This window comes from Arvicanthis niloticus, chromosome 2, assembly GCF_011762505.2.
Source record: "Arvicanthis niloticus isolate mArvNil1 chromosome 2, mArvNil1.pat.X, whole genome shotgun sequence".
Classification (NCBI taxonomy): Eukaryota; Metazoa; Chordata; class Mammalia; order Rodentia; family Muridae; genus Arvicanthis; species Arvicanthis niloticus.
In genome coordinates, this window is record NC_047659.1 from 100111353 (window position 1) to 100255231 (window position 143879).

Consider the following 143879-nt stretch of genomic DNA (forward strand, 5'->3'; position numbering starts at 1 on the left):
GCTTTGTCTGGGCAGCTTCTTCAGACAGAGCAGAGACAGAAGCTGGGCCTGTCTTTGGACTGAAGCCTGTGATAAGCCTCTGAGCTCAGAGACACAGAAATGGTCTCTGTGTTTCTGTCTAAAGCACTCTGTCTGTCTGGGCTGTTTTGTGCTTCTGGTGTTTTTCTTTCTTTGTTTGTTTGGTTGGTTGGTTTTTGTTTTAATTTTATTTTGAGATAGGGTCTCCCTGGCTGTCCTGGAGCTCACTAACTAGACCCCTCAGAGTCATAGAGGTTTGCTTACCTTCTGAATGCTGGGATTAAAGGTGTGGGTCACTGTGTTCAGCTCTTGGTTGGTTTGTCTTGTTAACAAAATATCATAAGCTGAGGAGCTTATAAGCAGTAAAAACTTCCTCCTCGCTTTTGAGAGACTGAGCAGTGCGAGATCAAACCATTTTCTGGTTTATAGGTGCTATGCTGGAATGGTAGCTCTCCAGGAGCTGTTACCAGGGCAAATCCCAATTCCAGAGGCTCCTACATCATGACCTCATCTCCTAAACACCTCACCTCTATTGCAACCAAGTGGAAGTTAAGCATTTTACCATATAAATTTGAGGTGACATAAGTTAAGAGTCTGTTATGCCATCTAAACACCCTCTCTGCCTCTCTGCCTCTCTGCCTCTCTGCCTCTCTGCCTCTCTGCCTCTCTGCCTCTCTGCCTCTCTGCCTCTCTGCCTCTCTGCCTCTCTGCCTCTCTGCCTCTCTGCCTCTCTGCCTCTCTGCCTCTCTGCCTCTCTGCCTCTCTGCCTCTCTGCCTCTCTGCCTCTCTGCCTCTCTGCCTCTCTGCCTCTCTGCCTCTCTGCCTCTCTGCCTCTGATAGTTTTCAACTTCCCAGCAGAAGTCTCTTTTGCACTTGAAGCCATAAGGGAGCATCCCCAAAAAGAAGAGTAAAGGGGCCTGGCAGGACCCGGAGGGGCTTCCTGACTGCCCATTCTGCATCAGCCTGGATCTGACCCTGTCCTGGCAGTATGCCTAGCTAAAGAGAAGCACCTGTCCTTTCTGGAACAGTGGAAGCTGAAAGAGCTCTGTTAAAACTAGGTCTGGAATAGAAAAAGATGGAGTTCTGGGAAGAGGGGAGGAAGCTGGCTTACCCAGTATCACTGGAGAAGTGGGAATGGAGGGGCTGATGAAGTCAGGGGGAGGATCAGAGGCAAGGCAGAAATGGCTGCAAGCCGAAACCACTGTTACTCTATTTGTGAGAGTCTCTTCTGCTCTTCTGCTCTGTCGGGAGATTATCAGGCGGAGGATAAGCATTTTAGCATATGAACTGGGCGAAGGAGACTGCCCAGGCCATGGAAGGGAAACTGGGGTGAGATTGATAGGAGTGGGATGCCCACAATCCTTGCTGCTCCCCTGACTCTCCTGACTGCTCCCCTGACTAGGCAGTCCCTATGCTCCCTTCAGGGCTTCAAACCCTCTCCTGTGTTTCCATGGAAACAAGCATCCAACCCCAACAAGTGCTTGAGGCAGTCTCCTTACTCTGGTTATTGCTTAGAGGGGCAAGACAGAAAACTCTTAACTATCAGTTTCTCCTAAAAGCAGCAACTCGGTGGGAAAATAAGCAATGGGTAACCAGGTGAAATGAACTCACCTCAGAAGAGATCTGCTTATCCTCCAGAGAAGTTATGTGTCCCAAAAGGGCACAAAGGATGACTAACTTAAGAAATCCTGTCCTGCTGGGCATGGTGGTACACACTTTCAGTCCCAGCACTCCGGAGGCAGAGGCAGGCAGTTCTCTGTGAGTTCAAGGCCAGCCTGGTCTTCACAGTGATTTCCAGGACAGTCAAGGTTCTACAGTGAGATCCTGTCTCAAATAACCAAGCCATCCAACAAACACCTAAAAAAAACCTCAACAAACAAACTAAAAAATTAAGACAAATCATGCAGAAGAAATCCTGTCTATCTGGCTTTGGAAACTGACTCGGTGTCTGGTTATCCTCAAGCAAAGCTTTTGATGAACTTGGGGTGTATAATGCTTCTAGATTGGTCCTGCAGCAGCTCAGAAAGCTGACTGGGTTTTTATATACAACAGCTTTTCCAATAATGTAGTAACCTGGGTTCTGGAATGCCCGTGGGGTTTCTAGAAGACTGATCTACTGTTCTTCTTTCCTTCCTTGCATACTGTAAGCAGACACAAAACAAAACAAAACAAGAACAACTTATTCTTGTACCTTTTCTATAGTGACATCACAAAAATAAGAAAATGTTCACCCGAGTGGTGGCTTGTGCTTGTGACCCTAGGACTCAGAGACATCAGTAGAAAGATGGTCACACATTAAAGGCTAATGTGAAACCCCGTCTCAAAACAAAAACTCAATAAAATTTAAGATGTAGATGAATTCTCCAGTTTGATAATTCAGGTTTATTTAGCATGTTCCTATGACAAATTAGTTTGAAGTGTTTTTTAAAACCTTTACATGATTTTATATCTTGCCCACACAAATTTTTCCTTTGGTTTCTTGAAGCAAAGTAGGAGTTTATTGAGAAAATGTTTTAATATAGATTTAAGCATGGGCAAAGAGAGAGAGAGAGAGAGAGAGAGAGAGAGAGAGAGAGAGAGAGAGAGAAACTGACTTAGCGAAAGAATAGTACACACCCAAGAAGTGTCAACATAAAATTTAAAACCTCTCTTTTATCCTAGGGTTTGATTGTGGCACTGGGGTATCATTTTGGTTTCAGTGATAATTACGTCTTCTTATGGGATACTTGGCCACAGTCTTTTATTTACTTTTATGGACAGGTAATATAGCACATGGCTTACAACTGCAAAACACGACCCAGGGGATTGCAGAAGACAGCCTTTATCCCTTATTTACCTGTTCTCTTTCCCATCATCTTCTCTTTTCTGAAGTTCAGTCTTTCGTTTCTCACATACCCTCCCAGTGTTTCTTTATACAGACAAGGAGCCAATCCAAACACGGACTCTCATTCCATTCTTTCCAGAGACCAAGACACCCTATTTGTTCTTCAGGCTCCCTACATCCCCAGTTATGGACATATCTTGGAAACATTTTCTTATTCATAGGTGAAAGGCTATTCTATTCTTTTATTACAAATAAAGTATGACTGACTTTTACAAAAGTTATATGGATTGCCTGTGTACATCTTAGTGTGTTGAAGATAAACATATGAGACGACACAAACTTAGATCTTACCCGTAAGTGTTCCCCATCTTCCTTCTTTCCTGATGACAAGAGCTTTTTAGCCCAGGCTAGCCCAGATGGAGCTTACTATATGTACTAGGCTGATCTTTAATTTCTGCCAATCGTTTTGCCTCCCAAATACTGAGATTACAAGTGAGTCCACCATGCCAGGTCTCGCCTCTCGGATTTTGGAGCATAGGGTTCAATGATGTGACCTGTAGGTGCCATACTGCTCAGCAGATCTCTGGGACTCCTCATCTCATAACAGAAAGCCTCACAGCCTCGTCCTTCAGCTCCTGCCCCTGCCCAGGAGCCACTTCAATCATTGCCCTTGTTCTTTTTGAGGAGTTGTCTACAGACATGTGTATAAGGCGGTCATTGTGGAGGTGTCTTACTCTACCTGGCTAGCCCTTCATGGGGGCATAGACGGACTATTTCTGCTGTTGTAGACAGTGCAGCCCTGAGTATATGTGTCCACCTGGCTGTTCTGGATATGTGTAAGCCAGTCTCATGTGTGAAGAGGATTTCTCTCAGTTTTGATAGATGCTGCCAAGTTGCCTTCCCGAAGGGGCTGTGCCAATTTACACCTCTACAAGAGATGATGAGGAAGGCCCACCTCCTCGTGTATCACCAGAGCGTGCTCTCTACTCGTTGAACTCTTCCCAATCTCATAGGTGAAAATTGGTGTCTGTAGCTTTAATTTATAATTCTCTGATGAGTTTGATGGTGTTGTTGTTGTTTTTTTTAATACAGCCAAGAGCCACTTGCTCATTTGTCTTTGTTTATTGATCTTCTTTTAGAAACTGCATATTTAGAAAACTTCACCTGTGACATAAGATGCAAAGTCCCCGTCCCTGCAGGTTGTAACATGCCTTCTGTTTTTATTTCTAGGGTGTTTATTTATTTATTTATTTATTTACTCACCCACACATAGATGAGATCTGATACCATAATTTAGCCTGCTGTGGAACTTACTATGTGCTTAAGATGACGTTGAACTCATGACAATCCTCCTGCCTCAAACCCTGCTAGGGTAACAAGTATGCACCAACATACTTTATAATTTAAAAAATTATAAGCCACTATACTGGGTTCTCTCTTCTCTCTTCTCTCTTCTCTCTTCTCTCTTCTCTCTTCTCTCTTCTCTCTTCTCTCTTCTCTCTTCTCTCTCTCTCTCTCTCTCTCTCTCTCTCTCTCTCTCTCTCTCTCTCTTTAAGATAGGGTCTCGATATTTAGACCAGGCTGGCCTCAGACTCACAGATCTTTCTGCCTCAGCCTTCTGAACGCCTGGAAATTTTTGTTAGTCTGTCTAAACCTGTCTCTTGCACCGAGAGTTTAGTCAGAAAATCTAGCAAGATGCTCCAGTCAGTGCCTCAATGACAGTGTCTTATGCCAGTGCTCATTTTTTAAGGCTTTGTAGTCTTGCCAGAGTGGGCAGAAGGGTTCCAAGCATGTGAGCATCTTCTAACAATCCCCAAAGCACGTTATCAGTGTGCTGTGCAGTCCCTCCAGCGTCTGTGCAAGCCCATTCTTTTTGAGCCCCCGTGCTCATGCCTTACTGACCACTGTGGGCTCCAAGGCTTACTGTCTCAGTTAGTTTTCTACCACTGTAACAAAATTCCTGAGATAACATTTACAGAGAGGAAAGGTCTATTTTGGCTCACGATTTGGAGGGTTCAGCCCACGGCTGGTTGGATCCAATGCTTTTGGGTTTGTTGCAAAGTGAGACATAATGGCAGGAAGTTCACGGTGAAGCAAAATTATGCATTTCTTAGTCAAGCCAAAGAGAAGAAGAGAAAAGGGCTGGGACACCAGTGTCCTCTTAAAAGACATAGTCCTGTTTAGTAAAATATCTCCCACTAGTTCCTTGGTTTCCTGATTGACATAGAGGCTGGTGGTGACTAACACGTGGGATTTTTGGAGATCCTGAATCCACATCAAGCTGTAGTTTATTTAGACATAAGTTTGTCTGAATTCCAAATCTGCCACCTTCTAACCCTCTCCAGCACTTCCCAGGGATCCCACTGTGTCCTCAGGCTGCTCTCTGGCTTTCATTCCTTTCCATTGGTGCCATCTCTGTTCTTTGCACCCAGATGGCAAATACCAGGCCTTTCAATTTTTGCAAAGGGAACTGCCCACACAGTATGAAGGGCAAAGAGGCCCCCAAAGACTGGGAACAGGAATGTGTGGGTGACAGAGGAGGGGAGTCTCTGCATGGAACGGTACCATAGGCATCTGTAGATTGCCCTAACTTGGGGGATCACTGTCCTTGGACTTCAGTCAGTCTGAGTGCCTCAGTCACATTGCTCTCTCTTGTTTACTGTCTTTGCTTCTCCTTGTCAGGGTGGGACTCCTGACTCATGAGTGAGTTTAGTCTGATCTTTCCATCTCGCCCCACTCAGGGCTTATCTGAAGGTGGTGAGAGGATCGTTGACCATTCACTACAGGGGCCGCCTCTGTCGGAGTGAGTATGAGCCCTTTGGGTTTTGCTTTGTAATTGTTGATGTTTGTTCTTGTGGTTCCTTTTTCTTTTTCTTTTTTTTTTTCCAGCACTTTCCCAAGCTCTAGGTCTATGGGTCAGGGCAAGTGCCAATAAGGGATCCTGGAAAGAAGAACAGACTGGGAAGGCCATGTGAGAGCCTGAGTCAGAGAGAAGAGACAAGTAAAGATTTTCAACTAAAAGAAAATCTAGAGGAGGGGAGAATGTGACACACACAAGCTAGAAGCTAGGAGGCAGATGACAAGTGAACCCCTCCCCCATCTTCAGTCATTTAGTTCTGTTCCCCCAAAATGACTATGGTCACCAGAGTTTTTGTTTTAATCTCTTGGGAAATATTCTACCTCAAAAAAGAAAGAAAGAAAGAAAGAAAGAAAGAAAGAAAGAAAGAAAGAAAAGAAAAGAAAAGAAAAGAAAAGAAAAGAAAAAGCAAAAAGAAATGGTCACAAGCTTGTGGTAGAGTCCAGACTCTCTGCAAGGCCTCCAGTTTATTTTCCAGAACTGAAAAATTAAAAGCAAAGCAAAGTGAAGCACGAAGGTGGCTTTACTCTTTTGAGTAATTTGGCAATGCCTTACTTTTAATGGAGCTCCTTATAAATGTGTGTTCATAAACACAGACAGACAGACAGACAGACAGACAGACAGACACACACACACACACACACACACATGAATTTTCTGTCTTTCTTTGCCCTCACTGTCTCTTGCCTCAGCCTCTCAAATCTTGGGATCACAGGTGTGCATATATCTCTGGCTTGAGTATTTTCTTTCGTTTGCACAGGGGGACACCTAAGTAGCGCCCTCACTGGAGAAGGTATCCAGGCTGAGGCATTTTCTATAAGGAAAAGAAACTCTGGTGGCCAACATCCTTGGTGTCAGACTTAGTACCACGGGTGTGATGGAGGTCTGACTGCCCATCTCTGTGGGGATTGCATTCTTCCTAGCTGTCATGGACTCCTCTGTGAGTATAGTCTTCCCACCTAAATGCGAGCTGCAGCACCTTTCTGAGAGAAAACTGAATTCTCTCCTCTCAAAGGCATCAGGCTTGGCTGACCACATGACCTCTTTGGGCCAATGGGAAGAGAGCTGAGTGATACATACCACATCTCAATCAAACCTTAAGCACCAATGTGGTTTCTTTCTTTGTGTCATTAACCCACAACCTTGAGGCAGGAGCTAGGGGTTGGGCTGTTTCTTCAACATGACCCTCAGGATAAGACGAAAACAAAAGTCACAATTGATTTCACCTCTTAAGTAATTGGCCATGATATCTTACTAGCACTAATCATCCCAAATTCTGGTGTTGTCTCTACAGCCTCACCTTGTGAGAGCTGACTAAGGTTGGGAAGAGGTGCTGGGCTAGGCACAAAGTCCTGCATGGATCCAGGATGAAGTCACCTGCTCCACAGTAGCCTCTGTGTTTGATCCGGTTTGAGCTGGATCTACCACTTGCTGGTTTAAAAAAAAAAAAACCTCTGGCTGTTATTACAAGAATCAGGATGTGTCACAAGCACTGTGACTCCCCTGACTTTACTAGTGATGTCAGGTGTCATTTTGCAATTTGTAACAGAGTCCTAAGCAATGTCTTACTTCTAAAATCTAGCATAAGGACAAGAAAAGTCACTACTGGGTTATTTGAAAAAAGAAAGAAAGAAAGAAAGAAAAAAACCTACCTGTCCCATCACAGGGAAATGCTGTATACATTACTCTGTTTGATAGACACTTGAAGTCATTAAAAGTCAAGTTACAGGGGCTGGGGAGATGGCTTGGTGTACAAAACACTTGCCATATGAGTGCGGGCCCCCAGTTAGCACCCCAGAACCCCTATAGGAAGCCAGATATGATAGCACACATTAATAATCCCAGTACTCCTATGTCCCCATATGGACATGGGAGATGGAGATGTGTGCTACAGTAAGCACATGTCTTGACTCACATGAACACATGAAATTGAACATATGTACACAGATCATGTGCCCCCCCACACACATACATGAACTAGCTAGATGTGTAAGGACACGGGGAAGATGTTTCCATAATCATGAGCGAGATAACCACAATAAAGAACTATAAACATGTGCCAGGCTGACCTTACATAGCAGGTTAGGGGTCAAGTGAGCAAGTATTTCCCCTTGGTCATCAGATACATATATATGTATTAAAAAAAAAATCAGGGGATTTTTGCCAGGCATGGTGATGCACACCTGTAATCCTAGCACTTAGGAGGCAGAGGTAGGCAGATCTCCATGGGTTTGAGCCAGCCTGGTCTACATAATGAGTTTTAGGTCAACTAGGGCTATATAGTTAGACTCTCAAAACCAAACCAAACTTGAAAACAATCAATCAATAATAATGGGGAGGGGAACCAATCAACTAACCAATCAGCCAACCAACCAACCAAACAAGAAAAGGAAAAACAAGCCCAAACTTCAGCTTTCTTGGGTTAATGTTTTCTTTTCTGCATTTACAAAGTTTTGCAACCGTCCTGATATGATATGTACTTCAGCCATCACAAACAAGCAAGTGCCATTTAAAAGTCCTGAGCGGTCACTTCTAGGCCTGTGCCTCTGGGCTGGGCCACCCAGGGACCTTAACTGGGCCTCCTGGTCTAAGAATAAGCTTGTGTGTTTAATTAGGTCACTCTACTGCCGACCTAGAATCTCTCTGCTCAGGGCTTAGTATGGGCTGCCAGAACCCGGAGGAGACCTCGCAGGTCCTTTGAGGCTGTGACAGGCAGGCGCCACTGTGCTGCTGCCTGCCTTCAGCTTCCTGTGAATTTGAGAAACTTGTCAACTGTCCCCCGGGCGGGGCTGCCACCCTCTTGCCTCTCTAGCACATCCTCTTTAAAAATTAATTTAGCCTGCTTTACTGAAGAGACAGTGAAAGGCTCATGAAGTAAACATCAAAACCACGTGGGACTGAGAATAATTCACTAATTCATAGTCCCGAGGTGGCAGGCAACTACTTCATTGTTCCTGTTCCCTTCCTCATGTGTCCTGTGTCACATACATTCAGGCCTTGGAGTGGCAGCTGAGTAGTTGGAGGAGGGGGAGGTGACTTCTCAGAAGTTGCTCTGCCTGGGCACCAAAATTCTCCTGGAGGAAACATTTGGTGGGGCCAGAGAGCGCCATGGCCAGGGAGCCCCCACACAGGGCCTTCTGTGTTGAAAGCCATGACGCTTCTTATTCCGTTTCTCTAAAATCGTTATCCCACGTGTCATTGCAAATAGTGTGGGACACAGTGTGCACAAGGAGACTCTGTGTGTCCACAAGGAGACTGTGTGTGTGTGTGTGTGTGTGTGTGGTGCGCGCAGGCTGAGTAATGTGCGTGTGAGTGCAGGTGTCAAGGAAGCCAGAAGAGGGCGTTGGGTCCCCTGAAGTTGGAGTTAGAGGCAGGTGAGCCACCCACTAAGGGCACTGAATACTGAACTCCGTCTTGTCCTCTGGAAGAGCAGTGCGTACTTTTAACCACTGAGCCTTCTCTCAGGCACCTCTTGTAACACTTCTGTTTGGAATTGTCCTTCCTTTAGCCTCTTGGCTGTTCTCTAAGAGCCTGGTTCTCTTTCTTGGCCGAGGTTCCAGCAAGGGAAGCTTTGCACGAGCTGCTCCCCCTCACCGCTTACCCTGTCTCAGCCCAGAGTCCCACTGCTACCAATTACATCTGAGACTTGGCTGCTGTGCAGGGTTGGTCCCTGCTCTGGGGCTCTGCCCGGCACTTCTCCAGTTCTTCTCCTGGCTTCCTGCCTGATCTCCCGAAGCTTCCTCTGTGGGGTTCTGCCTTGTCTCCATGCCTCCTGTTATTCCCAGACTCCTCAGTCCTCAGCTCTGGGACTTCCTCTCTTCATTTCCCTCCATCCATCCTCCTGTTGCGGGGTCTCTAGCTGCTATGGATGCTGATACAACATCCTTTATCTCAATCCATAGAATCAAAACCGGAGAGGTTTCCATGCTTATTCAAGGCAAGCTCTGACTGGCAGTGGAATGAGTATTTATCCATTGATTATAGTGGCTGTTGCCACTGGGTCCGGCCAAGGGTGTGATCGCACACATATACAGTAAATCATTCACTCTCACACTTAGAAGACGTGGGATTCTGAGGCATATCTGGCAGCAGTGTTTCAGATTAGGGATGACAGACCAGCAACTCCCACATCTGTCCTAACCTGCGTCTTCCCAGTTCATGAGTAGTGTACTACCGCTAATTTCTAAGAGCTGCTGAAGGAGACTGCAGGAGTCCAGGCAGGAGCGGGCCTGATGAGCCCCTTGGGTGGGCAGCCAGCTAGGCACTCATTTGGCTAATCAGGATGTGGGGAGTCCAGAGAAGGAAGTGTCTGGGATGCCAGAGAAGGTGAGGCTAAAATCCCAAGACAGCAGGCAACAGAACACCCCCATCCCACCCCCACCCCGCGACCCTAAAATAGTTAGCTCTAGCTCCTCATGAGAAAGTAGCACCTGTCTAGTAGAGAGTCAGAATCTGTTATTTTTAAACAGTTGGGCATACTATCTAGATTAGTCCATTTGCAGGCTGCACTAGGGGTTGGGGTGGGCACAGTGAGGGGAGCTATTGGAAGATGTTTTGTGTGTTCCAATGCTGATTTCTGTACCTGGAGATCTGGATGCGTCTGGAATTTAGTATTGTCATTATTATGAAGCATTTCCTGACTCAGTATTTTGTAAAACATTGCTCTTTGTCACCTCAGATTGCTTAATAAAGAGCTGATTGCCTATAGCTGGGGAGGAGAGTTAAGGTGAGACTTCCCGTCCCAGTGTGTGTGGGGTGGGGGGGGGGGGGGAGTCCTGGGTGGAGAATGGCCAGGGGAGGTTGCCAGGAGAGAGTCCATATAAGGACATGGGAGGTGCCAGGGCAAAACTAAGATGGCAGGCACTGGACACATGGCAGGCAACATAGTCAGGTTAGAATAGATGAGTATCTGCCCAGCTATAATGCTTGAAGATTATTAATAAATATAACGGGTCTCTATGTTGTTATTCAGGGTACAATAGAGAATGTAGAAAAGCCCTGAACTTTTACAGGGGCTGCTTCTCCAGAAGTCAGAGACTCAGTGAACTATCACTTCTGTCCCAGGAGAACGCAAGGGGGGGGGGGTCACACCCATGCACTCCCTCGTGGTGCAATGCTGGCCCTGGAAGCCCTTCTTGTTTGCTGCTGTCTTCTTAGACTGTGGACAGAACAATGGCAGGTAATACCTGTGATTCAGTTTTGACTCAGCTCCTAGTCCAGGCTGGACATGAGGCAAATGCTCTATGATTCTGTCTCACTACAGTGACCTCTGTGTGGGAAGCAAAGGACGTGTGTAGCATCTCAGACTCCCTTGAAGTTTCTGTGTCCTCTGAGTCTCTCTGCCCTAGCCTGCATTTGTCTGACTTGGGTCCCAATCTGTGTATCTCTATATCCACCCCTCCCAGGGTTGTGTTGTGTTGTGTTTGTGAGGTTCTGGAAATCACACCCAGGATCACACATAGCAGTCAAGGTCTGTACCATAGGACCCCATCTTCAGCCTGCTTCCCAGGTCTTGAAGGTTGCAGTGAGGGAAGTTGGGGATCCTTGTTGAGGAGGTCGGTCCCCTTGCTCGGGCACTCAAATTATCCTCTGTCTAGATCTCAGTAGAACTAACACCCACTTCCCTCTCCCTCCGGTTAAAGCCTTCACATGGGCCTCACACATCTCTCAAGGCAGAGGCATAACTGCCCCTGTGCCTTCTGCCAGTCATGACTCTCAGGCTCTTGCACAGAGCTGCACAGCTGCTGAGCTATGGCTCCTCTGGTTTCCCAGATGGGGTAGCAGAGCATCTCCTCCGGAGTCCTCAGGAGTCAGTTTCAATGAAAGAAGGAGCCCCGAAGAGTCTTGATTTTCTTTCCTTCTTTGAAACAGACTAGTAGTCTACGTTAACCTCAAACTTACTATGTACCTGGAGAATGGCCCCAAACTACTTCCACCTGGAAGTAGTGGAAGTAGTTCCACCTCTCAAATGCTGGAAGTATGTGCCAACACCCCCAGCTGAGAACCTTGCTTTGATGGTACAGCCCAGTGGAGAGCCCTCGGCTTCTAGTTACCCAGGACTGAAGCTGTGTTCTCTTTTGACAGTCAGAATGGGCTGTGTGGTTGGTATGCTTTTCCTTGCTCCCTTCTCAACATTTCCCATAACTGCGGTTTTCCCACTGGCTCCAGCCTGAGCTCAGGGCACAGGGACTGGCACACCCTCGTCCTATCCTGGGCCCAATATGCCCCGCCTCCCATATTCTCACATGCGCAGAGATCCACACTCACATACGCCCCCCCCCCCCCCCCCCCCGCCATACGCAAGTGCCTACATCCACGTCTGCACCTACACTCGCCTCACATACACCCAAGCAGCTTCCACTGTTGCCGTGAGAGGAGTTCTTGGGAATTTCCTCATCTCTCATCCGAAAATTCTCCATGATCTCCACCCAAGGAGGGGAAGCAGCCTTTGTCCTGGGAAGGGCAGAGCTATTTCTGGGGCTTAGTGTTCCACACCTTACCCAGCAAATGGAGTTTACCCTCTGGCCACAGTCTAGTCAAGCTCTCTCCTCAGGGCATACCCGTTGGCACACCATAGCTGAGTGAAGAAGGCGGCCGAGCCCAGAACCCTGGTGGGCTCTGACGGCCTGGCCATTGCCTCACCCCATCCTCTGCTGTGTCCTGAGGTCCACTTCCTTCCTGCCTGCTAGCACTGGCCTGATTATTATGTGAAAATACAAACCCTATTTTCTTAAGGACCTCATCTTGGACTCTCTGTTATAAAGATTTCCTGATATACAGCCTGTGTCCCTGTCTAGCAGCTGACTCTAGAGTTACCACCGGAGGGTTTTCCCAAGTTCAAAGGGGCAAGAAGCCCCCTCCAGCCCTGGGGCATGGGTCCCATGCTGTAACTCTGCCATAGCTAGACAGGGATGATCTAGGGTGAGGTGGAGGGTAAGAAACTTTGCCTGCTCTGTTGACCTCTCTGAGTGCAGGCATTCAAGAGTACAGAGCCATTGCAGGCTCTACTTGGACATGTGTATTTGTGTACCTGTTGTATTCCTGTGTGTGTGTGTGTATACTGATATGTGAAAGCCAGATGTCAGCACCAAATATATCTTCTTTTCTTTCTTTCTTTTTCTTCTTTTTTTTTTGAGACAGAGTCTCTCCATGTAACTTTGGCTGTCCTGAAACTCACTAAGTAGACCAGGTCTCAAACTCACAGAGATCCACTGGCTTCAGTCTCATGAGGGATGGGATTAAAGGCATGCACCATCACACCCAGCTTTGCTTTTCAAGCATAGTCTCTCGCTGAACATGGAGCTTACTGCTTGGCTACACTGGCTGGCCAGCAAGCCTCAGGGATTCTTCTGTCTCAGTGCTGCCCTCCTGACCTGCAGGGCTAGAGCTTCAGATGTGCACCACTAAGCCTGGCTTTTTACATGGGTACTGTCAGGTCCTTACTGACAGAGTCATCACTCTAACCTTGATATTTCTTTTAAAAATTAAAAAAAATTATGAAAAAAACTTTTATTTTATTTTACATAAATGAGTGTTTTGCCTATATGTATGTATGTGTAACGTGTGTCCAAATTGCCTGCAGAGGCCAGGAGAGGGCTTTGAATCCCCTGGGGCTAGAGTCACAGCTGTTGTAGATGCTGGGAATCAAGAAGAACAGCCAGAACTCTTAACTGCCGAGCCACCGTTCTAGCCCCAGTCTTGCAATTTCGTAGACAGACAAATGTAAAAAGGCACTTACGGTCTGTCTACTTCTAGGAAGGAGACTCAAGGGCACTCTGAGCAGGTTGGTCCTGTTTCCACTTCCTGCATGAGCTGGTCAGAGCCACTAAGCAGGAAGCTCAGAAGTCTGGGCAGAGGGGAAGAACTCCAGAGCAGGGGTGAGGGGGTGAGGGGGTGAGGGTGTGGGGGGTTGTCTATAAATTTCAAGTTTGGAAATAATTTGAAGTTTATGAAAAGTCCCAAAATAAGAGCTATACTGATACTAACTTTATACATACTTTTTAAAAAACAACAAATATTGATCTATTAAACGTTAAAAAGTTTAATTTTATTACATTTATTTGTTTGTTTTGTGGTAGTATGTGTGTGTGTGTGTGGGGGGTTGTATGTGCATACATGCACACATACTCCATAGTGCATATGTGTAGATCAGAAGAAAACTTGCAGGAATTGGTTCTTTCTTTGTACCATGTGGGTCCCTGTTTGAACTCAGATTGCCAGCCAGGATTGGTGGCCGTCCCCACCTTTACCAACTGAGCCATTTTTGTTGCTTCTATAGCTGACATTTTGTTCCATGTGATTTCCCACTGTCCCCCAACTCTGTTTGCCTATATGTGTGTATGTAATATGTCTAGATGCTTGCTTGCTTTTTCTGAAACATTTGAAGGTTAATGACCACACTGTGACATTTATCCTAAATCCAGCAGTCAGTATTTCCCAAGACACAGGATATTTTCTTATATTGCCGCAGTAAAGCCATCTGTATCTTAGATTTACATCAAGACAGCACTTTCCTCTAATCTAGCGCCCTTACTCCAGCTGTATTTGTAGATCTAACAATAACCTCAGCACGATAATATGTCCCCGCAGTAGAACTCGGGTGCAATTGTTCATCATAATTCTTTAGTTTCCTTTAAGCCAAGAACCTTTGCCCAGCCTTCCTTGATCTTTTAGGACATGAAAAAGTCAGAGGCTGTTGGGCAGAGGAAGTTTTGCCTGGTGGTTTAGACTGAAGATGCTGGTGCCCAGCTGCCTGGGCCTAGCCCTGTTCTTTGACTCTGTAAGACTGGCAAGGTTGTTCTAGCGCTGTGTAATGGCTGAACACCTTTAAATTCTGCACACGATAGGCCCACCTGGAGGGCAGTTAGGAGGCCTGATACAGGGCAAAATCTCTTCTTGAAGTGGCTTGGAGTGCAGTCCCTGCCCCTGTAGTCAAGGCTCAAGGTCAAGGCCAAGTAGGGCTCTATGCTGACAGTTCGTGGTCCACCCTACTGGCTCTTCAGTTATTTGAGAGGTTCTGTAGTCTAGACAAACAGCTGTATTTGGAGGTAGGGGCAGCTGAGGACACAGTAGGGACAAGCCAGTGCAATAGGTTTTAATCCAAGGAAGTTCCAGCTACCCCGCTGGGGCAGTGCAGATCAATAGTACCCACAAAATAGTACCAACTCCAATGAGCAGCGTGGCTAATTGTATACTTGCAGAAGTGACCTAAGAAACACTGAAGTCACACAGTGCAGGAGCAGCAGTGGATGGCGTGCTTGCTGTCACACACAAGGGGAGTTCCAGACAGGCCTAAATTCCACCACAGAAAAAAGGTCTGTTTTTTAATTTTTGAGATTATAACAGAATGTCATTTCTCAATTCCCTTATGTCCTTCCTTGATCCCTTTCAAATTTATGGCTTCTTCTTTTACTGGCTTTTGTAATATACATATATGTTTATGTATACACACATATATCTCTAAACACAGCCTGATCAGACTGCATAATGGTGCTGGTATGTAGGTTTTTCAGCTCTGCTCATTTGGTATTGGCTAACCATTTGGTGTGCTCTCCCTGGAGAAAATGACTTCTCACTGTGAATGCTCCTTAGTCCTTTGTGTAGGTTTGGGGCTTTGTGGTCCTCCCCACCAAATCACTTCGGCATGTCTGTTGCTGTCCTTGTTCAGCTCCTGTGTCAGTCATGCTGGGGAGACTCTAGGTGTAGCATCACTGACAATGCCAGGAGACAGTCTCACAGCAACCTCCCAGGCTCACACAACCTCCCTGATTCTCTGGCTCTTACAATCTTTCCTCCCCATCTTCCAATATCTTAACTGAGCCTTAGGTGCAGGAGTTGGGTTGCAGATGTATCCACTGGGACTCGGCATTTCAATTGGTGGTGGGTTTCCCCCACCCCCACCCCCAATGGTCTCTGTTGCAAAGAAAAGTTTCCTTGACAAAGGGTGAGGGCTACACTTACTTGCGGGTGTAAGGATAAATATTAAGAATGTAGTTAGGGATTGTGATGGTTTAATAAAGTATAGTTGCACGTTCTTCTCCAAGATCCACTAGCCCTGACTTCACTAGCCCTGGGTAGTTGGCTAGGTTTCCTGTTGCAGGTCCGGTTTCCCTTTTGTTGAGCAAGTCTTCAGTTCAGCTGGAAAGCTGCCGGTTACCACCAAGGTAGGCAGGCTGCTATTTGCACTCTCTGTGCTGTTCTGCCATGCTGGTTGTGGTTGTGGTTCACAGGCATTATAGCTGGGAAGGACTGTTACTTGCTTCCCTCCTTTGGAACCTTGCATGATGTCTTCTGGAACCATGAAAGTTAGTCCTCAGGCAGGAGACATTCAGGTCTAGTTCAGGGGGCCTCTGAGCTCTGTGTCCGAAGTGCATGGTGTCTTCAACAATAGGCACTTACTTTCCACTTCTGGTAGAGAACCAACACTAATAGCCTGCATGTTTTAGGAGTCTTGGTGACTTCTGACCACCTACTCAGAAGAGAGCTTTTTATGCCTGGTGTTGGGGTTTTTGTTAGTGTTTGATTTTGGACCTCAGGACAAAGGACTGAGGTGTGTATTTTACATTTCAAAGCAGACCTGGCCTCCAGGTTCTCCCAGCATCCTTCAGTATCCTATCTTACCCTGCGCTTTCCCCAGAGGCTCTTCCCTGTATAATCTAGACAATTTGGCCTCTCTCTCTTTTCTTTCTCTCTTCTCTCTTCCCCTTCCTACCTCTTTTCTCCCCATGGCAACTTCCCTGGCCTCCTTTCTTGGGACCAGTGAACTTGCCCACCTGAGAGCAGCTTCCCAATAAACCTGCCTTTAATATAATCTAATGTGGCTTGAATTGGCTCATTTCACTGGCAGAGAGAAATAATCTATCAGTTAGGTATTCTTCAGCTCTTGGGGGGCATTGTCAGCCCTGTGATGCTTTGGCAATGTCCCAGTGACTTCCTGCGAACAGGTGCCTCCCCTTTCTCTTTTCTGACCCAAAGAAGAAGTGCCTAATGTGGGAACAAGCCCTAAAAGGATCTGTGATGTCAGCAGAGTGGGGGATCACTGGTGGAAGGGACTTGAGAATTCTCCATTTTGAAGTGTGATTTTTTTTCTCTGATGTCAATAATTCTGGCTGCCATATATGGCCTGCCAACTCTCTCCATCCATGCAGGCATGAATCCATCTTTTGCATCCATCCAACCAGGCCTAGCATCTGTGGACTCGGTCTCATCTCCTAACATTTGCTCATCTGACATTGTCAACAAAGAAGCCATTCATAGACGTGTCTTTTATTTTTGTTTTGAGTTGTTTGTTTGCTTATTTTTGAATGCATATGTACCTGCTTGTTTTCTTGGAAGGTATTACGTCTTCTCCTCTGTCATACTCCACCTATTACTTTGTGAGAAGGTCTGTTCCTGTACCTGGGCCTTGTGTTTCATCTAGCTTGGAAACCAGAAAGCCACTGTGATCTTTCTGTCTCTGCCTCCTCAGATCGGTTACAGGCAGACAAGGGATGCCTGGTATGTTACATAGGATACAAATTCCAGTCCTTACGGTTGTTCAGCAAGCACTCTTAACCACTGAGCCATCTCTCTGGCCTTCTTGTCTCCAGCTACCTAGTCTCTTGTAGCTCAGGCTGCTGGCCTCAAAGTCTCTGGGTAGCAGAGGATGACCTTGAACTTCTAACTTTCTTGAGCTTCACCTCCTGAGTGCTGGGATAGCAGCAGATGTGCATCATCATGCCCAACTCTGCAGGGCTGGGGCTGAACCCATGCATCCTAGGGGTCCTAAGAACCCCAGGGAATCAGCATTTGCCCAGACCTGTTTATAAATGTCTCTCCATTTTAAAATGCCTACTTTCATTTACTTTGGTTATTTTGGAAAGAAAATTTTTCTAACAACAACAACAACAAATAAGCCTAAAAAACTCTTTTAAATTTTTAAATTTTATTTAAAATTTTATTTTCACATATGAGTGTTTTGCCTGCAAATATACCTGTGAACCACCTGTGTACCTGGTGTCTGTGGAGGTCAGAAAAGGGCTTTGGATGCCCAGGAACTGGAGTTGTGGATGTTCTGAGCTGCCATGTGAGTTGCTGGGAATTGAACCTGGGTCCTCTGGAAGGGTCCTCAGTACCATTAACCACTCAGGCATCTTTCTAGCCCAGACTTGTCTCCCTTTTAACGAGTCCACACCTGATCATCTAAGTCTCTGGAAGGTCCATGTCAGAGCTCCAGAGGAAAGTGGCTGTTTTGTTGTAAGAGTGGGGGAGGGTCGGTTAGAGGGGATCAGATTGCTTACTCTGCACTAGGTGGTCCAGTTGTTCTCTCTGCCTTCTTCTTTGCCTTCCTTTGGTACCCAGAGACTAGGATTCTGCTCTCATCACCCCTCCAGCAATTTCTCCTTTACTGTTCTTGAGTTAGGAAATTTACTAACCGATACCAGACTTATGTACAAAGAAGAGCCCAGGTTCTTTAGGTATTTACGAAAGACTCTTTTATAGTTTTATTATTGTTCAAGCACAGAGTCCCCACCTTGAACTCCTATGTTTGCTTGACTTGCAAACTGCCTCAGCTTAGGAGGTCCTTGGCTGCCTAAGTCCTGGAAATGGCCTGGAGTAGATTAGGTGTTCTTCTTTGATTCTTACTGCCCCTGTCCTGAACAAGTAGGAGATGGTGAAGCCATCTTTGTTGTCTCCCCCCTCAGAAGAGGGTGGCAGGGATAGGAATGCAGGGTGGGGTTAGATGGGTCACAAATTGCTAAGGGACAAGGGAACAGCTTGGCCACACAGATAGTGTGCAGGTGACTGGGGAAGGGATCACTGGCTTCTCTTCACTCAGGTGATGGCTAATGTGGATGAACCACCGGGAGCCCAGGGAGCCCAGCCAGGACCAGGACAGGGAGTTGGTTTCTTCTCAAGGCCTGATGCATGACTAGCACCAGAAATGACATGGACATTTGGAGTTGGGGTAGGTCAGCCTTTAAATGTCCCACATACCACAGCAACATACAATGACTTCTCTCAATATACAGCCAGGCACGGACACCATAGGGATACTTTTCTATAGATGGCAGTGATTTGTCAGGTGGAAACACTGACAGCAGGCATTGGTAGGAAATCCCTTTCATGATTTCCCCAGAGAATCTCTGACTTTCACCCTAGTGACATGTGCTACTCAATTGTGACAAGCACATGTCTGAGCTTGGACACCTTGACCCCATTCAGAAACCAACAACCCCCTACACTGACAATCACACCTCTCATTTGGAAGATGAATGCGCCTGACAAGTTTCTAAGCAAGGAGATTGTGCACCACTCACGTGTGCATTCACTAGTACACAGGTCTCCACAATTCACGCTCACGTGTAAACACAGACGTGTGAACCAATACTGCATACTTGTAGGCTCAGACCCATGTGCCCCTTCTGCACCCTGACATATATAGTTAGACACACATACCCAATCTGTCCACTCTCATGATGCATACACAGACATTAGTGCCCACTAATGTGTTCTCAGACACACATGTATGCTCCTACACGTGCACCCATTCTGAACCTTTGCATGCACGTATTGTCACATGTACCAATTCTCACTCTTGCATGTGTAGGCACACACTCCCATTCTCCACACCTGCATACATACTCAGACATACCCACCTACGCTGCATACTGAGACATGTGAAATCACTCATCCTAGCACACGTGTGGAGAAACCCTGAGTCCAGGGCTGAGGCCTTACTCTCTGTCATTTTTGCAGTTACAAGGGCATTCTGCCTCCCTACTGGGTCCCTGCCAGCAGGGTCTTGGATGATGGATTTGGGGGGTGAGGGTGGGGGCGGCAGGACAGGATGGATGTGGAGGGATTTGGGGATGGGGAGGATCAAGTGAAAGGCAGCCAGGCACTTGTCAGCCTGGGTCCACTTGGCCCTTCTGAAGCATACAAGTCCATAGCCTATGAGACTCTTGTTCAAGTGAATGCTGGAATGGCAGGTATCCCCATGAGATCCTATAATACACTGTGACCCTGTCTTCCCTGTCAGGTGCAGGAGCTCTACTGAATGGAAGGTTATGGCTACTCTGGAACTCTCATCAACAGCTCCCAGACTCCTTCCCCAGAGGGCTGGTGTTTGACTCGATCTCTGGGAACCTGCTGAATGTCTGCTCTCATGGAAACGCGCTGCCGAATGTCCATGGCTTCATCTTCCTTTTGGAGTAAAGGCTCAGGAGGCAGAGGTAGAAGGTGAGATGAAGGGGAGACAGCTGGAGGAAAGAGGGACTATGAGAGGAGAGTGGCTCTGGAATAGTGGTGGGAAAGAACGGCCAAGGTCTACAGGCCTCTCGGGGAGGCTCTGAGTGGTGTGTGTGTGTGTGTGTGTGTGTGTGTGTGTGTGTGTGTGTTCCTTCCACCTCCCTGCAGGGCAGAGATATGGAGCTTCTACCCCAGCAAGCTCATTCAGAGGGTCAACTTTTCTTGCTTCCATGTACTCAACATGCCCTTTCCCCTGACAGGTGAGGGCCAGTTGGGAACAGAGAGGCGGTCCTCAGGGCTCTGGCCTGGTAGACCGCTGACTGTCCAGATTCTCCCTCCCAGAGACCTCTATGCCTGTCTGGGGGACTCCAACTGTTCCCATAACAACAAATGTGTCCTGACTCACTCGTCCAGAGCTGGAGGGGCTCCAGGAGCTCAGGAGGAAGGCCTCCACTGCAGGGTGGCCTGTAACTTTGTGGACTCCAAGGGTGGCTCTCAGCACAAGGTGAATTTCTTACCCAGATGTCTGGGTCATAGGCCCAGGCTGCCTCCAGTGAGGCTAGAGGGATCACGTTGTATAGAGAGGTCGCATGATACAGCCCTCAGTGTCAGGAGCCAACAAGCTAATAACTAGCAGACGATCTTTCTGAAATGAGTCTGCCTTGGATTAATCAATAATCCATGACAGACGTTCTCTGATAGGCAAGGTCCAGCGAAAACCATCGTAGAAAAGATTCCTGCTATTAGTATGCCTTTCCTATTATTATTATTAAACATATATGACAATCACTAGGTATTAGGCCACATTTTTGAGCAGATCTCTGCAGAACAACGAAGATATACTGTCTTGTAGTGACAAATAGATAATTTCTTAATTCTTAATGATGATTCTATAAGAATTCCTAAAATTACACCAGTATTTATTAAGTTCTTTTATAGTGGGACTGCTATTAGGTCCTTTCTGATAATCAACACTGCAATGAGAATTCTGCCAGTCCTTAGTGTCACTTCGGATAGTAAGCAGGCAGTCTACGACTCAGAGCACATTCCAAGAGGTTGTAAAACCACTAACCAAAGGTCATAAAAAGGGAACTGAGGATTTATTATAGGTGCTAGGACAGAAGATAAAATATTGACTGGGTTTATCTCTATAAAACTTCACAGCCGGGCAGTGGTGGCACACGCCTTTAATCCCAGCATTTGTGGGGCAGAGGTAGGTGGATTTCTGAGTTCAAGGCCAGCCTGGTCTACAGAGTGAGTTCCAGGACAGCCAGGGCTATGCAGAGAAACCCTGTTTGAAAAACAAAAACAAAAACAAAAACAAAAACACAACAACAAAAACCCCAAACCAACCAAACAACCAAACCAAAAAAAAAAAAGTCACTAATAACTTATGTTTTATAAAGTCTCCATGAACCTGTGGAGCTGTGACAGACGTTGAATGTTTAGCCAGATAATTACTCCTAATGGATATGCATGTAAACATTCACTGTTGTAAACTTCTTATTCGACTTATGATTTGGATATGTGTGAAGTTGTGATGAACTCTTTTAACTGTGATCCTATTCTGAAAGCCGTATCTGTGCTGAGGGCAGAGAGAGGAGCTCGAACGCCCCTTGTGCCGCTCAGGGTCATCATGATCCTAAGATTTTCTCTTTTCTTAGAGAGCTTCCATAGGAAACTTTTTACAACTTAGAAGTAAATGCTAAACTCACTTTTCAAAGTGTTCCTTTTTCTTCCGTTGGCTTCAACCAGCAGGCTGAAAGGTAGAGCCACAAAGGCTATTACCTAATCCCCTGCTGTTAGGCTGCAGGTGTTACTTGCTTAAGCCAGCAGCTTTTAGCACTCAGAATGAGCAAGAAAGATTTTAGGACTTTTTAGACGTTATCATCACTTTCAGTACAGTTAAAGAGCTAGAACGTCTGGAGACCATCGGTCTTTAAAGCCACACCAGAGTCCCATTCTGTGTCTCATTTCAACCCGATCCGGGCTAGCAGGCTCTCAGCACCTCAGGGCTCATGAACACTTGCACCCCCCTCATTCTTGACTCTGTCCGTCTTTGTTTCAGTGTGACACTGGCCATCACCATGGGAACCTCTCTGTGCCCTTTGAAGCCTTTTCCAGGATACGACTGATGCCATGTCCGTCTGTCAGTGAGTGGCTGGCATCACAGGACCCCTGGTTGGTCTGTTCTTGGTGCTCCTGAGCAAACCGCAGACCTCCTGTTCCCACAGACCTTACCCCATTTTCTGCTGAGGACTTTGGTCCATGCTTTCTTGGCCAACACCCAACACCCATGCCTTGGATGTGGACATGCAGGCATGTGGGTATGCATGCATGTGTATGTGTGCACACTTATGTACATGCAGGGGGATGGAAATACTTAAAGAAAATACTTTGAAGGGTTTGAGACATATGTGGAGAAGGACGTGAGTGGCCATAGATCACAGATTCTGACTGGCTCATCTCTGTTTCTCCTCCCCGTTATCTCCCTCAAGGCTTACACAGATCTCTGGCTTTATACTATGGAACCTAGGTTGTAGGTGACACCCAGGACTTGAAAGCCATGAAAGGCAAGTCAGCAGATTCCCTGGGAGGCCCAGCACTGGGAGGTTGGGAAATCAGTGCTTTGCCCCAGGCATGCATCCCCATCTTGCTGGGTAAGAGGAATGTAGTTGGGAAAGTGCTTTCGGCCACCAACAAACTACAACTGTTCTGATGTGAGTTGGTGCACAGAAAGGAGGGGCCCTGGTTTTCTTTATGGCCCCAGGGGACACTGAGACACTTGGAGGTGGGGAACAAAGGTCTTCTTACCCTCATCACCTGGCATTTTGGGTTCTAATTTCTTGGCCTTTCAACCCTAATTTTCCTACCATCTTGTGCCTGAGAATAGGGAGTGATGTAGTGGAGGCAGAGAGAGGGTGGACGCCCTCTGGCCTAGCCTAGCTGTGACCCTTGATCCTGGCCCTGCCCCTACCTGTTTGCTGTCTCTTGGGTCTGAGGAGTTGGGGGAGAGGGGTATGAATGTGGAAAGAGCAAGAGAGCCAGCCTCTCCCAGTCCAAGCTTTGTCTGAGGAAGAGGTATATGAATTGTCATTTCCAATGGGTAGGCCTCTCTGGAGTCTCTAAGTGAGTGGGGCAGGACCACCTACATCCTCCTCAAAGACCTGTTAAGAGGCAATAATATATTTGGGGGAAGCTGTAGGTGTGGTAAGCAGGTCCAGGAGATCAAAGGACACACCTTGAGCCATGGGCATTATCAATATTGCTAACTGGGTGGTGACCATGATTCCATGTCCTTGGGGCGCTTCACTGAGTAGTCCTGGAAGCTCGCCTCAGAGTTCACATGAAGGAAATCCTCTGCCTCCCCCAACGACCATTGGTTATTTACTGTCTGGCTTGGCTGGGGTGCTGTGGATAGAAACCTCCTGGTTCCTGGGCCCAGGGATGTCTCATTAGACTCTCATTAGGTGGGCAGGCAGCAGCCAGCTCACTTCTTGGACTGTGTATGCCCGTACATACTTCCCTGTTTCTTTTTTTTTCTTTTTAAAAGATTTATGTTATTTTATTTTTATGTGTACATTGTAGCTGTCTCCAGACACACTAGAAGAGGGCATCAGATCACTTTGCAGATGGTTGTGAGCCACCATGTGGTGGCTGGGAATTGAACACAGGACCTCTGGAAGAGCAATCAGTGCTCTTAACCACTGAGCCATCTCTCCAGCCCTACTTCCCTGTTTCTGTACCCTACCCCACAGGTGGGGGCCCATAATCTGGGGATCCTACTTTGTCCTGATTGTGGTAAATACATAAAAGCCCCACTTTCTTTGTTTCTTTTCTTTCCTTTCTCTCTCTCTCTTTCTTTCTCTCTTTCTCTCTCTCTTTCTTTCTTTCCTTTCTTTCTTTCCTTCCTTCCTTCCTTCCTTTCTTTCTTTCTTTCTCTCTCTTTCTCTCTTTCTCTCTTTCTTTCTTCCTTTCAGAAGAGACAGTCCTAAGGCAGGTCCACCTACACATAGTAGTAACAATTGTTGACGTCTTGTGTTTCATGGACGGGAGGCTTCCTGACTTTAGATTTTACCTTACCTATGGATGTTGCTGGTTCTACTAGTTGCCGGTCCCTGGAGACAGGGATCCAGAAGACTACTTTAGGGCCTGGTGACATCCTTCCTCCATCACTGCCATACTAGTCCTACCACACAGACCTCCCTACCCTCTCTGACCAGGGATGGCATGGGTCTCTTGGCTCAGGGCTCCCTCAGCCCCTCCAGGACTCCAGAAAGCTCCATGTGGGTACCTCCACAGGTCCCCACCAGTCCTGTGCTGTCTACTCTGGAGGTACCAGCTTCCATCAACACCCCGTGACTTCCAGCCCAGGGCAGAATGGTGAGCAAGCATTCGTCTTTCTTTGCTGAGGCAGACCCATCAGACATAGTGTGTGAGTGTCTCAGAGTTTGTGTCTGTGTTTGTGGGGTGTATGTGTGTAGATGACAGGCATTCTTTATACTGGGTACCTCATATTTGGGGACATTGCCAAATTTAGAAAGTGGCAGGACTGGAGTACTTACTTGCCTGGGAATTCCTGAACTGTCCTGGGAGCTGAACATCTGGGTGAAAGAGAAGGATGAGCCAGGAGGCTGCCATGTTTCTGTCTTCTGGAAGGAAATCTCAACTACTATGTGACATATGGAGATCTAGTTTTCTACACAAGGAAGCAGAGACCTAGAAAGGTTAAGAAGTTTGTCCAAAACCACACAGGTAATAGGGATCAAGCTGGGATTAAGGTCCCCATTTTCTGACTTGAGGTCCCCAAATGATTCCCAGAGTGGGTTTTCTTTCCCACCCTCCCCACCTGCCCTGAGGATTTAGTGTGTGAAAGGTATACTTTCTCCTCCATGAGAGAGCAGGGCTTGCTTGCTTTGAGTTCAAACAATTTCAGGTGTGCCGTTAGCTCTGTTGGGTCTGAGTCATTGACTTGTGACTTTTGGAAGGCTGGCCACCTGACTCTGGCCACCTTCGTCACACACAGCCCGTGTGGGTCCTCTTTGCTTTGGGTTTGGTCTTATCTGACTGAAGGGGGTGATGGACGGATGTTGTGGCTGGAGTTCAGAGTCCTCTGGTTGGGGACTGACCAACAAAAACAATCAGAGACAGTGGGTAACCCAGTGTTACTCACCATTGCTGTCTCCTGACACTTCTTCAGAGTAGTCAAAACATCCGGAGAGGCTGCATACACACCCAGCAGACCCGTACAAGAACACGAACTTTCCCAAGGGTGGTCAGGATGAGGGAATGAGGGCTGGGGTCCTAGCACACAGAAAGCAAGAGGGTGTATTTTGGATCAGACTTCCCTAGAGACCCCACTGAAGCCTCGTGGGGCTCACTCATGCCCACTTTATGCTTTCCTAAAGCCCTTCCTGCTAACCCACTGGGCACAGACTTAGGGGCCTGTCTTCTCATGCAGGTGCACACACAGCCCATGGGTGTGCCCCTCCTTAGCTTCCCTCCTCTGGCGCCCACTCCTCATGCACTGTATCCCCTAATGTTCTGTGTCCCCTTCCCATATGGGTCTGAGGAAGGTTATACTCTCTCCTCTCCGGGATCACGTTGCTATTTTTGAAGCAGGAGCTTTGGAGCCGTTATGGACTACAAGCCATCAACTCTACTAAGAAAGAGATGTGAAGTGCTACGTGACGAGTGAGGAGGGGTAAACCAGAGAGGAGACGAGCGAGCCTTCCCTAGCCTGTCTAGATCTAATTTTGTCTCCATTTATGCCCAGTCATTTGATTTTCCCCAGCTTTGCCTAAGTGCCTCCTGACCTTGTCCTACAGCGCCCTCTGCCGGCTACTAGTCTAAATGACAGTAGCATGCTCTAGTGGACAGGTTGCAATCAACCCTGTTTCTGGGACTCTCTCTGGCCCCTCAGTCCTTACCATGAACACTCTCCAGACATGCCTGACTGCTGAACTGTGGCTCATGCGGCTGACTAGATAGCTGTGATGAATATCTGGGGTCATTGGAAAAGGAGCCCAAGAAGATGGGATTCTGGGTCAGTGACCTGATAGGTCTTGGGAAAAAAGAAAAGAAAATATTCCCCTGTGGCATACTGAACAGTGAACTTGGGAGATTCCCACAGACCATTCAGGCCGTGAGTTACAGAAAAAATATGGCAATCTTAGGCTCAGCTGGATCTTGCCAGAGACTTATAAAGCTTTAGGCGACTAGAATGTAGTCACCTGAGTGGTCCCTTGGTCTGGTCAGGTAGGCTGGCAAGAATTGGTTCAAACCAGCTCTCTATAGTCGGAAAACAGGATTGGGAGGAGCCCAGGGTAGTGACTGTAGGGCTAGGCCTGTGGGCCTTGCCTAGTCCTCTGCTGTGTTCAGCCATGGCTGATCACTCTTTTGAGCCAGGCAGGTTACACCGGGGAAAGGCAGGAGCAGAGCCCGTGCAAAGTGGAGAGGTATACTGTCTCTAAAACTCTATACATGGTGCTCGTCAAGCATGTATGAGGTCCTGGGTGCTAGCCCAGCACAGAAAAGAAAAACTATAGAACAAGTGCGGATCCTATCACAGTGTGCCGAGGCAGGAGAATTGCAAGTTCTAAGCTAGTCTGGGCTACATAATCGAGATCCTGTCTCAAAAAAAAAAAAGTATATATATATATCCCAAAGAAACAAAACAACCAATCAACCAACCAGCAACCAACCCCAAATACCCAAACTACTCATATGCAGCCTGTGGTTTTAAAAAGAGGCAACTTCTTCCCTGCAGGTAGATCTGATCCTCAGTTTCTAGAGTGTTTGGACATGGGCAGGCTTGTTCCCATGTGTGTGTGTGGGTCACCCTCAGGGGGTACGCTAGGGGCACAGGTGGTACAGGAGGGTCTGTTTTGGATCAGACTTCCCTAGTGGCCCCACTGAATCCTCTTGGGAGTCATGCTTACTCTGTGCTTCCCTTAAGCCTACTGAGCACAGACTCAGGGGCCTGTCCTTTCACGCAGATGCACACACAGCCCACGGGTGTGCCCCCTCCGTCCTTCACCCTCTGGCTCCCACTCCTCATGCACTGGGCTAGGGTCTGTACTCACCATGTTTCCCTCTGGCCAGCAGGTAGCCCAGGAGCTGGACCTGTGCTGCATCGTCAGGGGCAGCCTTCCACTGAGGCTTCCCCAGACCCTCTTCTCCAGCCAGTGGATGCACTATGCAGACCTCCAAGCCACCACCTGCCTCAGTGCCCTCACTTTACACTCAGCTTGCTATTTCAGGCTGTCCCTGAGCTGGTGAGTCTCTGCTGCATCTCTCTGAGTGGCTCTGACTCTCCACTCAAGTAGCACTCAGTCTCCCTACCCCTCAGGACTTTGCAAGGTCCTTAGGCACATTAACCAACTTCTAGACACCACGCGGTCAAAATCTTTCAGATGCTTGCTCACAACTCTTAAAAACAAACACAAGAACCAAAACCAGGAGTTGGGATTGTATAGAGACGAGCATTCTTCCTCATGGTTGACTTTACCCCCTGCTTTAGAGTGAGCTCCTGCTATCTGGAGACAATGCCTGTAGTAAAGGAAGGAGCACCGCTCTTCCCTTAGCAAGCATCCAATGACTTCTGGGGGCCAAGCAAGAGATGATTCACGAGAGGCTGTGGCTGGTTCTCCTCTGGGAGACCCTAGGTTAACCCCTGGGTTAAACTCAGGAAAGTTGGATGGTCCATAGTGCTTGTTGGTCCACCCAATGAACCCCCTTATTTTTATCCTGTAAGATAGAAACCTAGGTTAAAGATCTGGGCTCAGAAGTAGATTTGGGGGTTTTCCTGGTGTCTGCTTTTCCCGCCATTCTCCTGTGCCCCAGATGTCCAAGAGGGGACTATTGAGGGCTGCAAGCATATGCCGTGTCGCCCACACTGTACCCCCTCTCTTTGATGGGCAGTGGTAGAGAGTTCTTGGCAAGGCTGACAAGCCCAGGGACATTTGTTAGGTGTCATTCCATAAGCAAGGGAAGGAAAGACAGGTCTAAGTGACAGGGGGAACAATGAAAGAAATTTGACCTCTTGACCTGGGGATTTTGAGGAAATGAAGCTGCTAGAACTTTCCTTGTTCTTTGCACTTCTGTGGGCTCCTTCTGCAGCATCCTTCTGCGGCCAGGAACCAAGCACTGTGGGTGTGAGATTGCATATTTCAGAAGCCTTGGGGGTTCATCTACACCCATGTTCATCCCAACAGATGCCTCATGAGTTGCTTGTGGAGTAAGGATGGGTCAGTGGCTACCATGGGCGAGAGCAGCAGTGACCCACACAGAGGCATTGGGAAATTCACAAAGACTTCTTGTTTCCAAGTACAGGAATCCATATTTATGTAGCAATATAGACAACTATAAATTGCTTTCATTTTAAATTTCCCTGTTTGATTTTGATTAGAGAATTATATTGATTTTTTTGAATTATGGAGATAATGATATTGTTTAAGAATTCCAATTCAGGTTAGTCGAGATTTTGCTTTCAAAATTAGGGACATTTGGGTTTTTGGGGCCATAGGATCTGCTCAACAGTTAACTGTTGGTGTCCTTTAATCACCCTTTACGGATAGCTGTTGGTTGGTCCATCATCCGAACCCATCCACTGTGCTCTGCAGGAGAGGGTAGAGCATGCGCTCTCCTGAGTTTTAGGTGCCAGGGGTCAAGGAGGAGGTGATCCTTTGACAGCAGCTGAGACTCCTGCTGTCATGAGGGACCTTATTTCCACCCTGACACTTGTGGGGCTTACTTGCTATAATGTCCTGTCAGGTCCTCTTCTGCTGGGTGTGAGCAGTGTGTGTATACTGTGTGCCAAGCGTCTCCTGCTTGGAGGCGGTGTGAACAGGAAGGAACTGTAAAGTAACCCTGCTCGAAAACAGCAGAGCAGTCGTAATGGTGAACCTGGGCTTTGTCCATCTTTTTGCAACTGACTTAATCCTAGACATGTGCTGGCTAGACATGGTCCTGGGCATCATCCATCACCTGCTTGAGACATTTTCAGATAACTAAAAATGTATGGAAAAAGAAAAGCATTGAAGACTTTTTGTTGCTTTTTTTTTTTTTTTTTTTTTTTTTTTTTTAAAGACAGGGTTTCTCTATGCATCCCTGGTGTCTTGGTACTTGCTTTGTAGACCAGGCTGGCCTTGAACTCATGGAGATTGGTCTGCCTCTGCTTTCTAGAGTATTGAGATTAAAGGCATGCACCACCACATCTGGCCACATTGAAAACTCTGAATGAACTGATTTGGAGCCCGAGAATTCTTTCCAGGGTGGTATAGCTGTTACCTTAGACGACATCCTTGGTGGCCATTGAACCTTTTGAAAATGTGTGCAACAAGTAGAAATCTTCTAACCCAGCTCTTCCAAGGTTGCATCATGTCCGTATATAATTTTATTTCTAAATATATCTTTTAAGACTAGCATTTCTGTGAACTTCGACTATGTTTCAAAATTTCTAAAGCCTACTGGGCTGGATTGTCTTGCTAAACTGGATTGGATTGCTCATTAACTGTCCTGTCATCCTGAGTCACTGTGACAGATGACTCAGACATGTGGCAGAACACAGCAAAACTCATCTGATAACTGTATTATTTTCATAGAAGCCTCTCACGCAGCCCTGGAGCTTGGGGTTCTGAGTCCTGACTTTCATTCTTTCCCACTGTTCAGTGTCTTAGTGGAGATGACTGCTATTATGTGGTGGCTCAGACTGACCCTGCCTATTGGAGGCGACCAAGTGGACCTTTGAAGGGACAGGTCTGACAATGTAGCTCTCCAGGTTCACTCTCAGGAAGTACGAGCATTTAGAACCAGGGTGGATGAGAGCACAGGCCAAGCGCTCAGGCAGTTCCCCTTTCCCACCTCCCGTGTCTTCCAGAAACACCCAGGTTTCGGCACTGGTAAGGCCTCTCCTCAGACTGCTTCTGGGCTCCAGATTCTATAGGGTCACACTATTCAGGCGTAGGTCAGGTACCACTGGCTTTGTGTCTTTGGACACTAATTCATTCCTGAGGGGCTAGAGATGTTTCTTCAGTTAGATTGTTTATCCCTTAAGACCCATACTTTTCTGGAAAGGTCCTGGAATGCACTATAAAGCCAATATTACAAACCTCACAGAATTTCCTTCCTGGGCAAAGGACAAAGGTATAAACCATCAAAACACCTGAGGGGCTCAGGGAAGGAGAAGAAAGGGAAGAGGAGGGGAACAGGAAGAAGAGGAGGAAAAGAGAGGAGAGGTGGCAGAAGGGCCTTCATACACTGCCCAGGCTTTCCTAAAGCATCCCCCACAACTCTCTAGCTATTCCTGTTCCTTCTTAAGGCTTCAAGGCATACTGCTACCCTGGCTAGACTTCTGTGTCCTCGGCTTCTGACCACAGATGGCTCTTGTGGGGCCTTAAACATGTATTTGTGACTCTGATTACAAGTCCACCACTAGCTCCTCAGATCCTTGGGGTCAGGCCATTTTGGCCCACCATCCTTATCTGCAGTGCCTGCAGCATCCTGAGTGTTTTACTGAATAAGAAGTTGTTCCTCTGGGTTGCCTTGAAGAACTGCAGGGGAAGGGGTGGAGCAAAGGATATGGAGTAAGGGAGAGGAGTTGGGAACAGGCTATGAAGTTTCAATTTAGGAATTTGTCCTTAGGAACTTGTCTGGGGCAGGATAGGTGGGACAGAGACTTCAGCTTGAGGCTATTTGCTGCAGGCTTTAGTTTTAAACCTGACGGTACCTCATTTATCTGTACTTTGGAGATGCATGACATCACTCCCAGGGATATGTGGCAGATACTGGCAGTCATCTCTCACACACATACATACACTTCAAGTTCATAGATTGACAGACATTGCCAAGCTTTCTTTGAGGATGAGTAGGGACATGTGACCTTCTTTTCCTCCTTCCCATGGCTAGAGCTGGTTGTGACCTGACTTTGGCCACCTCCATCAGGCTCCCAGACAGGAGGCAGAGCCCCAGGATGGTTGTAGACCATGCCTGGAACCGTCTGAGTAACACACACTTTCACTGGGCCTGCTGATGTGAGAGCTGAGTTGCAGCAACCGAGTCAGCACTTTAATTCTGGCCCCATATCTCCAGCAGCTTGAAAAGTGAATGGCCTCCCAGATTAAATGACAGCACTTCCTCCATCAGTGACTCTCTTTCTACCCCACCCACTTTTGGTGTGTGTGTGTGTGTGTGTATGCGTGTACATGCATCTGTGTGTGATATGCATAGACATGTGAAGGCCAGAGAACCTTGAGTGTCTGGCACTATCACTCTCTGTCTTTTTGACAGTCTCTGTGGCCATCAACAAGTCCCAGAGATCCTGCTGTCTCTGCTCCACACAACGCCGGGGTTACAGGTGCACTTATGACTAAGCTCAGCTTTTCTTTTCTGTAGGTGTTGGGGATCTGAAAGCAGGTTCTTATATTTATGCGACAAGTGTGTTCACACTGACTCGTCCTCTAAGTCCAGGTGGCTTTCACTTGCTAAACTAGGAACAGCTCAGACTTTCTCAGGTTTGCTATTTCCCGACCATCACTCTCTCCCTCCCCTGTGACAGCTGGGTGTTGAAAGTTCTGGACCTGGAACCAGATGGCTCGGAGGTAGATTCTATTTCATCACTTACTGTCTCTGTCTTACTTTTCTATTGCTGTGACAAAACACCACAACTAAGGCAACTTACAGAAGACATCATTTTCTAAAAGGTTAGTGTTTCAGTGGGCATGTTCATGATCATCAAGGTGAGGGGGTCATAGGAACCATCAGGCAGCCACCACACTGGAAGCGTAGCTGAGGGCTCACATATAATCCACAGGTGGGAGTCAGAGGGACAGATGAACTGAGAATGGCATGGGCTTTTGAAACCTCAAAGCCCACCCCCGGGATACATTTCTTCCAACAAGGCCACACCTCCTAATCCTTCCCAAACAGTTCCATCAACTGTGGAACAAGCATTCAAATACACGAGCCTGTGGTTTATTTGGTATTTTAAAAAAAGATTTATTTATTTTTATTTTATGTTTATGGTTGATTTACCTGCATGTATGTGCCCACAGAGGCCAGAAGAGGGAATTGAACCTGGGACCTCTGGAAAAGCAGTCAGTGCTTTTAACCCGAGCCATTGCTCCAGCCCAGGCCTCTTATTCAAAACCATCACATTGTCTAACTGTTGCTTTCCTCTCTGTGTCACAGTTAGTGAGAGGTATAGCGAGTGGATGTGTGGGGAGCAAACACTGAACCAGGTCTCTGTCCAGTGTGTGTGTGTGTGTGTGTGTGTGTGTGTGTGTGTGTGTATGTGTGTGTGTATGTGTGTGTGTAGCTCCATGCACAGCATTAGCCATATTCATGCTACTGATATAATATGATCTCATTTCTTTTGTGCTGGAAGTGTTTTCTAGGTTTTGTCTACACAGTAAATAAGATGCCTAACCTTATGAGACCTTGGATTTGCAACTTACGTTTTCAGCACCTCCATTAGTGTGTCTCTTTCCAAGTGAGCATGGGAAGGGTATTTCATGGTTCTGACTCAGGCATGACTCCCTCTTCCAGTCCATGTCCCTTGACATGGCGATGCCGGACTCTCATTGTTTAGGTGTGGGTCACATGTACACTGCCAGTAGAGTCCATTCCTCTTAAACCATTTAGATTGGAGATGTAAAAGGCGACTGAGAAAATGGAGCTCTTAGAAATAACATTCAGTCTTTTCTCGTATGTGGACAATTCGGCAGAGTTTTTTGGCAGCAAGGACTGGTGAATGCATCTCCCCCTTGTCTTCTGGCTCAGTCATTCTGTACAGTGATAGAGTCACTCTGTAATAATTTTCTCTAAAAAGCCATCCCTTAATCCCATGAGCTGCACCTACACAGTGGCCCACATTTCTGTCACAGTTCCCCATAGACTCACCTCCCAGGTGGTTAAGGCCTCCTTTCTTCTCACTTTCTCCCTGCCCCTCTATCAGGGAAACATCCATTTAGTAATGAGAACTTTTAAACAAACATCTAGCAAGTGGTTTGCTGCAGGCTTTGAAAACACTCCAATTAGTTCTCTGGAAATTAAACATTTTCAGATACTAACAGTTCAACCCACACCGTACTATCAGTATCTGGGAGGGATGGCCAGACATCTTGCAAGGAACTGGTGATAAAGAAATTGCTTCAGCATCAAACAATGGTTCTGAGAAGTGAAGCCAGTGCTAAATCAAGCTAATCCTCAGGCCCAGGCAAGTGAGCCATTCCAGAATCTGGCACCGCAGGCCCCATCTCAGGCCTGTGAGGACTGAAGCTGGAGTCAGAGATTTGAGGCAAGTTCCTTCCTCGCTGGAGGGCCTGGCTTCAGACTCTAGCTCACTGATTTTAATGCTTCTGCAAGTCTTGTGGTCACTAAGCAACCGTCTGAGCTGGCTGCATTCATTCCTGCATGCTTGGTGGGGATGGATATCCGTTTCTCACAGAGGACTCAGTCTCTGGCAGGAAGACTTTTTGGGTGAGTTTGATGAATCTTGGTGGGATAAGCCTGATCTTGAGAGATGGATCTGCTTCCCTCAGCAAAAAGCCCACCTCCTCGTGAGATCATGCCTGATCCTTTATCCAGGGTAATAATGCGCCTCTTGGGGCATCCCTCAGTGTTTTCCCAGAGAAACCCCTATGTCTTACTAAAGCCGTCACCTCGATAATAAAGAGACAACAAGCAGAGATGAGCAGATATTCAGTGGTTTTTATTTTAGATAGTACTTAGTAATCATATTAACAAAGCTAAGATTTAAAAATGTGCCAATTAGACTTTTCTATATGTTATATTTACAAAACAACTCTGTTTTTCCTTTCTAAGAGCAGTTGTCCAAGGTGCAGACAAAAAAAAAAAAAAAAAAAAAAAAAAAAAAAAAAAAAAATCCCCTGCCATAGTCTCTGGGGCTCACATGGCCTCCTCAGGTTACCAGTCCCCTGGCAGAGAAAGGAATAGATGCAGCAAGTGCTGTCCCCACATTTGTCTTTACTTGAAGCATTTCTCAGTAACAAGTGAAAGGAGGATTGGAACTACAGCCTGCGCTGCCGCTTCAATCCTGGATTGGGCTTCACTAGAGGAGATCCACCAGAGAGAACAACCATCACCCTCATCTTTAGGGTCTGTGATGGAAGTCAAAGGCCTCCACAAATATCTTCTGGGATCTAAGTGAAGATGTGGCTAGCATAAATTTCTCTGTAATGTATGGAGTTTGACTTTCCAGCCTGGTGAGCTGGTTTCAAAAGTCAAATCTTTGTATTCTAGGAACCTGCCCTCCAGGGTAGGGTGGATGCTCACAGCCAGTCACACCACAGCACCAACCTGTGGGCACAAAGAGTAAGTACAATAGGATTACAGCAGGTCAGCAGAGTGTGAGCTTTTTTTTTTTTTCTATTTCACTTGAGATAAACTAAATAAATTTGATATTCTGAAACTTATGTATGCTGTAAAACTATCATGAAGTATATAACAAACACATGAACTAAAAGTTTTCTCATGGGGATGTACAATCTGAGAGTAAACCCAATGCATGACTTCTGAGACCCAAGACTATCATTTGCATCGTGGTGTCTTAGTATACATTTATTTCAGGTCGTCTTGACAAAGGCATTTATGCCTTCTTTGCAAGCCCTAAATAAAACCCTCAGTTAAAATTTTAAAAAACAAAACAAAAAACCCAAATATCACAAGATCATGATTCAAGGATTTCAAAGCCCAGCGTCACAGGCAAAGCCTCATTTTCACGGAAGACAAAGCACTCTGTTTTGTCCACTCCTAGTAGCTCGTCAAGAGAAGCCACGACCACGTCATGCTCCTGCAGCATTTCTGGGTAGCGTGCCACCGTTCTCTCGATCCTGGCCGAGCGCCTCACAGGAGTGATAAGCTTCATGTCCTGCACTTCTGGCATCCCGCATATTCTGAAAGAGACCAAAAGATATGTTCAAAACCTTCATGGCTACAGGAACATCCTGTTCTTGTTCTTTTTTTCTTACTCCATAATAACGCATATCCGGTACTTCAGTGTGAGCTTCCGATAGCCTTTCTCTGATGTGCAGGGAGTCCTGGATGGTGGCACCTACTCCTGGATGGTATTAGCACTACGGTGTTATGAACCAAGAGTGAAACTGCTTTACAGTTGCTATTTATTTATCTTATAAATGTTTACAGGCTGTGAGGAACCCCATCTAACACTGAGCTTCACTGCACTAAACAGGAATAACTGGGCATCTTTCTTGTAAAGTTGCCAATGCAGTTAGGAACCTTTCCACGACTGACCTAAAATTCACAAAACCACTGGCTGCATTAGCTTATGTGACACTAGCAGGCAGGTCAGCTGAAAAACTCTTATAATAGTGCCTTTGGAGCCAATGGAGACGAGCTTTGGGCTGACTGACTGCTTTCATGTATCCACAAGCCAACAGCAGTGGGTAAATAAATGCTGGCTATGGGTCAGGGCAGCTGTGCTTTCCAGAAAAGGAGGCAAAGGACTGCGGCCCTGGCGCTCCTGAGTACAGCCCTTCTAGAAGCATGAACAGAGAGGGGAGATAGTAAACTTACTTTTTGGAAACAGCACTGATACACTGTGGTACAGTCTTAAAATGACTGCAGTTTTGCCTTGAAATATTCCTCTTAGAGAACAGAAGGCTCTGAGCTGTGGTCTCCGACTGTAACAGACTCAGTTGCCCCCTCGATGTTCTCCCAGGGCTGGTCACTGCCCCCTTCTCTCCCACAATCTCCCAGGGCTGGTCACTGCCCCCTTCTCTCCCACAATCTCCCAGGGCTGGTCACTGCCCCCTTCTCTCCCACACTAACTTGAGATAGCACTACCTAGCTCCCCTTGGTGTCAGGCTGGTGGAGAGGAGACACTGGATGCAGGAGGGTGTGGCTCTATGCTTCACAGCAGTGTTAGGGTGGCAGGAAGGGATAGCATACACACAGAGAAGAAAGACCCCAGCTTGGCTGCCCAGTTCTAACCTCTACTTACCCTCAGCCCCTTCCTGAGTGCCAGAGACTGTGATTTGGGCATCTCTGCCAATGGAGGCTGGATGCCAGATCTCCTTTCAGCACTGACCTTTTGCAGTATCAAGAGAGCACTGACACTAGTCACTGACCTACCCTTTCACCACACCTGAAGCAGAGGTGTCTAAACTGCTTCTCTGGATGTGTGTAGAAGAAACAGAACTCGGCCAGAATCAGGTCTGTGGTCAGAAGTCTGGTGGGGTCTGCTTACCTAGGGATTGGGGCAACCTGTAATTTGATACCAGGGTTATTCCACTCTGCCACAGGTATCCGTGGTGCTCCTGCAGCCCACTCCCTTTCTGTTAGAGATGGGCAAGGTTGCTCAGAGTCCTTCTTCTTGGCCAGCTCTTCAGCAGATGTGGTATTAGTTCCAGCAGCTGAGGTGTCAGAGGTGACTGCTGTGCACACAAGGCCAGGAAGGGAAGTAAGAGGTAAGCAATTTAACAATTAAACTAAAAATCAATAAAGCAAGGCAGAGTGTCCATCGACTTCCCAGTAACCCTCAGGGACTCTGCAGAGCAAAGAAAGAGGTGTGACTCCAACTGCCATTTTTTTCCTTGCTGTATTTTACAAAATATTTTTTATTCTTTGGAACTTTCAAACATTTATAAAATGCATATTAATCATATCCATCCACTGATAGTCCCTCCAATCCCTCCTGAGGCCCCCACCCCACCCCATTTTTTGCCAAGCCCTACTGCAATGGCCTGTAACATCAGGCAGCCCACCAGGCAGCCTTCCAGACACCCTTCTGTGTGTATTTGCCAGTTGAAGATGGATCCTCAATCCCTTACAACACTGACCACATTGTCATCTCTTACTCTCATGACAGCTCTGAGAGACTAATCACTCCCCTTCACCATACCCTGGATCAATTTCCTTGTCATTATTAGAATTAATTTATTCAATCTCATAATCTCTTCACAACATTAGGTTGTGAATAAAAGATGTGATAGTAACATTTTGATGATAGCTCAACAATAAAACCTTAAAGGAAGCAAATCAAACTGGGATGGGCAGACATTGAGTCTAAAGGCTGGGGTCCTAAGAACAGTCAGAGGGTCAGCAAGTGCAAAGGCATGGGTTCCCATTTCCCCTTTACAATGAATACATGTGGCAACCATCTGAAGTACAGTCTTACCCCCGAGACTACATGGAATCTTCTACTCTGCTCTTCAAAGTACTAGCCATTTATCTGTTTTTCTATGACTTCATAGTCCCTAGTTAAAATCTATTCTTCTCCTTCTCCCTTTTCCTCCTCTTATTCTTCTTCCTCTTCCTCCTTTTCCTCTTCCTCCTCTCATACACACCCACACAACCCACCCACCCACCCACCCACATCCACACACACTCACACCCACACATAAGTTCTTACTTTGTAGTCCAGGCTAGCCTTAGATTTAAGGCCATCCTCAGCCAGGATTACAGGCATGAGCCTCCTTGGCCATCTTTATCTATTCTTATGTGACATCTAGGGTAAGAACCTATTTTATCTTCTAAAGATACAGCACATTTCCCCTTTCCACTCATATAAAGGTATCTTGAACATTTATTATATGTCACTGAGTTTGGCACAATTACTCCCACAAACAGATGCTTTAAAGGTTCCAAATAGTGACAGTGCTGTCTAAGTAAGGGGAGAGACTCTTGAAAGAACATGACCTTAGATGAGTGATAGTAACTTACTGTGGTGGTTTGAATAGGTATGGCCCCCATAAGTGAATGTGCTTAAGTGCTATAAGTGCCATAGTGAGTAGCACATTAGGAGGTGTGGCCTTGTTGTGTCACCAAGGAGGCGGGATTTGAGGTGATATATGCTCAAGTCATGCCCAGTCAGACAGTCTCCTGCTGCCTATGGATTGAGATACATCTCTGAGATGTATCTCAATCTACAGAACTCTCAGCTCTCTCTCTCTGGCACCATTTCTGCCTGCACACTGCCATGTTTCCTGCCATGACAATAATGGGCCAGACCTCTGAAACTAAGCCGGCTCCAATGAAGTGTTTTCCTTTTGAAAAGCTGTGGTGGTCATGGTGTCTCTTCACAGCAATAAAATCCTAAGTAACACACCTATGATGATTAAACATATAACAGGTCAGGGCATTTCTTCCTTTTGTCTCCATCTCTGTCTCTTTTGATAAACTGCTATTTTGTCTTTCTGGAGGATTCCAGGAAAGCAGGACATACTAGTCCAGGCTTCTGTGGTGAACTCTGCTCAGAATTGAGTACATATTTCATTTACTAGTAATTATAGAAGTGAAACGGTGGAAAATTACAGCTCAAAAAGCCAGGCTATGGAGGGCAAGAGGCAGCATGTGTGTGGTGTGTGTGTGGTGTGTGTGTGGTGTGTGTGTAGTGTGTGTGTGGTGTGTGTATGTGTTTCATTCCTCTGATCTACATGTTCTACAATGATTTTTACTTGCATACTTCAAGGCAGAGAATTGAAATAAAGAAGTAACCATACCTTCTATGCTTCTGCTTGTATCTTGCAGAATGTTCAGAATTTCCTGCAGCTCTTGTATTGGCTGTAGGCAACAAAATAAACAAATGGTATTGAAAGCATTCACGGTAAAACTGAGCTAAGGACTTTTTCTTAGCATCAAATAAACTTTCTTCAATAAAATGTTTTCTTTTTCAATCCCATATTCAGTGATAACCATTTAAAATGATTCAGTTTTAAAGATTCATCAGGAAAAAAAATGAAGAAACTGAAAATGTTGATTTAACACTGGCATACCAAATTTGAATGAAAAGATATGTTCAAAGTTGTTTATAATAAATTTCTTTAAACCAAATTCTTTTTTCCTAATAATTTATATCATATCATTAAAAATGTGTTCCTACATGAAGATTCTGCCTCAAAGTTATAAAGCTAGACAGACAAAAAAGCTAGACAGATAGGAAATACACCATGTACCCTTGTTGTCTGTTTAGTTCTTATTTTTACAATAAAACTTGGGCACTGTATTTCAGAAAGATTGAACCACAGGTTAAATCCTAGGAAGAATTTCCCCCACAGTCCTGTCATGCAGGTTCTTCCCCCTGCATCTTCCCTGGCCTCTTCTTTCTTGTCTTTATTTAGTTACTGTATCTAAAGAGCAGGAAAAGAAATTAACCAAGGGAAGGAAAACAAAAAGCTCCACTGCACAGAAGAACATGTAAACCCCGTCACAGAACACACCACTGCACAGAAGAACATGTAAACCCCGTCACAGAACACACCACTGCACAGAAGAACATGTAAACCCCGTCACAGAACACACCACTGCACAGAAGAACATGTAAACCCCGTCACAGAACACACCACTGCACAGAAGAACATGTAAACCCCGTCACAGAACACACCACCAGTCATATGCTGTTTCATTGTGGAGGTGCTATATTTAGAATTTTTTTTCCTGACTTGGTACTCTGTATCAAATTAATAAGCACACACATGTACACACACACACACACACACACACACACACACACACACACACCACACACGACCAAGCATGGTGACACACATCTTTAATCCCAGCATACTGGAGGTAAAGTCAGGCAGATCTTTGAATTCCAGGCTAGCCTGGTCTACATAATGACACCATACATTTGTCTCAATAAAATAAAACAAAACAGGGGCTGGAGAGATGGCTCAGCCGTTAAGAGCTATCTTCCAGAGGTCCTGAGTTTCAATCCCAGGAACCACATGGTGGCTCACAATCCTCTGTAATAGGATCTGATGTTCTCTTCAAGTATGTCTGAAGAGAGCAATGGTATACTCATATACATAAAATAAATCAATAAATTAAAAAAAAAATAAAAAATAAAACAAAACCCTATCCCAACCAAAACAACAAACAAACAAAACCCAAATCAAAGAACTAAGGCAACCAAACAAGTTAAGTTATAAGCGTCTGAAGTCTGAAATATCATACATACTGTAATGAATGTGAATTATAAAACACTTGCACCAGCGTAGTTTCTTATTAATTTTTAAAAGACATGGTATTACTATGTACTCTAGGCTAAGGTAAGTCAGGCTATGTAGACAAAGCTAATCTCAAACTCATGGCAACTCCTCCTGCCTCAGCCTCCTAAGTGTTGGGATTACTGGGGCAATCCCAGCTCCATGAAGCAGGCTTTGCATTTGTATAGGTTTCTGTGAAAATGGTAGACTGAATATCATTTACTCTAACCTCCACTGAAACTCTACTGAATGAGAGTCAAGGGTTAAAAAGAGCACAGGAGAGAATGAGCAGCAGCAAGACTTTGGGAGTGGAGTGCTGCAGCCGACGGACTCTCCTCAGAGCTGGGTCTCAGGCAGGATGGCTGAGGAAGCTGATGCAAGTGTACCACAGAGCTTCCAAACCCAAGAACAGGACATGAGGCCTCTGGAGCATCTTCTGAAGAGTCAGATCTGCAGCCAGACCCTATACTTCCAATCCCATACAGCCTGGTGACTGTGCCCTGCCCCTCTTCACCCTAACAGAAAACTGGGACACATTCTCCACATTCCTGAGGGAAGGCTGGGGTGGGTGCCTACTTGGAACCCAGGCTAAGGAGATTCCCAGGTCTCTTCTCCCAATGACTATCCTCTCCAGCACAGTTTCTAGCTCACAGGAAGAAGTCTGTTATACCTCCCACTTCCAAACACTCTGACCAGCTAAAGAGGAGAGACCTGAAGATACTAGTACTGATAGAAGGCTCTCCACCAACCACTGCAGCTACATCACCCTACTGGGTGGCCCACAACATGTGGTCAGAGCCTTTGCTTGTTTTTGGTGTGTTTGTACATACATGTATGCATGTTCAATGTGTATGTAACTGTGTGTGCACATGTGTGCATATGTATGTATGTATGTATGAATGAATGAATGTATGAATGAATGTATAGGCCAGGGGTCAACCTTTGTTGTTTCTCAAGAGCCATCCACCTTGTTTTCTGAGACAGAATCTTTCACTAGGACCTGGGAGTCATCAATCAAGCTAGGCTGGCTGGCCAGAAATCTCCAGGGACCCACCTGTCTGCCTCACCAGTGCTGGGGTCTAAGTGTATTTCACCAGGACTGGCTACTTTATACAGGTGGCAGGAAATCAACCCAGCATCTTTATTCTTGTTCAGCAAGCACTTCACTGACTGAGCATCTTCCCAGCCTCCAGAGCTTTTGATCCACTTCTCAAATCTACCTGTGTGGGTATGTGTATATCCCAACTTCTCCAGCACGTGAGTAAATCCTTCAGTGAATAATGGAGACTAAAACAACAATAAGACTGGAGGAAGAGCACTGGAGAAGAGACAGGCAATGCAGGAAACAAGACACAGACCTTCCTCAAGAGCTGTGGAAACGGTGTCTACAGTGATGGGACCAGAACCAGAGGACATCTGGTAAAGATGGAAGCTGATTCCTGTACAACCTGGAATAAACTAGAGGGGTCTTTAAAAAAATAAATCAAAGACTGTCTGAAGTTTTGACATGATTTAGAAAATTAAAAAATATGAAAATTAGTTATTTAATAAATACCCAGAAATTGAAACATAGGCAAAGTAAGCAATGAATTAATTCTGGAAAGGTAGATGTGTTTGAAAGGCAGAGCGAGCACAGTCATACCCCACTGCTCAGTACAGCCATGTATTCCTTACACATGAACAACAGTACGGACGCCGGAGTGATCAGGATTGTCACAGGGCGTTAAGGGAAACATGGAAGATGGCAAAGGTCCAGACACTAGGCGGGGCTGTCTGCATGTGTGTGTGTAAGTGCTGGGGATGGGCAGGTCTGTGTGCAAGAGGGTTAAGGCCATGTCCTCACCTGCAAGTTCAAAAATTATGTCTGAAAGAGAAAAATCAAGAGACAGCAATGTAAGTATGTCTTCTAAAACTACAGAGGTAAAACCGGAGTCAGTTTGCTCTGGGAAGTAGAAATGTGAGGGGGAAGGGGTGGGTGAGGAAAAGTCGTTACTGAGTAAAACTGACCAGACTGTACAAGTACAACACATGAACAATCCTGGAAGTGAGTACCTCGGGACGGGAGGTAGGGAGAGAACCGACATTTAAGTGAAAAGAGTTATGAAGTTATTTGATATTCTCTTTGTTAAGTGAATCTGCAGAAGGCGGTTGCTGTTTGGTTTTGGAATTAGTAGGCTACTTGAAGTAATGGCTCTGAATTAGTAATGTTCTGAATTTAGTGCATTTAAGTTGTTTTTAACTATTGGACCTTGATACTATATTGTAACTTTCCAGTGTTATTTTCCAAACTACTTATTCCTATAATTAGTATTAAGTAAGACATGGGTACTTGACAAAAACAAACAAATAAACAAACAAACTCACCCAAATTCTACTGGTAGAAATGTAAACCTACTTTCTAAGAAGGAATTTATAAATTAAGAAGGAATTAATAAAGAATATATTCTACAGCTAATTGATGGTGGTGCACGCCTTTATTCCCAGTATTTGGGACGCAAAAGCAGGCAGACCCTGTCTTGGAGAGAACAAAACAAAACAAAATAAAACAAAACAAAACACAAAGCCAATGCATTCTACCTCTGATTCTGTGATTGCCTTTTGAGGTGAAGTAAGTTTCTGCGAGTGTGTTAACTATACAAAACACTGGGTTTCACTGTGCTAGCGCCAGGTGTGTGTCGAATGCACTTTGATCACACTTATCCTATTATCCCTTTACCCCTATGAATGGAGCTTAACAGTGCAGTATAGAACCTATATTACTGCAAACAACAAAGAAAGCCCATGAAAGAGAATTTGACATCAGCCATCCAAGACAGATACTCACTGTTGCTCCCTTCTGAACGGCCTCTTCGTACAGTCCAACAGCATCAAAGGTGCCTTTACTTGCCAGTAACTTAGCTTTGCACACCCAGAACTTGGCAAATTTTTCAGCCTCAGGAATGCTGGACACTATGGCAAATATTTCATTAGGAAGTACACCCTAGAAAAAGAAATGACAGATATAATTTTTACCATGTCACTGTTAATGCTTATATCTCTGAAGATATAGTCATTAATTTTTTTTGAAGTTAAAATCTAAATTTTGCTGAGGTATAGTAAATATATAATAAACATATAAACATCCTCATTTTAATTGTACATTTCAATAATTTTTAACATGAACCTTTAAATTTTAAGCGTTACACAAGACAAAAAAAAAACAAAAACATTTACCACAGCATAAGGTAAAGAATATGTTCTATATTTTTATGAAATGAAAGACACAAACAGAATCAAGATCTAGTATTGTTGCGGCCCGAGCTGCCTCACGTTTGGGGGCCAAAATGTCTTGGACTGTTCTGTCAGTGTTCAAACCCGCACTGCCAAAAGCCTTGGGGACTAACTTGTTAGTCCGAACTGTTCCAAGCAGCTCTGGTCTGCAGGTTGGGGTTCAGCAAGACAGAGAGTGAGGACGGACTGGAAGAATGGAGACCAGACATAGTGTGATTCAATCCCATTTATTCTTCAGTCTCTCTTCTTCTCCAAGTCCCAAGTCTTGAGTTCCTAGTCTCTAGTTCCTAGTCCCTAGTGCCTCCAAGTTCCAAGTTTCTACTCTCAGGTTCAAGTGCCTAATACCTAATAATTATTCTTCCGAGTTCTTCTTTGAGAAGTGTCTTCTTCCTCAATGCCTAATTCCTACTCCAAGTTGTACTCTACTATGTTGTCTGGTACTCTCTAACCTAATTCCTAGTTCCAAGTTGTACTCTCCTAATGCCAATTCCTACTCCAAGTTGTATTCATAGTTGTACTCTTCTGAGTGCCTAATAATCTGTTACTCCAAATTGTTCTGCTGAAGTGTCTGATTCTCTGTTCCTCCTCCAAGTGTCTAATGTCTACTCCTACTCCTAGTGTCTGAATCTCTGTTACTCCAAATTGCTCTGAACTTTCCTGTCTGCCTCTCGCCTTTTATATGTCTCACTTCTAAGCCACGCCTCTAAGTCACAACTTTAATCATGCCCTTTGGTCTTGTCTCTAAATTTGATCTCTAAGTCACACCCTTAAGTCACACACCTTTAAGTCTCACACACCCAAGGGAAAATCCTGGGTATCTAAAGCAAGATGTTATCAGAGTGTGCTCAGCTGTTGTAGGCTAATGCAATCAAGTCTCTGGTCAGGGTATATGGCTCAAGATGGCTGCAAGGATGATAGCCGCCTTCTGTCAGCTCCCCACATAGTATAATAAATACTTCTTACATATTAAAAATATTCAAAGTAGCACACACATATTAATAGAATTGTGAACTGTGAGTCAAGGCTACTTTCCATGTGATTAACTGCAGCATGCATGAAGAACATTGTTTTAAACACTTTTGCAATGGTTACAAAAAATGATCAGTCATTAAGACAACAAAGAAAAACTCAATCAACAAATTCTATTAAGCAGAACCCAGAGAAGGCCACTTTACCAACCACAATACAAATAAAAACTAAGAACAGTAAGAAAAAGGCCACTGTAAGTATGAAATGCAAAGACACGCTTCTAAGACAGCCTTTGAGTTAAAGAACTCTAAATAGAAATGCTAGGCATCAGAAACAAAGGTAGAACAATGAGAACATGTTGGGCATCAGCCAGCTGCTCAGCCAATGATATCAACTTAGCTCAAACCCACTTTGGACCTGCACTGTGATGCTGGGGCTGGGACTCTGTAAAGGCTTTCTGCCTGGTGGTGGCTCTGGCTGGGCCCTGACACACAGGAGAACAGAAGGAGACTACCCAGGTGAAGGGCAGAATCCTTTTATCTGCTTTTATCACCCTAGCAATAGTCCCTCTCCAAGGACAGCAGCTGGTTCTAGCTGCAGCCAGCATTGGTAGGGGACACAGGGTAGTGGACTTTCCTCAAGGTCTGAACTCCAGGCCCACGAGCTCCCTCCTCTCATCCTTAAAACACTAGCATGTGTTGGGTGGTATACCCTACTGGAAGTTGGAGTCCTAGTTTGTCCAAAGTTCACCTCTTCTAGTGAGATACTGTGAATTACATATGGAGTCTTCCTCCATTTTCTGGCATATAACTTCTAAAATCCTTGGAATCTTCAAAGTCTTTTGCATGCTAACAAATTGATGACTGGTAGTTCCTAGGGTAGCCTCAGGATGGTGGCTGCTCACAGGACAAGAGACAAGCAGAACCAGAGGGTAGGGGGCTTCAGTCCTACCCACAGCCTCTGGGGAGAGACTGTAGAGTAAGCTGACCACTAATGGTTTAACACAGATCACGGGAATCAATTATGGCTATGTAATGAGGCCTCCATAAAATCCCAAACCAGACAAGGTTCAGGGAACTTCTGGGTAGAACACAGGAAGGTTTCTGTAGGGCCGTGCTGGACAAGGCCATTCTGTTTTTGTGACCTGACCCTGGTTGATGAATATTAGTTAAATATGATAGATATTAGACAGTAAAACCAGGAGGCAAGTTTATAGCATTCATTATATTCATAAGAAACTAAGACTGATTAAATCAGCCAAGCTTTTAACTAAAAGCTAAGAGAATAACAATTGACAGAACAAGTGTAGACACTGACACATGAGAACAAGTTACTAGAATCTAGATTTTATAACCTTTAAAAAGATCTTAGAGAAACCTTCAGCAAATCTGATTCCCCTGCCTCCCCCCCCCTTTATTTTTTTTTGAGACAGGGCACACTATGTATTTGAGGCTGGCTATGAACTTTCTGTATCCCCCTGGCTGGCCTTGAGTCTGTGATCTGCCTTTAGTCTACATACTATACATTCAGCTCAAGAAACAAAACCAATTATTGACTACAGGAGAATGTGAAAAGATACACAGGCTATTTTCTGAGTATAGAGAGAAAGGGAAAATATCTAAGTCATTTGATCGAGACCAGGAAAACATATATAAAACTGTGAAGTACTGCAATTTGCAAAACAAACCAATCTGCCTCATTTCTATCTACACTGTATGCACACATACAAGGACTGGAGAGAGAGCCAAAAATGGGTGATCACCACCCTTCAGGGAAGAGAAGGGGATGGAGGTCTGGTCATTAATCTGTATTATTATTTGAAATTATTTTAATATTAAGAAGGTACTGATTGGGGAAGGGTTTGTGCAGAAAGAGTTCAGTCAGTAAGTGTTGCTTTGCAAATAAAAGGACACTGTGCAATAGCCAGAAACCTACCAACAGCTGGGACTGGTACTGCATGCTTACAATTTCAACACCAGGGAGGTGAGATCCTTGGGGCTCACTAGCCAGTCAGCCTCCAGCCTAGCCTACTAGGGAGTTCCAGACTTGTGAGACCCTGTCTCAAGACAACAAAACCAAACAACAGCAACACCACCACCACCACAACAACAACAAATCTCAACCCAACCCAAACCCCCACCTACCTCCCCCAAACAAGAAAGCCAGAGCCAGAAGAATGGCACTTGAGGCTGTCCTCTGGCCCTCACATAAATGTGCACGTAAATGTACCCACCCCTGCCCCCCACGCAAAAGAATGTATTCATGTATTTGTTTTTTAATGAAACTAAACTAAATAAACCTCTGAGGTTTAATTCCACAGAGGAAAAATATTAAAATAATGTTCCACTGCATCCCCCCAAGTTCAACACTGTGAGATGGCCTTACTTCCACTGTCCAGATCTTTCTGCCTAGAGGTTTTATTAATGCATTGTTTATTAAGGCAATCACCAGCTTCACGCCCATTGTCTACTATCTGCTTTATCCTACTGTAGACTCCAGGACACAATTAGGATGCCATTTCTAGCTACCAAAATTACTCAGAGCAAGAGAGGGATCACTGGTTAAAAGCACTGGGTGCTCTGCAAGAGGACCAGGGCTGCTTCCCAGCACCAACATGGTGGCTGGCAACTATTTGTAATCCTCCAGTTCTGGGGGATTTAACGCCCTCTTCTGGCCTCCATGGGCACTGCATGTACATGATGCAGCTATACACCCAAAGCACTCATTTGCAAAAACTACAAAGAAATAAATCTTAAACCAGCCCTCAAACAAAGATTAGAATTTAGGAAATGATTCCCGTACAAATGTTGCTTACTCTTTAGACCCTTACAGTAGGAGAAAGTTCCTCTTGTTTCTTTATGGAGCCAAAAATGATCTGGGTTAGTTTCCTAAGCTCTGAGCTGCCACCTAAGTGCATGTCATCATGTTACTGCTGCTACTATCACTGTGGTTCTAGAAGAGTGGCTGGGTGTCTGCAGAGGCGAAGGCTTCTGAGGAGCCTGTCTTAAGCACAGGACTGAGTGTAGCAGCAGAGTTCTTCACTCTCTCCCTCTCCCTCACCTCTTCAATGAGCTTCAGACACTCTGTCAGAGTGCTGTTGATCTTCTTGGACAGCTCCAGTTGAGCTTTCTTTTCTTCTTCTTCTCTTTCAATGCTTTTCCAGAAGGAAGTGTTCATTTCCTCTATGACTTTTCTTTTTGTTTTAAATTTCATGGGAGGCCGTTTATAGGTTTTCCCTTTAGATTTCTGCCATTCTGCCAGCTGTTTCCTGTAATGAGATGGGGGAGGGGTGGGGGTTAGTTCTTTCCCTCTTTCCTTCTTAACATGTTTGCTTATAAAACACATGGCTGGCAGAGACTGTCATCTCTAAATCTTCTACTACAGACAAGGTCAGGGGGACAGAATAAAGAAAGACATACAAATGAGCAGTGTCCACGATGGGTTTCCTGCCCCACTAAGGATTGCAAGGATTACAGAGGACTGACTGTGCTTCAGTTTTCTTTTTTAAGGATTTATTTATTTATAATTTAGTCAGAGTTCTGCCTGCATGCACACTTGCACACCAGAAGAGGGCATCAGATCCCATTATAGGTGAGTTACCACGTGGTTGGACATCTGGAAGAACAGCCAGTGGTCCTAACCACTGAACCATCTCCCCAGCCCCTGTACTTCAGTTTTTAAATTCCTTGACCCTTGGGCTGGAGAGATGGCTCAGAGGTTATGAGCGCTGACTGTTCTTCCAGCCGTCCAACCACATGGAGGCTCACAACCATCTGTAATGGGATCTGATACCCTCTTCTGGCGTGTCTGAAGACAGAGACAGTGTATTCACATATATAAAATAAATAAATAAATCTGTTTTTTGACTGTACCGGTACATAATCAAGATATAATACAGGCCCCAAAACTCTCCAGAGAGTGAAGCTCACCTCTAATCTCCAGTTTCTGATGGCTCTGCCTTTTGTCTTTACGGTTTTGCCTTTCCCAAATGTCAATAATTACAACAAATGAAATTCTTAACTGTCATTTCCTCCGACTCTAGAAGGCAGGCGATCTTAACAATCAGGCAGTCATAAGTCTTCTACGCTAACAAAGCTGGGATGCACCATCTTTGTTTCCTGTAATCCAGCGCTTCTCAGTCTTCCTAATGCTGCGACCCTTTAATATAGGTCCTCATGCTGTGGTGACCCCAACCATAAAATTACTTTACTGCTATATCATAACTATAATTTTGCTACTGTTATGAATTGTAATGTAAGTATCTGATATGCAGGATGTCTGATATGTGACCCCCAAAGGGGTTGCGACCCCCAGGTTGACAACCACTGCTCCTGTGCCTAGCATTCTTATCTCCCCAGTCACCTTCTAATCATAATGAAGAAAAATTTTCTTTTCTAAAACCAGTGTACTTCTAGGACTTCAGTGCCATAGCTAATTTCTCTAAACTTTCCATGTTTGCCCTAAGTCTTCCTTGCTCACTTGAGCCTGGCACGATGCGGGTGGTGAGGGAACACTCGCCATGAGTGGATGGATCTAAGTCTTTCCAGACTTTATTCTCTTTGTAACCATATGCCACACACTGTCTAAGTCAATCTGTGATCCAGGCTGAGAGTTCTAGAGCAGAGCCTCTCACCCACCCTCAGCTGTTGTGCTCCTCTTGCTCCTCAGCTGCCTTAGGTCTCAGCTGAGATGTCACTGTTAGAAGAACTTGCCCTGAACCTCCTGTTCAAGCAGACATCCTGGCCCTACCCTCTCAGTCACCCCACCAAACAGTAAGGTCTTTTCTGCTAGGAAGGCAGAGAACTCTGTTCTGAGACCGAATGCTGCCCTTCCTCACTCCGCTGCAACTTTTAGCCACCACCTAACTTTAACATTTCTTTCATTGTTGTCAGGAGTATATTTTCTATGCCAAGCAGGTGCATGTGTGTGTGTGTTTGTGTGTGTGTGTGTATACACGTGAACTCTAAGGAGGCTCATTTGCATTCTGGGATCAAGGCTGGTCTTGGGCACAAAGAGGACAAAAATCCTTTGGCTCATCTTTAAGTATCACATATAGCTCGAGCCCCAGCAACCCCATGTCCCGATTTCCAACATCTGCATGCCACATCTGAACCCCATCTCAGTTTACTTTCCCCACCCTGGCTCATTCATGCTCATAGAAGCTTCCCGTTCCTTTTCTGATAACTCTGCCACACTTAACACTGGCTCCTTACTTTCTAGCTATGTAAAGTTTCAACCTGTCCTGTTCTGCTGCTCATTAGTCTTTACAGGACACTTCTTGGGGGACTAGTTTATATCAGCAACTCCTATTTCCTGTTCATCTATTCTTTTATTTTTACAAAACAATTTTATAATCTATAAAAAATTTGTGAGCCCCCTAGTTTTAAGTTTTAATATTTATTATAACTTCATATCTTCTTTTCATGTTCTTGCTAGATACCACTGAGGAGCTCTCTCTCAACCAAGAATATATACACATATAAAAATGTGTGCATCTGTTGGTGGTTCCAAGGGTTGAATTTAGGACCTCACACATGCTAGGTAAGTGCTTTATCACTGAGCTACAGCCCCAGTCCCAACCACTATCAGTAGTATCTTGGAATTAAGGCAAAGTACCTCCGATCCTCTCCTTCTGCGTTTTTAACATGCGGGTGAGTCTGGGTTGCACTCGGGGCTCCCTTCCCACTTGTGGCTGCTGTACTGGCTTGAGTCCTGGGAGCAGTCCTACTCAGAAAATGGCTCTGAGGAGGAAACTTTTTGAACTTGGAGTCCAATGTCTGTGCTTTCTGTTGAAAGATGTTATTGTACTTACTGTTAAGTGCTTTATTTGCTCTTACGTTAGGTGTGCTTGGGATGACTGAATTACAGTTGCCAGCTGTCAAATTAGGCCTCTGGTTCATGGCTCTTGATTTTTGCAGAATGCATGATGTCTGGGGTCCAAGCCAAGGCTGCACAGGCTTCGGATCCTGTTTCATGTTGGGACGTCTACTGTTAGGTCCTCCCTGAAGCACACTGAGATGGGAACTAGGTTTAGTAGGTTTTACTTTCTGTTCAGTAGCAGGGCATGACAGAACCTTAGTTTCATTTGGTCTTCCATATCTGACCCTGTTAACCGTCATGTCCTGTGTGTTCTTGATCACTGGTTTCTTTGATGTCTGAGTCTTATTATGGGCTGGCACTGAGTGAGAGGGAGCTGTTTGTAGGGGTTTTTCTCTTGGTCGTGCAGAATCTGCAGTTGTAGGGAGTCGCTGAGACTTCACTGGTTGAGCTCTGATTTGTGTGTTTCTAATGAACTGTTTGTTAGCTCTGTCTTTCAGAGCAGTGTGAGTACCTGAACTTTTGCACAAGATCTGTTTAGGAGCCAGACTTCTCTGAGTTTGCTTAGAAGGGCTAGTTTTTGGCTTCCTTATAGAGTGTAAATCAAGATCTGGCTTTTTAGGTTTTAGCGCAGTCTGGGGGAAGTTTTCTTTGTTCATTTCATCTAGAAAGCCATCCAAAGATTGTTTTTCAGCATGGGTATTAGACACGGGATCTGTACATTTAGCATTTCCTTGATGTGCTTCCTGTTGCTTTTTGGTTTTTAATTCCTGTATATCAAGGGACTGCCTGGGTTTTCTTGACAGTCCTGTAGTGGATGACACAGCTGTAGGTTGCTGCTGAGACTTGTTGGACTGTTTATAGTTTGAGTTAGAAGAAAAACATCTTGACGTGAGCCCTTTGCTCGGAAGTTTTGGTGGCTTCAACTCTGGCTTCTGGGACCCTGTGATACTGGCTGGTTTAGTCTGGAGTTTAATGTTGATGGGTCTTGTAGTTTTGCCAGGCAAAACAACATGATTGGAAACATCTTTTTTAGGTCCAGGAGTCTGAAAACACAAAGAAAAAAAAAAAACCATTTAAAAACTCATAACAATGGCTCACTTTTTAAAATGATGGAAACAACTGAAGCACATGCTAGAAACCAATCTTAGGACGTTATTTAACAAAGATAAATGTAAAACACAAAAGCTCACCTTTGTGTATAGGTGACTTTTGTAATTTGAGTTTCTATTAGAAGTATGCCAGTCTTTTTAACTTATCAGTTAAAAAAAAATAGCTGTTTCAAAAAAAGAGTTTGCTTCTTTTTAATGCCCCTCATGTTCCAATGAAGACTATTTCTAGCTGGCCTAGACAGACACGCCACAGTACGGTAACTCAGTAACTTAGAGTAGGTATCTCAGCAAGTCCTCCCTTGTACTTCCAGCCACAGTAAATATTGTTTTCCTTTTAGATACTTGCCTGGGAAATGTTTCAACCCTGGAAGTCAGTGCTGTCTGTAATTATCAGTGGGTAAACACAGGGGGAGAGAACACTGCAACATGGGGAGTCTTACACTCCTCTTCTACCTTCAACAATTGCCAAAACCCAGAAAAACAAAACAAAACAAAACAAAACAAAACATAACAAAACAAAATCTGGGGTCGCACTTGTTAAGTCAAGATAAAATGTTTTCTTCTATAGAAAATAGATTTTTTTCATATAATATATTCTGATTACAGTCTCTTTATCCCATCTCCTCCCAGATTCTCTCCACCTCTCTTCCCATCCAAATCTTTACCCCTTCTATCCCATTAGAAAACAATCAGGCATCCAAAAATATTAATAAAATAAAATAAAAATGAGCTGGACTAGCACAGGGCAAACATGAAAAACAGATGAAGAAAACACTCAAGCAAAGCTCTAGCTGCAGAGATGCACACAAGACAGATTTTTAAGGTTAGATACTTTTAAGATTAGTAAGTACTTTAGTTAGTTTTCATTGTTAACTTGAACTTGAGAAGAGGGCAATTGAAAAATTGCCCAAATTAGATTGACCAGTGGGCATGTCTTGATTGCTATGGGGTGGACTAGCCCACTGTGGGTGGTGCCACCCCTACGTAGGTGGTCATGAGTAGTATAAGAAAGCTAGCTAATAGCTGGGTGTGATGGCACACGCCTTTAATGCCAGTTCTCTGGAGGTAGAGGCAGGTGATCTCTGAGTTCAAGGCCAGCCTGTTCATCGAAAGAAAGCTAGTGGGGGGGGGAGGGGAGGAAGAAGAGAAGAGAAGAAAAAAGAAAAGAAAGAAAAAGAAAAGCGAACTAAGCATGATCCTGGGAGCAAACCAGAGAAATGAGCCGGAAAGCAGCATTCCTCCATGGTTTCTGCCTCAGTGCCTGGCTTGATTTCACTTAGTGATGAACTGTGACCTGGAGATACAGCCAATTCAGCCTCAAGGTGCTTTTGGGAAAAATGCTTTGCCATAGCAACAGAAAAAAAAAAAAAAACCTAGAACAATAAGCAGATGTTTTAGTCAAGTGACTTAATTTTGACAAAAAGAGAATTGGCTACAGGAAACTAAAAACAAGGGAGGCGAGAACTTCCTGGTAAATATTGGGAGGCCACTGGAGTATCCATAGTGGAAGCACTTACTCAGGAAGAAGTGGACAAATTAAAGAACATACATCTCTACAAGAGGATACAGAAAGGTTCAAAATACCACTCTCTTGCTCATATTATGAAGAATCACTAGGTAAATACAGGAAATCTCAAACAAGAGCCACAGGCACTAGGGCAAAGAAGACGGCAGCCTGAAGTGCTATCAGTGTGTGGTGTTGCTGAGGGTGGATGAAGGAGAGCTGCCGATGGGAGGCACTGAGAAGGTAACCAACGGCTGTATTTATATTTGGGCTACCACTTGGACCTAACATTCACTTCCGAGCTCTACATCATCCTTTACTGAGGAAGTGGGGATGCTGGCATGAAAATGTCTAAATGTATTTTTATGGCTTACATTTCTTATATATTTAATAACTCTCAGATTTCATTAACATGCCATACAATTTAGTATTTTAAAGCCTCCAATTGAATGTGTTTTAGAATGTTTATGAGGTTGTACAACCATCCCCACAGACTGCCAGACATTTTTATCACCCCAGGAAGAGATTTGTTAGTTGTCACTCTCCATCTCCCTTTCTCTATAGGTCTTAGCAACCACTGAGCTATGAATACATAGGTATACTATACTTATGTAGCTGGAACTATTAACTAGGTGACTAGATAGATTCATTGCATATGCGTGTGTGTGTGTCTGTGTGTGTGCGCGTGAGTGCACACATGTGTGTGTATGTATGTGTGTATGTATCTGGCTTTTTTGTTTCCCTCTAGCATAACATTCTCAAGACTCACTCATGTTGTACTGTGTACCAATACTTTACTACTTTTGTTCTGAAAGAGTCTCATGTAGCCTAGGCTACCCTTGAACTTGATATTCACTCAAGGATAACCTTACACTATTAATCCTCCCACTTCCTTCTCCAGAGTGCTAGGGTGACAGGCACGTGCTATCACACCTAGCTTATGTGACGCTGGAGTTAAAATCAGAGTTTTGTGTGTGCTGAGCTGGCAATCTACCAACTGAGCTATACTCCGGCCCAGAACTTTGTTATTTAAAAAAAAAAAAATGTAAAAAGCTTCTTTTTGGAGAAGTTTTATGCTCTTAGAAAAAAAAAAAAGTGAGCATGAAGTACAAACGGTTGCCCCAAACCTTATTTCCAGATATGCCCTCCATTACTTGCTTAGGGTTGAATAATATTAAATTGTATGGTTATACATATTCATCCACTAGTTAATGAACATTTGGGTTGCTTCTCCATTTGGGGTTTATAAATACTGTCACTATGAATATTTGTACACAATTTTTATGTGAGCATATGTTTTCAATTTTAGGGGTATATGCCTTTTAGAATCACTTGGTAAATCTATGCTTGCCTTTTAGGAAACTATAAAAGTTTTCTTCAAAATAGCTATATCAGGTTATATTCTTATGTACCATGTATGAGGTTTTGGTTTTTCCAGATCCTCCCAAAACTATCTGTCTTTTTTGAATGTAGCTATTTTAGTAAGTATGACATAGTTTCTCACTGTTTTTGTTTGTCTGTTTGCTTCCCTGTTGCTTTTGATATATGTGTGTGCACATGTGTATATGTGCATGTGTGTATGTGTGTGCATGAGTGAGTGTGTGTATGTGAAAATGTGTTTTTTACTGGGGATTGACACTAGAGCCTGGTGCATGTAACATTTTTCTACTGATCTATATTCCTCAGGCTTATTCTTACTTTTTATTTTGAGCGAGAGTCTTACTAGGTTGCCCAGCCTGGCCTTGAACCTTCAACTGTCCTGCTTTTGGCAGAGATTATCAGCCTGGTCTGCCAGCCTCACCTTTCACTGTCAGTTTGATCTGCATTTTCTTAATGGTTAACAGTACTGACTGTTTCTTCTTGTCTTTAACATCTTTTGAGAAATGTCTACTCAGACTCTGCCCATTTTAAAACTGAGTCATTTGTCTTTTAATTGTTTGAGTTGTAAGGGTCATATACATATCCCAGGTACTAGATCCTCATAAGATATGTGACTTGCAATTTTTTTTTTTGACATTTTTTCCATATCTTGATTTTGGATCAGTCTGACCTGACTAAAGTATTACAAGTGGTGGAACTCGTCATTCAGTTTCAAGCTGTCTGGTGAGAGAAAAGCTATACTATACTTAAAATAAGACATCAGAACTGAGGGTGAGGGGGAGACTTTAGAGATACATTCAACTCTTTCACTTAATAGACAAAGTGAGCTACTCAAGCAAGGCTGACTCTTAATTCTTTTAAAACTATCTTAGAACTGATAGATCAAGTTGAAAAAAAAAGTTGAAAAGCAAATAAGGTAGGAATAATTGCTTTAAGCTAAATTTACATTCACTCACTCTGGACATCTGAAGGAAGAAAATTCACAAAGGAGGTAAGGAGGGCTTGGCTCGAAAGAGATTTATTCAAGGTTGACTGGAGAAGGTGCTGTGCTAGACTCTAGGGGATGATTCTGAGGCCTCTCAGTAGAAAAGATATAAACAAAAGAAGATAATGATACAATGAACCAGGGGCCATCACAGGGCTGGGAAAAATATTAATGCCTATCTCACTGATGACTTAAAACTCCAGAATAATTTCTAAAAAGTCGGTATATTCTTTAAGTGGCCCATGTACTCAACATAATTTATTACTAGAACGAGACAGGATTTGACTCTTACTGGTTGTATAATCAGGCCAAGGACTTATTCTCTTTGAGTCCCACTTCTCATACATAAATGGGCACAGCAGTAATAATAACAGTAATGTTTATTTTTTTTCTAGGAGGAGTATCCTAGGTACTCGGGTTTCACACAGATAGTTTTGATTTAGGCTTCTTGGTCCAGCACTTTATTTTATTCCTAAAGCATTCTGGTTTGAATGTTAAGTCATACAAGATAGGGCTGTTTACTTACATATTTAGAGGACGGTGGTTTGGGGCAGATATTCTTGGCTTTTAGATAAGGCCTATGAAAGAGAAAAACAGAATTAATCCTCGGTACAGAAGAACCAGGGAAGCTTGGGAAGAATAGTGATTAAAACATTCTGATTTTAAACCAACAGACTTTCTATATAGGGTAAAAAAAATAAAATTATGATTTAATAAATACCCTCACTGTTCCTTCCTCAGCTCTGTATCCCCTCCCCATGAGCACAGCTGTTCTAACCAACTCCTTTCGTGACTTTTCTGGGGGTGGGAGGAGGGCTAGCCTACAAATGTAACATTCTAATAATATTAATGAAATGTATATGGCCTCTTCATAGCTACAGTCTTATTTAAGCATCAGCTCTTGAATACTGAGGGTCAGGCAGGAGAGAGAAGACAGCTGACTGCTTAGTTAAGAAACTTCCTTCCTTGCTGTGTGTATCTTCAGTGTTTTTCAGAGATAAATTGTACAAAACCAACTCTTCAGATCATGGGTATCACATTTATGATTTTAACCAACATTTAATAAAGACATATAAATAAAATATAAATATTTAATTTAAATACTTATATAATAAAATAATATATTTAATTTAAATATTAAAATTATATATAAATGAAAAATAAACTGCATTCATACTGAACATGTAGATTTATTCTTATATTCTTATTCTTATATACTTATTCTCTAAGACAAACTATTTCCGTGACATTTATATTGTATCAGGAATCATAAGTAGCTTGTAGATGATTTCAAGTCTATAAAAGGATATGCATAGGTTACATGTAAACACTATAGTATTTCATGAAACATCTGAGGATTCTGGTACCTGTGAGGACATAACCTGAAGATGAAATCTATCTAGCAAAAAAAAAGGAAAGATAGAACAGAACACAGTTTAGACTGTGGGCCAAACCCCAAGACTAACAGAGACTTGGACAGGATAAGGCACGGGAAGGCAGGAACGTCTCTAGCTTTAAGTTCTATATCTTTATGCATTAAGAGTGACTGACAGGCCTGGGGAACGTATGTCAGTGGCAGAGTGTTTGTTGTCTAGCATGTGATAGGCCCTGAGTTCCACTCACAGAACAGGGGAGGGGAGAAAGAGAGGAAGGAAGAAGAGGAGTGTGAAGAAAAGGAGACAGAGAGAGGGAGGGAAGAGAGAGTCATCATAGGTACTAAATGAATCTTTGTTGACAAAACAATTTTGGTTCATTTAATCCAGGAAGTAGAGGTGAGGAAAAACCCTAGGTAAAATTACCTGGGCTACGAAGATCTCCAGCATCCACATAACATCAGGCTTGGTGAGCACGCCTGTAACCCTAGGCACTAGCGGGTAGAGATGAGTGGATCATGGGAGAGGGCTGGCCAGTTTGCTTAAAGTAAGCAGTGAGCTTTGGGTTCAGTGAGCCATGTACTCTCACCAGAATAAGGTGGAGAGTATTAGAGCAAGACACCCAACATCCCCCTTTGGCGTGCGCGCGCGCGCGCACACACACACACACACACACACACACACACACACACACACACACACAGACTGAGCCATCCAAACGGGAGGCAAATACACCCATGCTAAGCAAGAGAGAGAAATAACAGGACAAAGATGGTGCGGTGCTGAGAAAAGCAAAGGATAAAGTGGTTATGTTCTGTCCACCTCAAATACATGCCAAGAGAACATCAAAGGGCAAGTTGGGAGGATGCCGCTGTGCCACTACTGTAGGCTGACCATGCAACCAGCTCTCCTGCCTAAGCACACACCAGAGCCAGTGTCCTCCAGTTCCTTGACCAAAAACTGCTCTGCAGGGAACCAACTTTCCCAGGAAATAGAAGGAACCAGAAGAGCTCCCAGAGAGGTAGGTAACAGTGTAGAGCCTTTCTTCTTTTGCAGACTGTTAGAAAAAAAAAATGCTTAAATCTCTGCCAACAGACAGCACTGCCTAGGGGTTCTTTATCATGTCTGGACTGAAATGCTCCTTTTGTTATTACAGGATCACCACACAAGTCAAACAGACTGGGAACAAGAGGGATGGTACATTCATTGCTATTAGCAACCGGGGCAACAAAGCCAGCGTAACTATGGGAAGGTAAACTCACTTGGTGTTGGGGTCCTTCAGCTTTCCCTTGGCTGCCAGGTACTCCTGGAGCTTTTGCCACCGTTCTTCTGTAAAACATGGACATGAACAAACAACAGACGAGTTACAGAAAATCCTTTATATCTTTAAATATGACACTTTCCTGTAGCTATTTTGGCTTTGATAAAGTCACCAGGCCTGTTATGCTTGCTTTCAGTACCAACGATATCAGCTTGGTGCCAAGCTCTTTACTGTTGATACCAACACAACAATCCTATGAGGTATTTGGATGTTTGAAATTCAGAGGTGAAGTGACAGGCTTAAATTTACTCACTTATATGCAGCAAAGCCAGGATTTGATAGCAAGAATTTTTTTTTAACCCTTGAGTTAAAAAATGTGTGCCTAGGACGGTGCGCAGAACAACAGGCCCATAACTGAGTACAGAGTGTGCATCCCGAAGGTGACATGGAGGTGGTGCCCCACCTACTGAAGACGTAGAAAGGGCTCCAGGTCCCTCAGAGACCAGGGTTTACAACATCCTTAAGCCTCAGCCAACATTTTATCAATCAACCTTCTGACAGCGCACATTTTATTAGTCAACCTGCAGAGACTCGGACTGTGGCCGAACCAGCGTCTTTCCTGACTGCTGTCAAAGTTCTGGCCATAACTAGCAATACAGGGGTGTCCCCATGAAGCAACGGAGCGCGCCTCTCCTCGCTGTGACCCGAGTCCAGAGTCCTTAACCTATCTGAGCTCGGGGGAGACTGAGGCAGGCGGGGGAGGCCTGGCAGCTTTTGGAGGCTGCGGACCACACTTACCCGCAGCCGCGCTGGCAGCGGGGCCGGGCCCCACCATGACTCTACCGCGACAGTTTCTTTCTTCAAAGGGCGCGCCTTGTTCTGGTACGAGAGTCGGGCTTCCGTTTGGATGCTCCCATTGGCTTCCGCGACTTTGAAATTCGCCAATAGAAAGGCGGAGAGGGCGGGATAACAGGAAATGGACGCTTTGAGGTTCTCCCCTCCCCCCGGGGACCACCCCCGAGGCGCTGCGATTGGAGAGTTTCCGAGAAGGTCCGCTCTGTGGCCGGGTCACTTCCGCCGCGGTGCCTCTAGGGTGGGAGCTGGTGGGAGAGGCCAGAGCTGACCGGCTGGCTCGCCAAGGATTGGATCTTAGTGTAGCCAAATTTGGGCTAAGAACGGTTGTGACAGTTAGACAACCGGGGAGAAACAAGCCGGAGACGAAGTCTCTGCGCTATCAGTTAGGCTGGCTTTGGCTGCAAATAATAGCATGCCAAATGAAAATGGTCCATATTATTGTTTTCATTGTGGCCGAATACCTGACGGAAACAAATTAAAAGACTTAACTCCGTGTAGTACCTGAGCAGCTCGCACTGGCGGCATCTGTCAAAAGTGTCGCAAGAGAAGGGCATCCTAAGACACGGGAGTCCAGGGGCCACACGGCTCTAAGGTGGGACAGTGTTCTATTGGAAGGGCATCCTGAGAATTCAGAGCCCAGGAACCACACAGCTTTCAGAGGAAGCCTCTTCAGCAGAGGCATTGCAGTGCCCAAGGGAGGGTATCTCCAGCTCAGGAGCTTAGGAGCTCAGGGAGCCTCCGCCCGCCTCTACTTCTTTGCTTCTTCCCTTCCTCTATTAATTGCTTCTTGGTTTCTTCCAATGAGAGAGTCGTATGAGACAGCAAATCTCATACAAGATATTTATTGGAGAAGAATGTTTTATGGTGGGAAAAGAAAAGAGCAAGGGGTTAGAAGAGTTTTAAAAGGAACAACAAAGATTTTCTAATAATGAGAAGAAAACCAAAATTATATAAATCTAAGAATGGAAGTAAAAATGGGAACATAATAGTTTATTTAAACAGAAAAACATCAACAAGGTAAAATTAAAATGCTAACAAAAGCCTACTAGAAAGACAACAAAAAACATGGAGAAAAGAGAAGAAAAAGTTATCACTGGCATATCTAAACATCAGGTGAGTGAAGGGGAATAAAAAAAGATCACATTTTTTTTTGTTGTTGTTATTGATAAAAAGGGATGAGGCAGCTGGGGTTAAGAGCATGTACTACTTTTGCAGGCGACCAGAGTTGGTTCCCAGCACCCATATTAGATAACACAACTGCCTGTAACTCCAACTCCATAGGGTCTGACACCCTGACATCCACTTGTGTGACAAAACTTTCCTTGGGGAGATGTAACACATGGCTACTTACTCCAGATAGGGATTCCATGACAGATCAAAGTATGGATACCATCAAAGTTCAACAAGTCTCATTGGGATTATGTACAAGAATTTGGGTGAGGGGTTACTGCATGTTTTAGCTGTTCAATTGTTATTTTTGTAAATTTCCAACCTCCCTTTCTAAAATAGAGTCTATTACTCCTTATTCTGATTTTATTTCTCACTAGGCCACAGGAAAGCAGCTTCTAGTCTGCCGTATTGTCTATAAAACCACTACTTGTTTTTGATGATACTAAGTTATATGGTGAGTTTGTATGGACATTTACATTGGCATACATATGAACTGAACATGGATTGTATCCTTTAACTGAGCCTGGGAATATTATGATTTTCAGTGCTATCTGTGAACACTGGCAGCTAGCAAAAAAGAAAGAAAAATATGGAACCTGTAGTTTTTTAAAATGCATTTTTTTTGGGATAACAACAAAACGTAACAAAATAAAATATAATAAGAGAAGACAAAACCCATCATATATAAGCAGGACAAGCTAAGCCAACAGAAAAATAAAAGAGCTCCAAGAGAAGGCAGAAGAATCAGATCTGCTCATTTCCATTCAGGAGTCCCATGAAAGCACTACGCTGAAAGCTAGACTATGTGTGCAGAAACCTGTGCAGACCCGTGTAGGCCCTGTGACTGCTTCTTCAGGCTCTGTGAACTCATATGGGCTTTGCTCAGTTGTTTTAGAAGGCTTTGGTCTCCTGGTGTCCCCCCACATCCCTTCTGTCTCCCCGACTCCTGCCTCCACTTCCACAGGGTTCCCTGAGCTTTGATGGGAGGGATTTGATGGAGACATCTCCTTTAGAACTGTATAGGAACCAGGTTCTGTAAAGTGATGCTAACTTTAGTGACTTATGTGAGTGCTGACCAGTTGTCCCTAACTTTTAGGCAATGAGATAATAAAGATAACAAATAACGACAAAAAACCCTTCACAGCATTAAAAACAAAACAAAAAAAAAAAACAAAAAACAACAAAAAACCCTAAAAACCAAACCATCCCATTGCAAAACCCAAACAAAAAGATCACAAATAAATATGTCAGCTCAAACTTTTTTTATTTAATTATGATCAATAATAATGAGTTTATTATTGTTGATAGTTATGTGACACCATGGTTTCAGAAGAAATTTGGAACCCAGGGGAAACACTGATTACATCCTAGCAAAGAAACTTCAGGTAACAGTGACGTGGTTGTCACAGTTAAGTTCTTTCTGTCTTTAGATGGTTGGCTTTAATTACAGGTGAGATTGAATGATGTAAGAATAACCAGACAGCTTTAAGCACAGGAGAGCAAAAGACTGACCCAATTATCATTTTAAATGAATAAAGTAAACAATACAGATTAGTGAACATGATTACAGGGCTCCCAGGTACAAGAATGTAGAGAGAGCTTCACGGCTGTGGAAAGAGTGTAACGTCTGTAGCGTGGTGCTCTAGAGGAAACTACGTCTAACTGACATCCTAGAAAAATCCTGTGCTGAGGATGCCTGTCAAGCTCAGAGGATTTAAGGATGTGCCATAAATAATATAATTATCATAAATATATTTATAAATACACATATAAAATAACTTATAAATAACATTCAACAGTCTGTCTCCTTCTTGAGGTCTGTTACAGGAGGATTTCATCCAAATGATCTCACGGGAATAAAATCCACTGAGGTAGGAAAGATGTAGCTATTGTCCCCTTCCTTTTGAAAATGACAGCATTAAGTTCTTATAACTTTATCCGACTCAATTGGCATTTTAGAAGCAGAAAGTGCACAATGAGATTGGCTGTATGGGTCTGTGAATTCCCATTACAAATACAATTGAGTGTACTTTTCAGTTATCTTATCCTTTAGTTAATCCATCTGTAATATGGGTAGAGTCTTTTTGATCCTCCTAAGAATGCCATGAAGAAGAATAATTAAGATGATTAGTGCTGAGCAAACTATAGGGTGCTCTTTGAATAACAAATAGTATCATATGTCGGGGTGGTTCCATTAGGCTTTGCTCTTCTCTTCCAAAGAGGGTAAACATTCATTTAGAATTACAGAGACTCAGCACATGCTGTGCAAGTGACTCAGGGTGAGGAACGTTCCTGTACATGGTACATACAGATTGTCAGCACTTCTCAAGTAAGTAGACTTCTGAAATAAGGCTGCTTTTATGATATCTGGAAGTCTGTCATGGAGGGTAGTCCCCGTGCCAGATGCACCTGACTTTGTTCTTTGGTGGCAATAAACAGCTCTGGATAAGCAGCTGATGTGAAGTAGTTCTTAGAGTTGACAGTTTTCCAGAAGAAAATGAGGTCGGTCTCACTACCTGTGATGAGTTTTGGTGTTTCTGGAATCTCCTGTGACAAGAAAAACAAAATTCTGTTAGTGCACAAGAAAGCATTGGGGGGGGGGGGGACGACCTGAAGGGCAACCCTCCCGTGTCTGGCCTTCATGAGAAACAGCACTCTAGAGCCTGACTCGGATGTGATCCGGGTTCTTTCATTTGGTCATGCATCAAGCACTTATCGCATGCCTATTTGATGCATAGTCCAGACGATCCATAAGAGTTGATTTCCTTAGTTAATTGGAGAGAAATCTCAGTGAGTCATGAAGACTGTCAATGATACCTGCAACGCCCTAAATCCAGACAAGTGGGTGTTAAACACTGCCTGTGTCCATTCTGTCTTTAATGCTGGCACAGTGAACTCTCATCAAGTCTGAACACTGACGATTCTAAGACTTCTAAACATTCTGACCCCTAAGTATACAAATTAAACCTTTATCTAACAGTGGAGCACTGAGATAATGCCTACTTCTGCATTTCAGTCGCAGTCTAAAAGTTGGCCATGCACATATACACAGAAGCAAATAATGAAAACTCCACAGTGCTTCCCTGATCCCAGCAGCTGACTGCTCTGGGGACAACCTTTTTAGACTGTATTCTTCCTCTGAGTATGACTACAACCCAATACTAACCTTCATGGCAAAATATATGTCAGATTCCATGTTTGTTAATACCCCCTTTTTGTATTCTTTTAAATCTAAGTAAATAACCTGATTAGCTTCCTTTGGGTTTTGAACTTCTGCAAGACCTGTCCTATCCAAACCTTTTCATCTCCCCCTTTTACCTACTTCCTTTGGCCATTCTACCTCCCAATGACTACCCAGTCCTGTTCCTGTCTACATGGTCACTGTATTCTTCTGCTGTGCTTCTTCTCTGCTTTCTCTAGTGCTTTCATTCTGGACTATTGTCCATTTAAGATATAGAAATGACATCAGTACCCTGCAACTTCTGAAAGTCTTTGGTGGCTTTCAATTGTATATCAAATAACCAGGACCAAAAGTGCTCCACTGATACTTGCCGCTGGCCTGTGGGCTCATGAAGCTCTAGGGAACTTAGGTCTTTATAGTGACCTGAGATCCTTCTGTTAGGATGTCCCATCCCTACCACATATTAGCTGGCCTTGTCTTTCAGGGAGCTCTGCTCTTGTCCCTCCCTCTAAATAACACTCTGTCATTTTTCTGTCTTAGTATCTTGTGCCTTTTCTGCCCAGCACCCTACTTTGTTGTTATTGTCTGTTTGACTTATTTACTGTATGAGAGGACTGTGTTCCATGAAGTTAGCGATTTTGCCTCACCACTCTCCAAAGCTTTTAATGCTGTACTTGCAAATTAGAAGACTTTCAGTAATTAATAGCTTGTTGAAGGAATTCATGAATGAAGCTACTGCCCCACTCAGTAGATAATACTTTTAATTTACTTGATTCTGACAGAAATACAGACACCCACATACATTTTAGGTGTTAATGGGGGAGGCACTGGATTATACATTTACTGAGTGAGACTCACATTCTTCTCTATGGTAAAAATATCTAAGGCTCCTAGCTTTTGGCTTCATGTGTACCAGTGAGTGGTTAATATTCTGTGATCTCAGTGGACTTGTTTGAGATTTTTTCAGAGGCTGGCTCCATTGTCAAAATGCTCTGTACCATGTAAATCAGATGGTGGATGTCATATTAAAGATCAACAGAACAAATGGATCCTCTGGGATGGGAGGCAAATAGGGTCAAGGAGGAAAGGTGATCATGTGTGACTGGCTGCAAGGAGACTGTGCCATCCTAGGAGGGACATCTGCTTGCTGTGATTGTTCACAAACAGTACGAGGTGAATGAGGGCAAGTTTGAGATGGAAGTCAACTGACCTTCAGCAACACGGGCTGGTCTTCGCCTTGAGCACTCACAAACAGCTGAGTATCTGAGATTTTTAGAGTAACAGGATATTTAGAGTCGTCTCCCCCAGATGAATAGGCGAACATGTCAAATTTTACTGTCAAAGAAAGAGCCAGAGAGAAAGTAAATACACTGTTATTTATTTATATAAAAAGAGGTGTTTAGATAGAGGCAGGTGTGTGTGTGTGTGTGTGTGTGTGTGTGTGTGTGTGTGTGTGAGAGAGAGAGAGAGAGAGAGAGAGAGAGAGAGAGAGAGAGAGAGAGAGAGAGAGAGATATTAGGCTCCCAACTATGGTGTAAATGAATACACCATATTTATTTGTGGAGCTCAGGAGTGGGGCTTTACATATTATTGTATCCTTTACAATGCCTACTGCACTTACTAGGTGGGTAAGTATTGTTAAAGTTTTCTATGTGAGTAGAATGCTTAAGGACCAAATTATTGCTGAATGTCTTCTAGTTACAATAATGGAATAAGACCTTGACATTTGTTGGTTTATGAGTTCCTAATGGCTTAAAATGGAGTGATCTAAGAATCTCTGTCTCTGTCTCTGTCTCTGTCTCTGTCTCTGTCTCTGTCTCTCTCTCTCTCTCTCTCTCTCTCTCTCTCTCTCTCTCTCTCTCTCTCACACACACACACACACACATCCAGCATAGTAAAACGACTGACTGTACTGGTACCACCAGAAATGTAATGTAAATAATAGGAACCATAGTGGCAGGGGTGTGGTCAGTGACCAAGCATTGCTTACTGTGTGTATGGCTTGGGTCTGATATCAAGCACCAAAAAAGCAAGTGTGTGTGTGTGTGTGTGTGTGTGTGTGTGTATGTGTGTGTGTGTGTATGTGTGTGTGTGTGTGTGTGTGTGTGTAAAATATGAATACTAAGGCAGTATGTGGAGGAAATCATGTGAGATAAGTAGGGAATAAACTACACAATAATTTGCAAAAGTCATAGAGAAGCTATGTTTCAGTTAACATGTGTTAACTGAACTGTACACAGTGTCTCTATTTAGAAAGAACCCTGCCTGCTTATTAAGAAGTTCCTTCTGTGGGTCTTTAAAAACAATTTTGTATGTTGTTGATGTACTCTGCATCTAAAACAGGTTTAGTATGGAAACTGGATCTATGTAACAGGAAATATTGGGCACTGAATTCCATCCTTCAGATTCCATGGCAGTTAGGAGCTTTTGGCTTTCCCGTTACATTATCAAAGTTAAGAAATCTCTTCCAAGATGAATGTTAGCTGTAATTCTGATCATCAGGCTCTCTAACAGATAGGGACTGACTGCTCCCTGTTTGCTTCGTTAAATATCTGGGATGTTCAGTTTTCTCTTCTTTAAAACTAGGATAGGGGATGTCTGTAAGCAGCAAGGAGAAGGTACATCAGGAAGCTCTCTGTTCTGAGTAGTGAGCTCTTTTGGAACTCATATTCTGTCCTTTCCAGGGATTCTCTCTGGGGGTGCTTTATTCTATTTCAGAAGAATTGTGCAAAGCCAGGGATGTAGATAACTTTGTGCTTTGAAGACAGAAAGTTTGAAAGAAGCAAAGAAACTCAGAGAAGGGAAGAGTGACATACTGGCCATTACCTTCATGCTGCAGGTCAGTTAATGAGGCAGCTTTGAGATGTATTTTGTCCACATCCAGATATATATTTTGATTGAGGGTATCATTCATGACGAACCCCTGTTTGACGATCCTTATCAATTTGTATCTCAAATTACTCTGGAAGGTGTAAGGTGCTGATCTGGGTTGGATGGTCTCTGAAATCATTATCAGAAGTTCAGGTTATTACCTAGTTACAAACATAGATGAAGTACACATGCCAATACAAGCATAAGACATGCTCTGAGAGGGACTGTAAATCCAAGTGGAACACAGAGTTGAAACTAGTCACCAGAAGGCTTGATTCTACCTGGGGTCGTACTATTGTTTTTTCTTTTGTAAATCAATTCATCAGGTAATAGTTTTAATTTACTTTTTAAAAGAAAGTTTTTGAGAAACTAACATTTTTGTTAGCCATTTTTGTTTCTATTTTTTTTCTACAGTGTCTCATTATTGGAGCCCTGGCTGCCTTGGAATCCACTCTAAAGACAAGAATAGACTTGAACTCACAAAGAGTCTCCTGCCTCTGTCTCTCACTGGGATTAAAGGTATGAACCACCATACTTAGCCCTGTTAGCAAGTTTTCAAGTGACAAGGAAGACTACCAGTTTTCTCAATCTATATTTTCAGATGAGTATATGCTAAGATAAAAGTAAATATGCTAAAACTGCATATCACAACAAGTCAGCATTATCTATAAATAATTCATATGTCACACACATGTATACATGTAGATATGGTCAAAGGTACAGGTCTACCTTGGAAAGTAGATATATAAGTAGTTTCATTAATCTCCAGGTTCTGATTAATGTCACCTCTAGAATGCTGTTCTAAGGAAGTGAATGGTGACAGGAATTGACATAGATATTCACTGTTACTCCAATGCTGAAAAGTGTGTTCTGTAAAATGTCTGTAATATATTAAATGAAAAAAGCTGGACATGGGATTGTGTGTAGTATCCCAGAATGGCATTGGACATGTTTGCTCTTGTGGGCACCTGTATGCACAAAAGACTTTAAGGAAACATTCTGTGCTGTTGGTAGGATTAAAATCTGGGCGACAAAGTGGACATGGTATTTTCGTTTACACTTTATTTTAAAATCTTTTAGGGAGAGAGGTATAGTTGTTTAGGTTTTATATTGACTTGAGTACTTGGTCCTTGTTTCCTGTGGAGGAATGTCTAGCAAAGATATGAAAGAAAAACCCAGGGTTCTTATAGTCAGAGTGGACCGAATTAGCTGTGAGGACTTCCCATTTAGAGACTGAGCCTCATTTCCTCATATGTAAGCGGAGGGTGGAAGGTTGTTTTGGAGCATAGAGCGAACCCATTAATAAATTAGTTAGTGTTGCCGCCTTTTCAGAGACAATGAGAATAATAACAATGGTTGACGTTTCTCGGGTGGTGATGTCACACTAGGCATTCTTGTAGTCTAAATGTTTTGAAGTATTGGGTTATTTAATCTTTACAGGAACCCAGTGAGGTGCAAGACTTGGTCATCTCTACTCACAGTATGGGGAACTGAAGCCCAGAAAGATTAAAGAACATGACTAGGGCGGTAGCAGTTAGTCGAGGTCATGAGCCAATGAACCATGACTGCTTTCTCCCCAACAGAAGACCTTTACATGACCTTTGCAAGACAACCAAGAAAGGAGGCCTTGAGCAAGTGTTCTAGAAACAGGCTACTACTGACCTCGCCTCTATAGTTATTGAGCTAATGTTTGGTTGTTATTTTGGTTCCAGGCTTTATTTTCTTTTCACTCCATTCTCACGACTTAATTAAAACGGAAAATTTTGATCTCATGTTTTACCCCTTACCTTCGAAATTATGGGTTATGACCTCCAGGTCATCTTCAGCACAGGCCTGATTGAAACTCAGCCGTCTCTTCTTCAGAATCTTCCCTTTGTTTGATGTTGCTGACACCATCACCCGACTCTCCTTGAAGGTGAAGCTGGACATCTTTGATGTTTCAGAGGTTCTCAGAGATACAAATTTATCTGTGCAATTCTCATGAAGCGAGCCATAGCTTGCATCATAGAAGGATTTCTGTAAGGAGTAAAAGTGAACCTGAGAGGTTATCTATGCCCTTGAGATGAGATTCTTTAGCAGGATGTATATCCTATAGGCTTAGTAAGAGTGATCTATCTCTACTGTGATCTCTCCCTCCCTCCTTCCCTCCCTCCCTTCTTTCTTCCCTCCTTCCCTTCCTTCTTTCCTCTCTCACTCTCTCATCTTCCCACTGTCCTTCATTCCCTACCCACTCCATTCCTTCCTTTTTCTTGCTTGGATTCCCTGAAACCATGTGATTTGAGGGGAGGAAGGTATCTTCACCCATCTTTCGGCTCAAAAGTAAAACATTTTAACAAAATAGATTAATATGCAATCCTGGTAAGCCAGATCCTTCTACTAAGAGGTCTGATATCTACTTGATATTTTAGAAAATACATTTGACCCTCTGTTTTGCCTGCCTGCATCCTCAAATTCAACCAACCTTAAGATTCAAAATATTTTCTAGAAATAAATGACATCTATAATGAACATGTGCATTTTTTATTTCCTAAACAATCTAACAATCACTTCATAAGCATAAGAATTATTTCCATAGCATCTGTATTGTGGCAGGTATTGTTAGGTCACCTAGATATGATTTAAAGTCATTTGGGAATGCATATATGCTTTATACAAATAGAAGGTCATTTAATATATGGACTTGAGCATTTGCAGAAGATGGTCTCCCTTGATTCTAAGCTCCCATGGATGCCTTTAGTATGGCTGTTCTTCTGGAAGCAGCTTTTATAGCTAGTATCACAGATACATAAAATGATATAACCTGTTGAGTGTGTAACATATTTACTTTCTCTTGGCTAGCCTCCTCTACCTCAGCTCTGTGGGCTATCTGGTTATCTGTAGCCTCTGGTCTGTTAGGAGAAAGACCCCAGGTGAGATGAACTGAAGACACTGTCTAGGGAGGACAAAATTAACATTTTGAAGTAGCCTGGACCAGTTCTTAGGGCTTCAGGTAATTCTCTGTTATGGAAGAGCCAATGAGCACGAAGAATGTCAGTTAACTACTAGTGTGAAGAAGTAAATGGTCTCATTTATATACGTATATAATAAATGTATTTATACCTCTAGTGAGGGTGAAACACAAGTGTGTACTATTCAACTCTCATTGTGCTTTTCTGGTAGAGGAACTAGTGTGAAAAAAAAGGAAGAAAAAGAAAACCCAGATTTGTAAGAATGCTAATCTTGTTCTTACCTGATTCAGAGAGAGATGGTCAATGGCGGAGTTGTATTCTTCATTTTCGCTGTAAAAAAAAAAAAAAAATAACGAGACTGTATTTTTATCCATTATTTTACTGTGGTCAGTGGATATCATATCTTAACAGCCACATTAACCTTGGGTAACACAAACAACATTCCTAAAAACTGATTTAGGCACAGGCACCATTCAAACACTCTAACACAGTAATGACTTTAGTGGCTGTTTAAGAGCTAATCTATCCTTAGGGGAACTTGGTTCCTGTTAGGATGAGAATAAGCTTACAGTAACTGAATACATACATGAACACACACACACACACACACACACACACACACACACACACACTCACATGCACACACGCACACATGCACACACACACACACAGGCACACACACACGATCATTACTCTTTGAAAAGTTAAAGACTTCTGTACATTCATGTCTATTACACACATAGTAATTCATTTGTCATTAATTTGAAATTAGTGACTATTAGAACATCTTTGTGCTTTATCTATAAAGATCAGGCATGACTAATAAATCAGAGCCTTAACTAAACTTCAGGGAAGACTTAAGCTCTTTAAAAGAAAAGAAAAGCATTTGATGCACCCCAGACATACTTTGTCATACGATGCTTTCATGTACTCTCTAAAACAGATTTAATATTTAACATTTTGTAACCTTGTTAGCATTAACATTAATTGTAAACAACAAGAACATCATGTTAGTTAAGAATGTTTTAGAATTTCAACTCTCTGCTCTTTTGTCTTTTGTATTAGGGTAAAATTTGATTGTGAGCATGAATTCATGTGCCCAAGGACTGTTCCCTCCTCTTGACTGGGAACAGGTTCTCTTGAGAATGGATTCTCTCTCAAACAGCTCATTATAACCCCCTGCTGACTCAGAATACACAACTCTTTAGCATGCCTAAGTTGATACAAAATTATGTAGGATTCAATATATCTAAAAAATATTTTTCTATAATTTCCATTTTTTCCTGCCAATAAAATATCCCTTTAGCATGATGGATGCCTGGTCTGTCTAGGTCTTCTCTGTCCTCTAGAACTTCAGGGTCAATGTATGCCTCCATAGCCTCTGCCACCCTGTCCTCTGGCTGGTCACATTAACTCTTAGTTGGATTCAAAGAAGCCTTGAGCCCCTCATTGAATCAAAAAAGGAAGACTGTGTTTCTTACCTATAACAGTTCTTTAGATCTTCAAACAAGTCAGGAACTTTGGCCATCTTGATTTCTGCAAGAGAACACCAGTGGCTGTCAGCTCAGTTCACCTCTAGACCCCGTGCTTACAAGGGCAATGACCCTCTTCCACTCTTCTTGAGAAATTACAGCGAGTGACTTATCACATGCCCAGCATTTCCTCTCTTTTTCTTCGTACTCCCTTACATTATTTCTGTATGCTTCTATCTTCTCCTCTAGCTTGTACTTTTGTTTTAGAATGTTTTCTCTACCTTGGGTTTTTGTGTGTGTGTGTGTCCAGTCTATTGCATCACACATAGTAGGCATTTAATAAAAGGTAAATAGAATGAGAAAAAATTTAAAATTACCTGGGTGAGGTATTTGCCTTCTATAGAGGAAAGGGAGAGACAGAATGGGAGCCTGCTGGTCTCTTTCATTTTTGTCAGTAGAGATGTCCAATCTCCAGACAAAGACTCAGCTTTGCTGATAGATTCCCTGACATGAATCTTGTTCAGCTGCTCCCTTAGTTCCCTAACACTAGAAAGAGAATTCTTTTCTGAAATATCTCATCCCAGCCCCTGTACAAGAGAAGAAAAGGAAGGAGGAGGAGGAAGAGGAGGAGGAGGAGGAGGAGGAGGAGGAGGAGGAGGAAGAAGAGGAGGAGGACAGACTTACAGTCTTACAGAAGGTGCCTTGAGAGAGGACAGTCAAGGAGCAAACAAAAGACAATTTTCATAGCCTCAGACGTGATAAGGACAATACCTTTGCCGACTCAAGCGCCAATGAGTTGACTCCCTCTCTGCCCTGGAGACTTCAGTCTGAGTCAGGCTTCTCTGTCTTTATAGTCTTCTCCAAGTAGGTAGGTGTGGCCATGAGTGTGTCATTGGGAATTTACAGGAAACAAGTCTCTGTATCTTTCTAAGCTAATTCTGCTTGATACCGGCCAGAAGGACAGATTATACACTTGCTAATAGTGTTGCTTGCACAGATTCAACAGGCTGTTGACTTGATCTGCCTATTTCTCACTTACTCCATGTGATTATAAACATGTAGTCTTACAAAAAGGGAAGAGCAGAAGGAAGCTCACCAATGGAAGAGGAAGGGGGACATCCTTAAATCAGAGCAGAAGCCTGGCTAGGACAGGGGCTCCGTAGTTCTACTTTGTGTTTTGGTCTAATTTGTTTATTGTGCTCCAGAACTGAATACAGATGGGCACGATAATTGGCAGCTAAGGCATGGCATTTGAGGGAAAATGAGCTTCCCCCCTCCTCTTTGAAGGGGAAAATTTGCTTGAATAAGTGAGCAGTCCGAGTATGAAACAATAGCCTTGTGGTTAAAGGTAGAGGAGGTAAAAGTGACACTGAGCATAAAGATCTGGGTTCACTTACTCCTTTGAATAATATAAACAACTTCCTACAGACATGACAGCTTCAAGAGAGAGCTCGCAACCTCAGCCACATTATGGTAAAGTAACCCTGCCCCACTACCTACAGACAAAGTCTAGTGTCCCTAAGGCTAGATCAGAGCTGAGCGAGGATAGCTGCCCACTTTTGGAGGCAAGGACAAAGCCCCAGCCAGGGTAGTGCCTCAGCTCAGGAGTGGAGGCTGTGGGAGAGAAAGGTATGGATTCTTACATAGAATCAGCATTACCCATTCCTTTTTATTAGAGACAGTTTCAGTTCCCAGACACCAGGCCAGTCTAAGAGGTAGAACACCAGACTCTCAGTAAATGAGTGTTTCAGCTTTTCTAATTGTCATTTAAGCCATGTTACTTTTAAATAAAGGAAGTGGATGGTAGACAAGGAAAGAAAAAAAAATGGCAAAGAGAGAAAAGCAAACCACTGAAACATGGGGTAAAAATCAAACCAACCAAACCAAACCAAAAACGATGGAGCAGGCGTAAAGGAGCTTATGTGAGTTGGATGAACCATCCCCTCTGGCTCCTTTAGACCACGGAGTGGAGCTGTTTAGATGCTCATGGTTCTATTGCATCTGTAAACCCTCCAATTCCAGTGTGGCTGCCCAGTCTGTCCCTTCTCATGTTGTATTTGTAAACAAGACTCAAAGTAAAGACAGTACAAGCACAGAAGGAGACTGGAGCCAAAGCTTGGGTGGATTTCTCTAAACAGATCTACGGGCAATGACAGCAGCTAGCTAGCTCCACATTCCTGTTTACTTTAGTTCCCCTCTAGGCAACCCAGAAATATTAATCTTGCCATCTTCTGCCTGTCTGACATCTTGTGAGGGTAATCACTAAGAAACAATTGCAAGGTGCGCTGTGAATGCGGGCTGCCATGGAGATGGAACTAAACACAAATAATGACACTAATGATGCCCTCCGTCGCATGAGAGTCTGTGGAGTCATCACCATGATGCCTTTGTTCACAGCAGAAAATAGAGTTCTTAGGAAAACAGGGCTTTGAAACCTTCACTGGGGAAGACATTTTTGAGTGAAGGCCACTACCGAGGCACCGAAGCCATTTGGTTTCTGAGAACAGTGCACAGCACCTCTTTGGCAATCTGGGAAAGCACCCTTGGGTCTACCATCTGTAGCAACAGCCAGCCCAGCTCCATCTTCATTCCTGTGTTGTAGAGAATTCCCCAAATGAGAGTTTGGTTGAGAAACAGCCAATTTAGGTCAGTGTATCTCTCAACCTACTCTTTCACATGGCTTTCTTGGAAACTGGCTTTGAGGGGAAAAGACAGTTGCAGGAGGTTCAGAGAAGGAGAGCTCTGTAGTGTCTAAATCAGCCCTTTTAGGGAAGGGAGAGAGGACAGCACTGGGCAGGGCTTTACTGGGCCTGGTGTGTTTGGCTCAGTGCTTCCTACATAATTCAGAAATAAATATTGTTTACTTATTCTGTACCATAGGCTTTGCCATACATTAATATTTTCCTTTCAGGAGCCACAAAATTAAGCATGCAAGATGAAATGACATGTGTTGGTAGGTGAGTGGATTTGCTTTGTGAGCCCAGATGTTATGGCTCCAAAGGATCTGTCTGTCTGCCTCGTTCTTTCTCTCTGCTTCTCTTCATTCATCCATCTCATCATTATCTTCTTCCCTTGACTTTTGTTCTCGACAGGGTTTCACTATGCATCTGAGTCTGCTCTTAAACTCTTGCTCCAGCTTCAGCCTCCTGAGGGCTGAGATTATAGGCCCAGCCATGCACGGTCACACTTGTCCTAAGGGTCCTAAGAATCTCAGTGATGCTTTTCATGTGACAATGCCTTAAGGTTAACAGTATGCTCTCACTTCAGCCTCCAGCTGCACATACTCATGTGCCATTCCTGTGTCCTTATGTGACTGAAGACCTTGGAAGAAAGGAATGACCAAGTGGAGGTCACAGAAACTGAGACACAGATGTAGCCTGAACTTGAAACTCAGATTCTGTCTGATTCATGGTCAGATCTCATTTACAGTCTGAATCCTAGAATGCTTTCTCACTGTCACTGACAAGTCTTTGCAGAAATGCATCGACTTTAAGGTCTCCCCCACCTCAGATACCCTGAGTGATTCTAGGATTTTTATAAAAATAAAAGATGGTTAGGAGAGTTGGCTCAGAAGTTAAAGTGACTTTCAGAGAAGCAAGAGGACCGGTGTTCAGATACCCACAACCCACATAAATTCTAGGAGGCCAAGGCAGCCTGCTTGTAATTCCAGTATCAGAAAATAGATCCAAGGAATCTGGAGCAATTGGGATAGCTAGACTAACTATATCTGCAACCCCTGGGTTGCGTTAAGACACCCTGCCTCAAACAATAAGATGAGTGACTGGGGAAGGTTTTTGATATCAACCTTGGGCCTCAATACTCACTCATAAATTATATGCACATGTGTTCAAGCAATGTACTTGCCACAACAAACAAACAAACAACAACTGCCCCAAAGATGAGAAAGGTTTTCTCCTTTCTCTCTTCTAGTGAAATCTTTTTTTAAATTCTGCGATACCCTGAAAACAGAAAGAAGGCCACCATTGTGATGAGTGAAGTTTGGCAGTGGGGTATAGCTGTGTACTCTGGCATGGCTTGCCACTGTAGCATGAAGTGGGGGAAGCATTTGTAAACGTCTTCAGAATCAACCTTAAAATTAGCACATGATCCCTGGATGTGAAAGGAATCACTTGAATGCAGAGAGAAGCACAACTCTGAACTTTCTGGGGGAAAGTTTGGCTCTTTGTGTCCCTGGGTTCTGCATTCCTAGACTGAACCAACTGTAGGCAGAAATACTTGTGGATGGGGAGGAGAATTATCTGTATTGAACTTAGGTAGACTTTCCTGTCATCATTCTGGAAACAATACAATATAATAGCTATTTACAGGGCATTTACACTGTGTTAGGTGTTAGCAGGGATATAGAAATGATTCAAGGCATTCAGGGGCTATGTATTATATGAATGCAAAGCTATGTTCTGCCGGGATATGAACATTTACAGAGTTTGACATTCATGAGGGCATAGGGATTCTGGAATTAACTATTCACTTGTCCACCTCAAGGGAGAGGCACGTTTCTCTTCAGGTGATATGTAGCCTGTTCAGAGGCATAAACATGGAGAGACAAGTAAGCTTTCAGTGTCCATTCATGCCCTACTTAGTTTTAATTCCATGACAGTTAGGCAGGAGAAAAGGATGTCCATAACAACTTACTAGCTTCCAGGTTTTACAATATGTTATCTCAACTTAATCCTCTCATCAGACCAGAGAGGTAGGTCATCCCATCACACATTACAGAAAAGGAAGTAAAGTCCTAGCAGTTAAGTAACCAGCCTGAGGTTGCAAGGTTAGCAGGTTGCGGAAATAGGATTCAGACGCTTAGTCTATACTCAACCACAAGGCTGTCTCTGTGTCTTAATGCAGTCCCCCTCTCTCTGTCTCTTTGTCTCTCTGTCTCTTTGTTTCTGTCTCTCTCTCCCCCTCTCTCTCCCTCTCTCTCTCTCTCCCCACCTCTCTTTCTGTCTCTGTTTCCCTCTCACACACGCATAAAGATTTTACAAAGAATGAAGGAAATCTATGATGCTTCTGAACGTTTTTCTGTCATTTAAGTCAAGTGAGCACAACCAGCTATGGTCTCTGATCTCCTAAAAGCTGACGCTGAAGCCAGTGATGACCCCTGACCTCATGGAGATGATTACACCTTGAGGCTAAGTGTAATAAAGGTATGAAACAGAAGTATTTGTCATGCTTGGACTGAGAGAGGGTTATTCTGTGTGGAGAGAAAAGGGAGCACTCTGGACCAAGCAGATGCTATGAGTGAGGGTCAGGTAAATGGAGGCCATGAAGGCTGGAGCTCAGAGCCTCCAGTAGAGGGAGATGGGATGATCAGCTGAGACTGGAGGACTGTGAGGAAAGCAGGAGCTAGACCAACAGGGCCTCATGTAGCCCTCGTGAAGTCTTTCCTGGAGGGTTAGTGCAAAAGCACCCAAGCTCTGCCTGTTCTACTTGATCCGTTTTGCACTTGTGTTTTTGTGCTGCCAGAGATCGGACCAGGAGATCCTAGTTAAGCACTCTGCCACTGAGCTGCATCCCAGCCACCTTTGTCCCTTTAATGGTAACAGCTTTGAGTCTGAGAACTATTCTAGATTGCAAAACAGCACACAGAGAGATGACAATGTATCTCTAAGTGTATCAAAAGCAGTCTTTCTACTTGAACTCAAGCATGTTTGACTAACATGTTCCAGGAGCTCAGGAGCGGAGGGACAGATGTGACTTGGAGATGACAGGAGATTCAAACCTGAGCATCAGGAGGGGCACACACAGATGAAGTTCAGACACTGCATCACTGGGTGGCTGACTAGCTGTGACCTCTTCTCTCTGCGTTGGCTCATTTCTTCCCTTATGGATGCTTTCTGTTTCTGAATTCCCTTTCTCTCACCTCTTGAGATGCTGAGTAATGGAGGCTTTGCCTCTTCCTTGCCTTCTTTCCTGGATGCCCTTCTGAAATGAACTCATCAGCGGGCTTCCTGTGTGGCAACCCTGGTGTCTGGACCTGTTTCTTACTTTTGTTCTTCTGGGGGGTAATTGCAATCTTCTGGGCGAAAGTGCATTTCTTAAAAGAGACTTTCTTTCCTTTTGAGTCTTTTTCTTGTTGGAGTCATGGTTACCTCTGGTTTGAACTTGTTTCTCAATTTAAAAAAATTAGTATGTTTAAAATGTTTATTATTGCCGGGCGGTGGTGGCACACGCCTTTAATCCCAGCACTTGGGAGGCAGAGGCTGGCGGGGTTTTGAGTTTGAGGCCAGCCTGGTCTACAGAGTGAGTTCCAGGACAGCCAAGGCTATACAGAGAAACCCTGTCTCGAAAAACAAAACAAAACAAAACAAACAAACAAACAAAAAAAAAAAACAAAAAAAAAAAAAGAAAAGAAAAAAAGAAAAAGAAAAAAAGAAAATGTTTATTATTAAATATTGCTGTATTGGAGAAACACATAAAAAAACTAAAATAAAGCCCATGAGAAATGTAATAACTAGAGCTAATTACTACTACTATTTATTTTTTATGTAATTTCTATTAGCCTTTCGGTCTTTAAAGCCTATGCAAATTTTTGTTTAGATAATTGGAATGCTCTGAAATCTTTTGATGTATGATTTCCTGGAATCATTGTGTGGTAGGTAGCTAATTGCTCACTAAATACCCATCTGCTCATGTGTGGCACTGCTGATGAGTGTCTGTCTTCCTGGTCTCCTTTGCAGTTAAACTAGGGCACATGGCACACTCTGGCCAACAGCCTCTGAGCAGGAAGTTGATTGAGTTCTGCTGATGCAACCAGAGCCAGCTCCTTCGTCACACTCAACTTCCCTTGATGCAGCAACCACAGAGGTCACATGACCCAGATGCTGCCGTGGTAAAGGCATGAGGCTAGAACACCTTCGTTAACCTTGGCGGCCATGGGAAATGCATCTTAAGTTTTGGTAAATCACTGAGATTTCAGTTTGTTTCTGTGGTAAAACCAGACTTATTCTGACTAAGGTTGTGTGTGAGTCTCCTTCCCTTCTTTACCACAGACCAGGATGACATACATTCTCTTAAAATTCCTCTCTAACACAATCAATTCTGTCTGTGTCTTCATTAGCATTTGTCTCACAACGCTCTCTGCCCTCTGGGAGAAGGACTTTCCAGTAAGACAAGCTAACACCCTAATTAGATGCTTACAGTGGGGCTGAATTTAGATTTCAGATGTAAAGATAAATTGTCTGGGAGAGCAAAATGGATGATAATAAAGTTGGTAATGTCAAGTTAATGTGTCAGATAATAAAATAACCTAACATGTATGTAGTGCTTTATAGTTTTTCAAAGTATTTAAATGTTTTTATGTGTATAGTGTATTCGTGTGTGTGTGTGTGTGTGTGTTTGTGGTCACATGCACATTTGCATGTGTATGCATATATGTGGGAAAACTGTATGTCTATAAAAGATCAAAGGCAACAGCAGGTGTCAGTCCTCACCTCTCACCTAGTTTGAGATAGGGTCTCTTCTTGTTTTGTCACTGTGTTCTCTAGGCTGGCTGGCCTGTGAGCTTTCAGTGTTTTCCTGTGTTATCTCACCTTGCAGTCAGAGTGCTGAGATTAAGTATATGTATTACCATATTCAACTTTATGTGGGTTCTGGGGATTCAAACTTGGGTCTTTATGCTTGAGTGACAAGTACTTTACCCATTGAGTAATTTCCTCAGACCTCGAGGTATTTTAAATAAAAAGATATACAGGAATCTGTTATGGTGGGAGGCCAACAGTCCTATGCCCAGTGTGGCGGCTGCTGCTGCTGCTGCTGCTGCTGCTGCTGCTGCTGCTGCTTCTTCTTCTTCTTCTTCTTCTTCTTCTTCTTCTTCTTCTTCTTCTTCTTCTTCTTCTTCTTCCATTTTTTTGTTTGTTTGAGACAGCATCTCTCTGTGTAGCCACAGAGAGATGCCCTGAAACTTGTTTTGTAGACCAAGCTGGCCTCAAAACAAGAGATTTGCCTGTCTTTGCCTCCTCTAGTGTTGGGATTGAAGGGGTGTGCCATCACCGCCTGGCAAAATGAGTATCCAGGCTGTCCTTGAACTTGTGATCTTCCTGGCTCTGCCTCCCTCAGCAAATCCTACCAGTGTGCACCACCAACACAACCAGCTTCTTCCTGCTTTTTAATGTGAACTGTTGACTGAAGATGATGGGTTTCCAACTGAAGCAACTGCTATGCAGGGTGGGATCAGCAGGTGTGGTATACAGTGTGACCAGACAGGCAGAGCTTCATCTGACTTTGATCTTGGCCACTGTCCAGTCTTAAACAATCCTTACACTTCTCAGGGCTTCCCTTATTTATGAGGTGGGAGATTGGACTGGATAACTACCTGGAGTAGTCTAGCTCTGGCTGTTCATTCCAGACTGCGTGAGCATCCTGAACACGACCCTGCTCTGCTATGGTTCCCTGTGTTCCTGAAACGTGTGTCTGGTCGAATGGTGTCTTTTTCCAGACCCACTCTTTACCTTCTCTGGTACATCTTTTGTTGAATCACGGACAGTTGAGTCACAGATGAGTGCCAAATCCTTCCTGCTTTTTTTCCTTCATGATTTCAATGGCAAACTTGATATTTTGGCTCCTAAACTGAATAAAAATAAATTCTTTCTTAGTATATGTCTATTTATTGACAATTTAGAAAAAAAATTGACTTTTTTACCATGACAGTGAAAGGGTGATTGATTCCTTAGTCTTGCTTTCAAGAAAGCCTGGTGTACACAAAAGACCTTTAGGGCCTTTTATAACCGTTAAGGAAAAGAAATTTATGTTTCTGAGACTGAGAATCTGGACAAGTTTTAAGGTGATTTGATAAGAAAACAAATATCCAAGGGAGGAGAATATTTAACTTTCTTCTTTTTGCTTTCTTTCCTAGAGCATATTTTATCCTACACAGAGATGCTCAAAGGTACTGTGGTTCTCTTGAAAGAGGAGCCACAGAGCTTAGACTCTAGAGTGGAGCAGTGTGAGTCCAGAGCAGGTGTTTCTCAGGAGCCCTGTGCAAATCTGCACGAGTCAGCTTGGTAGCTGGCTTGCTTCATGGCTTGGAAAATAATGAAGTACTGGAGGGGGACTGTAGGGTGAGATTAAGCAAAGAGCCCCACTGTTTTTAAGTTTTTTTATTTTGTTTTGTTTTGTTTTTCAAGACAGGGTTTCTCTGTATAGCCTTGGCTGTCCTAGAACTCACTCTGTAGACCAGGCTCACCTCGAACTCAGAAATCCGCCAGCCTCTGCCTCCCAAGTGCTGGGATTAAAGGCGTGTGCCACCACTGCCCAGCTTTTTTTTTTTTTTTTTTTTTTTAAGATTTATTTATTTATTTATTTATTTATTTATTTATTATATGTATATGAGTACCCTGACTTCATGCATACCAGAAGAGGGCATTGGATCCCATTACAGATGGTTGTCAGCCACCATGTGGTTGCTAAGATTTGAACTCACAACTTCCAGAAGAGCAGCCTGTGCTCTTAACCGCTGAGTCATCTCTCCAGCTCTTAAATTTTTTAAGACTTAGGAACAAGGGAAGATGAGCAGATGCAAAAATAGGCGGATTGGAACAAAGACAGCCTTTGGGGATGGGAGGGTGGGGAGTGCCGGAAGTAGGAGGGAGCTCAGGGAAGCCTACAAGGAGGCTACCTTAAGCTGCCTTTAGCTTGGGAACTTAGATTTGCATAGCGGAGAATGGCTATTCCAGGCTGAGGAAACAGGATGAGCAAAGGCATAATGCATGCCTTTGTGTCTCCCATTGTGAGGTAATGGGTAAGCAGCTCACTCTTCAGAGCTTGGGTTGCTTCACTTGCAAAACTGCTCTAGGAATTCCTCATGGGGTTTTGGAAAGCATCACATTAGACTGTGTTTGAGAACGTTCAAGTTAGTGTTGGTTGTCTTTCCTTCCATGGTAGATGCCACATTTTCCCAGCTTCACTCCTTGGTACAGTTTATTCTTTGCTTGGGATCTATTTTTCTTCTACCCATGGAACTCAGGTTTCTTTACTCATTGTTCCTTCCTGAAACAGGATGAGAAGCGTGGTGTTCTGAAAGTAAAGAATGTCAGATGTGGCTAGGCAAATCCGATCACCATCAATCAGTATCAATCAGGCTACACTCAAAAGGAGTCTACTTGTCTACAGTAGACATAACAGGCTGAGGTAATTACTAAAAGTTATCTCTGCATTCATTCACTCATGCACACCCTCAATCATAGGAGATAAGGTCTTTGACTTGGGAACATAGTGAGAGGCGAGGGCTGAGTGTAAGGCAGACAAGATTTTTAACCTCGTGAGTGTCTCTGTCAGCAGAGAAGCCCCACCTTCTTGCTAAAATGCGGTGCTGTCTTAGTCTGATGCTATAGCAAAACACCATGAACTCGATGGCTTATAAACCACGAAAATTCTGTTTTCTCAAAGAAAGGTGCTGCTGGCTAGTTCTCATGAGGGTCTACTTTGTGGTACATAGATCACACTTTTCTTGAAGCCTCGTGTGATGGAAGGGAAAAAGGAACTCTGCAGGGGATTTTCTTTATAAGGTTACCAGGTAGTGCCCTCATAATAGATATTATCTCTACCCAGTGCTTCATCTCCCAATAGCATTACATTTGGAATTTGAATCCCGCATGTGAATTTTGGGTGAGATGGCAAAAAACCTTTTCAGCCTATAGCAGGTGATCATTAAGGAAGGGAAAGTCTGGGGTGCTATGAAGATATGTGTGGGGAGACCTTGATCCTCTGAATTCCCACCCTGAAAAATCAGCACAATGTCTAGGTAAGGAAGGGACAGAGGGAAAGTCACATCCCAGCTAACGTGAACAGCCCATGCAGCACCCTGAAGCTGAAAGATCATGTGTGTTAGAAAAACTGAGAGCAAGCCAGTGAAGAAGCCATGGGAATAAGAAGCAATGTGGCATAGGAAAAGGGATGGAGGGAGGTACGGGGGGTGGAGTGGGGTGGGTCAGCTCCACATAGGGTACCAAAATTCTTGGTGGAAAGATCTCTCAACTCTGGATTCTACTTTTAGAGATTGATAGGAAAAAAATTCTTCTCCAGGATTACCTAAAAATTGGCCTTTGATAGCTCTTAGTGGTTTATAATTTAGTGTTTTATGTTTAAGTTTTCCATTTACTTGGGATTTAATTAGATATGACTTGAAATCCTGTAAGTTTGGCGAAATGTAGCCTGCTGTCTCTTAGGCAGCCTTTGAGGAAATCAGGGACCAGGGAGTCAGAAGCTTCTATTTCCTTATTTAGAGGGATGTGAATGTCACTTCCCTTCTTTCTATTTTGTTTCTACGAATTCTTTGTTTCCATACGGCAAGACTCTCTAGTTCAGTTCTCTAGAAATTCCCACAGGCTGAAGGCAAAGCAGAACTAAATGGTGGGGAAATCTGGGTAATGTTTCTCTATTTGTGAAGCTTACCCTACACAGTGACTCAAATTGCCCAGAGAGATCATCCATTTCTTCTAGACTTCTCCATTTTAAACTTTAAAGTCCAGATTCCAGTCATCGCAGAATCCCCTTCTACTCTCCTGCACACCCAGGTGACCTTGCATCAGTCCCCACTTCCTTCTGCACATCCATTCCTTCCATCCACCTGCCTCCACTATCAGTCTCTTCACTGGTTTCCTTCACCCACTCTTTCCTCACAGTGCTCCTGGAGGATGAGTCACTTCTGGTGCTCATCTGTCATGTTTGTTGCTCTCGGAATCTCTCATGTTACATTTATATCTTTGCTTCATTCCTAGGATTTCCTCATTGTTCACAAGCAAGAGTTCAAATGCTAAAATCCCTATAGACATAGTAGCCATAGACCCTCACACAGAGTTCATCACAAAACTAAAAGAGGTTGTTATTGTCCTCAGCTAGCTGAATGGATGGCTGGTGTTTTGAGACAAGAGCTTGCTACCATAATTCATCTATACAATTTGGTTCCACTCAACCTACATTCAGTTTCATTAAATAAAGGCTCAAGAAAATTGCTAGTATGTACCTTTGGTGGTTAGCATTAGTTGTCATCCAGACACAACCTAGGATCACCTGGGAAGAGAGGTGAGGGACTGTCTCCATCAGGCTGGCCTGTGGGCAACTTGATTAAGTTAACTGATGTTGGAAGACCCATCCTACTGGGGGTGGCACCATTCCCTAGCCAGGGGATTCTGAATTGTATAAGAGTGGAAAGATGGAACTGGGCACAAGCAAGCAAGTAAGGGAACATGTGTGCATTGATTTCTCTCTGTTCTTGACTGCAGGCAGTGTGGCCGGTTGGTTGAAGTCCCTAACTTGACTTACCTGCAGTGAGGGACTATAAACCTGGATTTTATTAAGCCAAATAAATCCCTTCTTCTAAGACGGCCTTTTGTCAGGTTATTTTGTCACAGCAGCAGAAATTAAACTAGGGCAGCTCTTATGGTTGCTTCTTTTTGGAAATTTGGAGTGGTTTCTCTACTCCAACCTTCCCTGAAGAGTAAGTCATCTTTGCCCTATTCCTGTGAGCATGGGGTTGCCTAAAAGGCCGGGAAACACCTTACAGCCCACTGAGAAACTGCACAGGATTTGCACAGAGCATCTGACACAAGGATGCTCTTCTTCCCGGTACAATCAGTATCTGTGTGTCCTTAACTCCCACCTATTTATCTTAGTTGTTTCCTTACAGATGCACAGAAGGCTTGGTGCCTCTAGGGAGCCTTAGAATCCTATGGCGTTTCTTTATACCTCCCAGAATCTCTTCTAACCGGCCCTCCCAGGACTTTTCTGTTTGATCCTCATGGAGTTGATTGGTCTTCTTAGAGCAGGTTCAGTTTTGCCAAGGCTCTTATGAAATGGAGTGGGGTGGGGTGGTCTTTCTTCTTGTCAACTATTGGGTTTCAGTCACACTTTCCTGGAATAGAGGTGACTTTCACAGTGAGCTATATTGATCTTTCTTCACATTCTTAACCAAGTTATCTCTTGAAGTAAGGCCTGGCTGTGTAGTTATTGCTATGCATTGGCTCAAGGATAAGTGAGATTATTGCAAAAACTATAATGCACATGGGATATTGTGGTATGTGCCTGAAATTACAGCACCCGAAAGACTGAGGCTGGCCTTTGCTCTGTAGCAAGACCCTGCCCCTGTCTCAAAAAAAAAAAAAAAATCCCAAAAAACCAAAAGTGGCCCTGATGGAAACTAGTTGATTCATTTCTCATTCTAGAAAGAACCTTTGGAAGAAGACAGAAGAGAGTTTCTGTCATTCAGAATAGGGGTAGCTTCGTCTTCTTTGTAAGAGAGTTGTAAACAATAAAATAAAATGTGCATTTCTTGGTGAAAATAAGAAAGATATTGATAACATTTAAATTTTCTTTCTCTTGCTTAAACTTTAAAGTACTTTGAAACTTGCTGTTCTTGTGGAAATACCTCTAATCTATGTACTTCTGACCAATTAACAATTCCACAGTTTCCATTATCTAGACAGGAAACCGAGCCCCTGGGAAGGTAGGTGAGTTGGCCATGGAGAGTTAGGTAATATTTTACAAGGCGGGAGCTAAACCTGGAGGCCCATTCTACCCTCATCAATCTTCTGCTTTGTCTCTGAACCATGCCTTACTCTGTGTTGGCTTTGCACAAGTTAGCCTGGTGGAACTGTAACAAATTCCACTAACTGTGACAGAGACCAATCCTCTGAGTATTTCCTCTAAGCTTGACAAAGTTTTGAATACTAAAGAGAACATAAATGTAATTCAAGGCTCTAGGAATAATCACACAGTTATCAGTGTACTCAAAATTAAAAAGACAGAGAAAGACTGGAGTTTTTATATTCTTTTGGTTGGAATGTAAAGTGATACAATTACTTCCGGAAGCAAGTCATAGCTTTTTAAAGAGCTAAAAATGTATCTAACACAAAACTCTTCACCCTTCCATTCCTAGGTCTTTGTTTCACTGAGAGAAAGGAAAGTATATCTTTGTGTAAACATTTTTATGGGGATGCTCATAACAATATATTTGTTATTGCTAAAAATGGAAATTACTCAGTCTTCAACAAGTGCTTGGATAAACAATGGCTAAGCCGTATAATGCGGTACTCAGCAGTAAAAAGCAATGAATTATGTCACACACCTTTAATCCCAGCACTCAGGAAGCAGAGGTTGGTCAATCTCTGTGAGTTCAAGGTCAGCCTGGTTTACAGAGCTATTTCTGTACAGCCAAGGTTACACACACACACACACACACACACACACACACACACACACAAAACCCTGTCTTGAAAACCAAAACCAAAACCAAAACCAAACCAAAACATAAGGAATGAACACATGGAACAGTATGTATGTGTCTTAGATTGATGGTGCAAAATGCCAGGCAGAAAGAGAATACATAATCTATGCTCGACTTATACCAAATTCTAGAAAATGTGAACAAGTCCGTGGGCCCAGCAGGCACTAACATTTGGTAAAGGGAGTGAGGACAGAGCAGAGACAAAGAAAGGGTCCACCACGAGGCAGGAAAATAACGGGTGTGCTTAGCATCTTGGTCCTGTCACTTGGTTTGTTTCACTGTACACACTTCTGCAAATTATTGAATTGTACATTTTAAATTTGCAGGTTTTAAAAAAGTCTTGGTGGTATATTTATTATTATTTATATGACCAAAGAGTTAAAAAAAAGTTGTGTGTGTGAGCATGTGCATGTGCCTGTACATGAGTGTGTGTGTGTGTGTGTGTTGTGTGTATCTGTGTGCACACACTGACACATGCATGGATTCCCTTCTCGACTTCTACCATGTGAGGCCAGGGGATCAAACTCAGGTCTTCAGGCTTGTCAACAGATGCTTTTTACCCAATTGAGCCATCTCTCTGGTCTTTACATTTGGATATTTTATGTTAATTATAGCACCATAAAAGCTGTTAAGAGAATATATCTAAGGATAAACAAACAAGTGCTCACTCCTGGATCTCCTATGTTTGCAGTAATCAAAGATACTCAGTAACAATGACTCCTCCAGTCTCCGTGACTGTCCCCCACACACACCAGGGCTTACAATCCCAAGGACCCGTGGTCTCTCAGCATCCTCTGTATCATTCAGGAAGGAGAGCTAGGCCTTTGCAGCCTTGTATTCCTAGACCTCATTCACATGTTCACCTCATTGTCTTTAGTTAAATCCCTTCTCTAAACGCCCTTCTATGTGATTTTCTATGGCAGAGTAGAGATGACTACTCAATAAGGCTGTTTGTTCAAGGGCTCCTCCTTTGCACACCCAGCATGCAAGTCAGCTCATGCCAGGGCAGGTTTTCCAGCTGCCTGTCTGTGCCACAGTGCCCCTTCAGGTCATAGGATGTGCCTGGGCGTATTAGATCTTTGGTTAGTGACAGGCTTCAGTGGGAATTCCCACTTCTTGTGCGGAAGGAAGTCGGGTGGAGCAGTCGGTCACCTGCATTCGTAAGCCCCGCAATCTGAATGAAGACTTTCCATTTCTAAGATTGGAGGAGGAGGGAAGAGCCAGAGGAGGAAGGGGAAGGAAATAAGGCAAGAGTGTGTCTCTGCCCAGAGAAACTTAAAATCTCCAACTGCTCCAATCTCCAACTGGCATATACATACGCCTTTCTCATCTGCTACTCCTTGCAATGTGATTACACTTTACATTTTTAAAATCAATAATTGGTGTTGTTATTATGATACACAAATATACTCAGACCCAATATACTTACTCTATTAAGCACTCTTTGTGTCCACTTAGTCATTTTGTCTTTCCTTAGAAACTGTCTTCTCTTTCTCATTTTCTTAGTTTTCCATGTATCAGTAGGGTGGTGTATAATTTCGGCTGGTAAGCCTGGTTAAGAGAAGAAATACATGCTGGGCCTGTTGTCACAGGCCTGTAATTCAGCTACTCTGGAGGCTGAGGCAGTAGGTTTGCTTATTCAAGGGCTGCCTGCACAGCCTAGTGACATCCTGTCTCAGAAAATGAAAGAGGGTGAGGCTGTAGCTTAGTGGCAGCATGCTTGCCTAGCATCAGTAGGGCTCTAGTTCAACTTCCAGTAATACACACACACACACACACACACACACACACACACACACACAGAGAGAGAGAGAGAGAGAGAGAGAGAGAGAGACAGACAGACAGACAGACAGACAGACAGACAGATAGACAGACAGAGAGGAGAGATATGTAATTATAAAGGATCTTGTAGCCAAATACATGGAAATAAAAGATCCTAAAATTTAAGCTTGATTATCTTCGCAGAAGATTCATCCAGGAGTATCATTAATTGTACTGCAAACTTGTCATTGCCTATTTAGATCTGCCCTTAGATTCAGATGTTAGGCAGCTTGTTTCTACCTCACAGGAGCATCCCTAGAGCTCTGCAGCCTCAGCCTGCATTAGTTTGGACTGTAGTTATTTGGTGCGCTCTCCAGCTTTATCCTTTCTTCCCCATAACATCACTTCCTCTCACGTCTCTCGTCTTGGATCTTGTTTCCTACTTGGGAGAAGGTGTGTGAATGGTAGAAATCTCCTTAGGATGGGAGGCAATATCTTCATTCTGACATTTGCTTGATAGTACATCTGGGTATATAATTCTAGGTTGCAGTTGTTTCTGTTTCCTGACTTGGCAAGCATGGCTCCATTTCATTCTAGCTTCCAATACTGCTATGAAGAAGTTGGACTCCATTCAAATGTCTAGTTCTTTTCATCTGACTATTGTTTTCTGTTTGGAGTGTCATGTGACTATTGTCTTCTTATTCTCAGTATTCTGAAATTTTATGATGTAGGTACATTTTCATTCATTCTGTGAGGTATTTAATAGGCCATTGAATCTGAAAACCTTTGTTCTTGAAGTTTTAAAAACTAATATTTCTTCTTATTGTTTTTTCTTACCTTTAAAAATTATGTATGCATTGTGTATATGCATGCTCGGATGTGTGTGTGTGTGTGTGCAGGTGTGTGTGAATGTATTCATGTGTGTTTGTGTGAGGGTGTGCATGTGTATGTGTTCATGTGTGTGTGGGTGTGTCCATGTGTGTGTTCCTGTGTGCATGTGAGTGTGTTGATGTGTGCATGTGAATTTGTGCATGTGTGTGTGCATTTGTGTGTGACTATATGTTTGCCTGTGTAAGTGTGTGCATGCATATGTATGTGGGAGTGTGTGCATGTGTGTGTGTGCATGTGTCGTGCAGAGGACAACTTTGGGTGTTTTCCTCTGGGATGCTCTCCATCTCCTTTGAGACAAGGTCATTTATTAGCTTTGTCATTATCGATTAGTCTAGCTGACCAGTAAGTCCAAGGAATCCTCTCTCCTCTCTTGTGCTGGGATCACAAACATGGGCCACCTTGCCTGGCATTTTTATGTGAGCTCTGGGGGTTGAACCCAGGTCCTTGTGCTTGCAAGGCAAATAACTTAACCAACTGAGCCATCCAACTCTATCCCTATCTCTAACCCTCTTATCTAGTCTATTTTTCCAGGTCTTTATCCTTTTCTTTGCTTTCTGGGAGGTTTATTTAACTATTATCTCTCAGCTTGTTTATTGTTCTCATTTCTCTGACATTTTAATATATTTTATTGCTTGGATATTCCACCTGCTGAACATCATCGTATTTTATTATTGTTTCACAGTTTTACTGACTTTTTAGCATAATGTATTGTGTTATATACTGAGATACTTACCTATTTAGTATATATTCATAATATTTTTAAACTTAGAAGAAGGAAATAGGTCTTTCTGTGGTTGCTCAGGCTAGTCTTCATCACCCGAAACTCAAACGTCCCTCCGGCCTCAGCCCTCTGAGCGTGGAGAACTACAGAAGCCTGTTACTGTGGTTGTGTCTAACTCACACCAGCTTTTGTTCGTTTTCCAAGTTTTTTCTCTTCTCATGATCTTTTGTTCCTCTCTCTGCCCTTATGCGTTGGTTTACTTTTCCTTCTTGTGAGAAATCTGCAGGTTTTTAATAATCACACATTTTTAAAATGGGTGTCTCTTGTGTGGATTGGAACATCTGAGTACATAGTGAGGCTTCTAGGCTACAGAGATCACAGGTTCACATCTTATCAGGGCTGTTGGGTGGAGGGAGACCTTAAGAATAGTTTTGGCTTGATTCTGAGCATAGGCTCTTTTAATTTTCTGCCTAGAGGAGAAAGGCCTTCTGTCTTGGTTACTAGTTCTGTGACAAAACACTATGACCAAGAAAACTTATAGAAGAAAGAGTTTATTCAAGGCTTACAGTTTCAGAGGGTGAGTTCCTGACCATCATGCAGGGAGCATGGCAGCAGGCAGGCACGGAGCTGGAGCAGTGAATGAGAGCTCATATCAATCCATAAGCACAAGGCAGAGAGAAGGAGCCATTGGAACTGATGTGAGTCTTTCAGAACCTCAAAGCCTGCCCCTAGGGACACACCTCCTCTCCTAGGGCCACACCCCTTAATCCTTTCAAACAGTTCCACTAACTGGGGACCACACATCAAATATATGGGCTTCTGGGGACAGAGACCAGCCTGCATTGGGTATGGGGAGAAGCTGGGATTCTTCGCAGAAGGCTTTCTGTCTTCAGGAACTGTCTTGCTTCAAGACTCTCTTCTTATCTTACCTGGCATCCTCCAATACAAAGCCACTTCATTTTTCCAGTTTTTACAGAATAAGATTCCTGGTAGTTTGGTAAGAGTTGTTCTGGGAATATAATCAATCATTTTTCCTGGTTATTCCATTTTTATTTTTCTACTATATGTTAAATTATTATTATACCGTTCTTCAAAAATCACAGAACCAACTAGCAGCCTGCATTTTATGTGTGTATGTGTATGTACAATGTGCTTGCATATGTGTGTGTGTTTGTGTGTCTATGTGTGTGCATGTGTGTGTGCCCCCCCACATGTGTTTGTGAAAGCCAGGGGAGGCATCAGGTACTTTCTTCCATTATTTTTTGGATAGGCCTCTCACAGAACCTAAAGCTTTCTGTTTCAGCTAGGCTGGTTGACCAGAGAGTTCCTAGGACCTACTTGTCTCTGACTCCCAGTGATGAACCATATTTTCCCATGCCTAGCTTCTTACATAGCTACTGGGGATTTGAACTCAGGTCCAGTTGCCTTCACAGTAATCACTCTTACCTACTCAAGCTATTTCTGCAGCCCCTACCTCCACACCATGTCAGCATTTTAAACTATAGTGTTCTTGTATTAACTTATTCTTTGGCATTTTCCTATATGCATCTAATAGGTTCTGGTCATATGCATTCCCCATCATCTCTTATGCTCTCCCACTCCCACAGACCCCTCCTTTCCCACATTCCCACATTTTCATGTCTTATATGGTTTTGCTTTGTGACCCACTGGATTTAATCAGGGCTGCCTGTGTGAGCATGGGTGTGGAACTATGGCAGGAGGCATGAGTTACTCACTAGTGGCCACATCATTGAAGACAATGACTTCCTCTTCCTCACAGTTTTGGATAGTCAATAGTTCTCCTGGACAAGGCTGGGCCTCATGAGCCTCATATCTGCCATATCTGTGACTGAATGCTTACAGGCTCAGTCTTCAGATCATATGCAGGCAATCACAGCTGCTATGGAATCATGAGGACCTTGTTCTGTCCAAAGACAGCATTTCAGGGTTCTTATCCCCAGTCTCTGGTTCTTGTGTTATTTCTGTCCCCTTTCCCCTGATGTTTTGTGAACCTTGGAGAGAATGATAAGATGGACCCATTTAAGCCTATGTGCTCAGTGGTCATTTGTTCTTAGCACCTTAACTGGCCCTGATTCTTTGCTTTAATGACTTGTGAGTGACAGCTTTGTCAAGGTAAAACTGACAGATAAGAAACCGTTCCTAGCCAAATTATTCAGTTCGTGTGTTTTGATATATGACTATCAAACTGTGTTCACCTCTGAGGACACAACAGCTACGCTTAGGCCTCCCCAGAGTCCTTTGTAAGTCCATTCCCTTCTCTTCGTCACTCCAAGTAAACCCAGATCTGTTTTTGTCCCCATAGATTACTTCATGTTTTCTATAGTTTATATGAATGGAATCCTACATGATTCACTCTTTTGTGGAGGTGAGGAGTCTATTGTTCTTAATCATCTTACAAACAGTCTTACTTAATGACCAATTCATTCCCAAAGGTGCAAGATTCTGACTGGTTCTTTTCCTTTCTCCTGCCTACGTAGGTTCAGCCTTCACGAGTCCAGATGCTTTCCATTTTCAAAACCAGTTCATGTATATTTGTTCTTCAAAGTTTTTATTACTTTATTTCTTTATTGCGTGTGTGTGTGTCAGTCATACAGGTGGATGTTAGAAGAAGATAATTTAGAGAGTTGATTTCTTTTCCTTCTACCATTTGGGTCCTGGGACTCAAACTCAGAGCACTGTGCTTGGCAATCTCGCTGGCCCCCACATTAAACAGGTTTGAACTTAAAAATCTCCCATGTAAATCAGTTCTATCTTTCCATCATGTGGGGAGTGGTGAGTCAAGCTCAGGACATCGTCCCTGACAATAAACACATCTCACTGCCCCTCAAAAAACCTTTTATTTGTATGTTTGTTTGAAAAACTCCTGTGCGAAGCTGGGAGCTCCTGGGTCGCTGTTGTTAGTGTAAAGTCAGTGAAACGAAGAAGTGCCCGGCGGATCTAAAGAATCCACGTTCCACATTCCCTCTCCGAGCTCCCTGTTTTTGCAATTTTTTTCTCTGTTCCCAGCATCCTTGTGGTTTTATATTTTAAAAAGAAAGCAACGTGAAGCACAATGAAACCCTTTAATGTTCTTTTAATGGGGTTTGGGAAAAGAAACAACATTAGCTAGCTGTAAGAATGTGTATTTATACCATTATTCTGAAATTTGGAAGTGTGTTTAACAGAAGGTTCTGGAAAAGATTAAAGTTCCTTTAGGTCTGAAAGTACAATTCTGGGAGGAAAAAGAGCAGGTTATGCTTTATCTTCACTTGGTTATGATTAACAAGTAATGCCCCAACCCATTCTCCACTTCCTTCCTCCCATCTCCTTCCCGCCCTCTCCCTTCCCACAGTCCCTCCCTCCCTCTCTTTTTCTTCTCCTACTGTTGCAGCTGCCATGGAAATGTCTTAAGAAGGGACCATGCCAGCTCAAGAATGAAGGCAATACTCTGTAAAGATAAAAGACCCTGGGCAACTCAATTAAGGATGAAGGCCACTGGGGATATTTCTGGTGCCTGTTAGACAGGCCTTCCTGGCAGGGGAGGCGAGGAGAAGTGGAAGGGAGGCAGAGATAAACTGCTCAGCATGGAGATTCCAGAGTCTGGAGGGGCTCGGCTACAGGGAAGCCTAAAGTCCAAAGAGAACTTTTTTAGTGCCGGGCACAAAGTATTTCTTTCCTCATAGAAAAAGGTGCAGTGGAGGTTCAGTGGCCAATGAACCAGGCCATGGAGAGACATGCCTGGGGTGTTTGGGAACCAGGCTCAGGTAGAGACTACCAACTTTTCCTCACGGAGCATTTTCATTCCTGGTGTTTGAAAATAGAGAACAAAGAGCCCTGAAAATTTGGAATAGGTAGAAGGACAAGCTTGGATACTGCTGTATTCCAGTGGGTCCCAGAGCCACTGTCCAGCTTTCTCTCGGAGCCTCTGCTGAGGTTATACCAAAGGCAGTAGCTTTAGCTCTGCTGGATGGCATCTACCGAAGGAACCTTAAAATAGTGTCTACTGTCTCTTTCGATGAATGTTTAGAGGTCACTATTTCCTTTTGCAGAGGAAGTTCTACCAACATTCCACTTCCAGCCTTAAAAATAGCAAAGTGCCAAGGCATTGAGAACTCTCTATGCCGGGGAATTCCCAAGGAAGTAGAGGCCGAGTTTTGTGGGCACAAAGTGAATCCAGAGCGATTACTCAGTAGCAGTTTGTAATAACAGCAGCAGAAACCAGAATTTCCACGCACGTTTGCCAACTCAGTATCTAATGATTTCAATGGATAGGGGAAAAAAATAGCTGTGGGTGAAAGAGTTCAGCCACAGGTCTCCGCCCATCATTGTATACCCATAAACCTGTTTCTCTTGAGATGCCCTTGGAACTTTCTGTGGGAAAAGGGAGTGAGTGGGTCTGCTTTGTACCATTGACAAGACAAACAGAGATGACCACAAGTGTGCAGACATTCCTAGGACTCACAGTGACACACTGCAGCTCCTAAGGAGTGCGTGAGGAATGTAAGTGGTACAGACATACTGCTTACTTTGTGGGGGTGGTCAGTCACTAGATAGGGGTCAGTTTGTGAATAATGCATCTGTTCATGAGACCAGGGGAGTTGTATGCTTATTCCCGATGTTACTAGTAATCTACTGTTAGTCCATGTGAATAGTCCCAATATGAGGTTCAAGGCTAAGGACTCTTTGTGGAATGGAAGCCCCTCAATTAGTCTGGATTTTTCCTGGTGTTTTGGGGATGGGGTAACTAGTGTATTATTTCCACACACAGTTTTAAAACATAGTTATCTTACCCAAGAGATGTATAGAGGTGAATCATCCTGGTGCTAGAGGAGTCAATCTCCTAAGGAAAGGAGGGTAAAGTTCAGGACACAGAGGATTACCACTTCCTGGGGGTAAAAGGAGATAGCTAGCCAGGAGGTAGACGTTATATTATAAGTTCTCCCCGGGTCTCAATTTCTTCATCCAAAGATGTCACTACATATTCGTGGGGGCATTTATTATGATTTTCTCCTAGGCACCAAGCCCAGAGGTTGGACTGAAAAGTCAAACTCATTCCTACAAATTGTTCTGTGGGAAACACATGACTTATGCAAAAAGTACAGTATAGTCCCTTTTGTTGCTTCTAGGCCATATTTTGTCGGTGATCTGGGACATTTCTTGCCACTTAAATAACCAAGGAGACAAAAGCACATTGTAAGGAGAGGAATGGAGGGTAGCACTGGCTTCCTCCAGGGAAAGGCTGGAGGACCAGATAGAGGGACAGACAGAGGCAGAGTGACCAAAGCCCATGCCTTCACAAGTTAGATGCCAAACAGGGCAGCCGTGGTGCCTCATCCTCTCTCCCTCCCTCTATTTCTCCTTCCCTCCCTCCATCCCCCTCTCTTACTTTTTTCATTCGCTTTTTTTTCCCTTCTTTTTAAATATATTTGGAAGTTTCCTTAAACCTGTCAGTTTTGCAGGTGGAAAAAGTACAAGAAGTCAAACGCAGCCGTGGGTCATTGGGCAAGTCTGAGTAAAGGCTGGGACTGCCGGTGAAGCGGACCATTAGTGGGCTTAGCTCTGAGCCCCACAGCTAAGTTTAGATACTTTTTTGGAGAGTGAAAATGGAAGCATTAATACTGGTGAATCTCACCTGTGAGCTAGCCTACAGTAGCTAAAGCTAGTCATAGTAGTCTAGTAGTCAGAGACAGAGACCAAGTTAGTGTATGTGTGTGTGAGTGTGCATGTGTGCGTGTGTGGTATATGCATGTATAACATATATGTATATATACATACATATGTATGTATATACATATATATATATATATATATATATATATTACACACACAAACATATATACATACACACATCCAATCCAATGTGTGTGCATGCACACGTGTGTGCATGTGGAGGCCAGAGTTTGATGTCGGGTGTTTTCATTATTACTTTCTACCTCATCTTTTAAGACTCAGTCTCTCCTCGAACCCAGAACTTATGGTGTGGCTAGATCAGCTGATCAGTGAGCTCTGAGGATTCACTTTTCTGTCTCCCCAACTTCTGCTTTAGGGGAACAGACTTACTTGCATGACCATACTGGGCTTTTATGTAGTTCCTGAGAATCCAAAATCAGGTCCGCCTACTGGCACAGTGGGCACTTTACCAACGAGCCATCTCCCCAGCCCTAGAGTTGGTGTTTTGAGGATTAAGTTTTGTCTTTGTTTTGATTATAACAAACCATTGGTCTTTTCTCTGCCTCTGTTTTTATTTTCCTCTCAAAAGGAAGGGAATGGTACATCTGTTGTTATGAAGTCCTGTCACAGGAGGAGTGAGGTGACCCACAGCTTTGTCTCTCAACTGTGGCATTGTAGGTTTCCCATCACCTGTCATATCTCTTTCAGCCTGGCATAGCTGGCATTGCCTCTGCCCTAGCCCCTTTCCCCTGGTATGTGCTTACTGAGTCCCCTTCCCCTGGTATGTGCTTACTGAGTCCCCCTCCCCTGGTATGTGCTTACTGAGCCCTCTTCCCCTGGTATGTGCTTACTGAGCCCTCTTCCCTTGGTATGTGCATACTGAGCCCCCTTCCCCTGGTATGTGCATACTGAGCTCCCTTCTCCTGGTATGTGCATACTGAGCCCTCTTCCCCTGGTATGTGCTTACTGAGCCCTCTTCCCCTGGTATGTGCTTACTGAGGCCCCTTCCCCTGGTATGTGCTTACTGAGGCCCCTTCCCCTGGTATGTGCTTACTGAGCCTCCTTCCCCTGGTATGTGCTTACTGAGCCCTCTTCCCCTGGTATGTGCTTACTGAGCCCCCTTCCCCTGGTATGTGCATACTGAGCCCCCTTCCCCTGGTATGTGCTTACCAATCTCTACATGCCTGGTGGTAGAAACTCTTATCATTTTTAGGTCTTAATTTATGCTCTTACCTTTTCTTTGAAAACTCCTGAAACTTCCTCTTGTTCTTTCCTTTCCTCAAACCAGAGTTTCTTTCTTTTTGTAGCCGAGGGGCTGAATCTTCACACTTCTCATGATGCTTAACGTGGGCCTCCCTTGCCTGAGCAATGAGCACCTCTGGAATGTGGGTTCCTCTCTAGACTCTCTCTCTGCCTTACTCCAGAAAATGTGCCCTGACTTGAGAGTTTCTTGAATCATGACCTCAGGGCCAAGATCATACATGTTTTCACCCCGTTTCTTCTGCACATGGCTTTCCTGGGATCCCAGAGCCTATGGCAGCTCCCCACTGTGTAGCAGCAGTGCCAAGGAGCCCTCTGTGGCTGTGTTGTTGGAAAATCCCAAAGAGCTGCTTTATTTTCAGGTCCCAGCCCTCCCTCTAATTTGTGTAATCTCTTTCTGCTCTCTCTAGAGATGAGGATGCTAAGTCCCTTCTATATGAAATGGTACAGTGTTTGCCTGGATCCCAGGATAGCCTCCCACCGACTTTAAGACAATTCTGAATGATGTAGTGCCTACTTCAATGTAAGTGCTATGTGAGGAGCTGTTATGGTGGACCATTAGGCAATAATAATAAGAAAGAAAAGCCTACATTTGTTCAACAGAGAGGAAAATTTTTTTCCTTACACAAATTTGATTCACACTGATTGAAAACATATAGGGAAGGCTATCAGAATATACCTGTATATATACTTATGTACATCATATATGCTATTATTTACATCTACATATAGTTTCACATATAAACATATGGCTACTTCACATACAAACATATAGAATTGCATATATTGCATTATATATGATATAGACAGTCATCAGTATTGGAATAAAATTATGTGTATAGACTGTGCTTTTACTATTATCAAACATTCTAAAAAGAATACTTACTTATGACATAAGATATTCTGTTAGGAGCCGCAGCGAGCGGTGATAACATTCACCATTACAAGATGGCACGGGCATCTGGTGCTTCCACAAGTAAACAACTAAACTTCGAAGGTGCAAGAGGCGAAAGCGCACCAAGCCACTGCCCATCCCGGGGCGTAATATGGGATGATGAGTGAACAGCCAATCAGAAGTGAACACACCACTCTAGGGTGCATATAAGCAGTGCCTTTTCCGGGCTTGGTGTCTTCCGCTTCAGCTGATACAAGAATAAAGCCTCGTTGTAGTAACTACCCGAACACTGCCTCCCGTGTCTCTCTTGCGGGCGAGGGGACTTGGAAGGGGCGCAGAACAATATTCTCCTTCAAATCATTTTTAATAGCTGCATATGAGATACTAAATATTAATTAATTGGTTCCTGCTTTATCTCTTTTCTCTTTACTATTTTGAATAACAATCCAATAAACACTGATTAAATACATAAAAGTCATTGTACCTCATTGATTGTTAGCTAATAAAATTTAAATCTATTTCCTGTAAGTAGAATTTGGGTCAAAGCAGAAGCATTTTGAATATTTCAGTGTCTATTGTTATATTAAATCCTTCTATTCGGTGATTTACTGTGTTCAGCATGACTCAGAATTTGCTGGAGGAGGGGGTGTGGCTCTCTCCTTGCCTTTCCAGACCTCCTTGGGTGAGGTCAGAGACAAGCCAGGTAAGATGGGGCACTGCCCCAGCAGGTCCTGCTTCCTGCACTTCCTTTTCTTCCCTTGAGCCTTGTTATCTCTGTCCAGTTTTAGCTCCAGCAACGTTGGCGTGTGGGAGGAGGTGCGACTGGAAGAAGGGGTACAGAGTCTCTGGGTTCCGGGAACAAGTTGTATAATCTGGTCTAAGGTAATCCAAGTGATTTTAGTTCCAAAAGGAAAGAAGAAAAAAATAATACTGAAATTGTCAAAGTACAATGTTTACCGCTTAAGGACTATAACTTTCTTATTAATATATAGGAGACTTGTGTCAAAGATGTATTCAACTCATTATTGGCCGAGCCAGCATATGATACAGCTGATTAAAGGAACTTAAGCTTTCGCAGAGAGGTACTGGCTCAGGCATGGCACCAGCAGAATAAAAAAAGAGTGGAAGAAAGTTGTAAGATCAGATACAAAATAGGACATCAGGGTGAGGGGACACGTGCCTGTAGTCCTAGAACTAGGGAACTTGAGACAGGAGGATCAGGAGTTCAAGGCCAGCCTGGGATACTTAAGAACCTGTCTCAAAAAAACTAAAACTCACAGTAAGCAATCAACCAACCAGAGAAATGGGACAGCCACGTGGCAGTTAGCTTTACTTTTTCACTGGACTGGAATAATTGGTTACACTGGACAAAAGTCCCCTACCACTCATCAGTCTCTTTGCAAGGTGACATCAGACTGTGGAGTCTGGATCTGAATCAGTAGCCAGTAACCACATAGGCACTGTCCTCTAGAGGTGTTCGCAAAGGATCATGGGTTCGTCTGTCCTCCTGTGAGCACACATATTTGTTGTATGTTGTCTACAGCTGTCTTGGTGCTCCAAGGTACTGTTAAGAGACTGACAGAGAACTGACAGGCTTCAGGCCTGAAGAGTTACTATCTTATCTTTTACAAAAACTGGAGATCTGTGGGCCTCTGACCTAGACCATAGATGCTTTAGAAATAGACTGCTTTGATTCATTTACTCTTTTTCTAAATTCTGATCACATAATTTATATAATGTGTGTGAATTGGATATATAATTTTTTCTTTAAGATAGAGTGTCAGTCCATAGCCTAAGCTGGTGTAGATTTCACTAGACTGGCCTTGAGCTTGAGGCAATCCTCCTGCCTAAGCCTCCTGAGTGCTGGGATTACAGTCATGTGCCATCATGCTTTTTCTTAATACAGTGTTGAAGTTTCCTTGCTTTATTTTCTATGATGTCAAGTCTCAGAAAAGAGCCAAAGGTCTAGAGACTTGGGTATGGATTGTTATACATTTGGAAGAAAAAGACAGGGGTAGAGATGTGTGCACGGGGTCGAGAATAATGCTTGAGATTATATACATACCCCATATGGTTCTTGGAAGCAAGAACGTCTGAATTATTATAAAAATGACATTTTCAAATTGCTGGAGTGTGTGTGTGTGCTTGCACTATATTACTGGTGAGTGGGTGGAATTTTCCATAGTGTCTCAGTTCTAATGCTGATTTGCACAGCAGGGATGATAAGGGACCTGGGGGACCAGACAGCCTGCATGTTGCATGGAGAGGGCTGGCAGAGCTTTGTGATGACACTGAACACTGTGTCTTCTGACTAGAACTGCTGCAAAGGAGCACTGGCTTCCTCCGGTGTCTGGATGATTTTCCAAACTTCCTTTTGAAGTTCAAGGCATTTGCAGTTACTTGAAACTCAATGCATATCATCAAATGTATTGTAATTATAGATGGAAGCTATATTTTCTTAGCATTTTAGATTTGACTTATAAATCTTGTATTTATAAAGCCATTTTCCTTTGTATAGCAAAGAGGAAAAACCCTTTCTTTTCAAAATCAACACTCAATTATGTCATTGCTTGCTTTCTTGACCCACTCCTGAATATTTAATTCTGCTTTCTAACATACTTGAGAGCACCCCCATATATTTCCTGTCTCCTGGAGTTTCTCTATGTAGTTTAGGATGGCCTTGATCTTATAGCAATCCTTCTGATTTAGCTTTCTGAGTGTTAACTTGACAAGATCATATCATTACAGCTGACTTGAAGTTAGGGTTCTTGACTCTGTTGCAAAGGATGTCAGGATAAGTCCATGTGAAACAAGGTTGCAGTTCATTAAGAAAGGTTCTAACATAGATTTCAGCATGGCTATAATGGGGGAGAGACACTGAAGAAAACAGCGTAATGACTGTGATGCCCTTGCCAGTCAGCATGCTGGGGACTGTCTCATTCAGGATGGACAGGATGAAGCTGCCAGGCACTTCTATTCCTTCGAGTACCATCCGATCTGCATCTGTACCTATGAACTGCTCTGCCTCCCTTCATCGACTCCCCTGCAAGATTCTTCTGAAATTGGCTTTTTCTTCCCCACATTCCTGACTTCTCCCTCCTAATTATGTGATTCATCTTCATTTACTAATGGGCCACAACAAATCCATTTTAAATATGAAAAACCCTTAGTGGATCCCACAATGTTGTTCAGCTACTGTCTGCCCTTGCCTGACTTTCCATCCCTCTCTGAATGTATTTTCATCTTACCAAAAAATCACTCAAAGGCGTCTCTCTTTTGAAAGAGCGTCTTGCTGTGTGGCTCAGGCTAGCCCTGAACTCCCATTTTCCAGCTTAAGCCTTGCCACCACGCTCTGGTTCCAGAGGCTTCTTTTGCTGGCTCTGTACGTGCCTTTCATTCCCTTCTTAGCCCATTCTAATTAGGTTGTTTCGTCCTCAAATTCTTCCTTGCTTTTGTTTCAGGACTATCAGTGAATGAAAAAAAAAAAAAAAAAGGAAAGAAATAAAAAGGAAAAGGAAAGGAGCATAGTGGCTCCTAGAGATAAATCCTTTAGGTGGGAAGGAGAGCATTAGACAGAAACAATACAGTTCTTGTAGATCTAAACATGACAGTCTCAAAGGGGAAGAAAGACTTCCCCTTAAAGCCTGAAATGGAGACAGATGGAGACAGACAGAGACAGAGACAGAGACAGACAGAGACAGACATGGAGAGGGAGGGGGGAGAGACAGAAGGAGGGAGGAAGGAAGGGAGGGAGGGAGGGAGGGAGGGAGGGAGGGAGGGAGGGAGAGAGAGAGAGAGAGACAGAGAGAGAGAGAGAGAGAGACAGAGAGACAGAGAGACAGAGAGACAGAGAGACAGAGAGAGAGAGAGACTCCACAATCAAAGGAATAGAAGGATGGGCCAGAGGAGCCTCTGTAACTCTCAGGAACCAGTATATTTTCTGGAGTACTGGGAATTGTAGTCTTGGGAAATAATAAAGCCTCATGGGAAAGTACAGTGGTCTATTAGTTCGTCCTTATAAGGCCCTGAAACAAGCAGCTCGAGGCCATTCCAGAGGGGGAAATTCTGGATGAATGTTCCTGACCAAAGTCCATCTCTTGGTCAAATGTAATATTTAATAAATTCTTGCTTTAAATTTAGCCCAAAGTGGTGGAGTTGGTTTTTCTGGTGAATTGCAGAATTAACATCTCTACAGAGAGCCACCATTAAAACAGTCCCCAACCACTGCAACACCCCATCCCCACCCCCAAGAGTCTCTCTGACCAGATCCCCCTAACAATGAAGAGATGTGACTTTATATAATTTTTTTAGGGATAGTTTTTAGGGATAGTTTTACATCATGTGATTTACTTCAACATAGTGTACATGACAAAGACTGTGGAGGAGGAGGATACCATATATTGAGAGCTGTCAAATTACAGCACAGACTATTTCTTAATTCTTTGTCACAGAGCTGAGGGAACATAGCCTGACTCAGACAATTGGGTCTGTCTTAATGGTGCAGGCCTGAGTTCTAGCAAGACCCCTTGGATTTTCTGTGTTCTGCTGGTGCCAAACCCACATCCCGTCTCTGGCTTTTACACTTGAGGTTCCTCTTCTTGGCATGCTGTTTCCCCGGTTCTTTGCGTGATAGGTACTTTTATGCAAATGCTACCACCCATTTGCAACAGCCCAGTGATTCTCTGTCATGTTCTTGTGCTTGCTTATTTTTCTATCATTGGGAAGAAACTAAACCACAGAGGGCTAGAGCTGATGACCAGACATTGGTCCACCCCCACATTATGACAGAAGGGAAATGAGGTCAGAGGGAAGGTGGGCCAGGCTTCCACTCTGGCCGTCTTTTCCATTAGTTGGCATGGCTGCAGTCACAGCCCTGACATCCACTGTAATCACTCTTGGTTGTCATCCAAGTCAGCAAACACACCCTTAGGGTAGAATCATGGTAATGATCTTCATCCCCTGTGGTGAGCTTGCTCTTCAAGTACCAAAGAAGCAGAATTGCTGGCTTCTTGCTTATCCTGAGATAGGAAGTTGCATTGCCCTAGGCTATCAGAACTCCTGAGACTTAGAACAAAGGTACTATCTAAGCATCCAAAGGCCAGAAAAGGCCTAAGACACTTTCTGAGCCTCCTTTTCTTCTAACATCACTAATATGATAGAAGTCCTGAATAGGTTTTTTAGTAAATCACTGAGTGGTGGTGGTGATGGTGGTGGTGGAGGTGGTGATGGTGGTGGTGGAGGTGGTGATGGTGGTGGTGGTGGTGATGGTGGTGGTGGAGGTGGTGATGGTGGTGGTGGAGGTGGTGATGGTGGTGGTGGTGGTGATGGTGGTGGTGGAGGTGGTGATGGTGGAGGTGGTGGTGGTGGAGGTGATGGTGGTGGTGGAGGTGGTGATGGTGGAGGTGGTGGTGGTGGAGGTGATGGTGGTGGTGGTGGTGGTGATGGTGGAGGTGGTGGTGGTGGTAGTGGTGGGTCAAACTCAGAGTTTGGATAGTGTTTGCTAGGCAAGAGGGTCTATCCCTGAATTACATCCCAAGTCCTGAAAATTATTTAAACATTTAAATTACCTCTATTTGTTTACTGTGTGCATGTGTCTGTGTGAGTACATGCTCACATGGAGGTCAGAGGGCAGCTGTCAAAAGTTGGTTCGGTTCTCTCCTTCACACCATGTGGGTCCTGAGGTTATCTAACTTTTGTCAAGTAATTCAAAAGGATTTCTTTTGTTTTTATTGGCATATATCCATGTGTGCATGTTAGGTTTTATAAACTCTTTTGAAATATTGTATGTATTTTGACCTTGTTGGTCTCTGTACCTTCCAGCTTCTCCCCTTCCTCTTTGCCCCCTTTCACTGGTCTCCTTCCTTCCTTTCCCCATCTCTCTTCTGCTCTATTTCACACACACACACACACACACACACACACACACACACACACACACACATTTTTAACATAAATTTTGCATATACAATATTTTACATATTTGATGTAAAAATCATAGCTCTCATTTGAAGAACGTAAGAGATAGTTTCTTCTGGAGCTATTTTGAGTGACTGTGGCCCAGGAACACAGATTTAGATCAGTCCAAATTCCGTGTTCCAATATGGAAGCAGTTCCATGAAGCTTTTGTAGTCTTACAAAACAAAGAAAGTCATAAATTAAGGCAAGTTTGAAGTACGTTGTTGGGTGAATGAAAAAAAAATGTAAGAGGAAGGACATGACTGCTCCTAGGCATGGAGGAGGAGAACATTTATTGTAGGTAAGAGGGAAAGCAGAGCCAGAGGTAGAGGAATCTGAGAGAGTCCAGAGTGGACATGACCCTGAACCAGGTGAGGAGAGGAAGGAAGGGAAGTGGGAGGGGAGAGAGGGGAACCAGGTGCAGCAGCCAAGATGGCAAAAGGTTAAAAAAAAGAGATGAGTAACCAAAATGGCTGAATTAGATAGGGAAGAACCTTTGGGGAAAGGGCAGTCAAACTCCTGGGCTGTACAGTTTAGGGTCGGGGGCAGGGTATGCCAGCCAGGAGGGCCCTGGAACTGGTATAGACTGAGGGACGCAGGGAGAACCTGGTAGGTGTTTGATATGTTCAATAGACACCTCAGCCATTTTCCTGGGTTTGAGACCTAACAGTGGGTACAGCAGAGAGGTGGGCACCGCAGGATAGGGCTATCTATTTTATAGGCCCAAGATGCCAACAGATTAGCTCTTGGATTGGTGGAAGCTAGTATGCTACTAAATTAATAGCTTCTAAGAGGTTTTGATTTATTATCATGCAGTGTTAGCTCAGCTACAGAATTGTTATGCCCAAGTCACAGGGACTCCAAAGACCACCAAAAAGCCAATTCTGATGTGAACACACAAGGGTCTTTTTTATGAACTTGTGAGCAAGGAGGACTCTCACAGTCACAGTTGCAGCTTGTCAGAAGTGAAAGCCCCCAGTGGAAGTGCAGGATATTTATTGTAGTTACATCAAGCTTGGGGAATTTCCATATGGGTCAGCAAGTTACTATCTTAAAAAACTGCATTTCTGGTGTAATCTGCAGGAACCAAACACGGGGGCAAAATCTGACCCTGCTATTGTAGTCTGACGGGATGCTGTTAAGGTGGGGGGAGGAGTTACCATAGGATGCTTGCTCATGAGGACTTTGTGGTTTTCTTCCTGGAACTAGAGTCTAGTCCCCGGTCTCACACAAAATGGAGTTTCTTCAAAAACAGGCTTTACAGAATAACTTTTCCAGAAGGCTAAAGCTAACCGAAGGCAATTAGCCTCTCTAAACCTACAAAACTTTACATTCTCCACAGTTCGGAAATTTTGAATTGTCTATCTGCTCTGCATCACAATTCACAGCCAGACACAGCTTGTCTTCTTTTCAGGAATTCTCTCTCTCTCTCTCTCTCTCTCTCTCTCTTTCTCACTCTGTCTCTCTCTTGCTCCCTCTCACTTGCTCTCGCTCTAGTTCTATATCTATATTTCCATATAATACATGCAATATATGTTATATACATGTTATAATATATTATATATTTATTGTTTATTATACATAGAATATATAATAAACATTTAATTACTTAATTAAATATTACTTATTTAATTAATAATATATAACTATATTATAAGATTATCATATAACTAAATAAAATTAGAATTAGATTTTATATAACAGTATAATATACAATATACATATATTATATTAATTATGTATACTATAATTCAATAATAAAATATACAACATATAATTATATTACATAATATTTATATATCTTATATATTTAATACATGTTATGTACATGCCATAATATATACAACATGTATTACACATATTATATAAACTATGTAATATATTATATATGTGTAGTATGTCATATGCAGTATGATGTGCATATAACATGAAATATACTGTAATATATGGAACAAATAATGTACTAGTATATATATATATGTATATATATATATATATATATACACACACACACATATATAAATTGTTTATGTGTTTAAATATCTAGGATCCAAAAGTGAGAGAAAATCTTCAGTATTTGTCTTTCTGAGGCTGGCTTATTTTGAAGACGTTGATCTGCTGGTGGATCCATTTTCCAATAAATGATATAATCTCATTCTTTCTTATGGTTCAATAAAACTGTATATCACATTTTCTTTATTTACTTGTTTGTTTTGCAGACACTCAGGCTGATTCCATAACTTACCTACTTTGAATAGTATTGCAATAAATACGGATATCTTGACATTTCTGTGGTGCTGTTAGAATCCTTTGGATAGATATCCCAAAATAAATAATAAACAAGTTAATAAATGGACCATAGGGTACTTTTATTTTCATCCTTTTGGACTAACTGACTTCCATGGCGGCAGGGCAAATTTGTGTGTGTGTGTGTGTGTGTGTGTGTGTGTGAGTGTGCATCATGTGTATGGTGGTCAGAGGACTGTTTCTCAGGACTCAGGTCTCCCTTTAGAATTCATTCCTGCAGCAGGGTCTTCCTTGTTTTGCTGCTGCGCTGCACACCCATACTTCCTGCTTTGGCTTGGAAGAGCTGAGATTCCAGCTATGCAGCACTACAGGTGTGTTTATTTAACACACGCTCGGGGATCGAGCTCCTGCCATCAGGCTTGTGTGTCCTACTTTTACCTACTGAGCTGCCTCTGCAATCTATATTAAACAAAGCTTCAACAGCTTTATCTTATTAAGATATACTGCTAATAAAAATGAACACTTGTAAATTACTATTCTTTTATTCAATTGTGTAGTAAAATGGTAAAAAAAATGGCTGTTTTGGGGGAGGGGGGAAAATGGCTGTTAGAACCAAACACAACTGGCCAAAAAAAAAAAAAAAGACAGTGGACAATTCTTAATGATATTCTGCCAAACTCGTACATCAGTGCTTAGCCAAACTGATATCAGAGAGGCTTCACCCTGCAACCGATGAGAGCAGATGCAGGGACTCACAGCCAAACACTAGGTGGAGCTCAGGGAACCCCAAGAAAGATGGGGAGGAAGGATTGTAGGAGCCAGAGGGGTCGAAGGACATCTGGAGAACTCAGCCTACAGAATCAACCTTAGGGCTCATAAAGGCTCTCAGAGACTGAAGCAGCAATCACGGAGCCTGCATGGGTCTGTGCTAGCTCCTCTGCTTGTGTGTTGCGGTTGTGTAGCTAGGCTCTTGTGGGACCCCTAACAGTGAGAACAAGGGTTGCCTCTGACTCTTTTGCTGCTCTTGGGACTCTTTTTCCTCCTACCCTGTTGCCTCATACAGTCTTGATACAAGGGTTTGTGCTTCGTTTTATTGTCACCTGTTATGCCATGTTCAGTTGCTATTCCTCGGAGGCCTGCTCTTTTCCGAAGGGAAACAAAAGCAATGGATCTGGGGGAGAGAGAAGGTAAGGGGAGGGGCTAGGAAGAGTGGAGGCGGGGAAACTGCCATCGGGATCTACTGTATGAGAGAAGAATAAATAAGAAGAAAGAGAGCTGGTTGGGATTAAAGAAAATAAAGTCAGTTACAAATTTAACAATCAATGCTGTTTTTCTTGCAAGCTAGTGAACCAACTTGTGACAGTTTATTTAACTGAGTAAACGGCAAAGGCCGTATCTGCCTGGGTTATCTTACAAAATTGTAAAGATCAGAAAGTTAGAATCAAGGACTTTTAAAACTTCAGTTAGTACATTACAGGCACTGAAGTGACTTGTTACAGAATAAAAATGAATACTTCAATCTTGAGATTGAAAATAGAATTTTAAGCTTACATAAGAATAGAACAGAGAATATAGACAATATACTAAAATAATTTATATATAATTTATATATAGTCATAATATGTAAATATGCCGGGCGGTGGTGGCGCACGCCTTTAATCCCAGCACTTGGGAGGCAGAGGCAGGCGGATTTCTGAGTTCGAGGCCAGCCTGGTCTACAGAGTGAGTTCCAGGAAAGCCAGGACTACACAGAGAAACCCTGTCTCGAAAAACCAAAATAATAATAATAATAATGATAATAATGATAATAAGTAAATATCTAAAGTAAAATAAATTTCTATGATTACATAAAATATAAATGGATATAAAATTATTATTTTGTTGTTACAAAGAATATAGTATAATCAGTGCAATGCTTTTAACATAGTATATAATATAGCAATAATAAACTTCATAAAGGAAGGCAATGAATAGAAATATTAGTTCAAAGACAAAAGTACATTAATCGTTTGTTTGCAGATAATTTCCTCTTGTAATTTTTTGTTTGGCAATAGGAAGCAATAATCTTTAATACTTTTTAGCTGTAATATTTAATACAACATAAGTTTTATATAGATACTTTTATTGCAGTATTCTTCGGGTAATGATAAGAAAAGTTAATTGTTAATCCCGCAAATGGGAGGAGAAAGACCACCAACCCAAATCATGGCCAAATTAATTAAAGCAAGCTTTTTTTTATTCATGTACATGGGCTGTCTCTCCCTAAAGGATGAGCATTGGTCATTGGTGAGATAAGGGTTTTTATGGTTCAGGAGTGGGGGTTTCCAAATGGGGGACTTGGCAGGCAAGTAAGTGGGAGTTATAGAAGCAGAACATAAAATAAGCATAGCAAGTTGGTCATAACCTCCTGAAAGAAAGACATGGTTGCAAGGTCGCCATGACAACAGCTGGTCATAACAAGGTGGTCATGACAAGGTGGTTATAGCAAGGTGGTCATGATAACAGGAGGTCATAACAACCTTTTAAAACAAAGACATGGTTGCCATTCCTGGAACAGACAATACAGAACCATTTGTAGTTAAGGTTACAGGTGGGGCATAGCCCAATCCTTGAGAAACAGGTTTAATCATAAACAGGAATGAATCTAGCTTGTCTTTACTATAAGATAACTTTCCAGTCTAAGATGGAGGCAAGTTGGTTTATCATTAGTCTGTATATTTTTAGTACAGATTCAGTCAAAAACTACTTTTCACATATGTATTATTACCTTTCTATTGCTGTGATAAAACACTAAGGCAATTTATAGAAGAAACAGTTTATTTGGGCTTCAGTTCAAGAGGGTTAAGACTCCATCACCATCACAACGGGGAGGCATGGCAGGAGGAAGATGGCAGCTGGAGCAGGAAGCTGAGGACTCACATCTTGAACTGCAAGTACAAAACAGAGAGCCAGCTCAAATCTCAAATCCTGCCCCTAGTGACACACCTCCTCCAGAAAGACTGTTAAGGGACTGGTATTTGTTCAAGACACCTTAAGACCCAAGTTCTCAGCACAAAGGAAATTTATTTGCCCCAGAGGGACAGAGTAGGGAATAAGAGACAAAGAGAGGAGATAGGGTGCAAGGGAGAAGGGGAAAGGAACAAAGGAGGTGGGGGAAAGGGATATTTGCCCCATAGGGACAAAGTATTTCCTCTGGTTAGGGAGAAGACAGCTGTAACCCATAGGCAGATAGCAGTTTATAAAGGTGAAGGGCGCTTTCCTCCCTCTTACGTTAGGATCGGCTGATTTTGATTGGATAGGTTAATTAGGATAGCCACAAGGGAGTTCTTGATTGCTGGACTTCAATACTTTGATAGCTGGACCTTGGTGGTCAACCTCAGAAGTGGCCAAATAAGGGAATGGACCTTGGGGGCTTAGGAATGCAAGCTAACAGTTGTTTTTTTAGCAAGGCAGAGGGAATGAGGGAAAAGGGCAAGCTTCCGTTTGTGAAGAAGCTTGGAACCTGAAGGGAAGTGGCTGTACAACACAGATCTTGCCTCAGTCTCCACAGGACCCCACTTGATCAGGCAGATCCTACCTTGATAGCTCTGAAGATGCAGTGTGTTCTCAGACACAGTAAGACCTCTGATCTAGGAGAACAGCCAGGGACCCCAGGACTCCTCACTTTCCCCATGACACTCCTTGTCTCTACTCCCAGGGAGCAGATGCATCTTCAGTGTTTCACGCTTTTGAGACTTACTTTCTGGTAGGGAATTGACTTTTCAAGATTATGTAATGGAATAGTTATGCTTATCTAGATGAGTGAAGCAGTGCTTTATGACTTCCTCGGAAGAAAAATCTTATCACTTGGCTTGCTTCCTCACTGCCAATTTGGGAACCAGGATGTGGGTGAGATAAGTCTGAAGAACTGGAAGGAAGCTGCATTACACAACCATGGGTATCATTACCCCAGACTCCAACCCAACTTACCCTCACTCTTAGCCAACAGGCTACAGAACCACATGTCTATTGGTAGCTCAGCAAGGTTGTACTGGAGCACGCTTGTGGTGGGCTGGTGAAGAGCAAGGAACAATGAGGGGGGAATGGATGGATTCCTGGGTGAATGTGTATTGTTGGCATGATCATGGCCAGGTCGAGGGCCTCAATGCCTCAGTCCGGTGGGAATGGCAAGGCTTTCCCTCATCTGAGTAGGGATGCTGACAGTATTCAGAAAGTGTCAATCTCAGCTTTCCCCTTCCAGATGACAACATTCTGAGGATGCTCCCCTACAGAGACCTGCTACTGAAGTTAGCCTGGCTCCCCCTTCAACTGTATACAGTAAACTCTCTGAGTTTCAGGACAGTCTGGGGTGTCTCTGTAGGAGTACATGGCTCACTCAGCCCCAGCTTTTCTGTATGTTCCTGTCATTTCTTCATTCCCTTATGTTCTAGTTAGGCCAATCCCAAAGTGAGGAGAGGTCTGTAGAAGACAGGGTGACTTCCCTTCCACCTCTGGCTTAGGCATTAGCAGCCACCCTCTTCCCTGTCTCTCAGACCAGTTATGCTCCTAGATAACACTGGATTCTTTTTCTTCCCTAGTCAGGTACTTGCTTACTGCAGCCCAGTCCTCTATAATCACCCATTGCCTGTACCTAGGGATTGCTTGTTACAGGATCTCAGACATCAGGTCAAAGTTAGAAGCACCTGGTCCTCACTTTCCAGTACATGGGCTGTCCTTGGAAGCTGGTAGGAGCTGTGGTGAGGTGCTATGTCACCTACCAAAGTCACAAACAAATTGACTTTCTACTGGCCCACATTTTGTGTACTGAGTAGAGTTCAAGGAACATTCTGACTCTTTCCTTCTCAAATTATCTGAGCCATTTAACGTAGCAGGAAGTCGTTTCTTTCTTCCAGGCCAAGGACACCTAGTACAGAGATAGAGAGAGAACTTGGCTCCACATCAGGAATAGAATTATCTTTTGGAGGATCAGTTTAGTCATTGACTCAGATCCAGGAATTTGAATGGAAGGTATTTGCGCATTTTAATGAAGAGGATTAAACAAGTATGTGTTACACAAAATATACTGTCCTTGGCAGATTCAAATGATAAAATTAAGGTTCCCCCCTGAAACCTCTCTTTGCTCTTTCTCGACCGCCAATAACCACCATTTTCAGCTGGGTCAATGCCCTTCCATCTCTGCCTTAGAAGCAAATGGGTAGATGGTGCACACATGCTGGGCCTTTGCCTGTGTGTAAATGCCTCTGCTCCGTCCTTGTATGGTCTGCTCTTTTCTACCAGTGACTTGTCTGGATCTTGATTCCAGCCACTCTTGTTAAACGTCCACAGACAGTGTATCTATGAGTGGTTTTAAACTTGTTCTTTAGGGCAACAGCAAATAGTGAGTGGAATTCTGAACCATCGGGCATTTAACAAAGCTAAGCACTGTCAATTTTGTCTCTAAAGAGTCAACCACATCTATCTGCATTTAGAGTATGGCTACCTCATAAGCAAAGATGCCATCACAGGTCACCGCTGGATCTAAAGGGACAGGACTGTGTTACTGAACCAAGGAATTGGGGGGTGGGGTGGTCCTCAGGCTATGGGGCCACCTCTGGGTCACTCACAACAGCTCTCTGTTATGGAACAGGTGCCATCTGGGTGCCTCTCCTGACAGTGGTCCCATGCTTTGCACTGGAGTCCTGGAGCTAGGAGGGGTGAGAGCTGCCCTCCTCTCTGCCTTAGCTTGGGGAGTTGGAGGGAAAGAAGGCAGGTGTTGGACGAGAGCTCAGAAGCACTCATGGTTCAGTCCGTGCTTTTCTGTGACTGGTCATTTAAATTCTTTTGTTTTGGAAAAAAGCTTTAGTTATTGCTATTTTGTATCTGAGAAAGTGATACATTCACATGATTAAAAAGGATTTAACTATATAGAAAGTATACAGGAGGGGGAGCTTTATTCCTCTGCGTGTTTACATGTTTTATTTTCTGCCTCTTCCTTATGCATCCTCTAGAAATTTCAGATCAAATACGAGCACACTAGGTGGCTTTGCCCTTTCTCTGCCTTCTGTTAGGTAAGTTTGTTTTTCAAATCTTGCTTTTTCTGGATGTTTTGGAGAGAGTTCCATGTTGATGTGGAGAGCCAGGTCTTTTCTCATTTTTCAGTTTTATCTCAGAATCTTGAACCAGTCTTTTGTTGATCCTGCATTAGTTCTAATGTTTGCAAGTGATCCATGTAAACGGAACGATTCAGATTCTCTATCTTTCATATAGGTCACGCACGCACGCGCACACACAGAGGCTACAGCCTCAGAAATAAGATTGTTGGGACAAAGGCGTCATCACATTTTCTTTCGTAGAGGTCATACTTTCACGTATAATGTTTAACAATGGGGTTTCCCTACAGTTTTGCCAACTTTAACAGGGCGTGTTAAACCTATGATTTTTTTTTTGTCCGTCACACAGGAACACATTAGTATCTCAAAGTCCTTTTGAGTTGACTGTTTTCTTATGAGTAACGTTGAGTAACCCTTGCTCTGCCCAGAATCTGATGGCATTCCCCTTTCTGTGATCAGCCTCTCTGTTAATAACCCTTTAATTTTATCGTTTTGTTGGATATCCATTATGTTCTTCTACTAATGTTTGGAAGGAATTATTCATATGCTCAGAGGATTATCCCTTTATATGGGATAAAGTACAATTTTCTTTTTCTGTAATTTGTTTTGTGTTTTGACTTAGCTTCTGGTTATTTGTGTGTGTGTGTGTGTGCATCATTCACTCTCATATCCCCATGCCTTTGTTCCTTTGGGTCCCTAGACCTGATGTGCCCTCCCCCCACCCCCCCATTTTTCTAACTTGCCCTTGTTCCTTTAGATCTGACTCAAATGTCACCCTCCCTGGTTTGTCACCTCTCCTGCCAGACCCTGTAGTCTTTTCCTGGATACTCCTTTTATACTTTATCTTGTCTCTATTTGGTCATGTTGCCTTAATTTCTATATCTATCCGTGTATTCATCCACCCATCCACCCATCCATTTCTCTATCCATCTATCTCCTCTCTAGGCTTATTCTTAACTCTTAGTGTCTTCATCTCTGTGCTAGGAGAGCAAGCATTTGTTAAACAGGGGTTTGTGAACTAAGTGACTTAGGACCAAAACTTACTCCCTTTAAAGTTTCACCTGATCTTATTTTTTGGATGAATTGTGTGTAATGAAAATCCCTTTGTGTGTGTATGTGCTACGTGTGTGTGTGCTGTGTGTGTGTGTATTTGCATGTGTGTAGGGGTGGAGACCAGAGACCAAAATCAGTTGTCTTCCTCAGTTATTTTCCACCTTAATTTTTGAGACAGGCTCCCTTGCTAGATGTGAATACCTAGTAGACTGGCTGGCTGTCAAGCCCCAGGGATCTTCCTGTTCCCACATCTTCAGTGTTGGGTTTACAGACATGTACCACCATGCCAGGGTTTTTATATGGATGTTGGGGATCTTATTCAGGTTCTCCTGCTTATATGATAAAGCACTTTACTGATTATGCCATCTCCCCAGCTCTCAAATATTCTTGAGGAAGATATATATATATATATATATATATATATATATATATAGAGAGAGAGAGAGAGAGAGAGAGAGAGAGAAAGAAAGAGAGGAATACAGATGTTGAGAGGGCGAGTGAGACGGCTTAGACCTAGAAACAAGGGTACTTTGTTGCCCTCAGCTGTGAAGAACGAGCTTCTTGATCTCCAGTGAGGATCATCAGGGCGCAATTTTTCTTTTTCTTGCTGTGCAAACTCTAAGAGAAGGCAATAGCCAGGCAGAATGTTTTTCGTTTTAGTGAAATTTATTTCATATTCATCAAAACGATGTGCTAGTTCTTCATTCATAAACATTCTCATGCACATAACAGGAACCTATTTATTCCCAGCTTCAATGAAGGCACTCAGTGCAGGCTGTGAACTGGTCCAAACTCAATTTATCTCATACACATTGACAACGAGATTGTAGACAATGCTGCCTCATGTCTCCTTGAATCAACTTAAATAGGTCAACCAATCAATAAATACATAAATAAATAGGTAAGTGGTTGCCTATCAGAGACAAGGAGGAAAACACAGGCTTTCTTTGAACAGAATGTGCCATGGTTTCTCATGCCTCTGAGAGACCTGGCTTGGCAAGAGGACTAAAGATTCCCCTGGAGATTGAGCTGTCTGCTCATTCATGACAAGGGAGCCCCTTAACATGTCCTGGGGAAGGCATTAGAAACTGCCCAGCTTTAGGAAGGCACGGATTCCATGGTGAAGTCAATTATGTCCTGACCACTGTTGTTTCCCAGGAAGACAGGTTTGTGTTCTGCTTGAGAGGTGCTGATGAACCAATTGGGGAACTGTGCAGACTCAAACTCCACTTTGGTCTTGATTTCTATCTTGTTGAAGACAAACCGCTTATCCATCTTCTTCTTTGGGTATTGTTTGGGGTCCACACTCTGCAGAAAAATAGAAAGAATTGTGTTTATGTCTGTGTCTATGTTCGTGTGTCCATGTGTGTCCGTCCGTTCATCCGTCCGTGTTTGTGTGTGTTTGTGTGTGTGTTGGAAAGTATAAAAGTACCACAGTAGACATGTTCTCAGGGCCAATGGAGAGGAGATTGAAAAAGAAGTTGTGGGACTTGAAGACACATTCTTTACGGCTGAACCCCATCTTTCTATAATCACTGAAAGAACCCTTTGGTTTTTTTCTCTGAATCCTAAGGGAGGATCATATGGGTGAAAATTATAGTAAAGCTTCCAAGAGTACCTAGTTTCCAGGTATTTTTGTCACATTTCCCCCTAAAGCTCTGGACAGAGTGGCATCAACTCATGAACGGAGCTTTTGTTAGAAATGTTGCCAGTTCCAGGAGAGGTCTGAGGATGGATGGTGAACCCTTTCACTCACTTCTCCAAACTGTTTTCTGTCAAATGGGAAAAACTGTCAGCATATACAACCTTTTCATCCTTGATGCTACTTGAGTTCTGTTGGGGGTGTTAACAGTGGCCTGACATGACAACAGAATCAAAAAGGATTGATTTCCCATGGTTTTTGTGCCCTTAAAAGCTATGCTAATTTTATTCTGTATTTATGTAAATTGTCAAGAAGACCTCCCATGTTTTCTGGCGGGTCGGGCAGGTGGATGTCTGAGAAGTAAATAAAGACAGAGTTTTGGATGAGCAAACGAGCGGCCTCTCTGTACCGATGGACTCACCTCCAGCTGCAGGGTGGGTGTGCCGTCTTTCATTACACAGGACAGGTATAGGTTCTTTCCTTTGAGACCCAAGGCCACAGGTATTTTGTGGTTACTTGTTTCTCCGTGTACAAAGTTCATGGAGAATACCACTGGAGAAAGGAGAGGAGTCTGGGTCAAGGGTACAGCAGTTCAAGGTGCAAACCCCTGCTGCTTTTATGACTTCATCAAGAAACAAGTATTATTCTTTGTAAAAGTTATAAAGAAATAAGATTCTTTTCACCTGGACCAGAGCAGTCAGCTCCCCCCAAAGCTTCTAAGCTCAGAAGCTAAAAGGAGACCCATACACTGCTGCTGTTAGTTAGCTCTTCTCCCCTCAGCTATAGTGGCGATGCCAGGTCCATCCTATCATCTAAAGAAGCCCTGACTTCACTTGGAATGCTTGTTATTATGGAAGAGAGATGTACGTTCCTGATAGTCAGTAAACCTCCTGACAAGGAACCCTGTGGTATTGGTGGGAAGGATATCAGCATGAGGGACAGGATTGGGAGCAGAAATGGACATATCAATCCTCTACCATCCACAGTTCAACCTCAAATAAGGGAAAAAGAACCCACAGGCAGTTATTGCATGTCCATCAAATGACTTAACACTTATGTGTTATCCCTATATGGCTGGAAAAATTGTTCCTCTTCCTTCCTTCCTCTCCTTCTTTTCTTTCTTTCTTTCTTTCTTTCTTTCTCCTCTCTCTTTCTTTCTGTTCTTTTTTCCCTTCCTCCCCCCCCTCTCTCTCTCTCTCTCTCTATATATATATATATATATATATATATATATATATATATATATATCCATAATGTTCTATCTTAAAACACAGAGACCTAGTAGGCTGCCAGGAGGCCAGAAAGGGAACAACTTACCTTGTTGGTTTATATTCTGTCCATTGAGGTGGAGAGCTTTTAGCTCACATGGGTCAGACAGCACAAGGCATTTTTGTTGTTCATCTCGGAGCGTGTAGTGCAGCTGTCTAATGGTAACATCACACAGTAACAGGTCATCATCATCATCCCATGAATCACAGAGGATGGGCTCTGAAAGTTGAAGATGAGATGTTGTTTAGACAAACAATTAGAAATGCAAGCACAGTGAAGTGAAGCAGCAGAATTTGGATTATTGAGCAACATCTAAGCATGCATAGTCAAGATTCTATTCTAATTTTACTGGGGGTATAAAAAAATTGGGAGTGGGCTGGGCAAGAACATTGGATCTGGCATGGTGAGACAAGTTTCAGTGTTATAACCATTCACTATGGACTAGGAGTAGTGGTACTTGCATGAAACAAGCCAATAATAAGACCAGCTCAACAGGAGATTGTGTGATTTGCAAGCTCTTTGTATAAGCCAAAGTTCCCAGTGAATCAATAATTGAATTGCAAATGTGAGCATCATTAAAGTCTTTTTAAAAGTTAATCAGCTCAAGGTATGACTGGTTCGTTTGGAGGCTTCCTTGCTTTCTTCTAATGGTTGGAATGTCTAGCACTAAGGGTGCACTTGCAGAGGCTAGTAGACTATTAAGAGGTGGACTGAGAAGGATCAGAGCGAAGGTCTGCTGTCCACTCTCAGCCCTCATTAAGTACCTTCTTCAAAGATGAAGGAAAAGAAGGTTCTCAGATCCTCTTCCTGTAAGGTCCATGGGCAAGACACAGGTAGCTGCCATAGCTTCTCCACAGCCACAATGAGTGACACTGCCTGCCTGAAGCTCTTGTTGAGATGCTGCTGCGAAATTTGAAGCTGGATTGTCTCATCATCTGGACAGCCCGGGTCAGGGGCTTGGAAGCATCCCTGTGGAGAAACCAGGCAGTGAGCACATCATCAGACCAGGGAACTCCTATATTAATCCCAGAGAATAACAAGGGGCCTGGAGATAAGTTCTTAAATTCTTAACCACAATCCCTGTGTCTCTGGAGCCTAGAGAGTTTAATTGGCTTACCCAAGGGGTACATGGCAACCAGATACAGGTTTCCTGGCATTCTCTATACTAAACCTCATTTCTTCTTTATTTTTCTTGTACAGACCTTGCCCCACTGTATAATTAGACCTACTTAAACTTTTTGTCTTCTGTGTCCTTGCTGCTCAAACATTACGCATTAATTTCTCATGACAGTATGTTCATGTTGTCTTCTACTCAACTGAGATCACCCAACAGACTCTCAATGGCTTTTCATACACTCTTTCCTCATATAGACATAAGCACAGCTTTTGTTTGTAAAATATGTTACCACTTTCCTGTTCTTTGGAGAAACACCACATTAAGGCCTAACCAAAGTTGCCTTGAGGCATGATAATAGTTTCAAAGCTTGAAGGACAATGACAGATAATTACAATAGTGTAAAGGAAAGGTTGTTTGGGAGAGAAGTTTCTGTCCAGAGTAGAGGCTCCCAGTGAAAGTCAGGTTCTGGAGCAGGCAGTGGGGGGGTCAGAGCCTGGCTGAGGTGAGAGGCTTCACCCAAGGCTGAGCTAACCAGTTATAATGGTCTTAAAATATATTCATTTAAGTTGAGGACTAGATTTTGAGGCTGGGGGAGACTGTTGTGGACTTGGGAAAGGTCTGAGAGAAGCAGCTGCCTCCTAAGTGGGGCAATGACGTGGCTGGACTGATGCCATGTGACATTAGAGAGTTTAAAGTCATCATGGGAAGGGACAACTGGGATGCAACATGGCTCCTCATGAGAGCAAGTCTGGAAAATGCCCTTGTGCTAGGATGGACTTGGCCAGCACTGAATATATCTCAGAATGGAAGGTTGTTGCAGAATGCCAACATTCCAGAGATTTTTCTGGCTCAGGCCCCATGTTTCTGAGAGGAGAGCCCAGAGGTCACAGTTGGGGACTTGTCTAAGATCACACAGCAACTAAAGGTCTTGTCTAAGGCCACAAGTTATTTTAAAAAAAAATACTAACTAACTTTTTGTTTACATCACTTATTTCTTATTATCTTAATCTCTTCCCCAGGAACATACGAAACTGTTTTTTGGCAGAGAAGGAAGATGTGCTAATTCTGAAGATCATCCTCTCTGGATCTAGAGTTTGATTTAAGTGATCAGATTAAGCTCCTTCCCTCTGAAGGGAGGACTGAATGTGTGTTGAAGACCTGACTGTCTTCCTAGCATAAAACACCATGACTGCCATCAGCAAGCCTTGGTGTGTGGCTATGGTAGGTGGAACTGTGGGAGCCAGGTCAGTGTGTGGGTTGCCTTGTCTGTGTCACTGAAAGAGGCAAAATAATCCCATCACAAAATATCCTGGGAGCAAGGCAGGCCAGTATCCTTCACCCTTTTTGGGGCTTTTCCCATGCCACAGTCCCTCCATAGGTTGGGAGCCAAGGTCAGAGTCTCACCTTCATTTTTGGGGGTCCATCAACCTCAAAGAATAGGTCATTCTCATCACTGTAATGAAAATAGACGTGGTCAAGTGATAGCTCCTTATCAATACTGATCAGACAGACTTTCATTGCTAATAAAACCACACATAGTACGACACTCAAAACTTCCTGAAGACTTCTGGCAAGTTCTACAGTGTTACGTAAGCAACAGTCTAGAAGCAGATTCTGGGCCAGGTAAGTGGGTGCTCTGGGTGCTCTCTGTTGACTTCTGACACCTAAATTCTAGACTAGCAGAGTTAGCTGAAGTCTGAGCTCTATGCCCTTGCTTCCAAGCCAGACTTTGCAAAAGGGTCTCCTCTACTGTCCATGTGGAAGTTTTTATTTCCATTGCATCTGCAGGAGTCTCTGAAGTGACAGCACCTAAGTCCCCAGGATGGGCTTGGGGTGAGAAATCAGTCTTTAAGCCAGGTTGCTTGAACTCTGATAGCCATTGAAGGCGATGAGTTGGGGCCACTCTTGCCTCTGAAAGTAGACAACCTTCCATTCTTGAAAGCAGAGTGCTGGACCACTCTCCAGTTCCCACTGACCTGTCAAAAGGCGTCATTTCACAGTTGAGTTCAGGAACAGTTTCCATAACTGCTTTAGACACCTGTGTGAAGAGAGAAAGTGGGTGGGCATCCAGCGTTAGCTCCCTGAGGGGCTACCTTCATTTGTATTTCTCTCAGCTCTAGTTCAGGGCAGGCATGCTAAACTGATCTCTGAGGAATGAATGAACCGTGGAGTTGTGGTATGGGTCTAGAACAATGGTCCTTCTGGAGCCAAGCGACCCTTTCACAGGGGTCACCTAAGACCATTGGATAAGCAGATATTTACATTACAATTCATAACAGTAGCAAAATTACAGTTTAGCAATGAAAATAATTTTAAGGTTGGGGGGTCACCACAACATGGGAAACAGCATTAGGAAGCTGCTGTAGAAGAAAGCAACAACTGAGCTAAACCGTAAGCAGAGAGGAAAACCTTTTCCAGGAGACAGTAGTTACCTTTTAGATGTCAGCTGCTATATAAACAGCATTCATTTTCAGAGTATTTCATAAGCCATGGACTTACAGTTACTTTTTTGTAAATAAAAAGCCCAAAACCCATCAGTGGGGAGTGTGGGAGAGAGAAAGAGAGAAAGAGAGAGAGAGAGAAAGGGAGAGCAAGAGCTAGAGAGAGACAGAGAGAGAAAGAGAGAAAGAAAGAAAGCAAGAGCTAGAGAGAGAGAGACAGAGAGAGACAGAGAGACAGAGAGAGAGAGAGAGAGACAGAGAGAAAAAGAGAGAGAGAGCCTTTTCTTGAGAGGTAAGTCTTACTTGCACAAGGAAGCCTGGCCTGAGAGGATCCCAGATCAGCCTGTTATGCCTCGAACCACCACGGGGTTTGTTGTCTAGTTTTTCCTCCCTTGTTTTATAGTCCTAAAAAGCAGAAGTGAAGAGCTGAGAAATTTTCCCTTGGGTTAACTGATTTCACAACCACACTGAAGGTGGCGGGAGGGGGGAGAAGCTTGATGGGAATTCTTAGGGGAAGAGGCTGCTATTACCCTGAAGTAATTTCTAATCCCTGGAAGTACAAGGGGTGGCAGACTATGACACATTTGCAAGTGTGTCATCGTGGTGGAAACGGGCATTATTTCCCCCTGGACAATTGTGCAGATGGTGTCAATATTAAAAATATTGGGTTTTCCTGGATTAGCTGAACGTTTTAAGTCAGGATGTGAGGAACAAAGGGCACGTAGATGCACACCCAGAAGTGTATCACCTCTCTTGCCTCCTTGTGCTTAAGCTGAAGGAGCTTCCCAGTTGGAATTTGGTAACTGGATGGTGCTACTGTTCTTTCCTGCAGGAGTTCTCCATCAATTGTGTTTGCAGAAGCTTCTGGAGAGACACTTGCACTTCCTTGCATGGGTCAGGGCACACACAGTACACAGGCATCTGTGTAGGCTTGTCATAGGGTAAGGGAATCTTAGAAGCAAGCTTATGCAGTCTGATAATGCCAGCTTGCTTATAATACCATAGCCAGTCTCATGCTGAAACGGTATCAGTGCTAGGTGGTCAGCAGAGTGAGCCCGAATTAAGTTGCACCATGCAAAGGTGGTAAACGAGGCATGATCACAGTTCATCTTGAAAAATGTAGTGATATTCTTTGCCTAAAAATTATTTTGGCAAATTCTTGTTTCTATAAGATCTGGGGAGATCAAATCTCTTGGCAATATCAAGCATCACTAGACTGTTACCTCAGAGGCCCAGAGCACCTACCCAGGGGAGCTCTTCTTGCTTGGATGGAATGAAGAATCAGGTCACATGAATGGTGCATACAGTCTCTTGGGCACATCTACGGTGTAGTAGAATCCTCAGTGGGAACCTAACTCATTCTCTGAGCCCTCAGAGAGTCTGTGGACTCTATTAGAGCCAGGTCTAGCACAGTGCCTGGCATATGAATGCAGGCAGTAGGGCCCAGCATGGGTGAGTAGAAATTTGGCGATGTGTACATTCGGATGAGTTTGTACCTAGTATGTTTTGGTTACTGAGCTTATTCTGCAGTACTAAAGGGAAATAATACAGACAGAATTGGAAGCAGGATAGACAAGGCTCTACTATGAAACAAGGTTTACTTACTAGGCAGCATTCTTTTGCCTAATTTGGCTCATAGTATCTCAATTTCAGGAAAGCAAACAGAAGAATCCCATCTTTGACCAACTATATGTTTGATTTGAAATCTGAAGATGGTTCAGGGTCTCAGTTTCACTTGAGTTTGGTGAGCAATGGTCAGTTCTCAGCACTAATATCTTATAAGATTTATAATCTGGTCCTGTAGAGAATCCAGAGGCCCTGTCTGGGCCATCTGCTTCATTTGTCTGTTCTGCCTTCACAGGATCCACATTACAAACTATGCCTGGAGGGACTAACACCTTCCTCAGAGTCTGTGTGCAGGGCTGTGTGGAGGGTCTGATGATTTTGTGGGCTATCCTGACAGAGATTATTAGAGACCCCTTTGGTCTGCTGATGTGAGTTGAACCAGGGTTAGTGAAAACCAGGGACAGAGAGGTTAACTAGGGGCCTGAGCGTCAGCTCTGAGTCCTTTCTTTGAATGATTTGTCAGAAGCCTTGAGCTCAGCCAAGTTACAGCATCTTCTTCACCCTCTGCTAGTTATAACACTCCCCAAACCCCTGAGTCTGATGTGTGAGAGGAGTGATTGTCTGGTAGGATGTTGGGTGGGGGGCACATGCATGAAGACAAATGGCCATTTAAGTGTGAATAAGAGATGAGGAGATGAGAGGAGGCTTGTCTGGGGCAATGATATTGATGATTCTTTTTCTTCTAGAGGGAAATTTTGGAACTGTGAGGCCATGCCTCTGGTACTCTATTGTTCTGTCATACCTCATCCTGGCCCTGTGGCTTAGACTCCAAACTTCTTCCCTTTGTCATATAGAGCAGACAAGTTGCACGATATGTGTATCAAACCCTGTCTCTCAGGCCACACTTCCTTCTGATCCCCAATGAGTAGAAAAAACAACTCACTATAGAAATTTTTATGTTGGGGGGTGTGGTACAGCGATTACGATACTGGTGATGATATAGGCAAAGGAAATGAACAAAGCAAAAGAGGAAGTTGGCAAGGCCAGGATAGTGATGGGTACTCCAGCTTTTGGGGAACTCTTCAGTTCTTGACACAGTCAGCACTTTTCAGCTGTAAGATTTCCTCTGCTCTGGCATCTCAAGCCTCCAAGATGGAGGCAGGCATTTCTTCAAAGCTGAGGGTGCCTTGGTACCCATCTTACTTACCTTTCTATTGTTGTAATAAATACAAATACTGTGCGGCCCAGACTGGCTTCAAAGTCATGACAATTCTCCTGCATTTGTCTCCCAAGAACTGAGATTACAGGCATGAGCTCCCAGGTCCAGTCAATGTATGTGTTCTACATTGGGGGCTTCCTGTTTGCTTATCCTCTTACTCAGAACAGAGCTAAGCAATGACTGTCCTTACGTCTTTCTCCAGACCTTGCCTCATTCCTCGAGTTGACAACTTAGCACAGGTCTGTTCTTTCCCTCTCATCTTTTCTTTCCTGGCTAGTTTTATGTCAACTTGACACAAGCTAGAATCATTAGAGAGGAGGGAGCCTTAACTGACAAAATACCTCCATAGGATCTGTCTGTAGGCAAGCCTATAGGAAATTTTATTAATTGGTATTTGTTTGGGGAGGAACCAGCCCATTGTGGGTGGTGCCATCCCTGGGCTGGTGGTCCTGGGTTCTATAAGAAAGCAGGCTGAGCAAACCATGAGGAGCAAGCCAGTAAGCAGCACCCCTCCATGATTGCTCCATCAGCTCCTGGTTCCAGGCTCCGGCCTTGCTTGAGTTCCTATCCTGACTTCCTTTGATGATGAACTGTGATGTAGAAATGTAAGCCAAATAAATCCTTTCCTCCCCAAGTTGCTTTAGTCATAGAGTTTCACTATAATAATAGTAACCTAAATGAAGACGAATTGGCACCAAGATTTTGGGGTGTTATTGTGACAGACCTGAGCATATCGTTTTGGAAAGACTTTGGAACTTTGTGCAAGAAAAACCATTGAGTGTTCAATTCCTGCTGAGCTGTTCCTAGGAGTTTGGAAGACAGAACTATTGAGGGCAATGCAAAGATGGAGGCCTGACTTGTGAAGTTTCAGAAGGAAGCTAAAAGACTTCTTCATGGCCACTTGTTATATTGAGTTAAGATTCTGTGGTTCTCATTAGCTGGGCTGAAGAATAGGCAGTGATAAACAAGATTCCAGAACCACTAAAAATGAAACTTTTGCTTTGCTGAGATACTTGATGTTGGTGAGCTAGAGCTGAGAAATTAGCAGTGATTAAGAAAAGTCCAGTATTACTGGGGTGAAATCTAATGGAAAGTGTTTCTTGAAAGCACACAGAAGCTGTGTTCCAGAGATGGCCGAAGTTGTACTTCTCCACTGGCAGCCAAATTTGGTCACGTGGAAGAGTCACCCAGGTGGTATTGGTTTAAAGGTATGAGGAGTCATGGAGAGTCTTGGCACTGACAGTACAGCCTTGGTGGCAGTTGAAGGCCAAGGATTGAAGGGGTCATGCAGAAAAGTTGAGGCTTGTCACCATGAAGAGAGTCCGGGAAAGACTACTGGTAAAAGTGCAGCCCAGTTGAAGCAGAAGACCCCAGCATTTTCTGATCCAAGTGTCATGGGATGACCATCAAAACAGCAGCTGCAGTGGAGTAGAGCCAGCCAGATCCTAAAAGACAAGCTGTTTGTGCTACAGAGGGCTGAGCCGCAGAAGTAACTCAAGCTCCTTAGAGGAGCACAGAAGATCTTGAGTGGATCTCAGACGTTGGAAGATGCACTAGTTACACTTTTGGAGTTTGGTTTTGTTTTGCTTTGATTGCGATTTTGAGCTGGTTCTTCTCTCTTGAAATAAGAAAGTATTTAATCTACTTTTGATTTTACAGGAACCCACAACTGAGAGACTGAATTTTAAAAGACTTAAATTTTAAGAGAAATTGGTTATTTTAAAGAGAGTGCACTTTTAATGTAATAGAATTTGTGAGAACTGTGGGACCTTCAAGTTGTTTGTGTTTTGCATTGTGATATTAATATTAACATAACATTTTGGGGATACGTGTGAAAAAAAGGTTCTAATTAAAAAGTGACATGTTGGGGCTTGAGCTCAACAATTTAGAGCACCGGCTGCTTATCCAGACGTCCCGAGTTCAAATCCCAGCACCCACATGGTGGCTCACAGTGTCTATAACAGTATTCCCGTGAGATTCAATACACTCTTCTGGTGCGCAGATGTACACAAAGACAAAAACACCCATATACATAAAATATATAAATAAAGAAATCTTAAAAAAAAAAGAAAGAAAAGTGGTGTGTTTGTGTGTCAAGTTGACAATGGGTCAGTTGTACTGGTTAGTTTTATGTCAATGACACAGTTACAGTCATCAGAGAGGAGGGAGACTCAACTGAGAAAATGCCTCCGTAAGATCTGGCTGTAAGTAGACTTGTAGGGGGAAGGGGAGAGAAAGGAATGGGGGGGGGGAGAGAAAGGAATGAGGGGGAGCAAGGGGGCAAAAGAGAGCAAGAGGGCAAGAGAGTGAGGAGGGGCAAGCAGCCCCTTTTATAGAGGGTCAGGCTTACCTGACTGTTGCCAGGTAACTGTGGGGTGGAGCTTAGACAGAATGCTAACACAAGGGGCTCTGGTACTACTTATCTGAGGGTTCTGGAAATATGTTACAAAAAGATTTATTTATTTATTTATTTATTTATTTATTTATAGTGATTTTGAGTGCTTTGCCTTCATGGACACATGTGTACCGTGTACATGCCTGTTGCCTGTGTAAGTTAGAAGAGGGCATCAGATCCTTGAACTGAGTTACTGACAGTCAGGAGCCACCATATAAGCTCTGGAAATGAGTTTGGGTCCTCTGCAAGAGCAGCCATCTCTCCTGCACCTGTTAATGTCGTCTCAAAGGGCAGATGGGTTTTCTTTCAGGTGCAATGACTTTGCTATTGCTTCAGAAGAGCAGCCATAACTAATGCATAATTTAATGGGCTTCTGTTGGAGCACAGTATGAAGGTCCTTGTGCCCCCAGATCTCCAGAGAACCCAGAAATGTTAAGCACACAGTTCTGTCCCTTCAAAGAATTGGATGTAAACCCTGTTTTCTCATCCAGAAAGCTGAGGGTTGGAGGTGACTAACAGCTTGGTTATCTACATTATCTGTTGGGCCAGGCCATACCAAGCTCCTACAGTCAGGCCCAGAGGTGGTTAATAGCCCAAATGACTTCTACACTATCTACATGATCAAGACCAGACCAGACCTTTAGACCCTTAAGCTAGTCCAGGTAGCCTATCTCTACCACCCATCTTCTTGGAAGAAATGACATGTACCCTAAATCAAGTTTCAATATAATTATGATTTTTTGTGCACCGGAGATCCTATTAAGCAGAAAACTTCTTCCCAAATTGTATTGTGTTTTAAATATGCCAGCAATGACCCTTATGTCACCAGATTCCCCAAGTCTGATCCAGATTGATGAAGTCAATCTGAACTGGGTTTTCATTCTCACATCTTCTCGGTTTGCTCCCCTGTTTGGACACCTGCAGGGTACCACTCAGGCTTCGGTAGATTGTCTGCTTGTCTTAGATCACAGTCTCTGTTTTATACCATTGCATTATACCATTTTTCTTGGATGCAAACTAGAAATAATCTTTTGTTTTAAAAAAAAATAAAATGGCCCTTATACAGTGCCTGATATCAGTCACATCCCTCTGCATCGTCCCAGCCTCCATCATGACTTTTAAGTATCATCTACTACTCTGACCACTTATTGCCCCCTCCTCCTGTCTACACAGAACCCATCTCTGGGTTTTCTCATAGACCCAATCATATTCTAAACAGGATTGTTGGGTAGAGATGTATATCTTGGGAATTCTGCTCCTGTGTTTCTACATTGTGTTTTTAACATTGGGGCAAACTCCATTCCATACCTTTCTTCTTTGCCCTTCAGTGGGTGACATGTTGTGTGAATTTGTTTCTTTCTGTGTCTCTGGGGACAACACTGGGACTTTCCAAATTAGTTGTCAGTTGTCTGCCTTCCCCTTTCCGAGCTCCTTCCTTATTCTGATTCACTTCCTGACCTGTGACTGGAAGCCTTGTTTATGGATTTTCTTGGTCCTTTTGTTTTCTCCTTCTCTGTTAAAGAAAAAAAAAATCTCTTTAGGGCTCCTGTCTTTGGAATAATGTTTTTTTATGGACTTGGGGCCTTCGCATCTATGATAAACTATTTCTAACATGTCTGATCTGCCTATTTTCATTTCTCTGGTTCTTACATCATAAGAGGTGGTTTGTCCATTTCCCTCTAGGATGTTGTTAATTTCACATCTCCAGTCACTTCCTCCTTGTAGGATGGAAGAGAGTTTTCCATCTTGAACAAAAGAAAGTTGTCAGCAAGGCCACTCAGAATTTGTGGGTGTCTTGATCAAGTCCCAGACTAGACTCTGGGTGGCTGATATGACTGAGCAGTGTGGGATAAGGAGTCTGATGGTGGACAGATATTAATCCTTACTGTGAAGACAAGACTCTAAGATTATTGGTATATAGCCTAAAATTTACCAGGCTCTGAATTGGGTTCCTTTCCTTACTGACATTAGAAGTTTAGACAATCTGTCAGTATCTCATAGACATCAATGAGATAGTTACATAGTGTCCAGTCTTAAAAACAAATTTTCATATTCAGTGATGCTTGGTATAACGTTCCAGAAAAGAGATATCAAGATTAGTAGTGATAAAACTACCCTTCTTAAGCTTTTTGGTATTATATACAATAATTTTTGTTAAAAATATTAAAGTGTTAAGTATTGATGAGAATATAGTGTATGTGTAAGAGTAAAAAGGAGAAGAGCTCTGTTATCCATGCCTCACTTCCTCTCTCACTGGAGAATGCACTTCAACCAGAAATTGTTCTCCCAAACATTGCCACCCCGAGAATTTATCTATTCATCTCAAACCTACTATTCAAGGATTAAGCTGTTCTTCGGTGTGGGTAGATTTCTCTCTATCCTTACTAACTACTGCATTATAGTTGAAGCTGTCTCCATCTTCACCCTGGCTATTTAAATCATATGCTACTTGAATCCCTTGATTGCAATGGAAACCTCATCTATGTCCTAAACAGCCTTTGAGTTGTATCCAACAAGGAGATTGGAGGCCAGTAATCTCTTGCTTAAATCCCACCTTTGGGTCTGCAGCTCCTTTGTGATCAGATCTAAACATGGACGTGATGTACAAAGACTGCATGACTCCCAGGCTCTCCCCTCCTATCCATGCTTTAGTTTTCCTCAGCTATTTGCAGCTCCCTCAACAGTACATTCTCTCTGTCATCTGTGCTTTTGCACAACCCGCAGTCCTGCAATCCTTTCTTTTCCTTGTCATTTGGGCCTACTCAGTCCTTCAAGATTCATCTCATGCTCCCCCTCCCTGTGACAAGCCAAGAGGTGGATGCTTTCTGTCTGTGTTCATCAGCACACCTTTAGTGTTGAGCTTTATCTGTATGTGTACTACATGGGGTGAGGTTTCCTTGCTTGTAGTCATGACTGGAGCCAATGTTCCACAAATGTTGACTGATGAAATAAACAAAAACCAGCCACAATCTTGCCATCACCACTCCTGGCTTCCATATGGGATTAGTTTCCTGACAAACAAGGCCATCTACTCATTCTCCCATTTATACTTGGGCCATGGCCTGGAAGAAGAGTGGGCGAGAGTAGGGAAGATCTCACAGAAGGCTTCCTCAAACTTATATTATGTCCTGAGGGCCAAGTGAGTGTGTAACCATGCGTTTCGGCTACTTTATTGGTTCTTATAGCTATCACCCTTTCAATCCCTAACACTAGGTAGGCGAGAAAGAAGGTTAGAGGAGAAAGGGGGTATACATTTCTTTAGACTACTTCCTGCTGATTAGGGGTGTCAAGTTCCTTGGGGCAAGTCCAATCTTTGTTGTCAGGATCTCCAGCCAGAAAGCAGTAATCCAGCAAACAGCAAGCCAACAATTCAGCAAAAGTAGCAGCAGCAGGGGCAGCAGGGAGGGGGCCAGCAGCTGTCTCCTCTCTCAGGGCTCTGGCATTTTATAGTCTCTGAAGAGTCTCCAGAATTCTAGAACATAAACTATCTTCAGCTGGCAGAATCACACCCTTGCCAGAGCACGAGACAAATCATAGTCAGCTGCTGTGGACAGTCTGAAGCAGCCCCATAGCCCACACATGGGACTAAAACAAAAACATGCTCCCATATAACATAACTGGGTTTTTTAAGAAACCAAAATTCTTACTGCATGGGTGATTAAAATATTGGAGAAACATTCTCCATTCAGATCCTCACTTTGTGGTCTTAATTACTCCTGTCTGGAGTTTTATTTTCTGTGCTCTGGAAAATGTAAGCCCTGGAAAGTGTTGAGAGGTATTTAGTTCAGTGTCCCTGAGTGGGAGGATCATAACCCTGGGTCCTGCTTGATAGACTGTACTAGTCTGGCTGGTACAAAGTCGAGCAGTCCTCTGAGGGGGGAGCGAGGATGATTATAGAAAAGACAGAAAAGAAGACTCAGAGACATAGGTTAGAAATAGGGAGGACTGTCCAAGTCAGTACTGCAGCATCCTTGAGTTAAATTCTATTAGGTCTTATATTACTTTACAGTATCATGGGAAACAAAGTTACAAGCCAGCAGAGACAACGGTTGATGAACATTTGACATCTGTACCTATCCGGAGGCCTCCCCATTCCTCCTTGTTCCTTCCTCCAAGGTTAACAGCACATTCAGTCCCTCGCCTTGAGCTTCAAGTGTATCCCTTCTTATCATTCCATGCGTCAGCAGGCCAGGAAATCTGCCAGCAGATCCTGGCCTGACTTGACTCTGTCTGACCGGCAGGTTTTCACAGAAGCAGGCAAAATGGCTCCTGGTGGTCGACTGTGTGGCTCCAGTAGACATTGCACATTTGTCTGCCTTCCCTTACTTCCACATGGTTGTTCCTTCTGAAACTGATAGCTAGTCAAGACTGCAATGTTTTCCAATAGACTCCTACTCCACAGCAGCTTTAAGGCACCCGAGGACCTGTTTAGGCCTCATTCCAAATTCCCAACATCAGCTGATCGTCAAGGGGTGAGCCTTGCTAGAAATTAGGAGAGGTGACCAACTTCCAAAGCCAATTCTTGCCCACACTGGGCATTCACATGGAGAGGAGGACCTGATGCTACATCCTGCTTTTTCGACAACCCAGGACTATGAAATTTCAGTGTCACCCTGGGCTGCAAACCTCAGCAGAATTTGCTTAGCTACTGAGAGTTGGTCCTTCTCCTATCATCTTACCGAAGACAGCACAGGCGATGGAACGCATGGGGATGGGATGGAGAAGAGTAAGCCCTTGGTGTTCTTTCTGAAGCCATGCTTCTCTTACTGGCTTACTCCAACTGCTTGTCAGAGTGCTCAGTTCTTATGCTGATAAACATGCTCTGACAGAGTTTTAGCCAATTCCCCAAGTTTTGCCCCAGGACTGTGAAAGCCAGTTTTAGTAAAGAACTATGTTTAGTTTAGCAAGAACTGATCAGTCCTGATATTTAGTCTGGTTCTTCCTTTCGCCTCATTTCCCAGGTACTGTCCGGTCATGTGGCCTGTCTTTAGCAAAGATTCTGTTGCCAAGTTTAGCCAGAATTCCCTGGCTTCTGACATTTCTACTTGCTAATTTTCTACTTGTTAACTTCCTCACTCAAGTCTTTGCCCCAGTTTCTTTTGATTATCTGATCTTTATAACTTGAAATACTGGTGTGTTTTCTCATTCCTGGAAAAAACTTTTATAGAGGGCAGTGACAAAGTGGCCTCCTCCCAGGTGACAGCTTGCTTGTAGTGTGTACTCAAAGCTGGGCTGAAATTGTCTAGATAGTGCATGGTTGGTAAGTTGAAAAGAAAACGGGGGAGATTAGATTTAGCACTTCCCTCCCAGATGTGTCTGAGGAAGCTCCTAAGTGTCCTCATATTTACAGTATGGACAGTAAGACTAACTGTTGTCATTATAACGATAGACAAAGTCCCACAAGGGAAAACACTTAAGAGATGAAACATTGTGGACATGGGGAAGCACTTCTTTGCTTCTCCCTCTCCTCATTCCTTCCCTGCTAATGGATATGGCCTTGCATCAGTGGCCATGGGGCTTTTGTGTCAGTGGAAGAATGGCACTCTCCTTGGCTTCTGTACTCAGGCATCCTGGGTTCTCTAGCACTCTTTACAACCTAGCACCATCTAGTCTTCAAAGTTCCTTTTTTGTACTGTTAGGCAAATACACATGAGTTCTATACTGTTGCACTCATTCTACAAAAGGCTGGGTCATAGATATGCATTCCCTGCTTTCTCTCTGTCCCCACTGGGGCTGCTGAGGGCTGTTGGAAGAAGCTGCTTCACTTCAGCAATGGGGGAACCTTGAAAGGGGGCACCCTTGGCATTTCCCATCATGCCTCTGTTGTCTTATTGCCGAAGCAGCAGAAGTTCCGCAGCCTATCTGCCCCTTATGCAGACTTTGAATCTCCAGTTAGTATCTAATACAGAATGTATTTGGTCTTTTTCCTAGTTTGCTGATATGCTACTTCTAAAGCCCTTGAGATTTTGTAAGCAGCAGGAATACCTTTGATAACCTAAGAATTAATTAGCTTGAAGCTAGCCCAATGACCAGATATATAGAGAGAGGTCAGATAAAGAGCAAAGTGCTTCAGTGGGCAGCAGTGTTTTCTGAACATAAGAGGAACTCAGCTATGGTTGGTTGCACAAGACCTGCACAAGATCAAGCTGCTCAGCCTTCCAGCATGGATCAGGGTGGGACTTACAAGCTGGAGGAGACTGAAGTATGAATACGATAAATTATGATCAAAATACATGTGCATGTATGAAATTCTCAAAAATATAATAATATAATATTAATATATAATTAATATAATTATTAATATAATTATAATTAATAATACAGTATTATTAATAGTATTATATTTTAAAAGTTCATATTATTGTGCTCACCACCTAGGAAGCTGCTTCCCATTCCAGTGCCTTGGTAACTTCACAATGGGGTCTAGACACCATAGATATCAAGTACATAATTGTAAGACTGTGGCCTTGAGCCACCGACATCAGGTCATTAGATCTTTAGAGAAGACTGAATTCAGTCAGTGACCAGAGACTCCATCTATCTTGCCTATATAACCCTGCCCCCACTCCCAACACTTGGTCCCTGGAGCCTGAAGATGCTTCCTGGATGGGACAACACCTTTCTGAGAGCACTGACATTCCGCAGTGAGCACATACAGAAGCCTGCTCTTTACTTGATCTTTCTCCCTGTATCTGCCCATTGGGCTAGCCCATCTGATTTGTGTCCTTTGTAAAAGAATTGTGACAAATACAAATGTTCCTGAGTTCTGAGCCTTACTAAGCAATTCATTGTATTTTTAGGGGTTGCGAGGCTCCTTCAACTTAGAGCCAGTTGTTAAAATGGTGAGTGAGCCTGAGCCCCTGGAGAGCGAGCTTGGCACCTAATGGAGGAGTGGTCTTCCTGGGAGGATGCTTGTGGGGTTTACACTATTGTAACAGTAGATGCTGAACAGCATAACTGAATCACAGCACATCAACAGAGGCTGAGACAGAATGCTGGTTTTCCAAGACTTTACTGTTCTCCCTTCTTATTTTATTTTAACTTTGTACTCTACCGGTATGAGATATCTCACCACACCCACTTACATCACACACAAAACAAAAACCCAAAGCACACTTATCCAATCCTTCTGATGAGCATCTGCCCTCACAGTCAAAGCTCAGTGTGTTTTTCTCCAGCAGGGTTTTATAATGAGCCATTTTTATTTCTTCTTATACCCCAACCTTTCCTGCCTCAGTCTGCAGTGCCACCATACCTCTCCGTGCCCCCACCTTTGCCTGTCTCCTCTAGTATCTTCTGCGGACCCTTTAACGATTCTGAATTGGACATACTGTCCACACCTTACTTCCCTCTGTGAGTCCTAGCTCACTGTTGTGATACATTTGGTTTGAGTGTGTGCTTCCCCTTTCTCCTAGGCATGGCTGTCTCAGGATGTGGCGCACTGAGGCCTGGTGGTGAAGTCTGTAGGTCATTGAAAGCATGCTCTCACAAGGGTTTCTGGTTACCCTTTGGAGACCCTTGAGTTGTTTTTTGAAGGAAGCATGTTTTGATGTAGTCAGAGCCTGAGTTGCTTTTAGTGTCCCATCTGGTAATGTCATCTTTGTGTATCATTTGTTATGACCTTGCCAGAGCTGAGCTGATACTGGCATCATGCCCTTAAATTGCCAGAACTCCACTTAAAGAAGTGTTTTTTTTCTTTATAAGATAGGTTGCCTCTTGAGTCTTGTTATAGCAAAACCAAGCTAAAACACCCATGGATATCCTAACGCCCACCTGATGTTTGGCTGTGGCTCCTCCAGTCTTCTCACTCATCACGCTGACGTCACAACAAATCAGCCATCACATTGGCTCCCTTCTATCTCACCCCTCCCCAGGACCCCTCAGCCCCCATCCCACCCCATCTACGAATCTATGTCCTCTGCCTTAAAAATGGTCCTGGGTTCACCTCACAGATGATCTGTCTGCTACTAGTTGCAAAAGAACCTCCAGCCTGTTCTTTACCCCACAGTCAGAGTGAGATTTCCTCAATGGATCCAGTTATGTGGAACTTAAGCCTGTATTGGATCTGGTCCATGATTTGCAGCAGAGAGTTTTTTGCTAAATGAGTGAATGAGGAGCTGGGGAGATTGCTTGGTGTGTAAAGTGCTCACTGTACAGCCCTGAGAACCTGAGTTCAAATCTCCAGCACCCATATGAATGCTAGACGTGGTAGTATGCCTCTAATCCCAGTACTAAGGGAGACAGAGACACAGAAATCTTAGGGACTTGGTGGGTAGCCAGTCTAGTAGAAAAAGCAAGCTCCATGTTCAACAAGAGACTCTACCTTAACAAATAATATAAAGAATAGTCTGGCCTTTTTGCCAAGATGGCACTGAAAGGGAAGAAAGAAGCTTCTACCCCCTCCCCCAAAGCTGAAGCCAAAGTGAAGGCCTTGAAAGCTAAGAAGGCAGTGCTGAAAGGTGTCCACAGCTGAAAGGCGTCCACAGCCAGAAAAGGAAGAAGATCCAAACGTTACCCACCTTCCAGTGGCCCAAGACCCTGTGGCTCTGGAGGCAGCCAAAATATCCTTGAAAGAGTACACCGAGGAGAAACAAGAACCATCATGCTATCATCAAATTCCCACTGACCACCAAGTCATCCAGGAAGAAAATTCATTGTGTTCATTGTGGATGTCAAGGCCAACAAGCACCAGATCAAACAAGTTGTGAAGAAACTATGACATTGATGTGGTCAAAGTCAATACCCTTCGAAGGCCTGATGGAGAGAAGGCGTGTGTTCGCTTGGCTCCTGATTATGATGCTCTGGATGGTGCCAACAAGATGGGATCATCTAAACGGTCCAGATGGCTAATTCTAAATATACACTTTTTTTTTCACCATAAAAAAAAGAATAGTCTGGGGGTCTGGAAAGATGGCTTAGCAGTTAAGAGCACTGACTCCTCTTCCAGAGGTCCTGAGTTCAATTCTAAGCAACCACATGGTGACTCACAACCATCTGTAATGGGTTCTGATGCCCTCTTCTGGTGTGTCTGAAGACAGCTACAGTGTACTCATATAAATAAAATAAATAGTGTTAAAAAAAATAGACTAGGAAGATACCTGAAGTTAATCTCTAGTTTCTACATGTACCTGAATGGGCAAGTGCACTCACATGAACATATGTTTATACACACACACACACACACACACACACACACACACACACACACCACTCTGAATGAAGAAATGAGTGAGTGAGTGAGTGTTACATTTCAAACCCTGGTGCTTAGACTGTAATCTCTTTGATATGGTCTTTGGCTTCCTGACTTGGACCAAGAATACTCTTCTTTGGCACTGAATAGATCACACCCATCCTCCCTCTGCCTGGAACACCCTTCCTTGCCAGAGATTCAGCTTTCAGGAAGCCTTTCCTGCTCCACCTTCTCTATGATCCTATGTCATCTCCTGGTCCACCTATCATGAACTTACTATATTTTATTGTGAATGCCAGCAACCCACACCCACTGGCAGTTTCGAAGCAACCCCAGCCACACCACATTCTTGGCAATACTTAGTGTAGGCAGACTTTCAGTTAAAGGTCCATTTGGTGTAACATGCTATCCTGTTGCAGCTAAATATCCATATTTCTAATTTTTAATGAGGCAAATAATCTTTTTAAAAGCTAACTAGCCACTTGTATCTACTCTTGGATAAAATACATGCATTTCCTCTACAGTGGACTGTATTTATTTTTTCATGTTTCCTTGTAGGAGATCCTCATATCTGAGATCCTCTTATAAAACATACCTGCTATAAGCCTGGGCTCCTGGTTTGTGGCTCATCTTTTTATTTTTTAATAGTGTCTATCGGTGAAAAAGAAGTTAATGTTTAAATGTCAAACTGATCAGTTTTTCATTAATGATTTCTGCCTTAAGGACCTTAAATGAGAAATACATTCATGCCCGAGTCGCAAAGATATTCCTCTACATTTTGCTTTAAAAGAGTATGTTTTGCCTTTCATATTTGTGGACATCTCATAATTACTAAATCACTTCTCTCGGAGAGCAGCCTCCATGAGGACAGAGAGCATCATCTTGATTCATGTTGACGCCCGGTGTTTCCCAAGTACCCAGAGCCACGCTGTAGGGGTCAACGAGGAACTGTTGAATGGCTGATCCAATGAGTAAACAAATAACATGACTGGAGGTAGAAACAAAGTGACATGGGAGTTTGGAGGTATTAAGAGCTACTTTTGCAGTGATAAAGGAAGAGATTGAGTAGAAAGTGGTCCTAAGTCCTGGGTCCATATTGGAATCACTTGGAGACTCCTTGGGTGTGCTATGGTTGGCTTCATCCAAGCCATTCTCCACACCGGGCCAGAGATATGGGCGGCATATGAGGTCAGGATGATAGTATTGCATTTTGAGGTAAAATGATATGGTGGTTGAGGACACAGATATTGATGTTAAGAGACTTGGGGTTTGAGTTTCAGCTTGTCACCACATGCCCATTTGAGCCTGTTCACTTAACTACATAATGTGCATGATAAAAATCTATCCTCCTCACTTATAAGGGTCTGAGGAGAGTAGTTTTTAAAAGGAAGTAATTTTCATTTCTTTTCCTCATTTTCAAGGCTAGGTCACATGTGAGGCTGACTTTGATGGGTGGTATGAAGACATGGTGATTAGAGAGACGGTCCGATGAGGGAGAAGGGCTCAAGGCCTAAAGGGGCTGGTGTTGGAGGATATGCTGTGAGAAGGGTACAGCAGTTATTGCTGGTGGCAGGTCCAAGACAGATGTGAGGAATCTTCTAGAAGGCAGGTGAGTGGCCAGGATGCAAAAGATGGGGCTTCTCAAGAGTTTTCACGATGGTCATCCTTTCAGGTGCTCAGCAATGGTCTCCTGGAATTCTTGTTCCCTGCCCTCACAATCTCTGTGTCTTCCCTCAGAGCAGTGTGTCTTTCTCTCTCTAGAGCAGTGCTCAGGATTAAGAGGAAAACCAGACCATAGAGCGAGACGAGGGTGAGAAAAACAGAAGCAAGAACTGATGTCCATCCACACATTAGGAGAGGGTGAGAGTTGAGTCCGGGGCAGAAGAATACAAAGGCTTTACAGGGAATTTATATGGCTATATGACCTTGCCTCAGTACTGGTAGAAATTTTTTTTCTGAGAAAAATGGAGTGGATGGGCTGGAGAGACAGCACAGTGGTTAAGAGTATGTGCAGCTCTTTTGGAAGATTGGCATTCAGTACTCAGAACCCGTGCTGAACAGCTCACGACTGCTTGTAACTCCAGCTCCAAAGGATCTGACTTCTGCCTTTGAGGGCACTGCCCTCACATGTACCTAGTCTCCACATACTCAGTTAAAAATAAAATAAATCTTTCAAAAGACAGAGTGGAGGGTAGAACCAACTCTTGTTGACTTCCTGAAGCACAAACCTTTTAGCTTGGTGCAGTGTGGGGGAGGGCAGGTTGAATTTGCCATTCAAGTTTATTGGTCATTATAGTAGCTCAAAAGCCATTGGGGCAAAACTCAGGTGTGAGTAGCCTGGAAGCTCTGTGTCGGTTCAGTAGGAGCCTCAGATGAGTTCTATCCTTATATCTTCAACTGCACCCCTCACAGGGTACTCAACTGCACCCCTCACAGGGTACTCAACTGCACCCCTGTGGAAGAGTCATCTGGCTCTTCCACAAACAGCTTCAAATCAATGTGTTCCAAACAGAACTCTTGATGTTCCTGCCCAGCCTGTACCTCTCCCAGTTTCCTGGTTCTGACTACATGGTTCTCTAATTACCCCGTTGCTCAAGTGAAAAGCCAAGTGCTTGACCTGAGTCCCTCCCTCTTCCCTTACCACTACCACCCTGTTTATCAGTGTTTTGTGGACTGGCCCTGCAATGGACCTAGTCTTTGTACCCATCTCATTTCAGCTGCTCCTCAGGAGTGCCCCACCTTCCATGAGGAGTGCCCTGTCCTCCATCTTCCCAAGCATCCTCTCACTCGTCATCTCTACTGTTTTATCTGTCTAGTCAAGCATGTGCCTAAACACAACCAAGAAATGTACCTTGTAATCCATACTGGGAGGTAGTTTACAACTTTCAATGCTTCCTTCAATCTGTGTTCTTTATATTTGGAAATTATCACTTTCTTCATTTGATTGACTCTCGAAGCACTAGACCTAAGTTCTGTTCACCTGCTTCAGTCACTTCATCTCTAGAAGTTATTCTTCCAAGGGCTTGCTTCTCTGATTTTATTTTTGCATCTACTGCCTTCATGTTCCCTCATAGCAATAGGCAGAGTTCTGGTGAGTTATAGGCAGACACACTTTAAAAGTTTTTCTTAATAGAAAAGACTGTGTACAGCTTTAGACTGTGTACATCCCTTAAAGAAGAATGTTGCTTTTACATAGACAAAACAGGGATGATTAAAGAGAACATGAAAGAGGTCAGAGAAGGTCTTGAGAAAAGACAGCGAGAGAAAGAGAAAGATGAGAGCTGGTACAAGAATTGGTTTTCAACCTCTCCATGGTGTCAACCTTACTTCCTTCCATCTTGGGACCATTAATTGGGTTATTTTTGCTTATTTCTTTTGGGCCCTGGGACTTCAATAGGCTGACTAACTTTGTGAAACAACAGATAAGATAATTTGGTAGCAAAATCTATTCAGATACGTTATCATAAGTTAGCTATGGAGGACCACGAGACTCAAGATGAGGTTGTTAGTCTATCCAGGGTGTTCCCAAATTCCATCTCCACCCAACCTAAAAGAGGGGACTTCCGCCCCTAGACCAAGCAGAGAGGGGCCACCCAGAACCTCCTCTGACTGGCGATCTGAATTCTTGCGTAGGCTGCGAGGCTAAGCAATGCAAAGGAATATAAATAAAAGTTAAAAATATGTTTCTGGGTTCCCTGAGGGACAAGCCTGACTGCCTAGGGGTTGATATCAAAAGTATCCCCTCTCCAGGAAAAAGACATCGGGATGGATATGGCCCTCATGCCTCACTGGACAATGACAGGAGGACCGGAGCCATTACAAAGTTCCCTTTAATTACTGGAGGTCAGGCCTCTAGCCCTGCCTTGGCAAGATTAGAATCGCCATGGCTCTTCTATACTTGGAGAAGGGAGGAGATGTCAGGGGCAGCCCAGCTTATACACTGAAGGCCTAAAATCAGCCATAAGCCTAAAATTAGCAATAGGCCTGACATACATGCCTGCCAACACAAAGTCTTGGGTCTCTGTGGAAAAACACTGAAACAGATGGCTATAAGCGATTGTAAACAGGCAGCCTTTGTGGAAATTTACCACCTGAGTAGTCATAGACCTTGTAAATAGGCAGCCTTGGCAGATAGTACCAACTTAGATAAGGACAAGTGAATCATAGGCAGAGTCATAGTGACCTGTCCCCTGAACCTTCACCCAGCTGATACCCTGTTCTGAAAGATATCTGTGCTCTCCCTGAACACCTATGCTCCTGTGTCATCCCCTTCCCCACATTCTGCATTTTTGTATTTATAACCCCTGTGTTAAAAAGTAAAAATTATGATTTGATAAAAAAATAAAAAAAATGGGGAGGTATATTCCCATATACCACAAAAATTTTTTCTTTAGTTTATTTATCATTCATTTGTTTGCATCTCAAATGATAGCCCACTTCCTGGTTATCCCTCCACCAGCCCCTCATCCTACATCTACCCTCTCCCCCTCCCCTTTGCCGGTATGAAGGTGCCCTCCACCTACCACCCTCTCCCACCCACTGCTCCAGCATCTTCCTATGCTGGGGCATCAATCCTCCACAGGACCAAGGGCCTCCTCTCCCATTGCTGCCAGGCAAGGCCATCCTCTGCTACATATGTATCTGGAGCCATGGATCCCTCCCGGTACACTCCTTGGTTGGTATCTAGTCTCAGAGCACTGGGTGGTCTCACCAGCAGATGTTCTATGGGGTTGCCACCCCCTCCACTCCTCCAGTCTTTCTGCCAGCTCCTCCACAAGGTTCCTTGAGCTCAAACTGAAGGTTGGCTCCAAGCATCTACATCAGCATTGGTCAGTTGCTGACTGGACCTCCCAAGGAACCACCACACCAGGTTCCTATCAGCACCTCTTGACCACGGCACCAATGTTGGATTTGGTGTCAGGCAGACACACTTTTGAGGCAGGCCTCCTCCTCTAGAGAAAATACATTAGTGTTGTAAGTGATGGGGCCCTCAAACTATGGGACAGTGCAGTCTTATGGGCAGGAGTCAAGAAACATGCAGAAGTAAGTTCTAGGTTGTTGGCATTATCCTGACTTCCCAACAAGGAAGCAAAACTAAATTCTTTCTGGAGGTAAGACCCCTAATATATTCAGAGATGACAATCACCACAGATTGAAATCCGCTGTGCCTGAGCGCATCATTGAAATGCCACCAAACATCCAGAGCCACAAACTCTAGGTTACATGTGTAAGAGACAGAAGAAACAGCAGAAGAGACAGCAGTTGGGACATTTTAACATTCCACCTGTCATTGAATTGCTGGACATATTTTTATTATAGACTATAACTGCCACATAGCAGGCATCTATCTTGTTCCCGGTACATAAACAGTCTACACGTCATGTCTGATGCCAACCAAACTCAACATTTGCCCTTCTCACTCACTCACTCACTCACCCACTGTGTCACCCTACTTTGTACTTGGTTAGATGACAGCAGGTTGTCTGCTCTTGGCTGACTCTTCTTGCAGTGGCCTCCTAGTGGTGAAGAGCTGAAGAAGTTACTGGATCAAGGGATGCCTTGCTGAAGGAAGAGTAGTCAGCTGACGGACAGGAGTCAGGGCTGTGGGAGCAGAGCACAGGAAGCTCAGGAGAGCATCTGCCACAGCAGCAGCCTTTTAATGTCACACTATCTTCCTGTTTTCTTGACATTATTAGTTCTGTTAATTTTTGTAACTGAGTTTCTTGTATATAATAATTTCCCCTCTGATTGAAAAACTCAGGCTGACTTTTATATCCTGACAGAGACATTGTAAGACACAAACCATCCAGTTACTACTTATATGTCTACGAGGAAGATACAATTATTATCTACATTTACCAGATGACAGTACAAAGGAACAAAGATACTCTCCTCTGTCTTAGAGTCACATGCTTAGTTAGGAGAGCTGTTACTCCCGTGTAGAACATGTTTGGAGATATAAAAGGAGGAGTGAAAAATAAAAGCAGGCAGGGTGGGAAAAGTGGCATGACATCCTAAAAGTGAAAAACAGGATTGTTCAGCTCCATAAATTAATGCTGGTCTCAACAGCTGAATGAAGAATTAATGAAGTAGAAGAGAGTTCTGAAGAAATTCAACATAAGTGGAAGTAAATTAGAGTCTAGTAAAAGGAAGGATGAATAAACAAACTAACATTGACCTAATTGGAGATTTGGACAAGAGAATAAATGGAATGGGAAAAAGCAATGTTTAAAGGGATGGCCAAGAATTTTCCAGAAGTATAGCATATACTAGGGAGGAAATACAGATGCCCTACAAATACGTTGTAGTGCAGCTACAAAATAAGTCCCCCCCTCTCTCTACCTCCTTTTTCTTAAGAGACTATTTTAAGTCAGTGGACAAAGAGTAGAGCTGTTGGAAAGCAATTACAGCGCTAGGCTTTGCAGCAGCAACAATTGAAGCCATGCGCAGTGGGATAGCATCTTCAAAAGGCAGAGTCAAACTGAAAGACACTGCTGATAAGCATTGTTGAAGGGAATTTTATCTCACTGTATTTTCCTTCTTTTAAAGATTTCTATTCTTTGAAAATGTCATAGATACATACGATGTATCTTGCTAATACCTACCCTTGCAGCCATGCTTCCCCCTATCCCCAGTATGTCTCTATTCAGGTTTCAAGTCATCTCGTTGTTTCTTGTAAAAACCCACTGAGTCCATTCTGCTCTGTTCCTGTGTACATAGCTGTCGATTATCCACTGAGGCATGGGCAACCTGCCTCTAGGCACCACCCAAAGAAAGTAGGCCGCTTTCCTTCAGCAGCTATCAAGTGTTCCTAGGTCCTCAGCTGGGAGAGGGGTCTGGGGAGCCCCTCCTACCTCCATGCTGGATTTTTTTCTTAAATAATTTTTTAGCTTTATTTTATGTGCATTGGTGCTAAGGTGGCAGGCCTCTTGGAACTGGAGTTACAGAAAGTTGTAAGCTGCCATGTGGGTGCTGGGAATTGAACCAAGGTCCTTTGGAAGAGCAGACAGTGCTCGTTACCACTGAGCACTTCATGCTGGGATTTATAACTGGTTTGATCTTGTGAAGAACCACAGTTATGAGTTTATGCGTGCAGTAGCCATGTCATGTCCAGAGATCAGCATGTCACAGCACTCTTCTTAATCCCAATCCCAAGTTCTTCTGTTTTTTGTGCCTTTCTATGATGATGTCCCCTGGGTCTCGGGGGTGGGGGTAGGTATAGATGTTCCTTCTACTGCTGAGACAGGTACTTACTCTCAGCACTTTAAAAATGCATATGTCTTTATTAGCCACTACCCACTGTAATAAGAACCTTATTGCCAGGGAAGGGGGTAGCCCCTGATGTTCTTCTTGGTTCTCTCTTGAGGTAAGCTGAGGGGAAAGAGTATTGGCAGGGGCAAGACCCGGTCTTGTGAGATATTTAGGGTTGTCTTTTCTATAATAAAATGTTTACCTGTCTTAAGTCTAAGTTACTTTGCAGTGGTAGTTGACCTGCCTGAGTTCCTCTAAGGCCAGAAACTGCAGTCTCTGGTGGTTAGCACCTCAAATAGCGGGGAATTAAGTAAACGAATTTATTGTCTGTGTTCCTTTCTCTACTGAGTCATCCAGAAGCCTCTGTGGCTGAGCTGGTTAAGAATTTGTGAGCTAGAGAGGAAGGAAAGGAAAAGAATTAAGATGCTGTATATAGTCAAATATGTACAGATATGTATATATTCAAACATTCATATACCCACATTCTGGCCAGGCCTAACTGTCTGTCAAAATCAACTCCACAAGTATTCATGCAAGCTTACATACATACACATATACCTACACACAAACATCTAGACAGACATATATATTTGGATGGATAGATGGGTGGATGGATGGGTGGATGGGTGGGTGGATGGGTCAAAGCTCCCCAAGCTAAAGCATTCAACCAACAACTTTATTTTTTTCCTCTGGTCTTTTATAACTCCTTAGACAAAAATGTTACATGGAATGGAACAGAAGGATGTTGATATTAAGTTCAAAGTGGTGTTTCATTATAATAACTCATTATAAGTTCAAAGCAACATGACCTTGCCTTAGGGTACACACCTGTAACCGTATCCTTGGACCTAAACATTTTTCCTTGAACACCAAATTGTCCCAAGTCTATTTCTCTCTAGTGAGATTATGAAAGCTCATAGTACGTCTTATTATGCAGCCTTTACTTACTATTCTGAGGAGTGGGTGCATTTTATTCTTGATTCTAACTTTATTACATCTTTCTAGCAGCTAAGACCATCTCTAAAAACTTCCTAAAATTATTTGAATCAAGTCAGGAATTCTATAGAATCATTATTTATTTGTCTATATAGCATCATTACAAAATAGTACATCTTAGGTCTGCAAAAATCTGTTCAGAACGGTGGGTCAATACCTAGTGATTATCATATATTTAATAATAGCAGGAAAAGCATATTAATAGCAGGAGTCTTTCCTCAGATTTAATCTTCTTGGCCTTGCCTACAGATGCAAATTTAGGTTGATGGTCTATGGGTGAACTATCTCAAGAAGATCACTTGCTTGTTTTTAGCCTTTCCTAGATGACTCTTGGCACCTTATCTACTCAACACTGAGATCAACACAAATCTATGTATAAAAACCTAAGTATTTAGAAGGCTTTTTGGCAATACAACTAACTAAATAATACCTTGGCCCTATGACTTGCCTGGTCACATATTTATAGTATCAGCCATGAAATTCCCTCCCATGGAGCAGACTTCAAATCTAATCGTGACTATGTGTGGTTACCTCCTCAGGCAGTCTCACCATGATTGCTTTAATGAGAACATCTCTCCTGGTAGGTTGGAATTGTAGCCTGCAGGGTCCAACAGTGGGTAAGTGCTCTGATGTCGTTTCTCGCCAGCAGCCTACACAGGCTATTCTAGCACAGAGAGAGGGAGAGAGAGAGAGAGAGAGAGAGAGAGAGAGAGAGAGAGAGAGAGAATTGCTTCATGGTCAGTCCTAGTTTATTCCTTTGTGTCCTGGATCCAAAATGAATGGTGTCTTGCTGAAGAGAGTTTTAAGAAAAATGAAAAATGATTTAGTTAAGTAATTGTAGAAATAGTTAAGATTATAGTTGAGGGATGGAGAGATGGCTTAGTAATTAAGAGCACTGGCTGCTCTTCCAGTGGTCCTGAGTTCTATTCCCAGCAATGACATGGTGGCTCACAACCATCTGTAATGGGATCTGAAGCCCTCTTCTATCATGCAGGCATACATTCAAACAAAGAGGTCATTTACATAAATAAATCTTAAAATAAAAACAAACAAAAAGATTATAGATGAATTTAAAATATATTATCTTAATGGATAACAATGATAATAGTGATGATAATAATAACAATATAACAACAACAATTATGTCATTAACAAGGAGTTGGTAGGCTTGAGAAAGGCTCAGAACTAAAGCATTAGTGAACCAAAGCATGAAAAATATTCAGAAGTTATCTGGAAGCTAAAACTGTAGGAATCTTGTTTGGAGAATAAGAATACAATTTAAAATAAAAAAAAAAAAAAAAAGATAAAAAAAACCCGAAAAAAGACAAACAAAAAACCTCTATTAACTGTACAATGTAACCACAAAAAGAATAGAAGTAGAGGGCTGTAGCATGCAGTTTTTGCTACCCGGTTTTAAGCACCAGACCAGCCCTGCCCAAGTTACCTCAGATCTGGAGGTAAAAGACATATATATACACATGTTAATTTATTTTTCAATCTACCTTATTGGCTCAATTGCTGGGCACTTCTAATCTCCCTCAGCTAGCATGCCCTTCCCAATACTCTTAGCTCAGCACTGCAAATCGGCTCTCAACTTTAGTTGCTCAGTTACCTTCTCCTTGAATCCCAAATTGCCCTCCTCTTAGTTGCATTTCTAGGCGGCCTATGGCCACTCTGCCCAAGATCTCATATGGCTGGTCACCTTTTCTCCCTCCGAAGTATGGTGAAATCTCTCTTTCTCTTCCTCTGTCTCTCAGCCTGCCTTCAGGGACCCAGAAATCCCACCTCTTTTCTTCCACCCAGTAATTAGCACTGGCATCTTTATTGATCAATCAAGAACCAATTGGGGAACAGGACCTTAGCATCAGAACCACCCCCTACAGAGGGCATAACTTCTGACATAGTAAAGGGAAAATAGGGAATAAGTACACTAATTGAAATATATTGCAAACAATCTAAAAAAAATAAAGCTGGGTATGTACTTCAATTGGCAGAGTGCTGCCTGGCATTTAAGAGGTCCTGGAGTCAATACCCATCACCACATAAGACAGGTATGGTGTCACAGGCCGTAATCCCAGCACTTGAGAAGTGAAGGCCAGAGGTAGGGCATTTAATTAGCAAGTGCAAGAACCTGAGTTCATTTCAGCACTACCACAAAAATAATAAAATAAACTGGAACAGAAGATGCTTAGAAACAGAAATTCATAGCATGGGGGAAGAAAAAAAGGACTGAAAATTGGAAAGAAAGTGTAGAAGGAAATTCAGAAATATCACTAATGTATTAAATTCACTACTGAAAGGCAACAATGAATACTAACAATAACTATAACTTCTATAGTGACTATACTAGTCTTAATCAGACTAGAGTCTAAGAAGCAGGATTGTAAATTAAGCATGTAATGATAAATACTTAGTTTCCCAGAGAGATACCAGTATTTAAGGTACCTAATTAAATAAATGTAAATAATACTGGAACAACACAATGAAATCTTTTAAATACAACGCTCTGTCTCTCTCTGTCTCTCTGTCTCTCTGTCTCTCTCTCTGTCTCTCTCTCTCTGTGTGTATGTGTGTGTTTCAAATAGATAGAGATCAAAATCAAATTGGGAGAGATTTTAAAATTTAAATATGCTCTAAATGAGCTGATTTAATGAACGTCTGTCGACTATGTACAAAGATACCATAGGATATATACTAGTTTCCACTTTACATTACCTGCTCACAAAGGTTGACCAGATGCCTAGAATTGCTGTAGGGAAAGATGAAACTCTTGGGCAAGAAAGTCAAAGTCTCCCTGTCTTCCTCTACTTTCTAGATTTATCTCCCACCATACTTCACTATATACACTGTACTGCTTACTGCTCTTCATATGAACTCCATATTCTCAGCTCAGATCCCTTCTTGGTAACTATTTTGTATATATTTTCCTACTAAGTCATTATTTCAAGACTTTGTATAGTCAGGGACAATATCTAGTTACTCTGTCTACTTTTCTAGATTATTTATGTTATTTATTATTATTATTAATGTATGGTGTACATTTATAGGTGTGCATGTGCTACTTAGGCAGAAGGCAGAGGACAACTTTGTGGAGTTGATTCTCTCTCCTTCGTCTTTTACATGGGTTGCAGTGATTTAACTCAGGTCATTAGGCTTATGGGTCAAGAACTTTCACCTGGTGAGATATATATATATATATATCTGTGTATATATATACATATATATGTATATATATGTGTATATATATGTGTGTGTATTTTTTTCTTTGCTAGATCATGAGAACTCCTGAAGATTTCTTTCTTGAGGAAAAAGAAAGATCATTTCTTTTTTGTTTGTTTGCTCCCTACAGCGCAGTAAGTATTATAAAGTGATTATTGACTCAGATATAACTTTATTTAAATTTGCATATTCCATGTCAAATTGGCCTATGGGAGATCACATTTTTAGTGTATTCAGGGACTTAAGAACCATATCAATCAAAGGAGCAGCAGAGATATGATAGCTTCTCTGTAGGTGCTCGCAGAATGAGAATGTGAGGAACAAGACTTGTTTTGGTCATCATTTAAGACTGAGGCTGGCGTCATGTAGAGCATGTTATGAAGTAATTGTTGGAAATTTCTGACTGTTTACTCAAAGACTTACCTCCCACTTAAGCAACTGTGGTGGGTGACTTTGTTGATGGAAACTCTTGGTAATGTGGTCACTGCTTAGGGGAATTATGCAGTTTTTGAAGAATTATGTTTTGTATTTCTTTGGCTAATATTTATCTTAGTAGGTAGCTTGGCTTTTGGCAGAGAAAATGTTTGGGATATCTTCATAAGTGTTGGTGTTGTGTTAGAAAAGTTACTCTGGAGCTGCTATTTCTGGCAACTGAAATTATGATCATTTGTTTATTAAGCCTGTGCTGGATTGTGATTGTGAAATCTATCTGTAGTAAAATACTTATGTT

At 43.3% G+C, this 143879-nt stretch overlaps 3 protein-coding genes and 2 long non-coding RNA genes across 7 annotated transcripts; 2 read left to right on the forward strand and 3 right to left on the reverse strand.

Annotated features, from left to right (window-relative positions):
* Positions 1-18065: 18065 nt before the first annotated feature.
* On the forward strand, positions 18066-22361 carry LOC143441189 (uncharacterized). The gene is made up of 3 exons (XR_013108418.1): positions 18066-18645; positions 19720-19919; positions 21997-22361. It is a non-coding gene; the product is annotated as an uncharacterized LOC143441189 (long non-coding RNA).
* A 12115-nt stretch (positions 22362-34476) lies between these two features.
* Positions 34477-58490, reverse strand: Ckap2l (cytoskeleton associated protein 2 like). 2 transcript variants are annotated; one of them, XM_034493883.2, is made up of 9 exons: positions 58368-58490; positions 57571-57637; positions 55462-55513; positions 49754-51000; positions 47198-47405; positions 42723-42878; positions 38411-38471; positions 36157-36343; positions 34477-34843 (listed from the first exon to the last, which is right to left on the reverse strand). In XM_034493883.2, the coding sequence occupies exons 1-9, from the start codon at positions 58402-58404 to the stop codon at positions 34618-34620; spliced, it is 2241 nt and encodes a 746-aa protein (XP_034349774.1). In that variant the 5' UTR covers positions 58405-58490; the 3' UTR covers positions 34477-34617. The 2 variants fall into 2 exon arrangements, with proteins under 2 accessions (XP_034349774.1, XP_034349775.1); XM_034493884.2 differs by having other exon boundaries at positions 36157-36340; positions 58368-58478.
* A 152-nt stretch (positions 58491-58642) lies between these two features.
* Positions 58643-67440, forward strand: LOC143441421 (uncharacterized). 2 transcript variants are annotated; one of them, XR_013108797.1, is made up of 3 exons: positions 58643-59537; positions 59972-61923; positions 66061-67440. It is a non-coding gene; the product is annotated as an uncharacterized LOC143441421 (long non-coding RNA). The 2 variants fall into 2 exon arrangements; XR_013108798.1 differs by having other exon boundaries at positions 59972-60048.
* Il1a (interleukin 1 alpha) lies at positions 61272-71051 on the reverse strand. The gene is made up of 7 exons (XM_034496338.2): positions 70838-71051; positions 70076-70130; positions 68876-68924; positions 67434-67662; positions 65602-65775; positions 63986-64110; positions 61272-62141 (listed from the first exon to the last, which is right to left on the reverse strand). Exons 2-7 carry the CDS (start codon positions 70120-70122, stop codon positions 61953-61955), a joined length of 813 nt encoding a protein of 270 aa, XP_034352229.1. The 5' UTR covers positions 70123-70130; positions 70838-71051; the 3' UTR covers positions 61272-61952.
* A 40438-nt stretch (positions 71052-111489) lies between these two features.
* Positions 111490-117689, reverse strand: Il1b (interleukin 1 beta). Its single transcript, XM_034496022.2, has 7 exons — positions 117617-117689; positions 116849-116910; positions 116277-116325; positions 114520-114724; positions 113804-113974; positions 112908-113038; positions 111490-112152 (listed from the first exon to the last, which is right to left on the reverse strand). Exons 2-7 carry the CDS (start codon positions 116893-116895, stop codon positions 111943-111945), a joined length of 813 nt encoding a protein of 270 aa, XP_034351913.1. The 5' UTR covers positions 116896-116910; positions 117617-117689; the 3' UTR covers positions 111490-111942.
* Positions 117690-143879: the final 26190 nt, after the last annotated feature.

Excerpts from the sequence above, each read along its gene's own strand:
- Ckap2l (XM_034493883.2), bottom strand. The coding sequence starts at position 58,404 with ATGGTGGGGCCCGGCCCCGCTGCCAGCGCGGCTGCGG. Across the intron at positions 57,638-58,367 it reads CGCTGCCAGCGCGGCTGCGG|AAGAACGGTGGCAAAAGCTC; the intron begins GTAAGTGTGGTC and ends CATGTTTTACAG. Across the intron at positions 55,514-57,570 it reads CTGAAGGACCCCAACACCAA|GCCTTATCTAAAAGCCAAGA; the intron begins GTGAGTTTACCT and ends TCTCTTTCATAG.
- Il1a (XM_034496338.2), bottom strand. The coding sequence starts at position 70,122 with ATGGCCAAAGTTCCTGACTTGTTTGAAGATCTAAAGAACTGTTATAG. Across the intron at positions 65,776-67,433 it reads CATAACCCATAATTTCGAAG|AGACCATCCAACCCAGATCA; the intron begins GTAAGGGGTAAA and ends TAATGATTTCAG. Across the intron at positions 62,142-63,985 it reads ACCAGCCCGTGTTGCTGAAG|GAGATTCCAGAAACACCAAA; the intron begins GTCAGTTGACTT and ends TTCTTGTCACAG.
- Il1b (XM_034496022.2), bottom strand. The coding sequence starts at position 116,895 with ATGGAAACTGTTCCTGAACTCAACTGTGAAATGACGCCTTTTGACAG. Across the intron at positions 113,975-114,519 it reads TTCCTTCATCTTTGAAGAAG|AGCCCATCCTCTGTGATTCA; the intron begins GTACTTAATGAG and ends TTCAACTTTCAG. Across the intron at positions 112,153-112,907 it reads CACCCACCCTGCAGCTGGAG|AGTGTGGACCCCAAACAATA; the intron begins GTGAGTCCATCG and ends ATTTTTCTGCAG.